Below are 144,179 nucleotides of genomic sequence, written 5' to 3'. Positions count from 1 at the left end.
AAGAGTGAACGTTCACAGTCCAGCCCAAGTCGGTTCAACACACACTGATCACAAGAAGTGTCCAATGTTCAGATCATATGAATTATACAATCCATATGAGGAAATGGTCAGTGCATTTAAGAAAATATATTTTTTTCATTCTTAAATTTTTCTAAAGAAATATTATTATTTCGCAGGTAAAGAGCTCCAGTAGCTGACGTCACACAACCAAGGTAACGCCCTCTGGCGCGATACTACGCTGTTCTACTTTATAGTATATTCTTGACAACACATAAATCAGGCAATGTCACACAACTTTTGAGGATTTTGTGGTTAACTCTTGGTAAATAATGGGCTGACACAACAGCACATTGACACTTTTTGTTGCATTCAAGCAACAGTAATACCCACTCCATTAGACCACACTACACTATATAGGTCTTTCAAATAAATAAATTTACCTGCACGGTTATTCTTGTTTGCAAAGAAATTACAAAAAGACAACACTTAAAATTGTGTAACTGAAGTTGATATGTTGAATAATTTGTGTGTACTTAAATTAAGAAGTTTGGTGCACCACTGCAACCATTGCACTGCATCCCATGCTCATCACTCCTCAGCCCTGATGATCGAATTAAGAGAACCAACACCTTGTGTGGCATTAAACTAGAAGCACCATTCAGATTGTGCATGGTTAAGGATATAGTGGAGTTTTGTTTTGTTTTTAACCATTAATAATCATCAGGAGCACTGTTTATTTTTAATATGTGGCTCCCTGATGGGGGAAAAGAGTGTCAGTGAGTAGATATGCATGTAAACAAGGCAGGAATTTAGTTATTTTTAGCTGTGTGAATGTTTTGTGATGGTGTATTTATTCATCACACTTGGTTTGACCTTATTAGAAACACCATTCAACACTATGTAACTGCAATTTGTTTTTGTTACGAGAGCACATACAGGAAAAAAAAAAAAAGATTGTTTGCTCCAACTTCACCATAAACAATATTTTCATATGCTCACAAGGAGCAGTAATTTGTATGTATTGCCAATTAAAACCGTTATTAGACTGTGCTGTAAGAAGGTCCCTGCTTGCAGCTACGCTGCTTTAACTGCTAAAATGTGACTGTTAAGACCACAGTTTGTTGTCATTAAGTCTTATTTGAATTTGAGTTAATCATCATGCAGGAAGGTACGTAGGAATATTTAAAAATCACTCATCTGCAGTACCATAGAGAAACCTTCATTTGAATCGTTATAAACTTGCAATAGTCACGATTAATTCATTTCTGAAACGCTGTCCCTTCCTGTGTGTGGAACACCGTAAGATTAATTTTGTGAATTTGTTTGTTTTTGCAAACATGCTTCTCGAGTGCAAAGATGAATGTGTGTTTTGGTTTAAGAAGCCACTTTATAATGTTACTATCTGGCTGTGTATGACTTGTATGGAACTAGACATACATGCATGCGTGCAACACAGTTGTTTTAAAATGATCGTAATAGGAACCTGAGATGCACTTTGGTCTGGACTCGGAGGATTAGGTAATGTGTAGAACAAAAGAGAGATTAATAATTAATTGGCCACAGCATGCACTGTGGTCAGACCTGTACACAAGTCTTACTTTCAAACCAAATTTTTGTTCACGATTTTAAAGAGGACAGCTAGACCTGTAAATACTCTCTCTCCTAATACTTATCTTTACCATGAGTTAATCTCTGTATCTGTAACCAACTGTCTTACGCCTTTATAGCCACAGCCAGTACTTTTATCAACAGTGGCATTGTCTTCAAAGTACAAATATGCATACATTCACACATTGCCTTTTCTGTAGCGATCGAAACTTCTGATGTTTCATGTGATTAATTTATTTTTGTGGATTAGACAAAACACTTTTGCTGTTTAGAGAAAAGCTACATTATGATATGACTAGAGCTCCCAGGGCCTCATTGAGACCTTTATTTTATTCCTTGAAGAAGCACTGTAACCAGGACTTCATCGTTTTTCTTTTGGGGCAATTCTATAAAAAGGTGCCAGTGTCTGAGGTCCCAGCGGTACCTATTACGGCAGCCTAGTAGTCATTAATCACAGACAAGTAAGCATTTCAACACAGCATCCACCCAGAGTTTCCAATAGCCATTCATTAACAGTTTCCACCGCCATCTCTTTTCTTAGCATCTGCCCCCTCCGCTGCATTGCTCCCACCTGGACTCTATGGAGTTGGTCCTTTTCTTGCTGACATACCTGCTTTTTATACTTATTCTGTGTTATGTAGAAACTGTAGAAGAGGATGAGCTCACTGTTCGGGGTGTTTATATATAGCGTGGGTAAGCTAATCTTTTCAAAGTTCTCAGTTTTCTGCTTTTCATGTCCTTTTTCAAGTTAGTAGAAACGCTTATAAATGTCTCATTTAGTGTTGGGTGTGAAAAGGCACTGTCTGCTGCACAACAAACTGTCTTTCACTGTTTTCATCTGTCTTGGATTATAATTAGGTCTAAGCGCAGCAGTGCGGCAGAAGTAGAAGCTTCATTTCAAATTAAAGACACTAAAATACTTTGAAACTGTTAATAAGCATCAGAACAGCTCACGAGTTTCTTGGGTATTGTGCTTTCCTTTATATAAAACATTTGTATGTGGTTCCGTTTCATTTCAGGAAAATAGTCTGTCACACATAGTGCTATAGAGTTGCCAGTGGGGAAATTATACCCATTATTAATGACATCCAACATTTCTCAGGGGGTTTCCATTAAAATTATTGACGTTTTCCTTTCTTGACTCATACAGTGCATTTACATTAAATTAGAGCAGGTTCAGCATCTGGTAAAGAAGCTAAAACGAAAACAGAGATTTTTGCAATATTGGCATTATAGAAAATAACCGTAATCATGTGTGCTAAATATATTCCATATTGTTTCACACAACCAGCACACACACATATGATTATTCTTTCTTATGTAAGTGGTCTATTTAAAGCAGGGGTTCTAAAAGTTTTGATACCTGAGGGCCAATTTAGGAACCCAACATTGGACTGAGGGCCGCCAAAGGAAAAAATACAGAAATAAATCCCATTTGTAATCATTTTAATGACCAGATTGCAGTTCTACAGTTTAGCGTTAAGTAATATAAGTGTTAATATAATGTAATTTAAGCGTTAATATAATAACACTTTATAATTTACTGGGTAATTACCCAGTGTTTTGGCCATTGTTCTTACCTTCTAATTACAGGTTAATACCAAGTAACACATTTCTGTTACCATATATTTACTGGGTAAATGGCTAGTAATTAAGGGCTGTAGCTACCTGCTTATTACCAGCTTATAACCCAATAATACACTAAAATTCACCATATAGAAACCAGGTAAATACCCAGTATTTTTGTTTACACGAATTGGTCTGTATCCAGTAATGTCCAATAAACATTTAACAAGCTTAATAGCTCCTTGATTAAAACTATCAACTGTGATTCACTGCGGGCCGCCAGAAATGTTTCTGCGGGCCGCCATTGGCCCCCGGGCCGCACTTTGAGAACCAATGATTTAAAGATAGGAAGTCGTATCAGTTTGCTTTGACAGATGAGCTGCAGGACTTATTAAACAATTGCCCAAGAGAATGATTGTTGTCCTTTTGCTTATTACGCGTTATCCATCATTTACAGTGGGGTGGTGGGATGAAGTCATTGATAGGTGAGAACTTTGACCTTGGAGATCCTTTCACATTGATCTAGACTAGGGTTGTTTCCCTTTTATTGTTGAGTAGGCTTAATGAGCATTAATAAGTTATGTATCAGTATCAGAGGTGCACATTTTGCTGGTGTCCCTTTCCAAGTGATTGCAAGAAAAATCAGAAAATGGGCACCATGCATGTTGAAGACAGCCAAAAACCTGACAACACAAACCTGAGCTGTTTGGCTTTCTGCACTGATAGGTGGATCACTGTCCCTGCTCATTGATATGCACCAGAGGAGCCAGTACATTTCCTTTCAAAATAATTTAGCTACAATGCAGTGAACCTCCCACCTTGGCAGACTCTTACTTAATATCAATTGCCTGAAGAGGGATAACCCAAAGTACTGATCAGCAGATAAGCATGGTGATTCCTCCTCCTCAGCTTGCCTCGTGTCATATAGGGCATTAAACGTGAGAGTTGTATTTCCCTCGGCAGCAGCCTAAACAAAAAATGATTGCTAATCATTTGTCGTCTGAGCCCTGGATGACTGTGGGTGTAAGTCTGCATTGATTAAATGGCAAGAGGGAGTGTGAATAAGAGGGAGTAGTTGCCTTAAGTTAAATAATGCAGATGATGGGCAAAAGTGTGACACAGAGCAGAAACAGAGGAATAAAAGGTCACCTGAGGATAACAGACATTCACAGACCATGTGCTGAATTTGTTGGTTGTGGTTTACGGAAGACAAATGCCAAGTTTATGTAAGTTATAATGGTTAAATGCTAAATTAATGCTAAGTGAAGGTTTTGTATTTCCTACAGTGTGTAGGATTTATTTATTTATTGCACTTTAAGCAGGTTTTATGGTAGCCTTCAATTATCATTAAAATACAAAAGTTGTGTACTTTAAAAACATGGTGGTCCAACAAGGTGGTCATTGAAACATCCAGCAACTGATGTGGATATGAAAATATAGAGGATTAATTTGGTGGACATAAATAATTATTTTAATAAGGTGATTAGCTGAATATAAATACATTTGTTATGTTATATTCAATCTCTGCCAAATACAAATAATTTAACCTAATTAACACTGGACCTTTTATATATTGGTATCTATCCTTATACAAAGATAAAGATATCACAGATTGTGTTGTACTTTAAAGTTTCTATACCATTATAGATTTGAAGGTAAATTCTCCAATAGCCACATAAGCAATGACAGAACCATTACTCACCACCTGGAACAAAATTAATTGGCCAAGGTCCACCATACTGTGTGCGCATGAGTAAAGCAGGGTCCTGGCTGCTGGTACATTTCAGAACAGAAGCTAACAGTACTTGCCAGTTCCACAAAATATCAAATAGTCTGGCAGCACATTGTGGAAAATGAGCTCCATGATGGAGTGAAATTTGCCATCAGGCTGATGCATTGTCAAAGATGAGCAGGAACAGCTGGTGGCTTTTTCTAAAATAATCCAACTCTTTGATTTTTCTTGGACTTCTTGGTGGTGATAAGAGTTTATGCTCTCCACTATTCTTCTTGAATAGAATCGTTACCCCCTCGGTAAACACATGTAATTCACTTGCACTCTCTACAATCACAATCACAACCTTGCAATGCACAATGCAACGCCTGGAACCATTTGGAAAAGGAGTCTGCATATATGCAGAATCTTAACTACTGCTCCATTAACTCACAGTAATGATGCATGTCATCCATCTGTTTGCCTGTCGGCTTTTTTGAGATGGCACACTGTTGCATGCCGTTTGCCCTCTCTTTCTGGGCAGCATTTCCTGTACATCAAACAATGAATAGTGCAGCTGAGTCCGTAGTGAAAAATGCAGTGTCGTGTGCACTGTTAGCACTTGTGAGTGAGAGGAAGGCAGAGAAGGATTGCTCTCTGTAGCTTGTTTCTTGTTGAAGTATATTTGTCTGCAGCCCCTTTGGAAGGCTCACAAAGCAGCTTGATGACTGAAGATGTGTTTTCTTTATGTGAGAAGCGGCATCTGTGATACACTGAGAAAATGCTTCTTTTTTCTTTTTTTTCTCGTTTTACCCCCAGTCTGTGTTTATGGTAGGCAAGTGTCAAAAAGTACTTCACACTTCAAAGCAAAATTGATAAAAGGTACAGTATGAAAAATGCATCGTCCTATTTCGATCATTCAGTGTTGTATGAGAATTCTGAATTTGCTTGTCTGCTTGTGAAAGTCAACTTTTTTGCTTCAAAGTGTGGATGTGCAAAATATATGAAACACTTGACGCTGAATTTGTCTTGTTAAATTATATTGTGTGTGTGTGTGTGTGTGTGTGTGTGCACAAAATGGAGACGACTTCAAGAATAATTGTGTTGCCTGAACTTGGTATCAAGAAAAAATATTATTCATGCTCACAACATTAAATAAGAATTGTTGGAATGTGCTCGGTGTATTCCTTCAATTATTAAAAACATTTTTTTACAAAGGCATGGCATTGGCTTCAATGTTAAAGTGCCTTTCTCCAGCAGAGAAAGACATTCTTTTAACAGCTATATAAGACAAATGAAAATTCTTTTTTCAATGCCATTATCCTATGAAATGAATGTCCCTGGGAGACTGATTCGTGTGTCTCACCTCCTTGTACTGCCTGAGACCCTTATCGGGTACAATCTCCATTCTATGGCTTTGCAGGGCCCATTTAGCAAATTGTGCACCGTCTGTCTAGTGAGAGAACGCTCCAAATACAGTTTTCACTGGTAAGATAGTGGCTGGATAATATATGTTTGTCATGTCAGTTCCTGGAATTACCAGGCCCCCCATTCATCTCTGACTGTGGTTCAAGATATTTTCTGGATGGTGCTCAGCATCTCTCACTCTGTTATTAATCCCCGCTCGTAGTGTACTATCAACCCTCCTTACCCTTATCTGGATGTTTAGTTTCTTGTAGGTGGGAGGAATTACATTTTGTCCTTCTGTTCCCCAGTCATCAATGCTCGTGGGATGTAGATGATGACTATTTAATCACTGACTGGACTATTCTTGCTTTTCCAAGATAATGTGCACTTTTATGTGCTGCCTCATCATTTGGTCCTTTTATTTTGATGCCCAAGAATAAAGAACTGATAAATGATGAGTCTTATACCTTGATTACAAAATAGGTCCCCCAATTAGTCTTCCATTTCACCATTACCAAATCACAGATGGGCTTTAGTTGATCCATTAGCTCACTGGTATAATGTTTGGGCAGTTTGGGGTACTTATATTGTATATTTTGAAAAACATTTTGTGATTTCAGCTTTAATTCTAAACTTCTCCTCCCTACCAAGGAGAACCAGTTAGTGATATGTTTCAGTCACTGGAGCTTTTTTTCCCCCTACTGGTCAAAAATCAACCCAGGCAGTTTTTTTTAATGTATTGATATTGTTTTTAAACCCATTGTATTTTTTTTTTTTCATTGACTACAGCTTAGGAAGTACAATGTGTGACCGCCATGATCTGATGACAAAACCTCATTTGGGTAACCAATAGTAAGCATCAGTAAGCTGTAACATCTAATTATTAGGACCCTCTGAAGTGTATTAAATTTGTCAGCCCATTGGGGAAAAAAAACTTGTTTCTAATGTTTACTGTTTGCACCATAACGAGAGACCAATGTAATGTTGTTTTACTTTTCCCGCTGAAGAAATGATCAGTTCCCAAACATCATTCGTGCTTGACGGTGGAGAGGGCATGCTTTAATCAAGACACTGCTATAATCATACAAGACACATGATTAGCTTCACATTCTGGTTGTTAGACCCTTGGGTCATACCTTTTCTTTGTACCCACAGAAACAAAATAAGCTTTCTTATAAGAAGACATGGCATGTGTTGAGATTTTCACAAGTAGGGTGTGTTGTTTGACAAATCAACCCAGCCCTATATAACACCCTATAATCAACTTCGTCTACCACTGTAGGTAACCTGAGGCTACAGTCTTCACATGTTGTTGTTACAATTATGGGAACATCTTGCCCCATCTTGTCGGGGCTTCTTTCTAATGATCGCTCTCTATGCTGCAGTCGATGTGTTACTTGTCACTCTTATTCACATCAAGTCCTAATTGGAAAGAAGAATATTTTTGATACATAAAATACATGAATAAAACAACTCCAAAATGTGTTTCATGCAGCACCTTAAAACCCTGGTGAAAAAGATTCAGTCGCAAACTTCTGCTCCATATCAGAGCTGGGAATAACCTGCACCAGTAGGCAAGAGAGACTCTACATCAGGGACCAATTTACATCATGACACTGTCAAGCTGGAGACTCAGAGGTGTTACATCTGGAGGTGACTTGCACTGAGCAGTCTAAAATTGTGTAAAACATATATTTGAATATTATCAAGTTCATTCTGTACTGATGTCAAAAAAAACATGAAAATCCATGGGAGCAAAAAAAATCACAGAGAAGGAATGATGATATATAATAGAAATACCATACCATATAATAACATATAATAGAAATAATACACACGCACTGTTTCAAGTGGGATCAATTTCAAAGTTTGTGTTGGTCTCAATAAAAAGCCAGTGGTGCTGAACCGTTTACTTGCATTAATGTCACAGCATCAACATTATAATATGTAGTGTGTGCCTACACTTGGCTTGTTACATGCACAGATGGTCTGCTCATGCACAACGTGAAAACATGTAAGCAGACCATCTGTGTGTGCAACAAGCAGAGTGTATGCGTGATTAGGACTCGGTGCCTCTTTTGACTATATGAGACAGCGCTGCGATAGCAATACACCAAGGTGCAAGTGCACAAGGCTTTTAAAGGATACAAGAGATGCCACTATGGGGTATTGCATCTTACAACTAAAAGACATCCATGGTTAATTGAAAAGACCGATAACAGCCATTTTCTTCTGCCGTTGCACTGCAGTGTACACATAAACATTGCCTTATTCAGGTGTGATAGTCATCATTGTTTCTGTTCCTGAAAACCAGAGAGAGGCCAAATATAACATCAACAACATCAAAACTTAAGCACACCATTTTTAAGTGATGAAATGCACTTGTGCCACACACTTTAGACCCAGTATTTTAAACATTAAATCACACTGAAAAAATGTGTACTCGATTTAAGACTAAAAAGCACTCCATATGTTCTTTTACACTTCTAAATCAGTCTCAAGCTTCTAATTTGAGGAACATGTCATTTAATGAGATGAAAATTCTGTTTCCTTCGTACCTTTTTTGAGAACATCAAGCATCCATTTGAGGTATTTCTGCTCTGTTCTTTATTCCACAGCCAATTTAACATTCGACCCAGTTTTCAGCTAGGTTCTCTACTGGGACACAACCCAGAAGTGTCATACAGCAGAACCAAAATAATAAGGCACTCCATTCTGGCAGATATATCCTGTTTATGCACTATATTGATCAAAATACAAGCTCAGTATCTTTCTTTACGCGTGATCTGCTTATTTAAGAAGCACACACAACCACTCGCGTTATTGTAATCAATGCAGATGATAAAGAGTTGGAGGCAAGATAAGTGCAGTGTAATGCAATGTGCACACATTTAATTTTGTAAGCTAATTATGCACACCCTGCCCCTTGGATGTTAGTTTGGTATGGAAATGACAACCAACAATTTGATGCGACCCTAAGGAATTTAATTAGTATTATAATGTAATTAGTCTTACCACACCATGTAATCGCACAAGGCTTGGAATATCAATAGTTAATGTGCAAACTGGATCAAAACAACCTGATTAAATTTCCGAACTTACTTTCAAAGAGCTAGTAGCAGTCTGCCAGCAGGCCTCCCTGGGAATTCAATGTTTTTACTGGCATTAGTGAAGTACATATTGTCTCTGAGGTGAACTGTGGCTTGCACAAGTCTAATTATAGATATTGACAATGTAGTCTTCAGCGTGTGTTTATCTTTAAGACGTTCAGTATATCTACACATTCTAGTCAGTGGTGTTCTGCTCTGCCCTCCCAGACAGTGGCCCATTATAGATGTATGTGTTCATAATATGATATTGATAGCATATTCATCAATTATTTTCAGAAAAGCAATCCAGTGTTGAGGTAGTTGTCCAGCACAGCCTTGTGAGAGGAATTCAAGTACTCATTCGCCAACACCATCCGTTCCAAATGTGTTCACCTTAATGGATTTTTAACTGGATGTAATTATGCACAATAATCAATGATTATGAAACGGCTATATTTGCTTTGAAAAACCAGATCTGTCATTGTCTGGTCACGTTTGCATTTTCTACTTCTGCTTAGCTACAAGTAGCACATTTCACCCACTTACTTATTAGATTAAAGTTAATTGGTTCTACTGTAAGTAGGTTCAACCCTTCATTTAACACTTATTTAGTTCCTTGTCAGCTGATCATGTTCCTTTCATAGGGTGTGTCATTGAACAGCTGCTTTATCACTTATTGATAATAATATACATATTTCTGTCTGTCTGTCTTGAATGGACACTTATTAATGCGTTGTTATTGTTTATCCTGCGCTGCAAATTGTTGTGGCGTACATGCAGTGTTAATGAAGCGAACGATTCCTCTTGATACTTGTTATGATGTTTTCATCATGTCTCTGGTGTCTCTCATGTGGACAATATAATCACTGTAGCTTAAAGAGGATTCAAAAAGTTCTCTGATTCAATTTTTGGTCACCTGATGCCTAATTTCACCCCATTTGCATTTAGAGTGAAGCAAAGAGTGACGAGGTGTAAACTAAGTCATGCACATAAGATCCATACATGAGCACAAACAAGCCTCTCCATTATCTAGGGCAGCTTGGTGTAAATTACACAGCCTCTGTACTTGTTTTGAGTGTCTTTGAGAGAGCGTTTTCTCTTCAAGCGTGTTTCCGCTATCCAGTCGGCAATGCGTTATAGTCATAATTAGCCTAGATTAATGAGGAGACCACTTCAGAGTGAAACATATGAATAATAAAGGTGTTGTTATACAAACACCATTTCATCTCTCATTGTAATCTTATGCAGCTCTCATGTGGCACAGTTAAAGGAACGCATGTTATCAAATTTATTAAGGTCACACTGTCTATTTGTGTCTGTGAATATTGATGAAGAGGATAGTTGCATATTTTTTTCCTGCTTTGTCTTGAATATAAACTACGCTCTATTTATAAATGACGTGGAAAAAGAAGCCTTATAAATCAATCAAGCTGAAATTGCCCTTTAATTACTTGGCTTCTGGAGGAAAAGGGAAACTTCATGTATACTATGATGAACCAGTGCTGCTTCCTGTCTTTCTGACGGGCAGTATGGAATGCTTTTGACATTGCTCATAATGCATTAAGACTGCCCCCTTTCTTCCATTCTCAGCACTTAGTGATAATTAAGCCCCAACGGAATTGATTGTGCGTCTACTGAGGGATTACAACGGCTAAAGGGAATAAATAACTGTGCTGACCTGTGAAATGATCATTGTACATTCACTGGCTTCTCTTCACTCAACCTTTAAAAAACTCTATACTGTATATCTTGATGTATCTATAAGGTGTTTATTTGAGGAACAGCAGGCAGATAGACTAGTGATCTCCAAAGAAAAGAATTAACTTCAAGAATCAATAGAGGTATCACAAAAATAATCCAGATATGGTCTTAGGTCTTTATTTGTCAATCTTAGACATTCCTGCACACATACATGACGATTCAGAGCAGTATATTCAGTAGGATTTTACCTCAGTTACTGCTGATAAGAAACCTACACCAAATGGGATGAATGAGTAGTAGTTGCTCCCGATTCATAAAGAAAATATATATTCATATTCCCCTCATTTTTCCAACATCCTTCATGGGCCGGTGTTGCACAAAATTACCTTTGTAAATGGTGACTGAAAGAGAATTCAATATGTATTTTGTGTCTGTGTGTGTGAAGGTTATCTAACATGCAAACCACAGCCATTCAACTTCCTCCAAAAAATGTTGCTTTGTACTATGTTAAATTTAGCATGACAGGATGAAAGTTAATTTCCACATTAAACAAATGTGCTGATCTATGATTTTGGAGCAACAAACACAAAGCGCAGTGAGACCAGTAAAAAAGTGGAGACAAAGTAGAACAAACTTTTCCTCAGAATCCAGGCCAATGCTTTACCCCTTCGCCAAGTGCTGGTTTTTTTCCACATTGCCAGTGATGTTCTATGATTCGGTATTTGCCTTAACATAGCAAAAGCCCACACACATTCTTTTCTCTTAATTGAATTTTTTTTTCAAGGATGAGAGTGAGTAGGAAGAAGATTGAGAGCTTCAAAATGAAGAGAAGAAAGCTGATCTCGAGCAAAGCTTGCATCTTGAAGTCATCCCTGATCTTACTCACTGGATATCGTGTTTAGCTTTCCCTTCTAACTTCACTGCAACTTCGTCAAATTTGTGATGTTTCGAAATGTGACATGTCTGAAAAGAGTGAGTAAAACCCCTCTGTAGTTGTTGGTAGTTCACTAGCAGGCATTAACAAAGACAGTTCACGTTTTTTTTCTGGCAGCGTGCACCCTTTGGGCCTGGCAATTCAGGACCAGGCCTGTTTGATCTATAGAGAACACACTGCAGATGTCAGCACAGCGAATGGTTATTTCCCTGGGGAAGCAGCCAGTGGGGACAGCAGAATCCAAGAGGCTAAAAATATATTTGTGAGAGGCGATTACAGGTATAAAGTCAGATGTGAACAGTGGAAAGGCTTTGAAATGCAAAATTAGTGCTGCTTTCCAGCTGTCACTGGCGCCGTGCTTGGAAAGTTTGATTGTCATGTTTTGCCATTTGCTCCATTTCACTTGCATATATATATATATGTATACAATATAGATTTGCATGATGTCTCCATTACAAGACTAAATTGGTGAGTCCTAATTGTCTGCAGTACAGCAACAACAAAATCATGCCATGAATGACAATGTAGCTCATGTAATACAGCATTATAAAGGCAATAATAAAATATGCCATTAATTTCATTAACTAGCATAGCAGTGTGTGCTGTGCTCAAGCTAAAGCCAAATGCATCGGTATTAATCTGCTCTACTCTTTATGTCGATGGCTAAACTGTCCATCCCTTGTAAACCTGCATGTAAGAAAAAAATGTTTAAGAGATGCTTTTCTTATCAGCAGCTTCTCCAAATTCTTTCCATGTCCCACCTTCTCTTGATTAAGAGTAGCCCCAGACACAAAAGAGCAAACGCACTTATCAGACAGGGATCAGAGAAGAAAAATAACCCTCACAGTGAAGGCACCTCTCCCTCCCCCTTTTCTTTGACTTCACCAGCCAGGAAAGGGAGGGGCCAAGCGGTCGAGGAGGACATATAGGTGTGTGGATGAGGAACAACTTGTCAAGATGGTGGATGATAAACAGAAAACTCTGTGTGGGTGGAGAAACTAAGTGATGCTGCTTGCCCCTTGGGTGGCTTTGCCTGCGTTTGTAACGAATACGACTCATGTCGTGTTGGCATTCATCATTCAGACCTTTTAGGCAAGGTGTCGCCGTACATAAGTCAGTGTGTGCAGGATGTGGTCTGCAAGGACACTGCCGTAAGAGCTCCAAAATCTGTTGCCAGGATGCTTAAGTCCATTAAGTGAACATGATAACTAACACAAGCTTTGCCACACCTACTTACAACAACATATGGGCTTTGGTGGAATAGAGCAGAAGTGTGCTGCTGAGTAATATCAAAGGGACTATAAAAATGCTGGCAAGAAAAACAGTGGCCACCTGTATTATTCACAGTCTCCCACTGAACTTTAAATGGTGAGGTGAGGTAGCATAAATGACACTGGCAAGATGAAGTGTGATTTCACAGATCTAACAATAAACCTATGTGTTGCCTCACCATGCTCACAAGTGAAGAGGCATAGGTTTTTTTTTTGGTTTTTTTTCTAACGAAGTGTTGAGCCTGGAAATCTTTGTAATTGTCAGCTCATATCACCTATCTCCCTTTTTTGTTTCCTGTTTTTGTACTGTGTACATCACTGTGTACTGTGTACTTGTACATCACCTTTGGGAAATGAAATTGATTTTAAATCATTAAACTATGTAAAATATGTACAACAGTGACCTTTAGCGTTTAAAATGGTTACTGCAGTCTTAATTCCAAACATTGCAGGAGTGTGGTTGCAAGATTTTCTGTTTTATTTCTATAAACATTGAACCTATTTGGTTGATTTTTGTGTTAATAGCAGGTGGAGATTGAAAGCAAAAGCTTGGCTACAGTTTCACAGTGAGCAGAGAAATATGATAAGAAGACAATAACCGACCATAAAAACATAATATATGTTAAATATACACTGATAGATTTGCCACACCTGCATATCTGTCGCCAAGTTACTCTCCGATTTCAGTGATCCATGATTTAAGACATCACCCTGCATTTTGATCTCTCCACTGGTCGAGATGTTTTTGAGAGGGATACTGAGGCTTTTTCAGTTTGACAACATTCCGTGGGGCAGCAGCTCCCTGTTTTCTGCTGGTGCTGTGGGCTGCTTTATAGGGTGGTTGGCAGTGGAGGTGCAACAGAACAAAACACCAAACCTAATCATTAAAGGAGTTTACAGTATTCCTAATATAATACATTTATGACATATTGCATCTTTCATTTTCTGATTCCTTTTGTCCCCTTTCACTCAAAATGTATTATATCTGTATTATGTCTTGCCCTGGGCAGCAAAGCACGTAGTGCAGGTTTGGATGAACGGCATGCTCATCTCGAGCCCACATAATAAAGAATTAATGAACTATTTGCCAGGGCGATGCATATTAAGCTATGCTTAACAATCTGTCAGGCAAGGTCTTGACAGCCACTTGGTTGGGGTGATAGATTTCAAAGCAGGATGAGACATCAATCACTGTCCCGTGGTGATTGGTTGTTTGTGTGTGCGGCGGTGGCCCTCCATCTCAGCGAGGCGAAGGTTGGCTGATTGCTCCCTCGGCCTCTCTACATTCATTGTAGCTACCTGACACCATGTTATACACCCAGTGCTGAGAGTGGAAATGCTTATTTACACTTCACTGGGCTGAACCTCTACATGCGCAATATCATTTGTGTGTCTTGTGTGATGCTGAATTGGTTGGTGTGCTGCTGTGAGCAGGTTTAGTAGTCTGGTTATTGCATCTCTTGCTGATGTTGTCCCATTTATTCCAAGATAGGTTAGATGGAGCAGTGTTGTTTGTTTTGTTAGCCTGCCTGTCTCCTGGCCCCACTGCTACGATAGCTGACTGACAAGTGGTTAAGATGTCGCTTTGTGCTTATCAAAAAGTTGGCACATAAGGGTGAACAGCGTTGCTCTCCGTCTGCTTTGAGGCTGCAACAGAAATATCAGGTTTTGGGACCTGACAAGCACGCGATATTACAGTTAATTGTGCACCAACAGCTATCTACAGTGCCTTGTGATTCAATAGTGTGCCATTGGATTTTTTTTTTATGACCTAACCCTGCATTAAACTTCTCTACAACTTAATCCCTGGTTTATCTGGCTGTTGGTTTGTTAATGTTCTCTAACAAACCTCTGAGGCCTTTGAAGAACAGGTGTATTTATACTGAGATTAAATTGCACACAGTTGGACTCTATTTGGTTGCACTGGATTTTACGAGGGTTTCACAGTAAAGGGGGCTGAATGCTTACGTGTGTGTTGAGTGCATATTTGTAAATAATTTTGAATAAAATAAAGCTTCTTAATACAGTGCATTGCACAGAATAGATGTGATCTACCAAAATGCTGTGAATGAGTATTGAAACTGCAAACATTGATGTCACTGATTATTTCTGTCTTGCATAAATGGTACTCTGTGGTTATATTTCCACTAGTGACCTGAAAGTATAAAATCTTTTATAGTATTAAGGCCTGTATGCATCATTAATCCTAAAGTGTTATTTGTGTCACCAAAGGCAAATCTATTTTAAGCTATTAAACAGAAAAGCGAAGCCTGTGTACAAAGTAGACTTGTTTATCAAATGAGAAGAAAGGGTTTTCATATCACAGGGCTTTGTTCCTTTCTCCTGACAGATATGGAGTATGAACAGATAACAGAGAAGAGGACACAAATTGAGCAGGCTTTTCCGATACAGCACAATTAGCAGATAAGCAGAATATAAAATAAGCAGAATATTTGAGCAGAGATAAAATATCAATAATATTAGTTCCCATTTCCCAGTTTGCAAAGCAACTACTGTACAAAATATTCTGAGAATTTACAAATATATTTGAGTTCTGGAGGAATATTTCCACACTTTGAGAAATGATATAGTATAGCCTTGCTGATGCTAATAAATGAATTTTTGGCCATAGATGATATTACCCTATATTTGTAAGTAATCCGTTGCCTGCAGTTAACACAAAAGAAGCACACTCGGTATTGTATTTGAAATAGTCATGTCTGAATTTGTTGAAGTCGAGTTACTGTTACTTTGTGTGCTTATTTTGTACAAAGTTGCAGATTCAGGTAAAAATAGCGCTGTTTTTACTGACGATCAAAAGGATGGATTGAGAGCATCAAACAAAAGCAGGCAAATGATGAAGACACACAAGGAATTTCAAACAATCTTGTCTAGATGCGCGCGCTTCTGGCATATTGATATATTTTCTTTGTCCTTCATGTAGTGAACAACTTTCTGAATAATGCATTTGTTTCTAATAATATGCAAGTGTGTATCATTAGTTTAAGTTTTCTTAACTTAGCTATTTTCTCTTTGAAATTTCAAGGAGCTGGTACAAAAAAAAACTGTGCTGGGAAAAAGAGTTAGAAATTATGAGAAATAATCCCACGCTATTTGAATAATAATGTCATTGTGACAATAGCTAGATGATATGTTATTAATTATGTAATTACGCAAGTTATACAATATAAAACATGTTATATTTATAATACTGTAGATCAAGCATTCAGTAACATACATATATGTGTATGTATATCTAAATATGTGTATATATGTATGCATGCATATGCATACATATATAGACATATAAACACATATATGCATACATGTACACATATATACATATATATATATATATATATATGCATGCTGGCCAAAGATTTAAAAATTTTTTGAAAATGTATGCATGAGTTGAGATTGGTATGGTCTGCTGTGATAAGTATGCTCTTTAGTGTAATGCCTCCTCCAGATGGCTCTCTTCAATTGAGCTGTTCTTCTACAACACCCTGAAGAGAAAATGAGTGGTTACTCTTGACAGTTGTGTGTGTTGCTCTATCCTTCAGAGGTAATCATAGGAGTGTCCATTATCTGTCGAATTAAAACCCTGCTGCGTTTTGAAACCACATGAATAACCAGTAAAAATTTAATTGGTTTTGTCAAATACAGAAGAAAGGTCAAGTTAACCATTGACCTACCTTCATGTGAATTTTCTTTTCCCTATCATTAAAAATTGTTTCATAAAAAGGAGTGAATGTTGACAACAGCAGAAAAGACATTTATTTCAATGTGCTTGACTGAAATATATTGAAAGCTTATATGGTGATCAATAGATGACAAGACATTTTCCCAATACTTTTGTCACATATGAGATACGAGTGATGGATCTGTGCTGCTTGGGATAACACTTGCTTGTCCAAGCACTGCTTAACAACCAGCCATAGAAAGTGAAGTGAAAATGAAGCGTTGAAACCCCCCCGGGGGGCAGGCTGTCGTGCTGTGAACGGCATGACTGACAGTATGACCAATAGATTCTTTTCAGTTTTTAAATCATTCACAGTATTGATGATAAACTGGATTTAATTCACTGTGTGGTTCCTGCCTGATTAAATTGCCCTTTTATTCTTGCAGGGGTCAGTGATTAGAATTAAACAAGTTGATTGCTCTGGAGGTCAAAACTTAAGGACTTCAGTGTATGGTTTAAATTGAGAAGGCTCTCATCTCTCTCATCTTGGAAAATGACTACAGAGGTCCTCTGTGAACAATATGAAGTACGAGTTGGTGTCAATATTTCCATGAATTTATTAATCTTTCACCTCATCACATTTCAGCCAATCACGTTATCTTAAAAGGGTTAAAATAGTGATATCACTTGATCAAAAAGTAAAAAAATAAATAATGTTTTTTTTAATGGTAATTTTAATTTGAACACACTTTGGGACTTGCCATACAGCGTACACTGGTGGACGAGCATTTTCCATGACTCTTCTCTGGACTCAGAGGATATCAGATAGCATACAACATGCAGATATTCCTCAACATAATGAATGTGAGCAGAAATTAAGTGCGTATTATACACTTCATCATAGTCGGGATCATTATCATAGTGGAAGCATGTGACGGTTGAATTTCAGAATAGTACACATCTATTTGACATCACTAAAGCAGCCAATACTTTTATCTTGTGAACTATCACCTTTCAGTTTGCCTCATTACATGCCTTGATCTTTTATGCATTTGTGTGAAAACAGAAACCTTGCAGTGCTTTGATCTCTGGCACAAAAGCTTCCCATAAGCTGACAGTGTTTCAAGGTGGAATAGACCACGTTAGACTAAAATATTGTTTGATACTATGGTGCATTATTGACCATGAAACAAAAGGCAAAATATTGAGCTCATAAAATATTGAAGGAGAGTATGACAAAGTGTGTAGATCAGCAAGGGTGTCCGAAATGTGTGTGGTGACATTTTATCCAAGTCGAGGCCACCGGGGATGTGTGCATTATCACTCGCAGCTAGTGTAACATTACCACTGGAGTGCCACTATTTTGGAACACGTCAATGTAATAGGTCAATTGCATTAAAAATCAAAAATCTATTTCTTTTAATTATAGAATTAGATATCCATCGCTATAGGAGCCTTCATTTTAGCGTGGAGTTTGCAAATAATATGCTCCCCCTTCGTCTCAGTTACTCAGACTTTTGTTAGAACAGTTAAAGAGGAGCTCAAACAAACCTCCGTGTGGGAATTACAAACTCCTCAGTGAATTCAAAAGCATTGCCTTCATTTGTACCAACAAAGCACAGAATGCGATGATTCATTCCCTTGTTTTTTTTTCTCCACTCTCTTTGGACACATTTTATGTGATAAGCAGCTCTGCCTCTCCATACACCCATATGGCCATCCGAACATGCTGCGGAGTGGAACATTTAATGAAAACATCCATTTATTTAACAGCCAGATTTCAAGTACCTATTTTTAAAACGTTCCCTGCTCAATATTTGTGTTAAATTGATCATATTTAACTCTGTTTTTGCTTTTAATATGCAACGTATTTTATTCTAATTTTAGCTTGTGTTGTCTGTTGGCTGCCGACTTGACATAGGTCACACAGGTGTTTATAATCAAGGCTGGTATTAAACACGCAGTGTTTAATTATCATGTTGGTTTTTATTGGCTGTCATTTGGGATCCCACTGAGAATAACACTATCTTGGAATGTCATGTAAATCAAGGCAAATTGCAGTGTTTTCCTTTTTTAATAGCAGCTGCAGATTTTGGCAACAAAGAGAATGCACATGACTGTTGTGTTAATATACAAAGCCTAGACCGCTGAGGACATCAACGGATGCAGCAGATTATTCCATTTCAATTTGCTCAGCAGATTCCTATGTGGTGGTGACATAATCTAATTAATTCTTTCTCCAAGGCAGCAAATTAAGTAACGTATTGAGCTTCAGACAACACCAAAAAAAACTTTATGGCCCACATGTGACCTCCTAGACAGTAAAACTAATGACCCGCAGCTAGGAGCTGCAGTTTGTCGTGACATAATCAGCTTAGCCGCACTTTAATTTACTGAAATATTGAAAGCAATGTGAAAGCAATATGAGGTGAAGCACCTTCTCTTGCTCCACCAAGAAATAAAAGGTCCATTTATGCAATTATATGTCCCTTATCACATTGTTAGCTATATCCCAAACAAGTGAAGGAGAAAGCGTTCTTTATGTGTGTGTTGCACAATGTGGAACCCAGCATGAGCTCATCTACATTTTTTAATTTTGTATGTGACTGTACTACATCGCATATCATATGGTATTACATTAATTAATTATTTGAACAGTGTAGTGCTCCAGATTCAGAAGTAGGCGCAGTGCTTGTTTAGCCTCTTATTTCTCCATTCTGTTTGAATATGCATGCAGAGGAAGAGCACTTGTTCTCCCAAGGATATTTTGTATACTGTGAGAATTTGGATCAAAACAGAACTGGTTTAAACTGGATGACGCTCAACAAGGATTTAACCAGGATTTTTTTTTCCTTGATCTAAATTGATGTGTTGTGAAAGAAAGTGACTATTTAAAAACCTATACATCCACTAAGTTTGCTGAAATGGTGCAACAATAGAAGAAAGAAAAAAGGTACCTCGAAATGACTTGAAATTTACCATCATAATAGTCGGCATCGCCCTGAACAAGGATCCGTTGAAAATATTTGGAAACCTCTTAAGGAATAATTTTAATGAATTTTTGAAATTCAGGAAATTATCCATTTGCCCTGATGCACTTTGACGGTGAGCTGACTTTCTGCAAAAAAACTAAAAGTATCTCGGAATGACTTGAAATTTACCATCATAATAGTCGGCATCACCCTGAACAAGGATCCGTTGAAAATATTTGGAAACCTCTTAAGGAATAATTTTAATGAATTTTTGAAATTCAGGAAATTATCCATTTGTCCTGATGCACTTCGACAGTGAGCTGACTTAAGTCTCAAAAACAAAAAGTATCTTGGAATGACTTGAAATTTACTATCATAATAGTCGGCATCGCCCTGAACAAGGATCTGTTGAAAATATTTGCAAACCTCTTAAGGAATAATTTTCATACTGAAACCAGCTTTCATGCTCCCCAGTATTCTCAAAAAAGCATCTTTTAAAGAAATCTTTTTTATATTGTTTTCTTTTTTGTAGATCATGATTAGGTTTACCTTTTTTAATTTAGGTCAAGATGACAAACCACAGGCTATAGCAAAGGAGTTTTGCAATTGTCCAAATGCAGAACAGTGACAAATTGCTTACATCAGGACAGTCATGTGAAAATGTAAAAGTGTAACAGGTTTTTAGTTTGTAAATATAACAAATAAATAATAATAATGCAGGTTTTCCCAGCCACAGCAACACAGCATTTTTTGGTGAGCAACAACATAATTAAAACAAATCAAATGACTAACTTTTCTTTAAAGGACTCCCATTATCCCCTATTTCTACAAGTTAACGTAGTTCCCTGGTGTCCTAATGAAAATGTCTGTGAATTGCTTTGGTCAAAATACCTTAAGGATGAAGCACCACAGCAGTTCAATCACGCTGCCAAAATAGCCCTGTTCAGAATGCTCGGTTTTGAGTGCCTGTCTCTTTAAATGCAAATGAGACACAGGAAACTACGTCAGCATCATTGAGGCTCAGGCAGCGAACAGCAGTTAGCATTTGGAAAAGCGATCATTTGCTTACTCTGGCCTGCACATTGCCGTCTTAATGTGACATGTAAATCCTCTGAGGCTGGAAGTTTGTGTAGAGCTCTGTGCTGCACTGTGCAACCAAGAATAGAACACGTTGCGGACTACTATTGCCCTCGCCTGCACTCTCTGTTTTTTAGGGACAAAGTGGGGCTCCGCGAGACAACAATTCCAGGAATTTATCAGTCTGACATCAGATACCCTGCGGAAGTCAACATCGCGTCTTTTATCTCTTGGACTGGGACTGAGGAGGACCGCAAAAACATAACTGAGTCATAGGGCCTCCAGAGTCCCAAATATAAGTATTACATTGATTAAAACGTTGAGTTTGCATAATATGTCCCCTCTAAAACCCAATTAGAATAATAATTCTTCCATAGAGCAGTTTACATAAGTGTACCAGCTTGTCCAGTTCCATGAATTTAGTTCTGGGTTTTACTCTGCACGATCCAGCACAGGATGTTCCTTTCCACAAGCCATTCCCTCGGGACGCACCCAGGGACACCCTCACAAATCTCTTATGGATCAACCACATTAGATGAGTACGAATGATTACTTTCCTTCACCCTGAGGAAAGCGAGCGTTGACGCAGCAGAAATCTTGAAGATCAGCTTCTCCAGGACCAGTGGAGGGGAACAGATGCGTGGGGCTGTGGCGAAAGATCCAGTCTGCAGTGATCATGCAATAGGTGTGTGACAGCAGCGAGTGGAACGTCTAATGAGATCGCTAATGTGACAATTAGGAACTCGTGTTTGTTTTGACAGTTTGTGACAAGACTGGTAAACACACCCACTTCAAGGAGTTCAGTGTGGTCCCTCACCACAGTCCTACACAGAAAACATCATCATAATCAAATAAACTCATATCATGCAAAGAATAATAAAACAATTACAAAAACAATAGCCTTGTGACATACGCAATGTCAGATTGATCATCTAAATACCAATGACAACTGAATATTTGGATGTTGCTTGTTCTTACACCCTGCCCTACACCTAATGACACAACATCCCATTTATCTTTGCCTTCAAATGCAGCCACAACAATGACTCGCATCAGTTTTATTATTCAAACTGCTTGGCTGAGATAAGAAAATATTTGAGTTGACTAATCGTTGGAAATTGAATGTCTGACTTTGACCTTTTCGCCTTCAAGATCAAAGTTCCCATCATTTGTTCCACTAACCTTTCATCACAGCTTTCAGTGGTACAAAAACTCTTCTTTTTTTTGTGAATCATTAGATGTTTTGGTTACGAAGTCCTTCTCTTTATTTTTATGTTCCCAAATTTCACTGCCTGCCATGCATCTTCTCCCTTTTGCAAGAACATTGAAGTAGACTTGTTTGAAAGAAAACTTGCAGCGTCGGAATGCACTTGGAACCAAAGCACAGTGCAACATTTACAATCAGAACTGTAATTTTAAAGCAGCGTTGACATATGTGCGTCACACAAACGCTTGAAACACAGGAGGGGTGTAGTGTCATCACTCACTCACTCTGTCTGGGGCAGACTGTCCTCCAACCAGAAAGAAAAATACATTTTCAGTGATTCTCAGAAAAGCCAGAGAGAGCCAGCTCTCTGAGAAGAGGTGTGACCCATCATGACTGACTAAAACCTCACACCACTTCCCCCTGAGTCCTTCTTTATACCTATGATCATACATCGCAGGTAATCCAATCAAAAGAGGACTGCTGCGTTTGGCAGTTCAAGTTCTCCACATGCTATCTGTTCACTTCCCCGCTCCACATGCAAATAAACATGTGCGTCATTGCTGTTTGCAATGAACAAATGTTGTTTTTAGCCAGTCCCACAGCTGCAGATGGCTCTATTGTCAGTGGCTTTGTGGGCAAAACAGAGACTGGGGTAAGGCCTGACTGAGGAGGAGATGAAGATGGTGAGAGGAACTGTGATTGAGAGCTTCGAGCTGTGATTGAGAACTCTGGGTGTGGCATGACTGATTCAACCGAGTATGTCCTTTATGTATCTTAGGTGCTTTCACACCTCTACCTAAACCAAATGAACGTTACGCAACTTTGAGAGCATAAGAACAGCTGTGCCTTCCATACAACCCAAGGGTGTCGTCTTGTGATCGGGATTCATTGTAGTCGCTGTCAGTTCACATTATGTGATCTTTCAAGGGGAGCTCGACAAGAAACACATGGTCATTCATAAATGTGATGAGTGACACTGGGGATGATGCAAACCTCTGCTTAACATTCATTGTGCAGTACTGTCTGTGATCTCACTTACATTTTTTTAAATCTTTTTCCTTCTCCCTCTTCTCTCTGAACTGCTATTCTGTCCTGTCTCTGACTGGCTGGAGTGGCTTTATCTCATTGATTCAGGGGGGCAATTAGCTGGTCTCCACAGGTCTTGTCTTTGAATATTTTGCAGTTAGGGATGTCCAACTGCCAGTCGTGATAATTAATTAGAAATGAACTATCCAGTTCTGATCAGGTTGCCCACATTATTAGTGACCTGGGCCTCACAGACAAAGGTCATTATTTGAATGGTCACAAGCTGCCCTAAATTAACAGCATTGGTAATTATCAAAATCATTGTTTATGTTTCTGTATGTTTTCGGTTCAAGCACCGGTTGGAACATGGGCCTTTCTGCATGGAGTTTGCATGTTCTCTCCATGTTTGCGTGGGTTTTCTCTGGGTTCTCTGGGTTCTACGGGTTCCTCCCACAGTCCAATGTTATGCTTGATTAATTTCTGACTTCTCAGAGAATCCCAGTGAGCCCAGCTTAAATTTGGGTTTGAAAAGGTGATGTAAATGTTTTATTTGCAAATAAATAACAGAAACAATTTTAGTTTAAAAAAAAAAAAATATATATATATAAACTTTAAAAAAAAATGTTTTTTTAAAGTTTTATTCTAAAGACAAGGGTCATTAAAGACTATGTGACTTTGCTTGGCAAAAGCATAATAGGCCTATAACTACCTCGCCCCAAATATTACCTTTATACTACTTTTTTGAAGATAACTGCACCTTCAAGAGAATGAGCCACTCTATCTATTCACGTAAAGAGTGGCTGTCCGAGACATCTGTTTACTGTCTGTTTGTCAATAACTGGTAAAAATTCCGAAATTTCTGATCACCATCATCTCCTGTGTCTTTGTTCTATGGGTAAATGTGCCTGGAATGCTTCAAAGGCATGTTAATTAAGCCCTGTGTGAAGATGCCAGGAGACCAATTACACTTGCGAGCTGCACTTCAGCTTTCTAATTTCCCAGAATCCTGCTGCTCAAACATGGTTATAGCCCAGATTTTCTCTCCACGCCGATGAAATTGTTGACCTTGACAAATAGTCGAATGCAGAGAAGAATTGGTACCATAAATGCAGCATTTGGGAGCATTTCACCTTCTCTGCACCACCTTTGGAAAGCATCGGTATCCACTGCGTTTGAGCTGTGGACTTTTAAAGAGCCCATATTATACCCTATTACCCCAAGTTAAACTAGTTCCTGATGCCCTAATGAACATGTCTGTGTCATGCTTTAGTCAAAATATCATAAGGATGAAGCACAATAGCAGTTCAATAACCCTGCCAAAACAGCCCTTTTCAGAATGCTCAGTTTTGTGCCTGGTCATTTACATGTGAATGAGACCCAGGTAAACACACACCCACTGCTTCCAGGGGAGTGTCGATCTAACTTACTATCCACAGCCATACTGTTACCACTTATCACCTATTGTCATGCACCGTCGTCACAACCCCCGCTCCATATACCCCATAGTAATGTCCATTTACCCGTTGTTACTGCGTTTCACCGTAATGCATAGAGTGACCACGATTTTGGCTTCTCGCGATCATAAAAACATTAGAATCAAAGAAAAACGATTAATGCGCCGCGCAGCGTGTATGTAAATTCCTATGCTAGAAAAAGACCTTGAATGCACCAGTGTTACTGCGGCTGAAAGTGACGTGTGTGGATCAATAATATGAGGAGAGAACGTGGAAACACGACAGAAAGGAAGCCTTTGGTTGAGAAGAAATGTAGGACAACATCTATATCTTTCTGCAGTGCTTTCAAATGCGTGCTCTTCATATTATTGATCCACACATGTCACTCGCTAACTGCAGGCACGTAACTGGTGCGTTCAAGGTGTTTTTCTAGCATAGGAATTTACATACACAACAAAGGGCTTGTGAAGCTTGTGAACATTTTTTTCCTAAATAAAATATATCCACTAGACACAAAAATCATCTGAGGCTGGAAGTTTGTGTAAAACACTGTGCTCCGCTGTGCAGCCACTCTTCCTCCCTCGCCTGCACTCTCGTTTTTCACAGGGACAAGGGGGAGCTACGGTGGAGCTGTGAAGTACTCTGCCTGGCGGGGTGCCAACATTCACGGTGAAATGCATCATTCCGAGGGAGGTTTAAACATCGCATGTTTTATCGCCTATACTTACACTAAGTGGAACCACTAAAACATGACTGAGTCTTGTTTTTTCACATTTTGGGGACTTGTATGGCCCCCTGAGTCCCAAATATCAGTAATAAAATGATTAAAAAGTTGATTTTTGCACAATATGGGCCCTTTAAGCAAAGATAAAGCTTTGACGCTCACAACTTGTATCAATGTGGTTGTAGATTGAATTCGTGGCCAGCTGTTGATGGGAAGTTCTTTTCAATATTTTTTTTTATTAAACATTAGGAGATGATACTTAAAGGTGAAGTAAGTAGTTTATAGTGACATCTAGAGGAGAGGCTGAAATTTACAACAAAGAACTGCTCCTCTGCTCACCCCCTCCCTTCCCTGAGCGTTACGGTATCCTCAGCCGGTCAAATGTCGTCCTCGTTTTCTTTCTCCGTGTCAGCAGATGAGGTTCGTGAGGCAAGGGAGAGGGCGAGCTACCGCGGCCGTAGCAGACGAAGCGGAGAGAGAGGAGGCGGGACTTCCACTACAAGTAAAGCTACGCTTGATTTGTTCTCTCGTGTTTGTCCTTACAGGCTCCGGTAGAAACATGTTGTCTCGCTGCTAACAGTGGCAATGCAACCGCGGCCCGCGACCATGTTATTTTACATGACTTTTTGAAACACTACGAAAATGAAACAAAGAATATTATACAGTGACTAGACAATGCAGGAGCACATAATATGTATAAAAAAGTGGATTTTGGGTTATATAAACCCATAAATACTACACAGTGTCCCTTTAATATACAGTACAGTCCAGGTGTGTGGACTGTGAAACCTGAAAAGGGAAGAGTTTTGACTTTTCAAAATGCACAAGTAGGGCTTTGGTTTATAAATAATATCTTTATTTTTTTGCATATAGTTATCTTAAGATACATATACCTCAAGATAAAGGGTTGTTTTGCTTTATTGTACAGTTCCTTTGAAAATGTTATACTAAAAGAAAATATCCATCCTAAAAATACAGTAATATCTGATTCCAGCTCTTTATCACACAGTTGTTTTAAGCATGTGATTTGTTAATTTGTGTGTATGATATGTTGTATTTCTTTGACTTTTTTACTGGCGCAATGTCAGTTTTTGAAACTGGATTTCACAGATGTTGCGCTCTCTCATTGTAGTCAATACAATGACAATAACTCATTCAATCACCTGCAACCAGGCGCCTACAGGATGATACTAGCTATCAATCACACTGTTGTCCACTGTAACAGACAGAGTATTGCTGCAATGCTAGTTACGCCACGGTGTGGCACCTTCTTGTGTGTGAGCAGTACATATAGCGCCATGCAACCTGGCTTTGTATAGTCAAATTTAAATTCTGTTAAAACTCTCTGTGCTATGCCGGAGCTCTGCTAACGGCTGCTATGGCTAAGCCTCACCACCTGCATCAAATACATGTTACACCCACTCATATGTGCCATGCTTTAATGTTTATTTACTTTTAAATGGAAACGTAATTAATCAAATTGGCATGTCCTGGTGAAGACCAGAAATTAGCAGTTGTGATGATTAACTTATGGAAATTAAGAGAATATGGCTCATTTTCCCATAGGCGTCCCATTCTAATGGAGGTCTTTTTGCAAACAGCGGATCCGCCCCCTGGTGCTCGACTACTACTCCCGTCCTGCTTCCTACTTCCTACAATCTAATGATATGACACGTATCGCAGTACAGATACCACGATAAGATGCATATTGTGATAGTTATTTTGAATAATGGCCACACCCACAGAATTTACAACAAAGGCTTTATTAACCTTTAACAGCAAGGCCAATGGGCGAGTTTGAGATGCTGCATCATATATCTGTTGACCTCTGCTGCTTCTCACTGACTTTATTACATACTGCACCTTAGTTGATTATGTCACAAGACTTCCATCACATACATTTACTGCTGTATTGATTTAGCAACATCTGAATCAATATACTCATCGGCAAAGTGTAATTTACGATATTCTCTGCCTGACCGTTTGTTTTTCTAGATATGACAAGATGATGACAAATCTATAACGATATCTTGTCTCATGTCCCAATATTGATATACTGGTACGTTGCCCAGCACTATGCCCAAGGTCATTTAAATCATCAAGCACCATTACTCTGCCATTCAAGATGTGGAGGCAAAAAGCCAGATGTCCTTCAGAGGTTGAGTTTGATGAGAACAGATGAGCTCCTTCGTACCTCCAGCTGTTTTCCATTCAGCGTAGAGGAATCTTTCACCAGTGGAAGTTACATCTCTGTTGGCCTTACAGAGGACGCAGTGTTGACCGAAACCATCCCTCCATCCATTTCCCACAAGATTGCTATGTCCCCTATATGATGTAAGAAGTCCCAGCATGCCAACCAACCAGTGAGGGCCTGTCTATGTTTGACTGGCAGTGTTTTTCTTCTTCACACCTAGACTAGACTAGAATATGACTGGAGGGAGGCTCTTGTGATTGTGGATTCCACCATGTATCTTCAGCAATAAAAATCTGACCTGACTCTCCTGCCGTGCGAATGTCTGAGTGTGGATACGAATGTGTGTGTAACTCTAACACTGAACACATTTAATTGCATGCGAGTTTGGAGAATGCACACGAGTCCAGCAGTCTCATGTGTAGACTTGCGTCTCCGGTTGTTTGCTTGCTGTTTGTGGTGCAGCATTTTCTCAGCATGTGACAAGCTGTGAGTCCACTCGATCCAGGCTTTGTTAAAGAAAGCTCAAAATGCCAACGGGTTCCACTCACACGCACAGGTCCCCTCAGCTGTGGCAGTAATCAACACTGAGAAGTGCTGTCCATGCCTCAGTGCCTGAGTCGGATGCTTTTTTTTTTTTTACACCGCTTCTTGTACGACTTTCTTTTTTTTTTCTTCTTTTCTTAAATGTCACCTCCGATCATGTTCATCTCCCATAGTGTTCCCCGGCTCACAAACAAGGAAGCAGCAGTGATTGGTCACACTCAGTAAAGTGTGGATCAATTCTTGCTCAAGCTCATAAAAGATGGATGCAGTATGTGTGACTAGACATAGAGACATATGATATTCTAGCTATGAACCAGCTAATGAAATACAAACCACATGGAGAGATCATGGTGGAATAAATATCAATTGATTGAGGTTTATTAACCTATAGGTTTTAAAAAAAACTCAGTCTGCCCTTGTCTCGCTTTGAGAGTCTAAATACCACATCCAAATATTTTGTCTGTCATTTAAAGTGAAATTATAATCCAAGGCAGCACTAAGGAAAGCATGACATCATGCCCCAGATATAAATTGCGTAGAGAAAATAGACAAAAAAGAGGCATTGTGATGGAAAATAAAATTTACAAACGGATGCAGGCAAATACAACTGATTAGCATGCAACTAATGTTCCATATCTGTTTTTATGTCTTAAATGTATTTTTTAATGTTTTAAAGCTAAAACCTTTTTCTCATTACATGCTTGTGTGGAGCTGTGCCTCTTTGTATCTCTTCTTACAGTGAACCAAAGCGGTGTGTGCACATACCCACAAGCACACGCCAACCTTAATGACATAAATGGCATGTAATGGTGATGATACAGAGCTGGAGGAACAAAATAAATCACTGATGTAATGCTTTTGCTGAAAGCATGGGTGACGCTGCGCATGAAGCCAGTGCGAGGGGCTCCATCTACTGATCACATGCACAAACTTCACCATGTGTGTTCTGACAATCCTCCAGATGAGTCACTTCAGCTGCCTTGCCCGTAAAGAAAAAAAAAAGGGACAGCCAGACTTGGCTATGAGAAAGAGGAAACATAATTTATGCCTGTGAATTATTGACATTGCCAGCAAGTGAAGGCCAATATATGTTTTATACCATGCTGCCCTCTATTTATTCAAGCTGGGGTTATGACTTGATAGCTGGCAGTTCTATTGATGATGGACTTCTTGATTTATCAGCTCAGTCAGGGAAGACCATCAATTAAGGTGCGTTGTCAGGACAGACATACCTAACGTACTGTCACCTGTTGTTTATGACTGATTCGCGAGTCGGCTTCCTGCCGAACGGTGGCGGTTCTCGCCCCGTTCTGCTCACCACTGTGATTGCTCCCAGGCATGAGACAATAAAACAATGTCCATTATCCAGCTGCAATTTGTGCAGCTTCTAAACTAGCAGTGTCTACTTTCCAGCCTCGTTAAAAACTTTGTCTTCTTTTTATCCAATACTCAGAATTACAATAGCAGCAAACTGTGGGGCAAAATACATTGTTTCATAACCTGATTTTACATTGTCATAGTCGAGAACATGTAATTTCTCACAGATAGACTGAAATGTATATACTATCCATTCCCCTAGAAGCCATCACCAGCAATTTCCTTCCTCCTTCATCATTCTAAATGCACGTAAATGGTTTGGGTGGGGTGGGGGGGCGGAGTGGCAATAACCTCAACTTTGTGTCAGGAGGGGAATTTGGAATCTTTGATGCTTTCCCTGGCATGAAATGTATTTACAAATACCTTAGTGGGAGCCAATAAAAGGTTTAATATTTAATTAGGCCTAAGGGCATCTCACAATAACAGGCACATTTCTGATCAATGGCATGATGGAGGAGTCTTCCTCCACTGTGCGTCTGTGTGAGGAGAGAGCCTGGCTTCCTCCTTTTAAATATTACTACAGTTACTTACACGCACACTGCACTTTGGGTTTGAACCGTTAATCATCAAGCATTTGCAATGCACTTCCTGGAAGGCTGAGAAGCCAGTGGTGCCACTGGATTCATGTTTGTGCACATTTGTGAATTTTAAGGCTTCTGACTTCATGATGATTACCATGAATGATGAATGACAAATGATGATGAAAAATGCATTCTAGCTCTCTTTGTGCCAGCACTGATCAAAGTTTCATGATCCCTGTGGACAAACTGGGCATGTCATAGAGCACTAAGAGATTGGATATCATGTCTTAACTCACCGCAACCACGATTTTTGTTGTGGTTTTTTTTTTTTAGACCCCTAAACTTTTTACCTCTGCCAAGAAGATAAAATGAATAGCAGTCCTGCAATATGCACTGCAGGTTTAAATATGGGCTTCCTCAAATGGCAAATGAGTTCATATTTGCTGCTTAGAATGATTTTCAGGTAAAATAAGAACCTTTGAAAGTGTTGAGTCATAAATCTTTGAGTTACACAATGCTGTACATTTCTTTTATAAAGTGTCACTCTTTCAGAGCTTATATAAAAAGAAAAGAAAATGAATTCCCTTTGTTTACACCAGTAATATCATGGTTTTTATTGTTCTTGTGTGTAAATAACATTTCAAACCAGCAGCATATATGTGACGAGATCAATAGTATTATGACAATGCATCTGACCCATGGCTCTGCAAATGTCATTTCAACGGTCCATTTTTTTATTTTCTGAGAGAATGCTATGTACAAACATGACGTAATGCCAAAGCCTAGCAACTAGAATATCAGAGGAGCATTGTTGACTAAACCCCTCTGTTGTGTAAATTAGCACACCTGCTCTGTGGCACTAAAGCCTTCAACGTAAAAATTATCAGAACACACAAAGCTTAACAACAGCTGTCAGTGCTTCATGACAGCTGTCACAGAGTCAACACTCGCTTCCATTCCTCTACTGTGAGATTGTTGTTTTATTTTTTTCACCTGAAACTCTGCAAGTGCTAGAAAAATAAGCAGCATGTCTCATTTTTCATTCCCAGTGACGGGATGAACCCACTGCTTTAGTTTTAATCAAGCTGTACTTTTGAGCCACATGGCAGTGAAGGAAAATATGTGATCTGCTTTGGAGACTTTTGTTTTGCTGCCACTGAACTGGCATCACAGAAAGTTAATTCCTCAGAGAACGGCACATAGCACACATAAATGCCCAATTATAGTTGCTTCAGAGAGACATTTAAAAATTAATAATAGAGGGTACTGCGTCATTCATCGTGGTTGGTTATGCAAGTGGCCCAAATATGAAGTTAGAGACAGGATATTGTTTTTCTAAAATGGCAGTGAGGGTGCCGGCAGCCACCTTTACATTGCACATGCTTGTTTGCCCCTGTGTGTGTGTGTTTTTTTTTTTTCAACATTTCCCAAGGAAAAACTGGGAATTTAGAGGAGATTGTTAAAGGCAAATGCAGAGTTTCTCCTCTTAACTCCTTATGTACAGTATGTTAGAAAATAGTTTATGACAGCATGTGAAAAAAATATAATTGTGCTGTAAAGAATGAAAATCTGGCTTGATGATGTAACTGAAGAATAGGTAGTGTAAAGAGGAGGAGTTATGCCATGAAAGGCTTTACACACACCTTAAATGAATAAATTCAGCATTGAGTGCACTGTCTCTGTTAAAAACCATAGTATGTAAGTAGAGGACCCAAATGCTTGGTTAATTCTTGGACCTCGATTCAAGATTTGTGTTCTGCATACAAGTTCTGATACCAACCTTCTGAGTTGTGACATCAGCCTGGATGTTGACATGGATGTTACTATTACTTTCATAGTAATATGTTTTTTTCCCCTTTGGCATGCACATGCTCGGTGTATGTGAAGGGTCACATGATACACATTTGTAGGTGTGTTGTATGATCATTTTAAGATGGTTTTAATCTGAAAACATATTTTTTGTATGAAAATGTAGTATTATCTCATCCAGCAAACATCAATTCATGGTAATTCATTTTTGCTCTCTCTCTCTTCACTTTCTTTGCCTTCACTTACCACATAACAGTTGTCCCACTGCTCTCCATTTCCTTTGCCTGAGGAAAGCCTCTTCTTATTCTGCTTCTTCTTCTGATGTGCTAACAACGCTTTGGTAAATTGCTGGCGCCCTCTGAGTTGAGGCCCAATATGCATATAGCATCACAATACTGATTTTGGAGAAATCAAACCAGCCGTCTGTTTTGGTTGCACAGTCTCAGACACATTTCCTTTGTGCTTTTAATTGTGCCTCCTTTTTCCCAGGAGATTTTGCTCCCAGTGGCAGGCAGTTCTAAATAAAGCATGGTGTTTAGGGAAGTATTTTAAATACTTATGGTGTCAATGTTGTTTTGTGAAATTAAATGAACTTAGCTCCTGAAGTTAAAGCCAAAAAAATGGGTGTCAGCTGCGACTTTCTACTCGATATCGCTATTAAAAATGTTGTTAAATGATTCTCATTCATCTTTCCTACACAGGGGAGATAGACGAGGACTTTGCTTTTCACAAATGGCTATGGGAAAAAGAATGCAGACTGCAGCAACTGTGCTCCAAGAAATAATTTGCCATTGAGATAAAGTATCTTAGTGCAGTGCAGGTTTAGTTAGATTCTCCTGGAAATAATCAAAATAATTAACAGCAAGATCTCACAGATGGGGACAGATTAGGTGAGTTGGGTTTGTGGGATTTATGGGTTCATGTACCTCCTGGCAGTTCAGCTCATGATCACACTTTCATAACTCCTGTTATATACACGGATGAGGTTCCGAGCAGCTTGCTCTTACCCAAAGCAATGACTATTGACAAATCTAGGCCCTGAGGGTGCAGCATTCACCTCGCAGTAACTGCAAATACTTGCAGAGCTTGTTGCAAAGATATGTTCTGAATCTGTAACTACCTCCAACAGATAATGAAACTAAATCTTAAATCTTTAATGAAGCCTATTGCTTTGTTAGCACTATCTTGTGGGTTAACACTGCAAAATTCATGTGCTATGTTTTGTCCTTAATTACCAGGAATCCTAGTAGTTTTTACTTATTGTCTGAGGGCTGAAATGATTTACTTTTCCCCCTTTTTGATCACTCTTTGAACTCTGTATGTAATTCATCAGGATTGATTGAAACGACAGTCTTCATTTTTCTGTTTGTATTCCAAACCTTTGCCCGTTTCCTCTTGTTTCATCAATATTTGATTCGGTTTCCTCAGAGATGTGTGCGCACGTCAGCATGTCTTTACAACTTCTCCACCTTCAATCATCTTAAAGACCCTTAATTCACACTGAAACCTGTATTTAACTTATGGGCAATTTAGCTTTTTTGACCTAGTTTTTTTTTTTAAGAGAGAAAATGGGAGAAAATACCAGACTTTACAGACAGCTCAGGTCGAGCCCAAAATCCATCCAGTGACGCTACATAAGCCTCCTGTCTACCAAGCAAGGTTAAAAAGGAGCTTGATCTTTTACTAAGGATTACAGAATGGATAAAAGTGGTTGAAAACGGATGGATTGTACTCTGCTAACGTTCCACTTGGATTGCTTAATTGTAGTGTGTAGTGTGATAAAAATCCTAATCTCGTGTGAATCTGATCACCATCACTAGAATGAAAAGGTTACTGCCAAGACTAAAGAACAGCTAATGATATTGTTCATTATCAAATAATTAAAGTTCATTATTTTTCTTATTATTCAAATAATCATTAAGTCCCCCAACCCCCAGCATCAGAAAACAATGGCCCAAAGTGATGTCTTCTTTTACTGTCTTGTTTTGTCCAGCCAGCAGTCTAAGACCCAAAGATGTTAAATTAACAGATATACTGTAGCACAAAGAGCAGCATCATCACATTTGAGAAGCTGGAACAAGCAAATCGTATGTGTTTTTTGCTACACAAGCAAGTTAGTATTGAGCTAGTTTCATCTTCGGGGACTTGCAACAGACAGATTTTTTTTTTTTTTTTTTAAGAGTCAAATCTGATGCAGCAGAGGTGAAGAAATCCTGACATTTCTGTCCCGAGTGGGTCTCCAAAATCACTGGATCCAACATTACCCTCAAAGAAACTCAATAAAGTAAACCCATCCACCTGCTCTTAATACTAACTAATGTCAAACACCATTCTTCTGATTTCTAACAGCCTTTCTGTGCCCACCTTTTCAGCTTTTCTACTGAGGGACATAGCAATTCTGTTGTTGTGGCGAGAGTGAAACTTCTAGTTAAGAGATGAGACATTTCCAACACACCGTCAGTTTACCGATTGCACAAGAGTGAGCCAGCTGATCCAAAAGCTATAACAGAGCTTTTCACTTATTAATCCCCAACATTTTTCTTGTGTGAGTTTGTTTGTGTTGACAGTACAGTTTAAAAAAGTCAACACACAGCTCTAACTTTTTGTTGGAGTTCGAGGTTGTACTTTTGTTTAATGTTGCCCGTTAGACCATTGCCTAATCGTTCCTTTGTGTTCCTTTAACAGCCGGCATCAATCGGCCAAACCAAGGGTTTACCTTCTCTATTGGAACATTTATTTTTGCTTGGTTGAGGTGTTCAACAGTTATGTGCTTGTGTGAGTGATGCGAGTGCTTACTTTTTGTTGAGCCATTTTGAAATGTAAACGAGCTTCCACAGAAGGCAGGAATTGTAGTTTACTTCTTTCTATTAAGGAAATTAATAGGCTTTGTTATGGTTTTAGCTGAAGCAGTGCAAGTGTGAATTCAGCACCTCTGTTGCCCAAGGTGTAACAGATGAAGACTTTTTGATGATAACATATTATGGGTTGATTTCTGTGTTTTATGGGTTTTTGTCAGAGGGGAATATGGTTCACATACAGTCAGGTCCATAAATATTGGGACATCGACACAATTCTCTTCTTTTTTGCTCTATACACCACTACAATGGTGGTCCCCTAAAAAGTGGGAGGCACATATAGAAAGTGTTGTTATTTCCTACACTGGAACTGGAAGCACATCTTGTTCGTTTCATTTCAAATCCACTGTGGTGGTGTATAGAGCCAGAAAGAAGAGAATTGTATCAAAATCCCAATATTTATGGACCTGACTGTATGACTAATAGACTGATTGAACACTGTTCATAACCTTTCAGCCAGACTGTTTGACAACATCAATGTTCTTTTAAATTCTGTCAGGCGATTGGATCATTCTTCCAATAGAGAACTTGTTTGAACATTTTTGGTGACATAACAGTGCTTCTGTTTAATTTCTGAAACACATTGCCCTAAAAGTAGAGGTAGACTGGTGGTTAATTGGATTGCCTGATTAATCACACTCATTCTTACATTTTTTTTATATAATGACTTTGGCTAAGTGTTATGTAAGTGTTTTAACTTCATAAATGTTGCAATTTTTTTTATTTGATTAACTAATTTGTATTCATTGAATTTACAAGTCATATTAGTGCACTGTAGTGCACACACAAAATCAAATCTGAGAGATGGACCATTAATGTTGCTCAAATAAATTGAGCAATATTTGTGTATTATTTCTCATTATTCAACCGTTATATTTAATTGTACATTGGTTATCAGCTGCACTGACCTCCATATTGGTTGACTTCGACCTACAGTTCCTCTTGTGCAACGTCTTTTGTCTTTCGTTGTGTTCACGTCTGCATGAGTATGTCAGAGTGTTATGGCTAGTTTCTCTTGCTGGTGTGGGTTCATATCCTGTGCTCACATGTTAAAAGCGACATGTTATGCAAAATCTACTTTTTAATCATTTAAATCCTAATCCTCTGGAGGTCTTATCAGTAGGCAAGATGACTCTCTCATGTTTTTGTGGTCCTTCTCTGTCTAAGTACAGGAGATAAAACACGCAATGTTTACTTCCGCTCTCAATGCACTAAATTTCTGTTGTCTCGCGGATCTCTGCTTTGTCCATAAAACACCCGAGAGTGCTGGCGAGGGCAACAGTATCCGAAAACCCGAAGTCTGCGAAAAGTTCTATTCTTGGCTCAACAGTGCAGCACAGAGTTCTACACAAACTTCCAGCCTCAGATGATTTTTCTGTCCAGTGGATACATGTTATATATGACGGCAATGTGCCTGAAAGAGCCCTGAAAATGATAATTTTTCCAAATGCCAACTGCTGTTAGGCTGATGTCATTTCCTGTCCCTTAAGTTTCGTTTTACTTTTTTTAAGGTGGACCTAAAGAGATACTACTAAACAGAACGTTCTGAACAGGGTTGTTTTGGCAAGGTGATTGAACTGCTGTGGTGCTTCATCCTTTTGACCAAAGCATGTCACAGACATGTTCATTAGGACACCAGGGAACTAGTTTAACTTGGGGAAATAGGGTATAACATGAGTCCTTTAATATGTTGGATCATGGGAGTGGGCTTTCATTTTACGTCATTCTGGCAATCTCACTGAAAGTCATTTACTTTATGTAATCCTGCCTGCAGAAATGTAATGTTTTATATTTTTTTTCATTATCATTTTCCAAGATTTCTTAACCCCCCCCTCCTTAAGTACAATTACAGCCTCCCTGGTGCTCACCTCAGCAAATCCCTCACGGTTCTCAAAACATTCCAGAAAGCTCTTCCTCCTCCAGAGACTGACTGTGATTCCAATTATGAAGAAATATGTACAGGAGATGGGTGACTGTCATAGGTCCCATGGAAATTTTCTTTTAATTAATTTTAGGCAGGAATTGGCAGCTCGGGCATCATGACGCTCATCACAGCTCCCTGAAGTAGATCCAATTTTCTGTCTCAATAGGCATTAAATTAGCAAGAACATTTCCACCTTCGTCACCCCAACACGCATAATAAATTAAATACATTTTGCTACGTGACATAATGGAGTGCTAATAAATGACTCGCCCAACCGAGTGAGGTACAGGGAGACGGTGGCAGGTGAGTCGGCTTTGCTGACACCTCATCACATCGGGGGAGTGTTAAGGAGAGGCGAAATGTGCAGGAAGGCACATTTGGATGTGGAAGTCAGGATGACATATTTGCTTTCTGTGTGAATTTTGTCTGAGATCATTTCCTGGATTGTTTTTCGAGAATCCAGTTCAGTATAATGTGAGTGAATAGTTGCTATTGAGGTCAGAAACAAATACCTTTACTCATTATCATGCAAGTGGGGGAAGCGTGATTGACCATTTTGCCCTCATTGAGCACTTGAAGTTTATTTACCTTTCATCTTATTAGAAAACTTTAACCTTTAACTGTGTGCTCTGAAATTTAACGAGGGTACATTTTAATGAAAAATGGATCCCACCATGATGTTATCAAAACGTTTTTGGCTTTGTGTTGGATATAGGATAGTTATTAAATTTCCCAGCAACAACAGATCAATAAAGGTCTATATTTAGAATGTCCTTAATGGAAAACAGTACATACTTATGAGCGGGTTATTTCATGTGCATACAGATTAACATGTTGCCGCTGCATTTTGGCAGATTTTGTGGAAAGTTTCTGTCGGTCTCAAACTTTTCGAAACCCGACATGCGACACACAGAGAATATGACATTTCTATAGAGATGTGCAGATGTCATCTATGACTATAATCAGCAGGAAAAGAGCCAGGAGCTCATTTGATTATATTGTTCATGGATGCTTCACCCTGTCGAGCGAGGTGCTTCCATCTCTGTGAGACTCATGCCACATCAGTGGCTGACTCTCATCCGCCCACAGACTCCGGTGAATTGCTCCACATCCACAGCACCACTTCCACATTATAAGAAATGTCTCTCTTTTGCCGTAGAAGAAAAGTTTGGAATGTTCTTTCAAGAACATTGTCCCCACAGTGTGCACGCGGTGTGCACGCGGTCACTGCGGTCTGTCCAGACGAGTCACGATCTGGGAATTTACAAAGCCTTGCTCAAGACCCTTGATCCTCTGGTTCTTTCTTCTAACTCTGGTTTATCCTGCTAGAATATTTAAACTTTACCAATTAGGTTGGTGGTTACCGGAAGGTGTTCCAGTCTGTGCTTCTTAAGTTTTGCCAATACATGACCAACATCAGTGTCTCTCTCCGGAAATACGATTCATTTGCTCAAGATTTCAGCAGTGTAATTTCAATCTCTGCACCATTTTTATTGCCAATGCCAAACTGTAGATCAGTTAAAAACACTCAGCAATCCTAAAAACGTGGGATTAATCTCCAACAATTACCAGGGAAACGTCTAAAATCTCAATATTTAACAGAGGAATCTGGTGTTTTTAGCGACAGCACTGCTGATCAAACCCTCACAAACCCTGCTGCTGTATTTCAGTTCATTGTGCCCCGGATCATGGAGGAAGTTCTGCAAAAATATTTTATATTAACTGATTCTAATGATTACGTTACGTAACAACTGCTTTACAAGTCACTAGTCACCTGTTTGTGTGTGACGCGTGTAAAATGGAGTCACGGCAGTTTCATGCAGTGATGACTCCACCCACATGGAGTAGGTACTATATTATGATGGAAACGCAAGGATAGTGTATGAGCGTCTGCGTCAACCGCTTGGGATAAGAGAGGAGATGAGGGGGGGATTGGTGTAGGAGAGGTGGGTGAAAAGAAGAATGGAAAGTAGAGACCAGGAATGGTTGTGTCACAGGTGTAGTTCAAGAATGAATAACATGGGGATTGTCTTGTTGTCTCAGGTGGTTTCCTTGTGCATTTGCACTTTACAGAGAGAGCTTTGGCAGCAAAACATGCAGCAAACAGCAATGAGTAGTCGTGTTTATTTGTGTGACAGCACACTGGCTAATTAGCAGAACTGAGTTTTTCCTTTCACTCTGATTCTTCACTGGGGGTTTGACAGTGAAGTCATAGCAGACACTAGTAAAGTGGATGACTTCATTACAAGGCGTCCATCTTGAATAGAAATGTAGATTTCTATGCGTTTAAAAATTTTGGACCCATTTTAGTTAATGTAACTACACAACTGAACAAAATATGTATTTTATTGTTATTTTAGATGTTTTAATGCAAAAAAAGAAATGACACAGTTTATGATATAACTGTGAACTTGATCTCATTTGTTTCTTTGGTGAAAGAAAACGGGCTCCATTTTTGAACCAGCGTCCCCGTCATCTTCATGCTACTTTGCAGCATTTTTAATTGACTGAGGCTGGTGCAGCCTTCTAAATCCAGCTGTTTCCCTGCTACATCCCAGAGCAAGACTAGTCTTCCTCACTAATTACTGCTGCTGTCAGCTCCCTCAGAATTACCCTCACCTCTCCCATTTACAGTACCTGTCTATATCCTTCCTCATTATCATACATCAGTGAAAAAAAGTCTGAAGTAAAGCAAAGGGTTGACTGCAAAATGATGCTCTTTCAAGAGGCTCCCACAAGACTAATGACTGTTAAAAAGCAATCAAGTGATAACAGCAGTCTGGGCAGTAGATCTCTGTGCTTTATTGCTAACGCCTGGTCCTGGCACCTCTGCTGTTTAAATTACTGCTATGTAAATCACCCCAAGTGCTTTAGTATTGGAAAGCAGCAGATCTAAGTTGCTGGTTCGTGTACTAAGTAGACAGTATCCCAATATTCAGAGGCCTTCATTTGAGGAACGAATTCCTTGCTGTTCTTCAGCGTGTCAATCCACCTCGAGTGGACTCGAGGTTACATTCTGGGTGGAACAAATGAAGTTCTGTCTGACTCGTATCTAATAATTCTGTATTTCTGTGAAACGTCTGTGAAATGCAATGTCAAAAAGTGCTCAAACGAGCTCTTAGACAAAGCACATACCTTCTGCCTCTTCTTTGTTTTTATATTTCGACCTCTCATCTCATCTTTGTACACTTCAGGTGTTCGATGTGGAAATAACCTTTCAATATTTCATGATAGAGCCACTTCAAATAAGAGTTTATTGTAACTACTGATGTAAAATTGATTCATTTTGTAAAGTACAGTTAACATCCAGTGGATGAATTCCCACCCAGTACTGCTGCTGTAATACAGGTTCGATACTTGTCTGAGGTCAGATCTTTACATGAGATGTTACTGTCCTCTGCTGGTAACTGTAGTGTATTACACAGAGTGAAAGACCAGTTTGTTGGGTAAATAAAAAACGTGTCACTCATACCGAATAAGTTGTATTTGGTTAAATCTACAATGAACAAAGAATAACATATTTGAATTCAAACCTGTAACTTTTAATGTGCTTATCACAGACTAAAACTCAACTGTGAGAATGTATTATTTATTGACATATTCCAACATAATTCCCTGGCTTCCACAGATGTTTTTATTATTATTATAATAATAATTGTAATATATATTATTTATTATATAGCACTTTACATAAACTCAAAGTCACTTTACATTAAAAGCACAAGAATCAATAAGATAATTAAGAATATTGTGAGACGCTTTTTCCCAAATCAAGGATTTAACCTGAGCCATATAATCAATGCTTTCGCTTTTACAGTAACATACCTACACTGTATTTATATCATGCATTACTGTACTAGTCTTTGCATTATTTCAATATCAGCCGAGAAAAATAAACTACACTTTCTTTCTTGTTTTGTGCCCAGAGGAGAGTTCTGCAGTCACAGTAGCAGCAGATTGTACATATTATGATATGTATATTGTGTAAGAAATCCCAGGATACACTTCCATATACTTATACTTATATTAGGTCATGAACTTTCCGTATAAGTAGAGAGTTACCTCATACTAAATATGTGTTTTCAATATGATGTGGTTTTAATAATTTACTTCTTTGCCTTTCAATGACTTGCAATATGGACAGAAATAGTGACTCTATAAACAACAAAAACTTGAAGCTGCAGATTATCTTTCCTTTTTTTTTTAAATTTCTCTGTACAATCCAAATCTACACCAGCCATTTCCACATCTAACAATGTTTAAGCCCGTTTTAAATTCTGAAAATCTGCCCAACAAAACCTATTGGATGAAGTATTTGCATACATATGATTTGTTTCATAAATGGACAAGAGATAGGTTTTGTCAAATCAAATTATACTTTGATGTGTCAGCACATCTACAGACAAAGCAGTCTATACATTATCTATTAACTATCCATTATAATCAATTTGTAAAGCAACTTAAAATGGGTCATGAGTATTTTACTCATTATTTTAAGCTTAATAACAACTCTTTCATTTTCATGATCTTTAACAGCTTCATGTACCGTCATAGCTTTGGGAATCACTGCCCCATGCTATTAAATCATGAAGATTATTTTCTCTGAGATGAAAATATTCTGTTGTTCTGTCCATGTTTGCATAGATTTTTAATTGGAGACTCAAGATGTACCATTTTGACTTCAGCTCCTCTGTGATCCTGGGACGATAACCTGGTGCAGCGAGTAAATGGGTGACTTTTCTTGGCCACATGCTGCTGATATTGTTTTAAGGCCACCTATAGCAGCTTATTCTGTCCCCTAACCTGCTGTAAATTACAGTATAAACTATATTGTCATGACATTTTGTACAGGCATTCATGGTCCTTAGAGGATAAATCCTGCTGACTCTGGTTATGATCTGACTTCTCCTGAACCCCCACCAGGGGGTTTGACATAGTTGACTCGTAGTGAAATGTCAAAACAACCAGGAGACAGATTGTCTTGACATTTAGTGCACATACCCGTGTTGTCCCGGGGAAGAAGCTGAGGTGATCTTTCCACTTTTCATTTAGCGCCCCCAGCAGGTCAACGTTTGAACTTTTCCAGTGAAATGTCATGAACATTGACAAGATGGGCCGTCCAAGTTTGTAGACATGGTTTACAGACATTTATCGCAAACGAAATAGAATGAAATCAATTATTGGATGGTTTATTGTGAACATCAGTGTCTTTTGATGACATGTACAGTTCACGTGACACAAAACCGTTAAGTTGGGAGATGCTTTTTTTGTTTCCAGAAGCTGCTAAGTTTGCAGGGAGGCAGTTTGAGCACCACTTTTTGATTGTATTTACAAAAAGTAATGTAACTTGTCCAACACTGCTCATGTCTAAATGTACGTTTGTCAGATCTTTGGTTTATATTACTATATTCTTTATAAAGGTTAATGAAATATCTCCGTCAGAAGTGCATTATCCTAAACATTAACATGCCAACACTGATTTTTCAGGTATTACCATACAGTGCAAAGCGCTGTTGTTTACTCAGTGCCTCAAGCTCTAACAGTGTGTCCACATGGGAGTCATTCTTATTCTCCCGCATTAACAGACATGGAAATGAAGATGAGGGAAAAGTGGGGGCTGAGATAAAAAAAATAAAAAAATAGTGCCATGAAGTCGGCCTGTGATGTCAAACTGAAAGAGATTGACAACCAGTTGCAGGCATCATCTTCAAGGACAGGCGCAGGGAAAGAGAGAGGGAGACAGTGACGCGCTCGTAAAAGCTCACTCTTAATGACTCCCACTGTGCCATTTTTACCAAAGGCTAGGATTAACATTAAGCCCAAGTCACATATTCTCACATGATCCTCCTCTCCTGTATCCAGGGTTTTTTCCTCACACAGACAGCACATGCAGACTGGTGGAGGGGGAGAGGAGGGATGAAAGGGAGGTCAGTTGAGCTGTGGTCACAGGACTGACAGAGGAGTGGGGTGCATGTGCAACTCCCATGGCAGAATAATGGATTTACATCTGATTTTAAAATACATGAGTGAAGTTTATGTTTACAGAATAAACTGATACATATTCATGTGATAATCCTAATATCAGTTTGCATTCAATAAAGTGTTATGTACAGTCATTTGTCAGGTTTTATTGTGAGGTGTTTAAAGGTCTGATGGGGAAAAAAAACCTAATTTAATCAAAAGACCTATCAGTAAATAGCTGGCTCCACCTGTTTTGACCATACAAATTGTTTTTTAAACAGTCATATCTTCAGAACACTAATGGGCCTCCTACGAGTTTTCAAGGGGAACACGAGAAGTGCACATGCACAAGGAATGTGGCTGTATTTTTCAAATGTACTTCATGAGAATTGGCTTAGTGCTAGCTTTGTGTAATCCTCACCATCACGCCCCAATTATGAAACGATACATCCCATCTGGCATTGTGATAATCGATGTGAAACGCATGTGACTGGGGTAAGAATCGGACTCGTGCCAGGAAAATAAAAGTTTCTTCTCATAGAACAGCGTCACAATGATTTTCGAGTTGCCTGGGGTGCTCATTTGAATGATGGGTGATTTGTTTTCAATTGTACATGCTCATTAATACTGTGGATATCAATTTTATCGCTTTTGTCCAAAAACCAATGTTTACAGTTGATGTTATTCCGGAACTAAATGTCTTAAATAGGCTCATAGACAGAATGTGCAAATATTCTCTGAAATTGTCCAATGTAAAAGCATTAATAGCAAAATATACTTCAGTAAAATCAGCCTTTGACTAAAATATTAAACTATTATGCTATATATTATAATGCAACCATTGATGTAACTTTTGTTCACACTATCCAGTGGCTTTTCTGCAACCAATTGTTAATCTTGAAGTAAAAAAGTGTGAAGAATGTAAGACTATGTTTTAGAAAGATCCTGCCTCACTGATCCTGCCCCAGATTCAAACCCCTGGAGGTTTTTGCTGCAGATTTAACAGCCAATCATTTTCCTCAGCACAAAAGTGCCTCGAGGTTATGGTAGCAGCATACCAGAAATAATCAAGATTTTGCCACTGGTATCATCATCATCATCATAAACTAATCAAAAGTTTTTTTTTTGTTTTCAGCCCAACACTTTCAGCTGCCGAACAGAGAGGTAAACAAACAAAAGGGGCTGGTGCTAGAGGAGCGATGGGAGAATTCAAATGAACATTGCACAGACAGGATGAAATGGGTAAGCAAAAGTAAACATGTCAAGCTGTGGTGAGAGGAGCAGTAAGTTTCCACAACAACAACAAACACATTTTTGTGCGTGTTATAGTGCACATTCACCTGAAATTCACTCCCACTAGATTTCCTTCTGGTAAATAGTTAATGTCACTGATACCTCTAAATGTGCTTGTTACCAAATTTTTACACAACTGCTGCTCAGCTCAAGGGATGCTACTGTAAATCAAGTCTGATGACACTGGCAAGTACGACTGTTCACACACGCCGTTAAAATGTGTCTTTGATGCGTCTCTGTGAACACATGAGATCGGATATGACTATCCTCAACATGTATATTAACCCTTAGAACATGGCTGCTTTTTTTTCCATTACTATGTTTAAACATGGTTGCCGTTGTGGTTAGCACTCTTGCCTTTCCGGCAAGAAGACCTGGGTTCATGTGGCCCTGGTGACGGACAGGTGAACTGTCCAGGGTGTACCTCGCCTATCGCCCTACGTCAGCTGAGATAGGCACAGCACCCCTCGCGACCCTCCGGTGGAGGTTAAAGCAGTAGATAATGGATGGATGTTTAAACATACAGTATATACAGAGGCGTGTTATATCCATTCACACAACGTAGGCAATATGATGGGGAAAAAATCATTTTCCACCAACTATATAAACACACCTGAGCAAAAAGTACTCATAATGTTTAAAATCGGATTGAATTTGTGAAATTTGTCACAGTTCGAATTTCACTTGGTTTGTGTTTATGAAACAAAAAGAAAAGAAAAACTTTTGTGACTTCTGCCGTTTTTGTAAAGCCTGAATATGTGACCTATAAACACACCACACCCCCCCAGGATGTCCATATAAGGAGTTGTGTATTCTTTCCATGGCAATTTATTAACCTCTTCTTCCCTGACCCTCTTTTTGGAGTCCCTGCTCGAAAATTACATGCCAAAACTAAATAGAGTAAATCTCTGCAGTTACAAGCTCTATGTGAATTATCTTCATATCAAACTACAGATAACACTTGTGAGATTCCACCAGAGGTGTACGTTTCACTGTAGATGCCACTGTGTCCGAGTAAATGTACATGGAACACAGCATAAAAAGGATTTTTTTCCTCTGCTAAAAAAATATTGTATTTTAAATCAAATATCACCTTTAGAATATGCAGTAGGAGCTTAAAAACACATGGAGGTCATGTAACAACATGTGGACATGAGCTGTGCAAAGTCTGATGCTGCTGAGATAAAGCAGAGTGAAATTACAGATGTTTTATTAAAGAGATGTCTGGGCGTCCTCACTTTTGGCTCAGCTTGGCATCATCTTTGCCATTAGATATTTCTTAGGTACCAAATTATTAAAAAACAATTTAATTTTATTTATATGTCACTACAGGTCTAAAAAGAACTTGTTTTGAAAAAAAAAACGTCTATACCGGTAGAATCAGACCCCGGTCTCCAAATGTGTGTGAATCACTTCATTAGCGAGTCAAAATGACATAAATGCATATGACGCATTTGTGCGGACATTCGCCCTTCTCTAATCAGAACGATCTAATGTCGCTCTGTAATGATCAATCAGACTGGGATTTGTTCCCAAAGCATGCTGGAAAGTGTAGTTCTTCATTAGAAGTGGTTTTGTTCTGGTGGAAATAACTTGTTTTGATAAACAGCAAAGGTAAGACAACATTTCTGCTTGTATTTCTTGAAAGTCAGTTGTTGTTTTGCTCTTATTTTGGGGCTGGATCCGTGAATCTAGGTCATAGAGTGATAAAAATGGTACCGTTGGAATCTGTAGATTCTCTGCTGTCCAGCTGACACGTGTTTTTTTTATTTACATAATCACGCTGACGATCCGGTGCCGCTTTTCAATGTGTGCGCCGTGACGGTTTTTTTTCGCTCCTGCTGTTTGATCCATCTGTGTTTTAACTGTGTTTCGTGAACATAAGGATGGTTTATATGAGCTTTTAGTTGAGTTTCTGACCTTTCTGTGGGTATGCAGCATGTCTGTGTTTGTTAAAGTTAGACATGGTTTTATGATGCTTTTGTCGCTGCATCTGACACTGCCCCCCCCTGAAAACTCACTAAAAGTGCCAGAAAAGCACATGGATGCATGACATAATGTAAGTCAGCCAGGTCAAAGCACAGGACTGTTTTTAACATTTAAAAGCAAATATAGTGCACATGCAGTATTTAGGTTTAATGCACGGAATTTAAAACTTTTTGGGGGGAAATAGAGGCTAGAAAAATAAAAGTAGCAGTAGCCAAAGACCTTTTCGTAAAATGCCTTTCATGACTCCATGTCTCACATGCTCATTGCAGTAAAAACCTCCTGGAGCTTTGAAAAGGGGAGGAGGAGGGGGGAGAGTGAGGGGAAGAGAGGCCCTCTGGAGAAGCCTAATGAGCTACAATATGATCACTTCAGCAAACACATGAACCATTGATGCTTCATCAAGATTCTAATGTTTTATGGAATTTCTTTCATTCACTTAAGCAACATTTGTCTTCAAAATGGCACATTGTGCGTCATTTGTGCTTTCTATCATCATCATCATTACTATTATTATTACTTAGAGATATTTCAAGTGCAATATTAGAGAATTGAATCCCATATTGTATATCAGAGCACGTTTGAAGCATGATTGGATTATATTAATTCAACAAAGTGTCCTTGTGTGTGTGCCAGAAGACTTTTTATAAACTGTCTTCACAACAAAGGTGTTTATATGTGGGTTTACTAATTTGGGTTAATTTGTGTTTATGTAATTTTAAACGGTTTTGTCATTAATTAGACAAACTCGCAATAAGTGTTAATCCCATTCAGGCAACTGCAGAGGTCTTAGTCTTGAGAAGAATAACTGTGTGCATGACCGGATCTTTCTACCTTCTCCTCCTCCCCATCACCCCCATCCCCCCCATCCCCAGTAGGCAATATGATGTTATGTGATGGAATCACGCGGGAGTCAGAAAATCCGGGTAGTCATGCGCTAATCCGGTATTTAAAGTCGGTAAACTCGCTGCTTTTGTGGAAACAGGGGCCGAAAGCACATGAGGAAATTAAACCCAGTCATCTGACAGAGAAGGTAGTTGCAGATGTGTTGAAGTGATATGCGTTCTTTTTAAATAACAGCTTAGTTGACAAGCAGTAGATACAAGAAGCAGGTAAACATCCATTAGGTAAAAGTGGGTTTCAGTCGTGTGTAAAGTTTGGCGACCTTTTTCGATGATGTGGCGCCGCTGCTTTTTGGTGCTTGTGTGCGCGGCGATCGCGAGCGCTCAGTTCCCCAGAGAGTGTGTGACACCAGAGGGACTGAGGAGTGGACAGTGCTGTCCTTCACCCTCGGCTCTCATCGACGACCCGTGCGGCTCCAGCTCGGGCCGCGGACAGTGCGTCGCCGTCTCGATCGACTCGCGGCCTCACGGGCCTCAGTACCCCCACGACGGACGCGACGACCGGGAACGATGGCCGATCCGGTTCTTCAACCGTACTTGTCAATGTAACGGGAACTTCAGCGGCTTTAACTGCGGCCGCTGCAGACACGGATGGACGGGGGACACCTGTGACCAGCGGGTTTCTGTTGGTAAGTGCGCGTCTTCTGGAGGAAACTGTTTTTGTGTTATTTTACTATATTGTTAGTATACTTACATGTACATTGATTTATTTCATGAATACCAGGTGCGTTATTAAAATGCAAATGATTCAACTGAGCTGGTTTTATTCAGTTTACTGTTCTTTTAGTACACTTTGATCAAGAGAGATTATTAATAGTCCAAATAAGTGTACTGTGGAATGTATTTTTGATTGCAGAATTAAGCAAATCAACACTGCCCCGTTACGCACATTTTCTCGGTCATTAAACGCTGATCCCCCAATTAACGCATGACTGAGCGACTTAAATCCTCTTTCCTCAGTAAGAAGAAACGTGATGCAGCTCAGCACGGACGACAAGCGTGCGTTCGTGAACGCGCTGGACCAGGCCAAGCGCACGGTGCACCCGGATCTGGTGATCGCCACGCGGCGCTACCCGGAGATTTTCGGGCCCGACGGCAACACCATGCAATTCGACAACGTCACCATCTACAATTACTTCGTCTGGAGCCACTACTTCTCCGTCAGCAAGACGTTCCTGGGTGCGGGACAGCCCAGCTTCGGCGGAGTGGACTTTTCACATGAGGGTCCTGGGTTCGTCACTTGGCACAGGTTCCACCTGCTGCAGCTGGAGAGAGACATGCAGGTGAGATGTTTGTATAGGTGCCATAAACGGACTTTAATCAGATTGTTATATATTTAATGTGGTTCCTATAGGAGTTCATCTAGTGCTGTATTTTGCAATAATTACAGACAAAAAGCCTGCACTAACACAACAGTTGATTCCCTTTCTTGTTTGTTTTGTGTAATCCATTTTTCCACAATTGTACTGGCATGGAAATCACAATTGACACAGTTTCATGCCTTGGTACTGCCAAACAAATTGGGATTATAGGCATTTTATCAGAAAAATAATAACATTGTTGTCGTTTTTAACTGATCACACACAGCTACTGGCACAGTTTGAGTGAGAGAGAGTTTATTTTTAAATCAAGATCAGGGGAATTCTATCAGAACTAAACTACTGCTGTAAATCAACCCTGTTAATGATGAAGAGATTCACATTTGTACAGACATTTATGTTACATAAGTCTTTGCACCAGGCAGTCATAAAAATACAATATGAAGAGTCTCACTTTTTAGCTACTGTTCTCTTTTTCTAAATCCATGATGTCATTTAAGTCATTTGCTTTCTGTCTCCTGGTTATAAACTAAGTTTTTTCTGATGAAGTCTTCACAAAACGCTTATGAACCGGTCATAATTTACAGTTCATCTGGGATTCTAATGTATTGTTTCCAACACAATAAAAAAGTCATCAGTGAATTTTGGAAATGCTACATTGCTGCTTCAAACCACATTCATAAACACTAATCCAGTTTTCTTTGCTTCATTTCTGTTTTACAATCAGGATATGCTGCAAGACCCCTCCTTTGCCTTACCATACTGGAACTTTGCCATTGGTGGAAGCTCATGTGACATCTGCACAGATGACCTGGTGGGTGCCAGGAGCAGTTTTGACATGAATTCACTGAGCACAAACTCCATCTTCTCTCAGTGGAGAGTCATCTGTGAGAGTGTGGAGGACTATGACACACTAGGAACCATCTGCAACAGTGAGACTATTGTTATTTTACCATGTGATGCTACAGTGCTTTATTCTCTGTGTCATCTGGTTTCCTTTCCCCTGTTGTCTCCTTCCAGACACTGAAACATCTCCCATCAGGAGGAACCCAGCAGGGAATGTCAACAGGCCGATGGTCCAGCGTCTCCCAGAGCCACAGGACGTGGCTGATTGTTTGCAGATTAACACATTTGACACACCACCATACTACTCCACCTCCTCTGAAAGTTTCAGGAACACAGTTGAGGGTGAGTGGGTGGAAATATATTTCTTCCTCAGCCAGGCTTTCTTTGCATTTCTGCATTATCTTTTTTTGGTGTGCGTGTGTGTGTGTTTTGGCAGGCTACAGCGCCCCCCAGGGGAACTACGACCCTGCGGTAAGGAGCCTTCACAACCTGGCCCATCTTTTCCTCAATGGGACAGGAGGACAGACCCACCTGTCACCCAATGACCCCATCTTTGTGTTGCTTCACACCTACACCGATGCCATCTTTGATGAGTGGTTGAGGAGACACAATCTAGGTTTGTTTGAAGAAAGAAAGAAAAGAGAAAAGGAGCTGCTGTTTGATGTTGACTGATCAGAATCTCTAAGAAGCCGTTCTTTGGTGCAGGGGTGATAGATGTGCAGCAAAAGACTTGAACACAAGGCTCTTGCTGTGGAAAAGTTTGTTTAAAAAAAACAAAAAAACTATTTGTTCAGCTTATGCGTGGCACATTTTTAAAAACAATGCACCAATGTGTTGTGGCACAGGATGTATATTGCAATTTGGCCAAGCATGAGCCATACTAATAATGGCTTTTTATGTTTTCCAGAGCAAGTGTGCCTTGGGTTTAAAGTTTGTCTTTTACAAATCTTATTATGAAACTATTTGTTCTTTTTTTTTTTACTTCAGTTATTATTAGAATGTATGTTCTAGGCTGATGTGGAATATTTATTGACAGACTCCACAATGTATCCTGAAGAAAACGCCCCCATTGGTCACAACAGGCGCTACAACATGGTGCCTTTCTGGCCTCCTGTGAGTAACGCTGAGATGTTTGTGACTGCCCCTGAAAATCTCGGTTACACTTATGAAGTTGAATGGCCAGGTAGGTTTGCTTTTTCTTCTTTTATCCAGACACATGTTCAATCATCAATATTACCTTTGAATAAATGCACACGATGATTGTAATGATGATGGTAATCATCCAATTGTTCTAGGTCAGCCTTTCACTCTGACTGAAATCATCACCATGGCAATAGTCTCTGCCCTTGTGGCCGTTGCGGTCGTTTTCGCTGCCACCACGTGTGCCGTGCGTGTCAGGTCTTACAAGATGGAAGGTCACCAGCCGCTGCTCGTGGATCAGTACCAGCGGTACGACAGTGACAAAAGCCAGTCTGTCGTTTGAAATGTGAACGTGAACACAAGCTTCACCTATGTGCCTTTTCAGTGCAGTTTGTTTAGCTTGAATCTGTTCTCAATGGGGAAACATTCGTTCATTCAGAAAAAAAAAAAACTTTATATATAAACATTTTGCTTTATCACTTTTTTTTTTACATTTAAAGCCACAGATGCAGTCGTCTCTGAGAATCTGACAGCAGTGTGCTGTGTCTTTGCAAGTTTGAGATTCCTGGTAAATCTGAAAGTGGAAAATGTGTTGGAATAAAGTGAGTGAACAACTGATCTGTTGGTGTGACAGCAATACCACCAGATGGCACTCAACTCAAAATGACATGTCCTTATCAGCAATGTGAGGTCGTGTTTCATGCTTCAATTTAAAGGCGATCAAGCTTTAACAATGCAGATTCTGATCATGTAAATGTATTATTCTGTTTCCCACTAATTATTTGAAAATATTTAAAGTAAGAGATGTAAATATTAATGAAATTCGTGCAAAAATAATGCATAAGCATCAATAACGCCCACCATGTTTAGAGACAAGACACTTATCTTTATCTAACTTCAGTCAAAGTTGCTTGGTTTACTACAGACGATGACGTCAGTGAAGTGACTGACAGTCTTAATTGTGCTCCACACTCATGCTCATGCAGTGCAGCCAGCGCCCACAAGGGGGTGCAATAGTTAAATGTCTGAAACTGCATGTGCAGTACAGATGAAGAGCTTCTTTTTTGTTGCCTTTTATAATGTATTAAGAACATGATACACGTGACATGACTGTTGTGAATTATGAATGGAGATATAAAAAGTACATTTATAAAAACAAGGCTGTTGATTTAGTGGAAATCCGGAGACTCTAGTGAAACACTGCATGGTGCTTTTTTTTCCATTTTCTGTGTCAGTGTAGCAAAGTGTATATTGTTTTGTTGTCCCTTGTAATCTGTATTTATACTATTTTTGCCTAAACGGTGTTGGATTTGGGCTCATGTTAATTTGTTTTAACGTGGTGGTTTTGTTCAGCTTTGCACATTTGCACATTCATGTGATCCAATCATACAGAAAAAAAACATACATGTTTACATGTACACAACAAATCACATTATACTTCATATCATCTATTACTGCAATTCATGTAGCACCTGGTGCTTGTTTATTTTTGCAGACAATCACATTTACAACACATTAATAAACTATTTGCTCACCCTCAATTTAAAGGTCCAGTGTGTGAGAATTAGTGCCCCCCAATGGTGAGACGGTGCATTGTTAGCTTTGGTTTCAAAACTCAAACTCATTTTGTCCACGACAATCAGACTTATTTTTAAGTGATTAAAGACTGAATATAAACATACTCATGTGTGGTAGGTTTAATGTCTACAAATAAACACTCTGTTAAACACACACACTGGACCTTTAAAGTTATTTTAAGGTCTTTTTCCCCCTCCTGATAGTTGATGCTCCTGATGTGTAACCCCAGAAAAATGTCATTCCGCCGCCGTGTACCTTTTGTTCCGCAACACCTCACCTGAGTGTGCGGTGGTGTCTGGTTTCAGAGGAAGCTCCTCTGTGGGAGGGAGGGAGGGCCTGTGTACTGACTGAGGGCACGTTGTCACTGAGCGGTCGTCACTAGTGCTCAGGCTCTTCACCAGTGGTGGAGGTCTGATGGAGCTGCGGAGGTGAAGAGCTCGCTCAACACTTCGCTTGAATAAAAAAAGTTGAGAGAGGAGCGCGCTCCCTCTGCGACTTTTCGCTGCTTTGTATCGCGCGCGCGTCCCGTGCGTCCCTGCTGCTCCCTCTGGCATCCCCACAGTGACACTGACGGTGTAATCTCTTCTATCATGGACGAGGACAGCAACGCGTTACCTGACTTGAAGGATATCGAGACGAAACTGGGTCGCAAAGTCCCGGAGAGTCTCATTCGGTCTCTCGTCGCAGGGAAACACCACGACAAGCACGAGAAGTCTCCTGCGCCGCGTTTAGTCAACTGCAAAATCTGTGCCAACTCTGGGGACCTGAAGAGACTGGAGAGCAAACTGCTCTTCCTCAGACAAGAAATGGTAAGGTGCTTTGTCAACTAACAGTCGCCTTTTGTTTATATGAGGAGAACAAGTTAACTTTTTTACAAATACAAAGTTACAGTTTCTTGCACAACCAGTTTAGTTTAATTCCATGTGTGTCCCATTGTAATAACAATTAGATGGCAGCCAAGCCTGTGCGGAAATGTCTGCACAGGATGCAAAACAGGTCGACATGTCAACATGAGGTAGTCAAATGCAAAGTAGCCGATTATTAAATGCTCACAGGGAAGTCTTTTTATAAGCAGATTGTGAAAGAGGCCACTGGTGGGAGACATTCACACCTGCTCATTTTTTAGTCACAACTTACTCTTATCAGGAGAATCTCTCCTCCCTTGTTGCATTTCAACTGATCTGCAATCCAGCCGTGTTATCACCTGTTTGATGCAGACATGGTTGTTGCCTACAATGATGTCAGAGCCTGAATGAAGTCAGGTCACTCAGGGTATTAGGACTCCTGAGCAGATGGCCAAGATGACCGAGTTTCAGAGCTGCCCCATCACCCACACTCAGTCTTGATGGGCTGTGTTGATGGGTGAGGACAAATTGAGTCATAATTATCTCATTTGTTTGTCCTTGCACATGTAATAACCCTGTCAATTGTGTAATTAACTCCATTTGTACCTGACTTATCAACTTAAATTATCACACATTCGTCTAATTGTGCAGTGAGACAAGAAAAAACTAGTGGAGTGTTTTTAAAATAAAGCTCCGCGAGTGTTCTCTTCATGTTTGTGGGCCATGCTGAGCCTCCCTGTTCTTGTGGCTCGCCTCACAGCTTAATCACTAATGCAGTCAGACAGCTCAGGTTTGTTTGTGCAGAAGTCTGCACGACACACACAAACACATGGTTTTGGCAACGACACAACACGGCGCTCAGCCACATTTTTCTTACATAGCTTTGAGAGGATGTGTGGTAATGGACAGCGATTCAGAAGAAGAACAAATTAACTCTGTTATAAATGTGCCATTCCCTGTAGTGACTATCATTGTTGTCTCACAATAAGAAGGTCACCTGAGTGCATGTTGTCCCCCCTGCTTCCTCCCTCAGGACAAAAAACATGCAGATTAGGTTGATTGGGCACTCTAGATTGACCCGAGCGTTCAATGTTGTTTGTCCCCTGCCTTTTGCCCTGTGTCATCTGAAGGCCAGCTCTAATTTGACTAAAATATGCTTGTTCCTGTCCAGTGCTGACAAAATTGTGCAGCACTAATTGTGTAAACTCATTTTGTGATACCACCCACACTAGTGCTATCATATTAACAGGAAGTAGCCGCTTGGACTGGAAATTTCATTATAACTCCATCTGCTCGATGTCCGTGTTTGTGTAAAGCTGGTGGTTTAAACACATAAAACAAACACACTGGCAGCAGTGTGACTTAAATGAAGGCTGGTTGCAGATCCACTCCAAAGAAAGGCTGTTGTATCAGGCCCCAGCTCTGTGTGCTGTCATCTGTCGCTGTGCTTTTTCACTGTGGCAGGATGTTACAGCTGTTCTCACTGGCTGTTTGTCACCCAGTAGACACAGAGGAATCTCTTTGAATGACTCCATAGGCTGTCCACTTCCACCCACAATCAATAGCAGGGTTTGTCATGCAGGGCAGGCAGTTAAATTAATGGTCACACTGTGTAAAGTTGGCATGTCGTTCGTTATCCGGGGATGAAAAGTCTGTCCTGGTCGTGCAGTTACACGAGTATTCCACGTTCCTTTGGTCTGTCGGCGCGTCTTTAAGTGTCGGTGTTCATAACAAAGCTCGATAGTCCAAACAAAGGAGCACACAGTGTTCTAGGTATGAGAGGACAAAGTATGAGAGGGATCAATGAAAGGTCATTTTACCAGCACCTCTTTAGCTTTTAGTGATATGACAGTCTACACTAAGCTGGGTTTGAACTTTGATCATGAATTGTGGAACCTTTTAGCATTTAAATGTACTGTATCTCTGTGAGTCATGCCCCTAGAACAATTACTGAAGGCACCGTATGATATTAGCAGACGGTTAGCGTTCAAATGCAGAGTCAGAAATGAGGTGCAAGGGAGTTGTTTCCGAGCAGGCAAACCCTGGGAGCTGCTGTGATGATTGAAGTTGCTGCAACCTCACTGAATGACCACATTTAACTAAGAAAAAGACTGAAAATAAAGATAATGGATTTCAGCCATAAAAGTGGTTCAACATGGGCACTTTGTTATTTAAAATATCCACCCAAAAGCTAATGCATGTGAACAGCCCCTAACTTGCGCCTCAGATCTGCTAAATGGAGCGTTTTGTTATTTAGGTCTACTTTTGGACAGACATTATATTCAAGTTTAATTTGCTCCTTTTTAAATGTTCATCTTGCTTGAATGCCATGACCTGACTTGCGATGCTTTCTCTCCAACTCTCAGGCACATCTACGAGCCATCGACGTGAAGCTGATGCAGCAGCTCATGTCGATCAACGAGGGGATCGAGTCCGTCCGCTGGATGATCGAAGACAAAGGAGGAACTGCCAGCCAAGACGGCAGCTTGACGGGCAGCTTGTACAGTCTGTCCGACAGCCAGGAGGGTAGCTCGCTGCGAGGCAGCTTCAACAGCTTGAATGATGCTAACAGCGACGGCCTGGATGCTCTGTCTGTGGGCAGTTACCTGGACACTCTAGCAGAAGATCTTCCAGATGACCCATCGCCTACGGACCTTGACTGCTTTGTGGATAAAACTGTAATCGATGGTGATTCTTTCAGCAAATCACCTCTGAAACTCAGGGTGGAATCAGATGAATACTACTGCTTTGGATGATGATGCTAAGCTAAATACGTTGGTTACATTGACTGACCTGACTACAGCTGTAATGCTGGTTTTATCTGTGTGTTTGCATGTGCTTTACATTTTTGCCATTATAGCTAATACCAAATAAGTTGTTTTTTTTACATTGAAACCAGAACCTTATGCTTGACACCACTCATTAAACCATTGCCACTTAACGTTTTCCAAAAGCTATTGAGCAGCAACTCCAACAGTTTCCGATTTTGTCTGTGGAGCATTGAACTGTTGTGATTCTGTGTGAGGTCAGCTGATCTAAGTAAAGGAGTAGATTAGGTTTTAGCAGCCATTTGGAAAATTGGACATTTCATGGGGAGTGACTCCACAGCCTTTACTGCTTAAAAGTGGCAAAGTGGTTGGTTTTAGTGTTACTGCAAGTGCAATTTGTTTCCTTGCCAAACTCTGAGCACCACCTACTGTACATGTTCATTTTTTTACTGAGACAATTTGACTGACGCAAGTTCCTTAGCTGAACCCGTCTCAGCGAGTGTTACAATTTACAACCAGAAGTCTTATACATGAGAGATTAGTTGCACATTGAACGCACAGATGCTTGACTGAAAAACAAAGCAATTTAATTGTCTAACAGATCATTTAGGCCCGAGGCGAAAACCCTGCTAACACCAGATGGGAGATTTGCTGATGGTGGACATAAGTGAAACACGTGTCTGCTTTGTGCGCACATTTTAATTCTCTGTTGTTGAAAAGGGTTTAATGGAAGCTGTACATTCATGTGTTGTTTTTTAACATCCTTATGTTGTTTGAAGTTTTTTTTTTTTTTCGTAATGCCTACTTTTCAAATGGCTGTATTGTTTGCTAATAATTTTGTTGTTGGAAAACAAAAAAATAATATATTGTAATTTTCCTCTTGGCCCTGCATTGTGTTGTGTGTTTTTCAATGCAAAGAAGAAACATGTAGTCCCAGCCTTTGAGTAGGTGAAACAAAAATAGACATTCACAGACCTTTTTAGGAATCATAATGAGACGGAACATGATCATTAAAGCCTTTTCCTTTCTTGGTAAATTTAATATAACCTTTCTGTTCCCCGTGTAATGCGGCATGGCAAATTAACCTTATTTTTTATGTCACTCCCTGTTGATAAAACACTTTGTACTTTTAAAATTAGCTTATGGCATCGTAAACGTTACCACGGACGAGGAGTCGTGTTACCATCTAATGAGTGTCTATCATCCGTGCGATGCGTGAAGTAAATCATTTTTAAAAATAAGTCTTAAATGTCAGCCATGTAGAGTATTTGATGGGCTGTAATGTTATTTTCACCTCGCTCGCTTCTTATCTTTCATGTGATAATTGAAGTTCCAGACGTGGAATTCGGGGAAAGTCATTACTGGAAAGCGGAGAACCTTGGTCTCTTTGGCTTGCAAATGAACGAGAGGCCAGTGGTGCACAATACTTCACGAGTTGACATACTGGGATCTGACATCGGGGTTTAGCTTTGGAAATGCCGTCTATGCTGGATTAGTCCTCAGTCACTCGTCTCATGTTAGATTCTCGTCTTACTTTGTGGATGTTTTCTAAAAAAAATCCACAAAATGGCAAGCTTGGACTCTCATTAGTTCCAGACAGATAATTATAGAATCCTTTTATCCAGTTCCATTAGGTGCACCTGTAGCTTTGTCTCACTCCATGTGCAAAGCAGCTTTATTTGGTTTTTTATGCTGCCTTCCCTTATCTTAAGCCTCCCACAGGCTTTGGCAGATGAAAGCTTCCTGTCGAGTTGAACCAGACAAGGGCCACTAAACCCGCTGAATGGTACCACAACCTGCTTGTCAGCAATTCAATTTAAAAAAATGTTTTTTTTTTCTTCACTTCCTTCTAAATTTCACATCTACGCACATCTTGACTGAGTGACAGTTAATATCCCTCAGTGGTCTTAAAGTAATTGGACATAAAGAACAGGTTGTGCAAGCTAAATTCCAAAGAGCTACATGGTACACCACACATGAACAGAGGTCGCCTTCTCTTATTAGTCTGTTTTTCCGACATGAAAGGAGTGGCAGTTGACACAGCCTTTGTAGGGAAGATAAGTCTAGTTTTTTCCCCTGTCCCTCATTTCAAGCAAATGCTTGTTACATTTCACAATATAATTATTCCTCGGAACAAGAGGGAGGAACCCTGTCGTATCCTTCTGCCGGGTGTGTAGTCACTCTGTGCTGAAGGTGAATGACATCCAGGCTTTGTGAAAAGTAAACAAAAGGAATATAATCTGCATTTCCCCATGTTTTGGGAGCAGAGAGCAAAAATAACGATTTATTCATTCCTTTAGTCCTCGCTTACATCATTTCAGCACAATTACGCCTGCACACAGTCAAGACGGCTGCTTCCAACAGGCATCCATTAGCAAATTAGACAGTGGAGTTGGGCCTGTGCCACAGGATGAAGGGAAACCAATACTGTCTAGTATCTGGGAAACTGTCACTGTGCTACTAAATGAGGATACAGGATATGGGTTAGTGAGGAAGGTATTCAAGAGGGATCAAAAGAGCCAGAAATATCCTGGACTCCTCAGACAGGAAGCCACAAACGTGGAGTAAATTGATGCTATTGTAAAGTCACTTTATTGTGGCTTAATAAGGTTTTACTGTTCTGTCAGTTTTCAAATAACTTGTTAAATGAATGAAAATGCATGTCTTGCTCATAATATGATTGACTATGGATGTGATGTTTGTGCTTTGCAGTCACACTAATACTCGTGATGGATGTTGCACATTAGATCCACAACGTCAGCCTTATTACATTCCCAGACATGAGTTGCTCCATGTTGGGAGATTTATGAAGCTGTGGAAAACTTAATAAGCCCTGTCCCATAGCATAAATGTCTCGTTTCTTCTTGGAAAAAAAATACTTAACCAATATCAAGGTTAGCCACAGCCTTAGCGCTGTGCCTCACATTCGATTTTTACCAAGTGAATATTTCAGTTTTTATTACATAAGTGGAAGTCACATTATGTCTACTGTGCACTTCAGCAGGAGCATTCAGTTGGTCTTCTGTCGATCTGTGGGGAAAAAAAAAATGAATGACTTCTCAAGAGCCGTGTGAATCCTGCCGTTCTTGGGAACCACTGTTGTCAACAGAAGAGACGGAACACTATTTCCGTGCAGTGCAAATATTAGTCTTAAACAATGGCTGCCTCTGCTGTCTTAAATGAACCAGCTGAGATTTAGAGAAACACTCTCTTCTTCAAGCTTCTGTCAACATCACGAGAGAAAACATCCGAGAAAACCCAAACACAGAGTGGATACCTCCAAAAAACGAGGTATTTGGAGGTATCAGGCATCATACATCAGCCGTGATGTTATTTTTAATTATCACAAGCTTGATTATTTAGGAGCTCTAGTTGAGACAAAATATGTTTACGTTGATGAAATGTTTAGATCGACAGGAAGTTTAAAAAGACTGCACTGGTGCTTAAGTCAGTGTCTGTAGCTGTCATCCTCGCGTTGACTCCACTTTGTGAGCTGTCACCTTGGACGAGCTTCATGTGTCATTGCTTCCTAATTGGAGATGACAGATCTCGTGATTAATGCGTCGTGCACCTCACACCCGTCAGTGCAGTCGACCTGTCAGTCGTCAGGAATGTCTCGTTCAAGTCGCCGATTGTTTGTGCTCGTCTAGAGCCAGCAATGTTTCCTTTGGAACTAATTTACACGTGACTAAAGTCACACATTAAAGCGAACATTCACAACGTTGTATTTTTGGTTGCAGCTTCGGTCCACGATGGATTTATGAATAATTAGTGCCGACCTTCAGAATGCAGTGAAGGCTTCATTGTTAAATCGTTTTTGTAACGAACGCACAAACTGGTGCGACCGGTTACACTCTGACCACATCTAATGTCAACATATGATGACATATTTGACTATAATGATGTTTTCCCACAAGCTTCCTTTACAACCTCTTACCAGAGAAACTAAGGATTGGCTCATAAGTCATAATTAGTCACCAGGGAGTGACATGAACATCGTTAGTCAGTGCTGATCAGTGTGTTGCACCATCACTTTGTGAAATTCTAGCAGATTTCTGTGGATTTTCATTTACATTTTATTTATTTAACCAGGTAATAGTCCCATTGACATGGTCAGTGAATCTGCCTCCAGATAATTCAAGAGCTGAACAACTAGATATGGGTCAAATTACCTCCGTCACTCATCCCAGTACCTTCAGTTTCCTCTAAAACCATCATTCATTCATCGCCCTTGATTCTGTTGAGTCACCCACTGACACCCTGACATTTGACGATCCTCTCGTTTGTGCCTTTCCTGATTTCCACACTTCAAGAGCCGAGCCAGCTGAGATTAAACGGCAGAATACATCAGCCAGGAACCTTCAGTAGATAGAGAGGAGAGAACAAAACAAACCTCTATCCCATTTGATCCCCCACCCCCTTTTTACACTCCCCTTTTTTCTTTTTATCCGGGCCAGGAAGCCTTTCTGTGACTATATTGGAAATCAAAGAGACTTCCAACAGAAGAGCTTTTGAACTTCTTTTGCTCTTTGGTTTAAGTTTTGACTCAGAGATGGAGAGATGTTAGTGTTATGGTGTTTGAAGTTTAGAGGACTTGTGTCTGTTTAAGTTCTTTGTTTGGCATACACACGTACATGCATTTGAAATGTACGTGTCGGACTGAAAATGCGACTAGAAGAGGGTGAGAAACTCTCCTGTAGCAACGGTCAACCTGAAGCCAAAATGTCAAAAACCCTTTCAAGTGTTTCCTGGCAACACGATGACCCTGTCCATTAAAGGAGCAGAGCTTTGGTAGGCACACAGAGACGCTGCTGTGTTGTTCCCTGGACACTCATTCAGGTCAAATGAGGGCAGTTGAGGGTCAGCAGGAAAGCATTTGAATTGATTGACCCATAGAGGTCAAGAGATGGAAACAACTGACTTGGTGGTGAAATAATATGGACATTCTGACTCTGTCGAATACATTTACAGTCAGTTAGAGTAGGAAAAGCTTCAGTGTTCATAAGAACAATGAAGTAAATAATTAAAAACGTTTCTTGGACTTTTTCCCACATATTTCTACCATACTTGTGTAGTTGCTGTCACCTGCTGTCTTTGTTGCTATGCTCGCTCTCCACTATTGTGCAGGAAACAAGGGAATGTGGCCACAGACGTTAGATCTAAAACTGGCATCATGAGAAGAAATGTAGTCAGCTGTACCTGGCACTGAGCGGCTTAATGAGCACTGTGTAAATTAGTGGGGCAGGAGTTGGATGAAAAGAACATGAATTTGTAAAAGTCCTGCTCACCAGCTGTAACTGACATGTTTGGTTTTGTCCGCATGTGACCGACTAGATAATAGCTCATCTTTGCTTGAATCCTCTTATTTTCTTCCCTTTTTAAAGGTCCATAAAGAATTTTCTGATGATTTTCTTCATTCAGTGACTTTTGCCTCAAGCTCAGAGGAGTCATACTCTTCAGTCCTTTCCTCAATCTGTCATTTTTCCATTCCCATGTGAGTGTGTTCTGGACTATTTTTTGGGGGGGAATTTGCTCCTTCATCTTCATGACTGTACACATATAAGGCGGCACAGCTTGTTTGTTGCTATGGGATCCCATTTTCCCAACCATTCTGTCTGCCCTCCCTCGTGAACTGTTGTTCTTCATGGGAAAGAGATATGATCCTCTTGGGAAAGAAAACTGACCACCCCCCCACTCCCTCCATCACTGTCCTGTGAAGCCAGACCCTCCCATGATCCTCTCATAGCCATGAGTATTTCACTTGTTTAAGTTTATTTCCACTTCAGTCTTAAAGATGTCTCTGTCTGCACCCCCCATCAGTTCACCATGTAGTTCAGATCTCAGCTCAAAATAAAATCGTATTTTTCTGTCTGCCAAAGCTTACAGGTGGGAAATCATCCCCCAGTGCCATTGAAGTTCAAACCTCAAGACTTGACACCAAAACCCTCCTTTGCAACTGAAAACAGGTGAAACAGGGCCCTGAAGATTTGGCTCAAGTGATTCGGTTTGAGGGTTTAAGGACCTCTAATATCCGGTAGGGATTAGGATCCAAAACTGGCGAGGTTTCCTTGGCAGCCTCTTAAAGCCCCCCATCATTCAAATCCACAGCTTCAATGAAAACACAAGATCAACACAAGATAATTTCTACTTGAGCAGGATTTGGACGGCCTCCTCAGCAGGAGTGTAATTATATGAGGTTTGAATTACATCCACCTGACAGTCTGCATGCACATATTTGATTTAGAGTCAAAGTGTAATCTTTTATAGCACCTGACGGACTGGATTTCCCCGTCGTTCCATAACTTATGGACAATATGAAACTTGAGTTTCCTTTTGAGTCTCATCTGAAAATCCACATTTCTTATTAACCTCATGGAAAAGAAATGACCCGTTGTGATAATGACCCATCTCGTGTAGTGTTAGAGAAAGCAGAGAAGTGCAAAGGCTTGGTCATAATTACCATGTTCCGCTTCTGCAGAGAGACACTTTGCATATATGCATGTGCGTACAAGCTTGCAGCCCCGTACAAACTCAAACCAGGGTCCGTGTAAGTGTAGTGTTCCACGCATGTCTACTCAATCTCATATTCCATTCTGGTAATTGCGAATTATCCCCAGGAGGAAATAAACGCTCATATTCTTCCTCATACAATCTCAAGCAATTCACCATCTTTTTGGAAATGAATACAGAGGGAATTTTTGATGGTAAGAACATGAATGAACATCTTGAGCAACCTTATTTGTCTCACAAAAAACCTCATTTGGCACCAAAAAGGTCACTTCCATGTGTCCATGGTGCAGTTACCGGACGTACATGATGGTTTTTCTGAATGTTTCTCACCTTTTCTCTGCTGTCTGTCTCCGCCAAACATTGAACCCAGACATTCAACAGTTGGAAACCCACACTGCTGAAATAACACCAGGCTTTTGTCTTGACTTGTCTCTGATTACTTGAGCATTCAGCCTCCCAGCCCCCACATACATGCATGCATACATACCCTGTGGGGATAGCCACCTGTCTCAGCTGACTCCTGGGATGTCTCCCTGCCCTAACACACGGCTCTTTGTCATGGGAGGGGGGTGAGGGGGTTAAAACCTCTTGGCAGCCTGTTTATGATAGGACTCAGGAGACTTGTGCTGTTGGGGAGCAGTTACAGCAGTGATGAAGTTTACTTCCTGTCTTTTTATTTTGTCATCCGGAGTGCTGAGTTGTTTTTTATATATTGGAGCTTTGTTCGTTCTTTGTGTATGTGAAAGTTAATTTGTGCAGGGTTTGGGTTAATCCATAAGATCAATAGCACAGTACAGGCCAACCAAGGTGACATCAGCTTTTTAAACACACAGTATCTCATCTGCAGACAGTGACAGCTGACCTAACAGTGTTCAGGCCTTTGGCAGTTTGTGTTAATGATTGCCTCTGTGCAGAATCATCTCTTGAATCAGTGGTGCACCTCTTGCTGACAGCTCACCTCCCTCACCTCCTCCTGTCTGCTGCTGCTGCTGCAGCCGCAGTCGTGTGGATCTTGTACTTTTGCTAAGAGCCTAATGAAGACAAATGACTGTGGAGACTGCTGATAGGGTAAAAATGCTGCAAGAGCAAGGTACATTTCCTGGTCTTAAAAACTAAGAACACCTTCAGCTGTGAATTACTTACTTTCATGGCTTTCCAGTAACAGGTCCCCATGCTGTTATATATGCTGAAAAAGCAAATGTTTGACAAACTTACAATAAATCCAAAGCCAAACATTCATGTTCACATGAAGATCAGGTGCAGTACACTTATAATTAGCCATGTAAACCTACAAATTCAATCTATATTGAATTGGAATTGAACTATCTAAAAGTCTTTGTCTGTGAGTAGGGGATAGGAAACATAGAAAAGGAGCACACACCACACAACACAACCACAGTTATAAGCTGCATAAAAGATTTCAAAATATTTTAGCTGAAGCACCAAATGTGTTTCCAAGAATCGACAGTAATGTCACAATTCAATTTTGTCAAAAGAAAATGAAGCCTCTAACGCAGTGCAACTCGTGTCTCTTTTTTGATACAGAGTGGGAAAATCAGATTCGAAAGGAATCACTGGTTCTTGGCAAGTGATTTGACATAGCAGGGATTCCACTGCAGCCCACTTTGGAGAGAAGTGGGAAGATTTGATGTGTGGCTGCAAAGCTTTGCAAGAGGCTTTTTTCTTTGCTTGAAGAGATGCTGGCATTCAATCTTCAGATAGAAAACACTGTCCATTTGTGCTGAGGATATTTGTGTGGTACATGGAGAGGACATCTTTAAAGGGGACATATTATGCTAAATCAACTTTTTAGTCATTTAAATCCATTTATTTGGGACTGTAGGTCCTAGCAGTCGCCAAAGTGTGAACAAAGATGACTCACTCGTGTTCGTGGTTCTCCTCAGTCTAAGAACAGGAGATAAAACGCGATGTTGATTTCCGAGCTCATTGGGACGTCGCAATATGCTAAATTCCTGGAATTATTGTCTCGCGGAGCTCCACTTTGTCAGTAAAACACGCGAGAGTGCTGGCGAGGGCAACCGGAAGTCCGCGAAAACGTTCTATTCTTGGCTCCACAGTGCAGCACAGAGTTCTACACAAACTTCCAGCCTCAGAGGATTTATCTGTCCAGTGGATACATGTTATATATGACGGCAATGTGCCTGCTCGAGGCTGCAAATGATCACTTTTCCAAATGCTAACTGCTGTTAGCTTCCCGTAGCCGCTGTGGCTGATGTCATTTCCTGTCCCTGAAGTTTCGTTTTACTTTTTTTTCTTTAAGATATACTACTAAACAGAGCGTTCTGAACAGGGCTGTTTTGGCAGCGTTATTAAACTGCTGTGGTGCTTCTTTCTTATGGTATTTTGACCAAAGCATGTCACAGACAAGTTCATTAGGACACCAGGGAACTAGGTTAACTTGGAGAAATAGGACATAATATGGGATCCTTAAATTGGTTTTAATGGAAGCATGTAGTTCAATATATTTTGCAGATTTACTAAGTGTGAAGTGTTGTTTTGAAGAGAAACTAAAGGCGTTATGACTCTGCAGTTACGTTAACCTTTAAGAACATGATGACAACTCACGTTGTGTTTGCATATACAACACGCTGATGTAAACGTTGTCACCATGGTGACGTAAAGCGTGTCAAGTCACGCTTAAGTGTCTCCTAGCGTGTTAGCCTGGCCCTGCAGCCACGTTTGTTGTCAGTACAGCAGTTTGTCTGTCAACAAACACAATCGTGTCGAGTTTACTATACTTTCACAAGACGCCTGCCTTTGTCCTTATATAGTCATTATATAAATGAACCAGGCAAAGTCGCAATTTAACCAAAATCAGTCCAATTTTATTCTATTATTGACAATGACAAGTAGCAACACTTCTGTTGTTTGAAAGCAGATCAACATGGCAACATATCAGGAGAGAGTTATCAAATGCAAATAACAGGTTCATGCACGTCAGGTGGAAAGTTTTTTCCCTCAGTGTTCAATGCCTTGTAGGCTCACAACATAGCAAATACTAAATCAGCTCCATATTATCCGGAAAATGTGATTTTTTTGTCGCTAAATAACGCATTTAAACACAATGTCTTTTAGTGTTTCTTTTCCAAATGGTAAAAGGCCTTTAAAAATCTTTAAATGTGCATTTACAAAAAAATAAAAGACAGACTTAAAGATGTGTTCTTATCTTTACAAGACATACAACATTGTGACCCAGTGGCATTTCTGTCTTCATTACTAATGTGGCCTTCAAACAGTGGCATGTCAGATGGATTCCAGTCGCCCGCGGCCTTTGGCTGTTGTCTTATCATTTGCACTGGTCGCAGCGGGGCAGATGAAAGCAGGGCAAACGTGTTCTCATTCCTTCTTTGCATGATTTAACAGTGATTAGACAATGCGGTACCACTCGTTTAAAGCTTGAGATTCACTCGGTGAGTAAAGAAAAACAAACAGTCGCCCCAACAGAAACTATTTGGCATCTGCGATCGCAAGGAAAGGAAAAAAAAATGGCATAACATTTTTCAACAGCACACAGGGATGCGTTCACCTGGTCAGGGAGGTGTAAACTTGTTTTAAAGTGCTGCAGAGGCCTGTGTTCAGCCTGTTGTGGGCTCATCAAGGGGCGAGGGGAAGTCCTTGACATCTCAGCCTGTGGGGCATCCTAATAAATCAAGCAGAAGAGCTGGATTTTAAGTGCAGCACCTTGAGTGCTTTCCCAGCATTGTTCCTTTTTTTTTTAAAGCCATAAAACAACTGCTGGTGGACAATTATCTTGAGTCATATTAGTGACGTTTTTGAGTCTTTCTTTTAAATGTGTATCATGCATCATCTGAAGCACTCACTTACTGACAATTTACATGTTGTTTTCAACCATTTAGAGTTGACGTGACTGTTAGGTTCAGGCCATTTCTTGAGCTTTTTATGCGTCTGTCTGAGAATGCAGATTTAAACATTGTCTCCAAACTCCTAACATCATCCTTCACGAGTAGTGACAGTGTAAAGCCATCACTTGGATGCTCCTCAACAGATAAGAGGTTAACAAATAACCCTGCAGGCTTTTAAACTGATGAGCTGCTCAACTCTGCAGAGGCTGGACTTTATGATCCTTGTTTTATGATGAACAAGCCTTTGTCATACGATAACAACAATTATACGGTAAGATGATATAATGGTAATGACTTGGTAACTTTGGCATAGCAAAGACTGCACAATACGCTCCGGGACAACAAGTCTGAATATGACCGAGTTGTTTTCTAATTTGTCGAGGGCTGACGATGCCAGATGACTTGCGTGTCACCCCTCCACCGCCTCACTTATACAGTATGGTCGCAGTGAAACGTAATCTTACGTAGGGGTTCAAGCCCAGGTTGTAACTCTGAGACTGATAACAGAGGCCCGAACAATGTCAACAGCAAGTCAAAGCCTGAGCAAGTATCAGTTTCAGAAAAAGGATATTTATGGTGCATCATTTAATTGGAACTCTATTTCAGTGTAATGGCACAGGCAGGTTCTCTTTTGAATTGGGTTGAACATCGGCAAGTGCTCGAGGCGTAAATTGGTTTTGTCGCTGGCTCATTTTTCCATCCTGCCTTAAAATCAATAGGATGCCTTTATTTATTTATTTTTTAAGCAGCAGTGCAGAGAGATGGTCAATAATACAGGCTATTAACAAATGTGGAACACACACACACAGTGCAGTGTTTGAAAGGCCACCATGTTGGTTCACACAGATTCATCAGAGAAGTTTGTGTAAAATTTACACAGTAAGTTCACTGAGTATTTAATACTCCGTGATCCATACTGACTTTAACTTTCATGTCACCTGAAGGTTAACACTTCTGTTATTGAGTGACATTTCTATAGCATATACATTTTGACCCAGTTTGCTGTCGTTTTAGCGACCTGCTTCTTTGCAATAATTAGCCCAAATTCAAATGCATGCTGAATGTCAGTATTTATCTACATTGAATTAAATAATAACAAATTCTGCTGCCTCTAATGATAAAATAAACACAATCGGGCCATTTAGCAAAATTAATAGAGACTCTTAAAACAGGACAGAAGCCTTCAAATAAATGTGCTTGAAATAAAACAGAGAAATATTGACTTTACACTAAATAAACAGAAATTCCAATATGTTTTAAGTCACTTTTTAGATTATTTTTTTCCCCCCATCCCTAATATAGAAATTATAAATGTATTTTTTCCTTTTTTTTTTGCTATCCTCTGTCTGTGTCTGTATTTTCTGTGCATGCACGCTGGATTAACAGCCCCGTCGCCATGGCCTTCAGCAAGGTCACATACTGAATGTGCAGCTCTCTCTCAGGCAAACAAAGGTCATTCTTTCACCTTCGGCTCTACAAACATATCCCAGCGACTGTGTCACCACATTACTTTACACCCAGCACACAAATCCATGATTACACACTCATTCTTATCAGGCCTCGGTCGCGGTGATGTAATTCAAAGCTGTAACAGAAATGCAAACATTCCAAGGGAAACACTCATAGTGTGTTTTAAGACGCGCCGTGTCCTCGTGGTGAAATCGCTTCCTGTTATCAGGTGATCGCTGAGGCGGAGACTGGGAGTTTACATGGATGGGTCATTAAAAGCTGTTGCGTCTGCTGTGTTGTTATCGTCTTAGCAGGGCCGACTGTTTGCACCGCTAACATGTAATAACTGCAGTGAAGTGTTCAACACCAAGCGTTTAATGTCAGTGTTTGGTGTCCCCTCATCGAGCGTGTCCACAGTTGACTGTGTCAACACACTCCAGAGCCCTCACAGTCCGTTTTGTGCAAACACACCTAAAAGTCGAGCAGGAAATCTCATCCTGCATGATGTCATCAGTGCTTTGGTTAACTCCCAGGTTTATTTTAACACTTAAGGAACGTGAGCCTTTATGCTGAGCTGTGGCTTATATGCTTGTAGGTATGTGGAAAACCCTGACTGTAAATCATGAAAACATCCAGCTTCCTGCTCACAAAGTAGGACTCTGGCGTAATTGCGGGGTTATAAAGGAGAAAAGTATGTGTTTGTTTGTATCTCGATTGTTTACCCCGTAAACTACAGTGTCACCGGCTATATAAAGACACATAGTTATGCACATTTTTGTTTGTTTTGGAAGCGAAGCACACATGTAAAAGCAGAGTCGGCAAATGCAGTGCAGCATGAGCAGAGCCGGGTGACATTTGTCATGCTTTTTATGACCTGTTCATTCCACCTGGAATAATTCCACTCTCCTGGTTTATGTTGGAAGGCTTGTTTACCGGTCTTAGGTTATATTCCCCTGAAGGTTTGGATTCATTTCATATCGTCTGTGGTTACCATTATAGTTCAGGAAAGTTCAAGAGTACATATTAATATAAAACCAGGACCTGGCATCATGATTTTCTTTTTTTTCTTGTTTATTCATCTTTATTTTTATATTCGATATGGACATAAAAACTTTGGAGTTGCACTACAGTGGAGGGAAGATATGTATATATATATATGACTGTAAAAGAACAGTAGGAAAGGCTGCAGCACAATTAGCATAAAAATAATAAGTGATTTAAATGTCACTGATCAGCTTAAGAATTAAATATTTCTTTGAGATTTGACATGTTTGTCTCCAGTGGTTTGTCACCAACAATCAACAGCAGTTATCTACAGTGACACCATTGTGTTTGGAGGAAGGACTGCTAAAGATACAACTGATGTATGCTGACTCAGACAGTGCAGTGAATTGTACCAGCTGTGACGCGCTAATCTTTCTGACAGCTACGAGCAGATTTGGGGCAACAGTCTGAGGGCAGTAAGGTCAAATGACTTCCTTCGAAGGATTTGTTTTTCAAAGCCAGTGAAAGGAGATTCTGTATAAAGCAGCATATTCATCAAGCAGCAATTTTACACCACTGCCACAGTGGAAATTTAATTGTGTTTGCTGGTTTGCTTTTGTAGGAGTATGTCATTGTGAGGTCAGGCCTGGAAATATGACCTTTTAAGAGCCTCTGTTCTCCAAGACAAAAAGAAAGTCACGGTTTAAAGGGGGTTTCTGATGCATGTTCAAGATAACAGATCGTTTTCCATGACGTTGAAGAGTCTCCTCGACAGATCGGGTACGCGGAAGATGAACGACATAGCCAGCAATTGTGAGACCCAGTAGAAACATCAGCACAGGCTTGTGCGTCAGTTTGGTTGTCATTTCCATCGCCATGACCCATATATTAAAAAAAAGAAAATTAGCAAGCAGTCAAACCGGCTTCATTGTGTGCTATTCGGTATGTTTGCTGAGTCATCATGACTCCATTATCAACTTCAAGTTTCTGTTGGCTGTGTGTCTTGATTGCTCGAGCGGATGTTAACATGAGTCATGATGATGCCTGCTCTTTAAAGTTCAAACAGGTAGCAACAAGCTTATTTCTTTAAGCTTTAGGGTCAAACGCATTAGCCAAGCCACCAGCATTGTGTAAGCAGAAGGACATTAAAAAGGTCTTTAGTTGTTGATGGGAAAGTCCCATGAAAATGTGCATAGAGGCCTGACCGACATCTTGTCCTTTTTAAGTCATAAAGCGCTGGCGCCATTGTTGCAGAAAAGTTACACCAATTGCCCACATTGAAGTCGAGCATGACTTCACAGCGGCAACACCTGATCTCACTTCTAAGGCTTGTGCAGACAAGCCTTGTGTAAACCAGCCGGCATATCCTGATTCTGGACTGGGGGGCTGGGTAATCTCTAAACCACTGGGACCATAAGAACAGGTGTTTGGTGAAAGCTCAGCTGTCGACTGCAGGCTGTAGTAGCTGCAGCTTGCGGTTCAGGCAGCGGCAGCTGCAGGTAACGGTGTTGGGTCTTTGACCTCAGGGTGAAGGACTAACCCAACAGTTAAGAAAGCAAGGCACAGCAGTGTTCATCTGTTCCAGCCTTCTCCAACTGAACAAACCCCGGATCCCATTAGATGCAGGACTTCAAGTGTCTCACTCGACGTGTGTGATTAATTGCTAACCCCACATATTTGCTGTAAACTGCCTTCAAAATTGGACTTCATGCGTCAGAATGACCATGTGACAGGCTGTGAAGCAGCTGTGCATGTTCAGACTTATGGGATTCCATATTGTATCTATGCCGCCTTTATGAAGTCTCTGGTGACAACAGAGGGCCTATTCAAACAAGACCAGACGTGCTTCTCCACACGGCCTTATTATCCTCTATCTATAAATCTTTGTTCAAGTACTGTATGTTTAATTTGAACTTGCTTTAGCTCTCGACTTCATTTCATTTTAAATGTGATAGTAAATTGTTTTTATTTCCCAAGTAAAACTGTTTTAAGTGATGCATGGCAGATGTAATGTATATATACTGTACAATGACCCAAGCGTCTCACTGAGAAGTTGTTAGATTGATGAAGAGCTGGTTTACTTGGAAAGTTGCCTTGAATTTTACAATGCGCAGGGACTATTATTCATTTAATAACATTATATGCTCATGTTTAAGTTTATGATGGTTTGGCAGAGGCTTTGACGGGCTCGTTTTCTTTGTGGATTTATTGGTGGAATGGGCATTAATGCACATTAGCTCATTGCATGGAGATAAAGTACAACACAACACAAAAGTGGAACACATTGGTTCAATCCAAAGGTCACTTTTATTTATTTCAGTGTGAATAATTTCAATACTGTCACTCCAACTTGGTCCATACTTCATGTGTTAAAACTGACAAATGTCTCTGACATTAGGTGAACTTAGTATTTGTTTGTTTCGGTATGTATTTGTTTTGGACGACATAGTCAAAATGAGCTCATGGTTGTTTTATAATCTACCTGGCTACAAGAACCACATGTCCACTCCAACACAAATAGTAGTGAATATTGAATAATACTTCAAAAGTACTGTGATGTAATACCTTACGTCAGGTTTAGCAGCACAATATCTCAGTGAGGTCACACACTTACATGCTTACAGCTCCTCATCTAGTGGGTACAAATGTGAACATGGACACAGCAAGGATTTCACAGTTTCCCTTCAGAAATGTGTGATAATACAGTGTATTTACAAGAGCAGACATTTAGCCTTAAGAACAAATAACAACAATGACTTTGCCATACAGTGACAGCAGCATTAACTTTGCAGGAAATTCAATGTATTATTATGAATAACCGACAGCAGTGCAGTGTGAAAGGCAAATAATTCTATTTTCAGCTAATACAGTCATTAGCCAAGTCATGCTTATCTGTTATTTGCCCAAAGGGTATTTTCATGCTGTTTCATGCTCTGAACATAGCAGGAGGTTACATTGTAAAAACAACTTGGAAAATAGACCTCTCCTTTGTAGAAATACTTGGTATTGCTTGAGCATGTTCTCTATTGTTAAATACTCTAAAAATACTCTAAAATCTAAATACCATGTTTCTAAATACAGGGTGTTCAGTGGATAGCGTTTCTAATACTGTTTACAACCTATAACTATTCAAAGCACAAGTAAATTATGAATTCATATATTGTATCTGTTACATATTATTTTAGAAAAGATATGGGTACAGTTCATTATAGGATCTGTATACTGTAAGTCAGTCGACTTTCAGTAGACTTAAAATGAATGTTCAAATCTACGTTGAACAATGTGCTACTTCATGATAATCAGTGTCTATTTGTAAATATTTTCAGATTTTCACAGCTCTGGTGATTTTAACGCAATCGCCCAGTAGTGAGATGTTGATGTGTGAGTGATATAACACCTGTAGGTGTGATTAGAAGAGAAGAACAATGTTTGTGTTTATGAAAGCACAGTGAGCGTGACGCCTCCTTTAGTCCTTTTCAGGATGCCCACGGCTTCTTCATGAGTGACGCCCTCCAGACTTTGCCCGTTAACCGCCATTATTTGATCCCCTCGTTTCAGGCGACCGTCCTCCGCCGCTGCTCCCTAAATACAAACACACACAAACACAGGTGTGGGCTTTTTATTTGACAGCATGTATTTTTTTCATTTTGGCAAAGATAAATTGTCGTAACTTGCTGAACTTACCTTTCCAAAGACAGTTTTAACATAGATGGGCAAATCTCCATGCGGACTTCCATACCCTCCGACTATACTGAAACCTAGTCCGTCTGGTCCTCTTTCAAGAGTGATGCTCTTATACTGAGGTGGACTGATGGGAAGACAGAGACACTTTGTTAGAAGAGACAAATATGAAAGTGGGAAAAAAACCCTCCTCCGTTGACTTTAAAAAATACCTTTTTAAATCCTTTCCCCTACTGCAAATTGAAACTTGGTGCTTTTAGAATTTATATTTTTAGTACACTCACAGGCCACTTTATTAGGTACACATGGTGTATGTGTGTTCAGAGAACTATTGACAAGTGAAGTTGCAGTAGAATGAATATTAAATATTGTGTCTATAAGAACCAGTTCATACCCAATATCATCTTGGAAGATGCAGGTTGGTGTGAGACCTCCTGCTGGCTGATCCTGAGAGGGGCCTGTCACAGTTGTGTCACCACCTGCTACCACCTACATGTGCATGAGCAAACACACAAAGGAGCACACACTGTTACGGAATGTTCGATCTGGTTTACTGACGAGATAATAACTGATAGTGGTGGTAGCGCTGGATGAGGGAGACAGGTTTTATAGTTCTGGAAAGTCTGCTGCTGGTAACCTTTGACTGTTCTTTACATACAGCACAGGCTTTTGTTCTTCAGATTATCTAGTTGTCTATGTGGGTTTTATCTAATAAGAACAGAAGAGATGAAAGGAAGTGAGACCTGCAGCTGTATTGCGCCTGTAGCATTCTTCAGCAGAGCGACTGCCTGTGAATGGCTCATGCCTTCAGCAGAGGTTCCACAGATGCTGACAATTCGGTCCCCAATCTGGAAAAGTGAGAGTTAAGTTTATAAGGTGCACGAGGGAAAGGGGACATTAACTGAGACATTACACAAGCCTGCAGAAACATGCGTTCATAGTCTAATCTGTAGTGTTAAGAGGCCAAGGGGGTGACATGTATCCTCAGGATAAAGCAGTGGAAAATTGATGGATGGATTCAAGGGCTTCTTCTTGAGGCTGTGTGCACTGCTTTTTTTTCTTTATCACGGTGTAGCATAGACACACCCAGAAAAACAGGCAACAGCTGTTGCAGGTTTCCTTTAAAATACCTGATTTGTGTACAAAAGAACCTACACGTGAACTGCCCCTAACGACCGAAGATTTTACACACAAATATACATCAAACTCCATTTACACAGTAAATAAACTCTTTGACGTATAGTGATATAGTGATGATTGTGTCACTTGTGTAAACTTGACTCAAACTCAACCCTAACTCTTCTGTGGTGACTGAAACATTGGCTGACAATATAATTTGTGCTCAGTCATTTCTTTCTGTTGTGTTCTCAAGTCTCGTTCTGGTTGAGAACATAAAGCAGCATGAATAAACATTCAAGATTGTCCCCTTTACTTCAATGAGCCCTTCTGTAGGATTAATGATGGGAATGCAGGGAGTGGGAGAGATTTATGAGCCATGTTCGAAGACACCATTGTCCTGCTCCGGGTCACACAGGCCTCCAATTGTTAGCTTCACTGTCGTTAAACTGCAAAGGTCACTGCTACAGGCGGTTGAATCTTGACCTTTGGGAGGATCTGAGATTCACCAGCTGAATTAAGTGAGTTGGAATACGTTCACTGAAAGTAGTTGACATTCATTTTAGAAACCACACAAAAATGACTGGTATTACTGGTATGCAATTTCAGATTTCTGCTAAAAACCAAATAAAAAAACAAGGTAATTGAGGAGGGAGGAGTCAGTCTGGTACCTTGAGCTGCTGTGTCTGAGCGGCCAGGCCAACAGGATTCATCATGGCGATGAAGATGGGTATATCACCCAAAGGGCTGCCCACACCACCTGCTATACTAATCCCCAGAGAATCATTGGGCCCTTTAGTCAGCTCCACTGTTCTGGTGTCCTGATGCTCTGGAGCTGAGGGGGAAGTAAAAACAAACACATTAACATAACATGGATTGTTGTTGTTAACATTGACATGGCTCAGGGATTATTATCTGCTTGTTACTTTATGGTTGCAAGATATGAACACTTACATTCCTGACTTTGGTCTATTTGGTCAGGGTTACCAGGAAGATTTGCGGAGTCTAAACCCGACAGAGAGGCGACCTTGGAACTGCCCGTTTCACTCACCTGAAACAAAAAACACGTAGAGCTGTTTTCTTTTTCCATTCTTGATGAATGGTTGCCATTCTACATTATCAGTCAGTACTTTTCCATGCATATTTCAGTGCTGCTATGATTCTAACAGACTCGCTGGGAATCGATTCATTGAAGTGTGTATGCCTCTGCTATGCACGGTGGCACCATGTCCCCTATTCCACAGCATGTAAATTACCATTCTAGGTATCAATGCCATCCCTTAAATTCAAAATATGTGATTCTTCAAGCTGACAAAGCATGTTTGTGTCACCATCATCGTATGTACTACCATCTATTATTTCTGGGTCAAAGGAGGAATTGTAACGCATGCACAGAACGCTTTAGCCCACTTGAGTCTGACATAATTCATTGTACAAGTTCAAATACACTGAACATGTTTACATGTATCTTAAAAGTCCAGTTTTAGTCAGACTAACACAATATTTTTTGACATGATTGACAGATGTTTAATGAGTGGTCCATTACCTGACTACTTTGTGACAGTCGTCTCTCAGAGTGGAAGGGACCAGCTTTAAACCTCCCCACCTCCATAGTTATGGGCCCCACGCAGCACTACAACACAGACATCATCTTATTTTTGATCTCGTCGTCCAGCACAGTTAAAAGAGCGTATAATTCACAGCAGGGTAGATCTACCTTCAGTAGTGCAGCCACAGCCTCCTGTGTGGCCGACCTAACCTCCTCACCATTGACTGACAGGATCTGATCTCCCTGCGTCAGTTGCCCGTCAGTGTCCACCAAACCTCCTTTCACAATATCAGACACAAACACTCCTGTGTCATTCCTGGTGGGGTGGCACAAAGAAAAAAATCACGACAGTGAAATGACACTGATATTATTGTATCAGCCTCTGAATTTATCAGGTCATCATATCATTGTGAATGTTTCTCCACTAGCTGACCTTCCCCTCCAGTTTGCACTAATCATAAACTATTGATTCAACGGTTTCACATATTTCCATTGGACTGCTACACAAGTACAGCCTTCACTTAATGGGAAACCACAGACAAACAGTTGGTGAAATGGAACATTACAGAGCAAAGACTGTTTTTCACCCCCAACTGTGACCTGAAAAAAAATATTTTTCCATCTTGGATGCTTACATGGATTTGAACATTTGGACAACTTAGAAGTTGCAATAAATCAAGATATTATCAGCCTTGGTGTTTAAGGATATATTGAGCGAGCATGAGGAGTATGTGTTGGAACTTGTTTGCTTGATTGACAGTTGTTTGTATCTATCACTGATCACTGTGATGATTTACTTGTTCCACCTCTGCACTTTGTATGCTTTTTTTGTATGAGTGGTAACAGAGAGGTCAACACAGTCACTGTCTTTGTTTCTTCTGATTACAGAAATCTGGAATCTAAACCACAAAGATGATGATGCCTTTTTTTTTTTTTTTTAAAGACACAACTCAACAACAGATGTTGTGTATCTGATGTGCCAATCTCCACGTGGATGAAGATAAAACGAAAGCTGGGAGGCAAGGTAACTTGATCCTGCTCAGTTTCCCGCTGCCAGAAATACTTGGCTGTCACAGAGCCTCACCACTAACTACAAGCTTGAGCTTTCCATAGGAGAGATTTTTGGTTGTCTCTTAGGTTACAGTTTTTTTTTCTCTACAGCTGTTGGTTTCCAATTATGCAGCAAAATTACCATGACAGACGTAAATAATTACAGCTGCATTAAAAGTGTATCTTTGACCCCAAATCTTTTTTTGTCTTGAAGTTAAATTCAATTGCTCTATGAGAACCCCAAACAAAGCATTTACACTCTTAAAACAACAAACCACAGAAACACAGCTAAGGAAATATTCAAAGACACATTATCAGCAGTATATGTGCATGTACAGCCTGCATAAGCCATTTCTGACGTTTATCCCTAAGGTAAGATCAGTCACTCCACACTGAAACACACTGAGCAGTAGCTAACTCATTCTGTGGACCAGCAGGACTTTTCCCACATGTGCCTTAACCCATAAATGGTCTGTCAGAGTAAAAGCCTGAGTTGAGTTTAATGTATAAGACAGTTCCAGCTCATGTCCAGGTCAGACCTCTATGAATCATTATCAACAGTTCTCATGGGAGCATTAGAAGTGACATAATTATACACAGTCAACATGTGGTTTCATGAGCTTTCAGCTTTGTCTGTGACAGTTAACTGGGGTCAGGATTGCCACTGAAAATGACTAACATGTCTGGTGAAGTGCTGACTCACTCCTCATTTTCCATGATGTTTTGCATGTTCGTAAAAGCAGCAGTGTCTTTTACAAACAAATTTAACCACGGTTCGGGACATTCGGGACTCTGGTGTTCATATTTTTGTGTCCTGTCGGAATTTCTCTGAATCTAAAAATATCAAAGTGAATCCAGTTAAAATTGCAGTGCATCACTTTTAACTATAAACAAATTTACATAACACTCAACGCTGATTCTAAGAGCAACATTGCTCTAGTAAAGCAAGAAGGCTGCAAAAATGTTGGAGTATGACTGAAACACAAGCGGGTGCTGACAAAAAGTTTCAGAAGAGAACTTTTCTGCTCAAAAAACCCATTTGGACAGAATAAATGCTTCTTGCCCCTGCAGCTGTATACAAACACGCGCTCCTTCATTCAGGTCTGATAGTATTGCTTTGCACAGGCTTTTTTTAGATGGACACATACAAATAACCTTATCACACGGTTTCTGTTCACGCTGACTTAACATAGGCAGAATAATGCGACTGAAAGTTATGCACTGCATCTTTAAGTTTAAGTTAATGTTGAGAATTACATAATGAGAAATGTGTCAAGATGATAAAAACATTTGTGACTATATATAATTGTCTATGTATTTGCCTACTTACTGTCACTACTCTATATTTAAAGTAATGTTTTTAATGGTTACCTTACATTCCGTGATCTGCATTAAAAAGAAAAACAATGTTGTTTTTTTACATAATATTTCACACATTTTCAACTATATTCATGTAAGGCTCATTGAGCAATGTAATATGTGTACTACACATTAAGCAGTAGAGCTTAATTACAATAATTTTAAAAAGAAAAAGCTCCCTCACCTCCTCCCTACAATACTGAGGCCCAGGCCCTGACCAGGTTTCTTATGTAGCTCCACAGTGAATGAGTCCCACAGGTCCTCCTCTTTGTACTGGGCCTCGTCCCTGTAGACTATCAGCCGTACCCTCTGCGGTGTCTGCCGCAGCACGTTGATGGCTTCATCATGACTGGCTGCACGCAGGTCGATACCATTGACCTGTGAGGAGATGAAGTTAGATAATTATATATATATATATTATAAAGTCTGCCAGGAATATGCAGCTGTTCCAACCAAAAGCAAATGAGTGAAGGTTCATTTAAAATTAATTATACGAAATGTCTTGAGCACATTTCCATCTTTGGCCATGAAGCAAAGTCTTGTGCTCCTGGAGCAGCAGAGAACTATAAAAAGCAATGCAGTCTAATTTAATGCAAATAAAAAGGATTTTCCTATCGCCACTAACGGCACATTTTCTGTTGAAACCCAAACTGCTGAGGTACCACTGGACCATCTTTAAACCACAGGCTGATGTTAGAAAACTTCCATTCAAGTTAAGCGAAGCAGCTTTCCCACAAAACCAAGAAGCTCAATGTCCACTCTATTTTGACCACATTAAACAGAGGAAATACCTCATTAGCTTTTGCCATGGACATGCATAAGATTTTTCCCATAGTGGCTAGAGGCATCACTGTGGGCTGGGAAACAGTTCTTTTCACTTTCCATTGACCCTGTTTTCTAAACACAACAGCTTGGCTCTGGGACAGAAATGAATAGTAGAGGGTAATTAAGTCATACGGTGGAGGGTGTGTGTGCCTTTCAGTTCAGGTCTCTTGATCGCGCTACCATAACTAAACTCCTGAGCTCCACCCCTGCCCTCCCTCTGTGACAAAGGATGAGGTCATATGGAGGGCAAATCCAAGTTGAGCTGCGATACTTACCTTGTCAATCCTCAGTACAGTAAACATACAGGATTCATACTGGTTACTTCCCCCTGACTTATTACTCAGAAGCACTTCATTCTTGAGTGAATTGTCTTGCTAACTTGTTTCAGGTGTTATGCTCTCAGATATAAACTTTTTTTAAATGCCAAATAGTAAAATTACTTGGATATACAGTGTTAGCATTTCTCGCAGAGCTTTGTAGTTTCTAACTATTTAATAACTGACTAAACTTTGAAACCCAAGCTTTCATGTAGAACCTCCTCAGGCAGCCACGGCTCAGTTATTAAAAAGCCTCTTTTCATCTGGGTCATAAGTGATGCTTGTTATTCCATTCCGCACCTCCAGGATTTGGTCTCCTGCCCATAGTCTGCCATCTTTGGAGGCTGCCCCCTCTTCATAAACTTCATGGATAATGATGGCCCCCTGGAGAGGAAGAGAAAAAAAGAGCAAATAATTATGGCAGAGGAGAAAAGGGGTGAACAGTAACTGTTTACACACAGGATATAAGAGAGACACTGAAAAGTTATTGAATATGTTGTTAATGAGATATTGACTTAAAAAAAGATGTGTACATTTAGATTTCTATAGAATTTGGAAGACACATAATTTTGGATTCTCGGTGTGTATGCTTCTGACTTCCAGCGTAAGTGTCATTTGGGGTTCAGAGGTTACATTCCAGGGCTGGATATTGTCTGCTGTGGCTCAGGCCAAACAAAGAGCTGCTCTCCCAAGCCTGACTGAGCAGACAGAATAGATGGGCTGAGGAGAGGATGGTAGTAGAGGAGGAGGATGACTATGACAACATAATTTCCTACATTCCTGAGCCACCATGGCTATTTCAAACCTGGGCTCCACCACCACAGTGTATGTGGGTGGCATCATGGGTGTGACACAGTTCAGTCACGTCTCTTTTAAACACTTGTATAAATTCTGTGCATTTGTACAAAAGACTTTTACAACGCCAACCATTTATCATCAGTGTTTGTGTTGTTAGAGATAACCAGAATGTTTTTAGATTATCCATGAGTACCAGTACTCCCTTCATATCAGCAAAGTTCTTTAGTAAAGGAATACATCCTCATTAGCACATTTGTATTTCTTTATATTTTGTTTCCTACCAGCAGGGTGTCACAGCCTCCCACGATGCTGAGGCCCAGGCCTGTTCGGCCCTTGGAGATGTCGATGGTGGTCTCACAGCCGGGGATGATGGGACAGGTCGCTGGGTCACAGGCCAGAGTTGAAGGGGTGGAGGAGCGACTCAAACCTAAAATAGAGGAGGTAATAGAAGGATATTGGTTTTGTCGTCTAATATAATAAAAACAATATTTATTGATTTTCCCGGATGAGAAATTAATTACACATTAGTCAGGAAATGTGCAAATACACTCACTAGTGATTGTTTCTGTCTCTGCAGGGTTCTGCATGGCTGTGGTGGTGCCCGGCATGCTGGGTAGACTGGTGAAGACTCCATCTGAGCCACCCCCATCCTGGCAGGACGACTATGGAGAACGGAGAGGAGGAAGGAGAATGTAGATTATCATTCGAAAATGTACGTACAAGAACATTTTAAAACTTTGGCTGGTGGTTATTAACTAGAATTATGCCAATTCAATTGATTGTATTTGGCCTTTACCGTAGTAAAAATAAATGTACAAAAAAAAATCATAAAAAGAAAATTAAACCTTTTCCTCAGTGTAGTCCAACACTGATTCACCGTTCACAGCTAAGAGTTTGGTTTCTGGTTTGATGCAGCCCTCCTGGAAAGAGCAGATCAGAGCTCCACTCTCAGCATTTCCCTCAGCAAAGGTGATTCCTAGTCCATCTTCCTCCTATTAGGAAAAAGGCCAGCATTAGTTGACAAAAATTCCATCCCAATCAAAACAAGACTTGTCCTTCATACTTCTGGTTGTATGTTTGTTGATTAGAGAGGATTTCAAGGGATTGTGTGTTAAATCAATGATGCCATAGCTGTGTCCAGATTCTGTAGCTTATTAAGCAAAACTTCCCAGTTCTCCCTTTTGTTCTCTTTTGATTTGTATCCCACCGCAGTGTGTTCACCTGAATAACGACTGGCTTGTTTCACTTGTATTTAAAAAATATTTCATGATACTCCCTGCTGAGACATTTCTTCAACCTAAAAATATTGGAATTGAAATTAATTTCACTGAGAAAAGTTTTTCCTGTAGAGAAACGGTGTTGCTTCAGAATTTAAATGTGATATTTGTCTGTGTCAAGTCTTGATTTTCTTGCTATGCACAAAGCAGAAACCATAATTGGCCCTTTTATTTTTAGGGAGGTGCTCTTCTCCTATTCACAGTTGTGTTTATTCAGCCTTTTATTCGACAAGTTTGTGTGTCTTTTCTCCGTCTTGACAGCTTGTCAGACTTGACTGCTCCTGTGTGTGTTCCCTCTCCATCTCCCTGCCACACTCTACTGACTTTTTCTCCGTCATTACCACACTGTCTCCAAGAATTTATTTCAGTATTGCGACATTTGTGACTTGTGTGCAGGATTAAGATTGTATCTCACCTTCAAATTTATGATATGATGGGCATCATCAGCTGTTTCTGGCTGTAAGGAAATATACAGTAGTTAGTACAGTATGAAGTAAAAAAAAAGTGAAGCTCATGTGCTTGTGTGCTGGCTGGATAGAGGGAGTGCACGACTGTCTGCACCACTGATTGTGGTTTTTGGTTGCACACAGTCATGGAAGGCTGGGAACTCCAGGACCACACAAAGTGACTTTCAGTAGGAAACAATGTAAACAATACAGGAGCACAGCGCAGAGTAGAAATAGAATTTTATTGGAGATTTAATATTAGTCGTGGTTTTGTGTCTGTGTCAAAGTATTTCTCCAGCTGGAACTGTACTTTATAAGATCCCCAATAGTTTGTCTGTTAGAGAACTTGCCTGTGTGCAAATGTATGTTACGTGTGTGGCCACAAGTGAAGTTGTACCTCAGTGAGGGGCTCCAATGTGTCTCCCTCTCGCTCTCTCACAGGTCCCACAGCCATCTGGTTAAGCGCCTCTGTGTTCCTGTTTCAAAGAGTCATAATTCTTGTAAATCATTGCTCCTGTGCTTCGTGACAGACAAGCCATGATTTGTATCTGCTGATCAGTGTCTCTTTTAGTGGGTCAGGAAAAGGATGTGAGCTCAGTGTGAGGTTATGTTGTGTGCTGTTTGGAAGAGGGTCATGGTTTAACATTTCTTGTTCGATGTTATACATCCTGAGCTTTGTACAATAGGAATGACATTCTACAAAATTCAAATTTCAGTATAAAAAAAAGAAAGAAGAAGATTGACTGTTTTCATTATGCTGTTAAGCAGGTGAATCCTTGTCACTTTGATTTTTAATAATATTAATAAATATTAAAATTAAAAATGATTGATTGATTAACTACTTGATTAATCATTATTAGACAGTTAACAAGAGGAATAAGTTATAACTAAGTGGAATAACTCAATATTGACTGAATTACTTCACCGCCCAAGTGCAGTGCATCTTCTGTTGAGTAACAATAGCTCCCTCTATGGGATTTCTTTGAACATTACAACAACATTTTTGGGCTTGTTTAATGATTTCATCCCTGGAAAACTTAGTAGCTGATGCCATGGATATAAGTACATGCTTTAATAAGGAGAACAAGTGTTTTTTTTGTATACCTGACAAAGATGATTTTGACTTTGGATGGAGAACTCTTGATGATGGAGGATGCATTCTGGTGACTATGGCCATAAAGGACTTGTCCGTTGATCTAACCAAACAATAACAAAACAGCATTATTGCTCACTTAGACACATAATAAAAATGCTATACAAAATTGACACAAAAATTATTTTATCAGAGAATTATATTCAAACTTAAATACAAGAAAACAATCACCTCCAGCAGCTCATCCCCAACAACCATACATCCGTCCTTGCCAGCTGCCCCATTGGGGTCAATTCCCACCACAAACACGCTCATGCGAGATCGGTCTCTGTTCCCCGCCAGGCTGAGGCCCAGGCCCGCCTTTCCTTTCTCCAGCTCAATCATATGTAGGACACCTGGGAGGCTGCCATAGCAGTGGATCACATTCTCTGAAAGACACAGGTGGAGTCATGGCATACAGATGTAAACTGTCAGGTGCATAGGCAGAGAAACCTCATGTTCATTTTTTACGTCAGACGGGTTTTTACGTCAGTAACACCTTCTATCATTGTCTCTATTGTCCCTTCTCTTTTGCTCTCCACCTCTCCTGTCTCTGGTGTGTTAGATAGCTGTTCAGACCAATAGGCTTGTGTTATTCTGGGCTCCCTGCCACTGTTGAACCATTCCAGTCCTGTACTAATCTCCACAACTCGCCTCCCCGGGCCCAACCTCATCAATCTTAACCACGCAGGATGGGCCCAGTTTCATCCTTTGTAACACACATACACACAAGCCCCAGATGTTTGGAGGCTGGAAGTATGTCTTTTATGCTGATAGCCTGAGATGAGTATGACCTGTTCTCCTTGGAGCAGAGAGTTTATCCTACAGTTGACATAGTTTAATTGGGACATTGTGTCCTTCAGGTTTTGCTGAGGTACAGCCCCCTCAAGCATGCGAGTCCTTACACTTTTATTGGAGACTGATTGAATGGATTTATAGAGGCAGAAGAAAGATGTAATTTGGCTGACCTCTAGTGGCAATTATGTGACATAGCACTCATGGCAAGGATATAAAGTAACTGTCCTCATAATTGACTGCACTTAAAGGTGAAGTAAGTAGTTTATAGTGCCATCTAGAGGAGAGGCTGAAATTTACAACAAAGAACTGCTCCTCTGCTCACCCCCTCCCTTCCCTGAGCGCTACGGTATCCTCAGCCGGTCAAATGTCGTCCTCGTCGTCTTTCTCCGTGTCAGCAGATGAGGTTCGTGAGGCGAGGGAGAGGGCGAGCTACAGCGGCCGTAGCAGACGAAGCGGAGAGAGTGGAGGCGGGACTTCCGCTACAAGTAAAGTGACGCTTGATTTGTTCTCTCGAGTTTGTCCTTACAGCCTCTGGTAGAAACATGGCGTCTCGCTGCTAACAGTGGCAATGCAACCGCGGCCCGCGACCATGTTTTTTTACATGACTTTTTGAAACACTACGAAAATGAAACAAAAACTATTATACAGCGACTAGACAATGCAGGAGCACATAATATGTATAAAAAGTGGATTTTGGGTCAGATAAACCCATAAATACTACACAGTGTCCCTTTAAGTGAAGCTTCCATGAGTGTACACTCAAAGACGAGTTAACTTATTATATGCCAGTGTGAATATAAAGAAATGCAAAAATAAATTGCACACCAAATATGTAACTTCACCCTTATAAATGAAAAAAACTCACTCCAGTTGTATCCAAACTCGTCCTCCTCCTCTTCGTTCTCCTCCTCTGCCTCAGTAGGTCTGCCAGGAATCTCTGTCAGTGTGTCTGTATCAGTCTCTCCCACATGGGGCACCACTGGCAGGGGGAGGACAGTGCTGGTGGGAGATGCCTTTGCTCCTTCATGCTTTGCCGGCTGTCACGCCGCAGATGGAGTTAGAAAACAGTTTATTAGTGAAACATACAGTAATTCAGAGAAAGAGAAAGATTTGACTCCGCAATTAGGTTGTAATCGACTTGTGACTTTGTGGTTTATAGGGATAGAAAGCCACATGAGAGCTGCTGATGTAATCATGAGCCATATGCTTGCTTTGATCACCTTCATAACTTTGAGAAAAATAGGTTTATTAATTTTAGGTTGAGAGATAAGTGAAACCTGTGTAATATCAGAATGTAAGGCATACAGTCAAACAATGACAATGTTACAGAAATATGCAATCTCTAAATTATAACTCATGCATTTACTCATGATTACATTTGTATTTCTAATTAAAACATGGACTATTCTTCCCTGAAAACTAAGAGCAACACAATCACTTTTGATTCATATTAAAAATCAAAATCTAGGACAGAGAACAAATGGCAAAAGACAAAAGTTGTACGGATTTGACAAAAGTGCACCAAGGAATTCAGGCGAATGGAGGAGATATTAGGATCTGCACAAGTGTATGCATGTACACCATGTTAGATAATCCAATACATGACCGGTATCACAATATACCAACCAATGTACATGCATACGCAGGAAGGAAAAGTTGTAAAGCACAACACAGAGACCCACAAACCTTAAATGGGGTAGGAGTGAAAGGGTTAGTTGGGGAGAGGCGGAGGAAAAGTCTACTGTCACCCTCCTACAGAGAAAAGACAAGGGCAACAATTCAGAAGACAAAACATAAAGACGTGACAGACATAATATGCCCATGCTTCATTCAGGTGTTTGACCATATATTTTAAATTCAAGGAGAAAGTTGACCTCAGCTGCTTAAACAAAAGCACCACTGTTTTTGTAAACCTGGTCATTCATATAGTGAGCAACATGTTCGGCCCTGAAACGACAAACAAAACACTAATACAAGCCGTGTGTAAAGGCCATAGGAAATACAAACCTTTTCCCTCGTTACAGCTGCGGCCCTCTCCTCACTGGACTCTGTTATCAGGGACTGTGGTGCACAAGATGACATGAGGTTAAATCACCGTGCTTGAGCTCAGACGGCCAAATAAGGACTTTGTAGTTAATTTGTGTCACATGCAGAAGGAAAAATCCCTAACATTCACTTCAGTGTTACTAGATACTGAGAAATACCCTATCATTCTGCTGCGTACTGCAAAAAAGTAATCCAGGTGTTGAATGTTTCAAAGCAGCCTCGTGCAGCATAAGCTGTATCACGAAAAGCCATCTGTTTTTTTAATTTACAACTTCTGAAGAAAAATACACATTTCTGAAATAGTTTCTTTCAACAAACTTGAAGCTTGGCAACGCCAGACTAAGAACTGACACACATGCCCACACACAGACTCGATCATGCCAAAACGCTGAACATGCACCACATGCCTGTCCAAGCTTGATCATTGCCTCATTGAGATTGAGCTTAAAAGGTTTTTGCATATGACATTATAGCATTTTGAAAAAAGGATACCGCAGTTTAAACTTTTGCACATTATATCCCCTGTCTTATCAAGTTGTTATCTTAATCCTTGAAAAATTGTGCCTTGGGGCAGAAAGAAAATAAAATGCTTTTGAACAAATAGCCTTTGCTGTCATCGAGTCGCATAGAAAAGCACCATGTGGGAAAAATAAATACTCATGACATATGCTAACAGATGAGGAAAATGGTGGGCTCACTCATATAGAAGCATACAATATTTTATAAATGGCAAAAAGTTTGGATTCTCTTAATTATTTAAACTGTTTGAATAAAATGTTACATACTGAATTAATTGATGTTGTAAAACTCCATACAATCTTGCATCAATAACATTTTAATCCTCGCCTTCACCCTAATAGCAAAGGTCATTTTCAGTCCAGTTTTCACAGTACAGACTCAGAGAAAGACACACGACACACATGCAGGCAGACAAAGACATGGGGCAGCTTTCCAACCTGAGGGAGGGCAGGAGCTAAGTAGGTTTGATTAGTGCAGCAAAGGCTCGACCCACGGTGGCTATTTAGCTGCAGAAAAGGCAGGGGTGGCTTTGAAAAGCAACACACAGGATTAACAAGCTGACAACATGAAGGATATTTAAAACAATATTGAGTCTTTTAGAATAAACTGAACCAGAGACCATCCAGGAGAAAAAGGGGGGAGAGCACTGAGGAACTATTTTAATGAGGAACCATTAAAGCAAGCACTTTCCTTTGACGATAGCAGCTTTCCTCTGTATCCATAAAACAAACAGAGCAACGCTTTTTTTGCTCTGAAACATTTTAACAAAATGTTGCAAAGATTATTCCTCCAGGCTTCTGGGAGATTATTTATTGCTTGCAGAAGAGTGATTTGAAATTTGAAGGAAAACGGCAATGATATGCTATTATGCTCCCTAGTTGGCCCCCTGTGGCTGCATTTAATAATGGCACAAGTGACCTGTCTACATCACCCAGATATGAGATGAGATCTCATGAAAAAACATTTTTCAGACTATTCCATCTGTTATGAATTTCAGAGGCGCTAAAATGCAATATCAGTGAATTTTAAGTCAACATGTCTACCCATAGAGGCAAAAGCAAAATCCATATTTGCTCCTCCACAGTTTAGTTGATGATAGAACCAAAACATGTTGCGATGAAATTTCAATAAACCCTGTGGTTGGAATGTATCAATAATCTATTCTGGATGTCAGTGTTACACACCTTCTCAGACTGGTTATAGAAACTATTCACTTTTGTCTTTGACACAATTGATTTATCCACGTACTGGTACGTTTCATGGAAAAAAGAATATTGTAGGTTATGTCATTGCTCTCGTTAATAAATGTCTGGATATTAAAATAGCCTTCACTTTTTCTCCCAGAAGGAAACTCTATATCCCGTTTGTCAGGACTATGTACACATCAAAAGATGCTGTTAAAAAGACGGGCTCAGCTGAGAGGTGGAATGAAAGAGAGAGGAGGCAGGAGAGATAATGCAACATAGATTAAGTGTAATGGACAGCTGATGCAACAGAAATAATAGACACACAAAGAAAGAGATGGATTACCTGACGTGTGCGATGTGGCATGCATGTAAAAGCAGTGGAGCGTTTCTCTAGTGCAGGCGATGAAGCTGGGCTACATAGTGACTCAGGCTGAGAGAGCAGTGTGGAACATTAAAGATGGAAGTTTGATGGAACTCGGAATGTATTAAGACAAATTAAAATTTTATAAACTACTTGTTTACTGTCTTGACGCATGTTAACTTGCTGATTGCAAATTGTGTGTGCTCCCTGAAACTAACTGCTGATTTATGGGCAGATTTGAAAGTGGTATCATATCACAGTGGAATAAACTACTACAGTGCATTAAAAAAGGTGGATTGAAAAAAAGCAGTAACCACAAGAATTACATAATATCATAATCAAAATCATTTTTCGACTTGAATTAAGAAGCAACAAATAACTCCTGCATCCCAGGTGTTTCCAGGTGTTATTAATATTTGGCCAGCCACTGTCTTAAAGATTCAGCAGCAGATGCTGGTGTTGTGCCATGATAAATATCCCAACTTTAGAATGTAGCAATATGAGAAAAACCCTGCAGCCCCACCAATCCAGTCAGCACTTTACCGCAAAAACCGCTTCCAAGACTTGTCTATTTCAGCTACAAGTTAAATATTTGCTTTTCGCTCTGCTAACTTTTTGACCATAACTTAACTGTGTACTGGGAGGTTTTATGGCTTGTTTGTTAGAAACCGCTTCCGAAACAAAAAATGAAGTCAACACAGTGAAGTGATTCTGTATGTGTCAAATTCTTCTGCATGTCCTACTACATTATGAGTTGCTTCAAGACTTAATGAGTGTTAAGGAAAGCATGCAGGGATATTTCACAGGTAACAAGTCATGAAAAGATTGATTGAATATGAAGAGATTTGACACTAGCTGAGCCTAGAAAAGCCCCAGTAGGAAACTTCTTCGTCATGCTCTAAGAGCCCGAGGGCACCTTCAAACAACAAACAATGTCGTTAACACAGTGATTTACCATGAGTGTTGCATTTATTGGTTGGAATTAGCTAATATTTTTAACGTGCCATGCAGGGATTGTTGTCACTGTCATTAATTTTCTGTCAGCATTCGAAATGGCAAACCAGATACTACATGGTTGGATATTGTATCACTTAGTTTTTGAAAGTGCCCTACATGGTCTGTGCATACACTTTAGTTTTTAAGTTTTACATGAGTTTTTATATATATAGATTATGATGTCGTTACTAGCAATTGGTGTGATATTATTCAGGCTTACCCTGGGCCTGTGAATAATACTCTGTACCAAGAAGGAGACTGGGTTGCCTGCCCTGCGTATAGCCTCCACTGCCTCCTCGTGACTTGCATCTCTTAGGTCTACTCCATCCACCTGATTAACAGATAAGAGGAAAAGAGGTTTTTTTTTTTATTTCTCCTTTTAAAGATGATCTCAAAACCAATACCTCATAAAAACTCCGTCAGGCTTAATATTTAGGTGCAGTGACTGAATTCCTTTACCTCTACGATCCTGTCTCCAGTCTTTAGGGTCCTGTCCTGTCCAGCAGGACTGTCTGCCAGGATGTGTTTGATAAAAATCCCTCTCATCACCTCTCCATTACTCAGGCGGCTGCCCATCCCTCGGCCTCCAACGATACTAATACCCAGTGACTTGCCTGGCTCTCTGAACAGCTCCACTCTGAAGGAGGTATGAGCATCATTTTCACTCTGTCAACTATGTCATGTCTATGTCAAAAGCATTCCAAACTATGTACTCACTTCCTTGGCTGGTTCCAGTTGCTGTTGGAGGCACTTTCCTCTCCCTCTCCATCTTCACGCTCGGGGAGGTTAGGAATATCTCTACATAGTTTATAAAGGGAAAATCCTTTTGATAAACAATGTATCAGTGTTTATGAAAACACACCACATAGAGTTAGAGAATATAATTTAAAGATAGCATCTGGAGTTTTTTGTCCACATGTGAAGCTAGTTTACGTCTGAAAGCTAGCAAATATGCAACATTTCACAATTAAAAAAGTACATTTAGCACAGATACAGTGTTTTTGGATGAGATACATGACAAGAAAACAACAACAAAGCAACGTTAAATAAAGCTTCTCATCAGTTGACTGTCGATGCATGATAAATTACAATAGCAGGAGGACATACTTTGAAACTGGAACTGGTGTTGAAGGGTCTCTGGAGAATACGTCCACTTTTGCCTGCTCTTGGCTGGACTTGTACTCTTCTAGATACTCTGCTGGAACATATGTAATGCTGAACAAACACATGCACACGCACAAAAACACACACACACACTCGTTAGAGTCAAATATTTCTTGAACAAAATTTAATTTTAGACACTCCATTACCCACCTTCGTGGCAACTATGCTACTGCCTACTCACTGAACCCACGTGGAAATTTAACGAAAATAGAGAACCAGGATCAAGTATAATCTAGCATGAATACCTGCTTTTTAAAAGCTTATCTCTATCATCTCCATTACATTTAACTCCGCTGAACTCGGCAAATCCATTCTCCACAAAAAGATTGTGAGTGAATTATATATCGACTCTTGACATCTGATTGTTTAAAATAGTTTATTAGCCTATTAATGCATGAGCATATCAAGTCTAATGTCACTCTTGTGATGGACATGCAACATGTGCCAAATTTGAAGGACATATGTTATTAATTCGTGAGTTACTAATTCATGATAAAAAATGAACGGAGACCTTGATGACAAAACGTGACAACCACTCAATGTCCCATTTCCAAACAATTCAGAATGAAGCAGATTCTGAAGGGCGCATTAATGTGTCTGAGCAAAGCAGACAGATATTCAACAGATGGGTTGATTTGGTTTTTCAAACATGACAGTATGTGGACAGAGAGGAAAATGAATCCTGGTGATATAATGAAATAGATGAGTCACTTCATTAAGAACATTACAACATGCAGTGAGAGACTTGGCACAGCTTAAATACCAATGGTTTATGGAAAACAGTGAGTTGAAAATGGTGTGTTAGAAATGGCATTAGTGATATTAGTCACACAAACAAAAGAAAACAAGTTCTACAGTAAATGACATACAATAATAATGTGGAGCAGTCGGTCAAGATTTATCCAGATATTATTTTGTTAATTTTTGCCACAAGGTAAAATGTGGTGGTGGTTCATATTGGATTTCAGTATTAATCAGTGTATCCATAATCTATAAAATTGTATCTTCATCAACTGAATTTCAAATAAATATGTGTTCCATTGTTTTTACACTCTGCACAGAGCTGACATCATCATTCATTGTCTGGATAAAACTCTTTAACAGACTGCAGTGGAGCCCAGAAGCAGATGGATAGAATGAGAGGAAGGAAACCAAGATGGCAGCTTGTTGGAGAAACACCACCAGGGTGGAAGTTAGTCATACTCACACATAAAATGGGCACTGATCATCTTCGGGTGAACAAGCAGATCTAGAATGTGAAGAGTTGGCTTTTATGCACTGAAGCTAACATATTGCAAAGTTGAGGTGAGCAAGCAGAACTTGGAAAATAATCATAGGATTGGTAACTGCTTTGATTTTGAAGTTAATTTAGTAATAGAATAATTCCCATCTTATGGTCTGCATTTACATTTTTAAAAAAATTTTCTAAGGTTTTGTTAAGATGAAACTTAAACATACCTCTTTCTATCATCCAGTGTATTAAAAAATGAAAGCCAACAGAGACCTAAAGTGTATAAATATGTACCAAACAATACAAACATCAACATGTACTGTTTGTAGTATCTGTAAACAAGCAACCCTGCTGTAACTGGGGTAATGGTGAGGCCGTCAAATAGATGCCAAACACTGAACAGCTCTGAACAGCTCTGCTGCATTATGTGGTTAAACGACAGAGGGAAATCAAAATGCATTTTTTTTTCGACAATCACAAGACCTTGGTATTGAAGCCATAAAAATACACACATGTCCCAAATGCCATATCCTTAGTCTCTGATATCTAATTGCAAGTGCAAACCTGAACATCAAAACAGGCCCTGGTTTTGTTTCTGAAAAGAGAGGTTACCTCCTGCAATTTATTCATGTGTATCAATAACAGTAAACTAAAATTATATTAGTCCAAAAAACAAAAAAGAGAAGGGCCATTTATTAATAATGTAATATTATATAACATTGGTTCAAGCATAACTGATTTACTAACAGTCTCTTACCCCAGATCTGGTCCAATGAGAGAGTGTCTTCGCAGCATGGCACGAGCCTGGACGTTGGTCAGGTTGGAAGTGGGTTCTCCATTAATTGCCAGAATCAGGTCACCAACACCAAGACGCCCATCACGGCTAATTGACCCACCATGAATGATACTGCGGATCAGCATCCCCAAGCCTTCTTTCATGGCGCTCACTGTCATGCCTTCAAGGTAGATCACAAATATTTGTTATACACCAATAACAGATTCTGTGATTCACACAGAATCACACCGTGTCACCATCTTTAGAGACTCTTTCATTTATGAATGAAAAGGAGAATTCAGCAGTCGTTTCAGTTCTGACACAAGGGTCACAGCAAATAATGCTGTAAACTTTCACGGTATTCAAATTAGGTTTTCATATCACTCTCCACAGACTTACTTCAGAGTGTGCCAAAATATATCGTGAGACCTGTCTGTATGAAACTGCAAATAAAACCAATTTTCAATATACAGTTGGGAGACGAAGTGATTGAAGACTGACACATAGTTTTTAACTCCCTTATGCAAAAGCACAGTAGGTGGGTGTTACTTTACAAAAATCATAACAGCAGTATCTTCTGTTAAAGAGCAGATTTGGATTTCAATTGGTAATAAATTAATTAATTAAAAAAGGGGTAAACCCAAACAATATACAGTATATAAACTGTTTTATTTGACCACCAAACCTTCAAATAGCACTCAAAAGCAAAAAGAGATGCTGCTTCAATAAGCACTGAGGCTTTAAAAACACTGCCTTCATAACACCTTTTTGTACTGGAAGCTGAAACTTAGTATTCTTCAAAATAGTTGCCGCCCCATGGGAAGGTTTTGAAATGCAAATGACCCATATAGATATAAAATGACCTGTTCAGGCAGGAAAACAGCCAAAAATCTTTTCTATCATTTTGCATTTCACATCTGTCATTTAAAAGGTAGGCTGAATACGCCTCTCAGTCCCCCAGCCTCATTGACACTTCTTTGAAGGATGAGAAGATGATTAAAGGGAACAAATAAAAGAATGTCAAGAAATTAACACAAACCGAGGCTGGAATTGCCCTTGACAACTGTGATAGTCCTTTCGAAATTGCTCCCTGAAGTCAGTACTTCCTTGTCACCGTCTTCTGCTGATTGTTTCACACCGGCCTCTTCGCCCTTGAGGATGATATTTATCACAATTATTCATGAAAGTTAATGAAAGCATTGGTGTGTAGTCTAAACAAACAAGGTGCTTAAAACTTTTTTTAATATGTATAATATAAATGACAAAAGCCTCACTTTTGAGTAACATCATCATTCTACAGAAAACACAGCGCTCCTTCTCCCAAAAATGTTTCAGTCATTATATGGATTATTTTACCTTCATCAGAATCTCTATGTCTCCAATATCGGGTGGTTCATTTTGGTAGTGGCTGGACTTCATAGTTTCCTCCTGTGCATTAGATCTGGTCCCTATTTCAGCAAACGGGCTGTATAAGTTTAAACCCTCCTCTGGTTCTTCTGTGGTTGTGAGATGAGTCAGGTACTGATCTGAACTGCCAAGTATGGCATTGTAAGTGGGGCTGTGACCTCTCAAACTTGGTGGAGAGAGAGAGGCTGGTTTCTCTGGTGAGAAGACGAGGCTGGACGATGCTGTAAAACAGGGATGCTCATCCAACAAATCCAGGCGAGCTGTCAGCTGAGGTAAAACAAAGCATAGATGGACTCAATAAGCAGACAGAAAAAGGAGAGTAAAGATTCATTTTGATAAGGTTATATATTTGGGACACAATTTAAAATATCTTTAGGTATTAATGCAAAGGTATGACCAAGGTCAAGTATGAATCGGGTCTATAAAATACTTCGAAAGATAAAAAAGACATGACAGACAACTGTAAACTGTCTTTCTACATATCATATAATTTCCAATATGACTGATATGTCTACAGAAAAGCTTTATATTGCCATTCTATAAACATGGCATTATATTTTTTATGTATTTTGCTCCTTGTTTATTTTCCTTGTCATTTAATATCTATTTGGGGAGTTGCTGTTTTTGGGCCACCAAGAGCAACAAAAGTAGCCCCAGCTACAACCCTCATATAACAACAAAGTCTGTAAGGTTGTTGCTGCTTACAGAAATACAGAAACAAAACATTTATCATGACATTTTGGCTCTTGATGGCAGACAAACAAAAGAATAATGACTACATGCTTTACAGCTCATTTGGTCAAAGGGCAGTTACTGGTGCACTCAGAATTTATGAAACAAGGGAATAATAATAATACTTCTCTGTTTTCTTTCATTCTAGTGTGGTATACATAAAAAAAACACGTTTGCTTACTTTAGGTGTGGAAGAGTGCAAGTAATCCAGGTCTGTGCTACAGCTGCTGCCATGAAGAGCAATCATGGATGCCTGGAAGGTGTTGTCTTCAATCCCAGAGAAAGTATGATCTAACACCTTGTCATCACATAAATCTGTTTCACTGGTGTCAATCTGTAATATTGAATGATAAAATATCAGGAAAGACAAATTGCCTTTGCCAATGACAAAATTGTGAACCAGTCAATAAATGAACATACGATAAACATCGTAATACAAATGTCCGCCTGATGTCTTGATGGTCAACTGTTGGATAATTACAATCAAACTGACCACTCTTGGTTAAGAAGTAGGCAGATGCAAATTTAAAATGGAAACCACAATTTGTTTTTGTCCTTTTCAGGATATATTGATTGATTGATATTTCAGTTTTTTGCCAAAGCTAACTAACCAATGCAGGCTCTGCTCGGTAAACGATGCCCTCAGTCAGATCTTCTTCCTCTCCTTCTTCAACCAAAATACTGTTGAAGTCAAATGAATGGATGGTGGATGATGATGTTATTTCCTGCTCACAATATGAGTGTGGCGAGTTGGAATATCCACATATTCCCTAGGAAAGTGGAGAAATTCTTTCAGTGTCTCCAGCTTTATTTGATCTTTTTGTTTAGTTTGTTTTTAAATGACCAAATCAAGAACAACTAAATTAATATGGAATGGAAAACAGATGTTAGAAATAAGTGAGGATGTGAAAATACTTCAATTTTGTGTTAAATGACAAACTTGCGGTATACTTCGATTCCACATTCCCAGTTTAGTTGAGTAAAATGTATACTGGCTGATAGATACTGTATTGGAAAAGCAAGAAGGCATGTTGGAGGATTACACTTGTCAGGCTCAATTCTGAGAGGCCACACAGCAAAATACCCTTCTGAAGTGCATTGCTTGTCCTGCAGGAGAGCTGGATAACTCCACAGAGGTTTCATACAGCTCTGTAATCCAGCTAACCTTGGCAGCCCAGAGGTCTCATTGTGTAATACAGTGGCAGCTCTAAACCTAAAAGATTGCAAGCACTTTTGTTGAGAGAGAGAGAGAAACATCCTGAACAAAGCGTTACGAGTGCTGGGAGCAATGAACAAGCCACTGGACTGACTTAATATTTTGACAGGTGCCCCAGTGTGTTCAAATGTACCAGGAGGGTTCATGCTCTTGGAAAATCCAATCACATAGTAATATGAAATGAAGAGCAAAGAGCATTTTCGCCTGGTCACCTCCTCTGAAAGAACAGTGGGTGGAATGCTTAACCATGCAGCCTACCGCCACACTTTTTCCTGCATGAAAAATTCAAGACTGTGTAAGCTGAACCCTTGTGACTGGTTACTGCGTTGCAAGATTCAATATAAAGAGTTAGACGGCCTGACTCATATACTTGCATACATACCGTGATAAATCCGAGGCATGCTGAACATAATTGTAGAGTAAAAATACAAAGGCATTTATGCCACTCTTGGTGAACCTGAACAAATGTGTCTATAGTATACTTTTTCTTTACCCCGACACACATTCTACCTTAAACATGCAGACAGGTTTAAAGCACAGAAAAAATAAAGAACACTTACGCTTACAGGCAGTGGTTTGGCAACTCCTATCTGGACCTTGCCGAGCTGAGCCCCCTTCAGGGCCTGGACGGCATCCTCCAGACTGGCGTTCTCCAGGTTGGTGGAGTTGACATATATAAGTCTGTCCCCTGGTAATAATCTGCCATCTTGCTCAGCCACACCGTTAGGAACCAGAGAACGAATCACGATCACGGTCTTGGCAGGATCCAGTGGGTCCTGTGTCCAAGTCAGTCCAGTAAAGTTCAGTTAGAAGAGTTTAACAAGTTAATATAATATGATCAAAGGAAATACATGTTAGTTAGCTTTGTAGAGATCAGACTTTTTCTGCAAAAAGGATAAAAACTACTCCAAAACATTATTAGGAATAACAATTACTGAAATGATGATATTAACAATACATAGTGTGTTGAAACAAATAAGGAAAAGGTAAAACACTAAATTCCCCCTAAGAATTCCCACCTGGTAGTCCAAAATACTGAATCCTAGTCCCCCTTCTCCTTTCTCAAGCTCGATATTCTGGATCTCCAGCTCCCACATTGCCAAAGGAGATCCAATTGCATCCTCTGTCACATTATCCTGTACCGTTGCTTCTGTGTTCACCTCTGGGTCTTCAACAACCAGTATACTGCTCAGGTCTTGTTGTTTCTGCAATAGAAAAAAAAGGTGAGGAAGTCATCCTCTAACAGCATGGATTTCACCCCAAATGATAGGCTGCTACCCTCAAGTTGTGTTTTTGGCTCAGCTTTCTGGCAATAGATGCAGGGGAAATATCTTTGGGATGGTGAGGCCTCAATGCATTATCCCAGATAAAGCTGGAGAGATGAAAACCTGTTGCCCAAAGGTGAGCTGGTTTTGATATTTTATATATCGAGCAAACGTTGTTGGCTACTGCTGGTGAGGTATTCCTGGAATGGGTTTTAATAAACATTCAGCCTTCTCTGTCCATTGCTAAGTCTTAATCCATTGTGGATGACACCAGAGCGATTGACAGCACAGGCTAAGCTGGTAATCGCTGTTGGGCTGTGAAGGAGGAGAATAACTGCAGGAGTATTGCTGTCCAACCATATTCCCTTTGTTTTATTTCTTTTATGAGGAAATATATTTCACCATGCATTACTGCAAGTAAGATGAAGGGACTTTCTGACTCTACTTAGATTCATCATTAGCTGCAGTGATCTGTAAGTAATATCACCTGGGTTATTTTAAAAAGCACACATTTACAAAAGAAAATTTAAAATCACTTTTGCATGATTTATCTTCAAAAATCAAGATCATTGTGAGGATGGGTATAAATAAAATATATATTACACATGCATATAGCTTTGTAATGCAAACATAGTACCTTTAATTTGGGTCTGGACAAAGCCTCTGGTTTCATTTGGACATCATCTATGTCAGTCTGCAGGTGAGGGGTGGGTCTACAGCAGGTGACGTACACACAGAGGGGAAGCTCCTTCAAAATTCTAACAACCTCCTTGTGGGTCTCACCGATGAGTGATATGCCATTGACCTGTGACAAAAAGTGTTAATCTTAAACTCAGTATTGATAAACTACTCAATAGTTGTGACATTTCTTTCTGTAACCACCACACCGTATTATCGCAATACTACCCCATTAAGCAAAGTAGTTTACGAAATGCAATTATAAATTGAAACCCCTGCAAATGGTGATTGCAAACATAATATAAACAGCTCCACGCTGTTGGTCCTTAAGTGTTTTATTTCATTTATGTGACCACATACCTCAAGTAGTTCATCTCCATTGAACAGCTTGCCGCAGTGACCAACAGGTCCCTCAGGTAGAATAGAGCGGATGTAATGATGCCCACTGTTGGCTTCTAGATTGATCCCCAGGCCACTGTTTGCACTAAACTTCTCCACGTGTGCCACCTGACACATAAACAACAAATCACATCCATAAATACTGTATATTAATGACTCAGTCCCCTAGTCTGACGACTAAGGTCACGTTTGCATTTCTGGTACCTATTTACTATTATGAAGTCATTGCCTTGGAGCAAAACACTTTGCTCAGTATAATTTGATACACGAGAGAGAGGAATTTACTTAGAGAATTTGACTTACTATAACTTCATTACTCGGTCCCAGAATCTCCTGCCATTTTGTCATTAGTTCTTCTTCTTCAAAGAGTGTTAACTTCATCACTTGGAAAACACAACACAAAAATAGTATTAAAAAAATAACATTATATTAACATAATGAAACACACATAAAGGCAAATATATGATTTGTTCATGGCCAGTAATACAGGATACATTAATTACTAAGTACTTTGTATGTGTTTGAGACAAGCCCCACATTAAAGAAGGCTTTTATCTGCATCTATTAATTTTTGCTGCACTGTCTACAGTAACCATCTCAGTATTTTTCTTTTCCTACCATGTTTGTCTTCTGGCAGCTGATCCATGGCTGGCTTGACATCGTATCCTTCACTCTTTGTCTGAAGCTGCTTTTTATCGGTGGTGACTGGAAACACATGATGAAAAGTGTTGCAGAGAGAAGTAGCCAGCGGCACTGACAACTGACACATGCACACACAGCCACTGGAAAAAGTCATCTGCTCACCATTTAATTCCATATATGCCTCCAAATTCACACTCAATACCTGCTGAATTTATAAATGCCAGCCAGTCTATTCATCTACTATTAACTTCCAGAAAAGTACTGTCATTGCTGCTCATCTCTCTCTGGCAATAAACGGGCCACTGAGAGAACATAATCAACAGGGCTCAGATCAAATTACTCCAACAAGCTGTAAATTCAGAAATCTTACTTAATGGCATGATTGTGGGTTGATGGGCTGAGACCAGATTATTATGGGTGAGACTTTTTTTTATCAACGGTGCGCTGTGGAATGCACACTGAGAACTTCGAGAGTGCTCTAGTCACAAATCCATTTGGAAGAAGCAGCAGCTAAATGTTTGACCCGTTGCCATGCCCTGTGTGTGTAATGAGCAGTGATGTCTCTCTCTCTCTCAGCGCACACCGGTCAGGCTAGTATATATTTATCTCAGCCTACGAGTTACCATAAAGCTTAGATAATATCTGAATCCTCAGGAAGCAGACCATTAAATTAGCAATAGATAGAGTGACAAATATCGCTCCCCTAAAAGTCAATGAGCGATGGACTCAGACATTCACCAATACCCAATATATTCATCGCCCAACCCAAGACCATGAGATTATGTTTTGGAGGGAATTCAGTTACGGGTTGGATAGGAAGCTTTGGGGGACCAGATTCTAAATGACATAATGTAAAGCTTGTTCTGTCAGTGCAATGAAATACTAAAAGAAAATAGTGGCTTAATTTCCATGCGTAAGAATATATTTTCATTTGTCAGTGATAATTAATTATTACATTTACATCAATAATAACTCACAGTTTCAAATATTTCTTTGGAATACTAACAAATCTATTCGAAGCAGAATAAAAAAACACCTGCTACAGGTTCTTCGAAGGGACATTTTTCTCATTACCTTATACATATATAATAATGTTGACATCAGTGTGGACTGTATTTCAGTTTAACTCAAGTCAATGTTGTGTGGAGAGAGTTCTGTTCCTGTGCTTGCATGATGGATACTCCTGTCTTTGTTTGTCATCATTTCCTGACAGGATGATGACAAACAAAGGGTGTTTGTTCTATCCTTTTTGGATTTCTCTCAAATTCTCCTTTCTACCTTGAGTAGCCTCTTCAGCCAACTTCCTCTCCAGCTCAAGCTCCCTAATGACGATGCTGGTGGAAATGGGCAGAATGGTAATACTGGGATCAACAGCAGGGGGAATCTCATCCGGCCTGAACCCCCTCCGGATCAGCTTCAGGTGGACTGTCTGGCCAGTGTGTCTGAGCACCTCCACAGCCTGTTGATTGGTGTATCCCTGTATGTTTATACCATCAACCTGCAGGGGGAGATTATTTGTGAGGCAAGGGATTAAATCAATGCACAAGAGTGTTGTTTGAAATTGAAATAAGATTGATGCAAGCAATTACAAACACCAGCAGGCATCAACAGAATGCTGCATATTCTCATACCTTTTAGTGATTCACAATATTTAGGTCACTATGGACAGGTAACAACCACATACGTCTAACTTTATGGTAAATGTCCTGCAGGAATTACATTAAAACTTGATGTCTCATTATGCTAATTGGATACATTATGTTAATTGTATATTCAGTCACAAAAAAGCTTTGATTGTGAATTATTCAAAGTTATGTATCTCATAATTTCCCCTGTTGACTGAATGAGTAAATATGATCACTGTAATTGATTATACACAACATTTACTCATATATTACCTCATGCCACCAAAGACAGAGTAAAAGGTACAAAGAGCATTAAGGGGAGTACTCACAGCTATTATCTGGTCTCCTACATGAATGCGACCATCTTGATCTACGGCGCTGTCTTTTGTTACACTCTTAACAAAAATTCCAGACGGCTCTGTGCAGTCAGAACCAGACAAAAACATTACAGGGATGAAGAAAGGAGCAATGAATCATGACATTGAATGAAACCCAATGAGAAAAGTGAACAGATGTTCCAGCTTGATGGCAGAATCAGTGCAACAGAGCAAGCTTCATAATGAATGATGTGATGAACCTGGCACACTCGTAAGTGGATGAATATAACGGGTCATAGTGAAATGCTACCGTGCCAGTATATACTCATTGACTATACTTGTATAAAGCTTCATTTCTTTTTTTCTGAAGGCCTGTGGAAATTGGCAATAAAAGACTTACCCACTTTAAAAATAAGTAATCATAAGTTAGTAGTAACAGAATTTACAGTAAATAATTGCAATACCCATAAGCATTATTTGGAATTGTGGTTCTGTTGTTTTGATTAATAATTTTATTAAATTCTAAGCCCTGGTTTGGACTCCAAATGAACAAGGCTAACTTTTCACTACATAGTTTTTACCAGCACATTTATGCTGTATATAATGCAGGTTAAATGCGGCTTTAACCTGGATTGATGAGCCAAGTCGAAATACCAAAATAATATACTTAAAAAACGCCACAACGGGCCACTAAGTCATAAAACTGAGGTTGTAACCATGTTTAAACTCTTTTCACATTACACATTTGATCTAGTGTGATTTAATGGGGCTTTTAATGTGAAGCATGGGTGTAATTAAAACATCAAAATTACATTTAAATCACCATCAACTGTAATAAGGTGATCTGCATTTTGTCACCTGAATTTTTATCTCCAACATAGCCAGCAATAGTGATCCCCAGTCCCTGTGTGTTCTTTGCAAGGCTGACATCAAATGCTTCAGTCTCATCTTCCTCATAGCCCTGTGAAAAGATTAATGGGAATGACACATCAGAATCAGCTGGACATATAAAAGTAAAGTGTGATTTATTTGGCACCAATGGAAATGCACTCAAGTCATCCGTCTACACTGTGTGGTCACCAAAATACATTTCAACTCATTAACAAGTGCTTTGAGCTTGTCGACCATAAAAAACATTGCTAACGTGCCATCAAAAAAGATATGTTGTGTCATTCAAATAGTGCGTCAATGAGATTTATTCATGTTTCAATGACGCAAAGAGTTGGCAGTGTCATAAAATTGCTGTCTAAGTGCTGTTTCTGAGAAAGCACAGCAGCGTCTACACTAATGTGCACTTATGGTCATTCGTTATAACTATTAAAATTATTTTATGCAAAATTCTCTTATTTCATTTATCCAGGACTATCAAGATGTAAGAGGGAGTACAAACTGGAGATCAACAACCTCAACTCCAGGTCAGAAAGTGTATACCTCTGAATATGCATCATATATCAATCATCTTGATGCTTTGTTATCAAGACACTGCTCTTTATAGGGATACTTCATCAGGAAATCAACTTGAAGATGAAAAAAAAATATTAAAATGTATTAAAGGGGTTTGCATCAGACACTTGTTTGGTTTACAATACTATAACAACCACTCTCACCTGTTGTTCAGTGACAGTGGGGAGCACCACCGGCATGACAGCAGAGGGAGTCTCGTCTACAGGACCTCTGGTAACCACCAGCTTCACTCTATTGCCACACTGCCTAAGGACCTGGGCCACCTGCTCACTGCCCATGCCACACAGGTCAGTGTCACCAATTCTCAAGATGTGGTCCCCACTGCGCAGGCGGCCATCCTGAAGTAAAAAAAAAGAAGTATGTTTTTAAGCATAGACTTTGTGGGTAATAATGGTTAAAGACTGAGTGATGGCTTATTTTGTGCTTCCTCACAATTACCTTCTTCTCACTCAAAAACAAAACAAATTATTAAAAATCTCAAAAACAAATTAAGCAGAGATGCATTCATGCGATCACCTGATCGGCTATGCCTCCAGGAAGGATGGTTTTGACAATAACCCCAGTGGTCTTGCCTCCGACAATACCAAATCCAAGGCCTGTGCCATCGTTGACCAGTTCAATTGTCTCCACGTGTTGCCACTACAAGAAGAAACATTAAGACTAATGAGAAGTGAATTGACTCAACAAAGTAGCTAAAACATCAGATGTGTTTCTATGTGCAGATATCTAATGTGAGTTAAGGACACCATTTGAATGACACCATCCTGACTGTGACAAACTGTGTGGTGGCATGTGTATTCTTGGCCATGTGCAAACTCTTCTGCAAGACTGTATGTCTCTATGTAAAGGTCTTATCAGAGCATGAACCCTGCATATTGTTTCCAAATGTCTTACAGAGAACTGTTTGCTTTGTGAGTGTATTTTACCGCACTGGAGTTGGCTGACACTGTACTGGCAGCAGAGGGTGTGCGGGACACCACAGGACTGGACAGCTGAGGTATTGGGCCTCTAGCAATTGTGAGCTGCACCCTCTCTGAAGCACTCTGCAGGATGCTAATAGCCTGCTGATGGGTCACTGTTTGGTCCAGGGGCTGGCCATTGATGGCCAAGATCTGGTCTGCTTCTTTGAGCTTTCCATCACTGTATGGAAAAGAAGAAGAGTCCTTTAGAGACGGACATAAACCAATTCATGTTGTCAGAGCCTTAAAGATTTTAGAATCTGTCTCTAAAAGCATTGTCTTTAATGCTAGTATCGTTGTAGTTTTAGCACAAATGTATCACATTTAAACTCAACATTTAAATCAAAGGTGAAAACATTTATTTTTATAAAAAATATCTGAATTAGTCTTAAAGATCATTGTCCTTTTGTCTCTTTGAACGACAGCCTGTGTCTGTGTTCGTACGTACCAATGTGCCACACTTCCCTGCTGGATTTCTTGGATGAAGATGCCAAGCTCTCCGCGGTTTTCACTTTTGAGACCCACCACACTGAAGCCCAGACCTCCTGACACTGGCTTCTGCAGCTCCACATGAGTCATGTAGCGCCCCTGTGTAATGCATACATATACACTTTGAGCCCTTGCTGATTCATTACAGCATCAAAGCTAGAAGCAACTCTGAGAAGTCTGTCTGAACTGCCTCAAGAGAGAAGAGCACTATCTATAGTCTGAGGTTCTCATTTCTGACTGTCCTTAGATATTTGTTTTGAGTTGTAACTCAATCTATCTTCTCACATGTGAGGTGGATCGATGTTAAAATAAGCTTAACGTTTAAAAGACAAAAATATGGTTACAGCTGTAACAATTGTTTCCATAAACAACAGTTGGTCATACCTGTGCCATAGACTGAATGATGTGTTCAAATTCTTCAGATGATGTCCTGCCATTAATGTGTGTGGCAGCAGATGTATCTGAATGGGGAACATGGCTTCCATTGGGCTTCACTGTTGCGACGTGATCCAAAGGGTCAGTCCCACGTGATGTCAGGACACACTCCTGGAAAAACATGTGGACATGTAGTTTGTGAGTGACATTTTGGTGGATCAGTCCAAAATGCATTTTGTGTCTGTGTAGGTAATACCTTAAATAATACCATAAAGGACTATAGAACACACCGAAACAAAAGCTGAATTGTGGGTGTCTAACACCACTAGGATCACAGATAGTTTATTAATGTCCAATGACGATGAGCTGGATCTATGGCAGCCTAATCCTTAATGGCACTTAGCTGATGTTCCAACAGTGACTAAGCTCCAAACACAATATTTCTGTCATGGTGTGGGAGTAAATAACATCACTGGCCATCTGGATGCCTTAATGCGCTTGGGTTTTAATTACTGCAATGACTTTACTTTTGTGACAGATGAATTACAAGAATGCAAAAACTATGTAAAAAAGTGTTTCTCGATTTAATTTGCCAAAGGCCATAATATTTATGGCCATCTGAATTGGATTCTCTTCTCTTTCACAATTAATTGTTGTCATAGTTTCATAGATGCTGTATTTGGCATAATACTGACAAGCAGAAGCTGAATGTGTGTGTGTGTGTGTGTGTGTGTGTGAGGAAGTTGACTGCAACTTTCAGAGCTTTAGAAACGTACAGTAAAACTGAGTTCCAAATTAGTCTTCAGGAACAGAATTCCACTGGACAGTGCTGCAGAATGCAAACAAACCCAAACGGGCTGGGCTAAGTTAGCGTAGCATGCTCCTAAGTTGCTGTCCTCATGCATAAGCTTTGTTAGCTGGGGCCTTGCTAAGAGGATTAAAGTTACAGTTTGGTTCTTGCACATTTAAGAAATTGTTTCTGCCCCACTTCACACAGTGGCAGCGACCTCTTTCTCATTGGAGAGCGGGGCTTTGTCACCATAGCGACATGGGCCGAAAAAGACCTAAATAGCTGAGCCAGACAGTGGGTGTGTATTGTGTCTGACTCTTGTCTCACAACAAAACACAAATTCCACACTTTCTCCTAATTGTGACTGCTTAAGGGGATCAAACAAGTGCTGCTGGTTTAGGAAACAAATATATGTGTACATTTATTTGTGATAGTTTCGACCACGACCACTCTTTCCTTCATTTTCAAAGTGGAATGAACCCACATAATATATGGCGGGAATGGCTACTTGATACATTTTGCAAACACAGCGCACACACACACAGGAATGGTCCCCCTATGTATCAAGCTAAAACGCCAGCATACACAAATGCCAGCAGGGCTTTCATAATCTAAATTCCACTGAGGGTAAAAAGCTCTAGCGTCTCTGCCTCCCACTACATAGCTGAAATATTTCTGTCTCTATTTCTCAAATGTTTAACCCAGCCGTTTTCCACTGTGACTTTAGAGTTTGCTCCTTCCTTCTCTCTCATATGTTGAATTCTCAATGGGGAGAATTAGCTTGGAAAAAGGTTCCAGACTTAGACCAACTATCTCTGCTCATGAACCATAATATTATTTATCTAGCTTGTGTGAATCCTGACAGCAATTTGGCAACAGCAGCAACATTACTGGGGATGGGGACGTGAAGAGGTCAGGGTGAGTGTGTGTCTTGACACGAGCCATAAGCAGAATCAATGAGGTCGACCAGGAAAATGGCTAGAGAGGTGATAGACTGCTACACAAAGCCACTCACTTCTGCTTTTTAACTACAGGCTTTATGCCCGAAGACACTGCTCAGTTGCAGAGAAGATTCACAGTATTATAACTAACACCAACACAAGTATAGGCAATTTTGAAAAAATGCAATTAGCAAATGGTCTGTATTTATATAGCACTTTTTTCGTCTTGATCAGTCAAAGCTGCTTTACACTACAGTTTTTTCACCCACACTTTCATACAGCTCATCAATGTGCAGCACATTTTTCTATCACTATCACTCATCTTTCATACCCATTCACACGCTGCCGGCAACGTGGGGTTAAGTGTCTTGCCCAAGGACACATCTGCCACAACTAGCAGAGCCGGAAATCAAACCCACAACCTTCAAGTTGAAAGAAGACTCGCTGTACCACTGAGAAACCGTCTAGAAAATGTTAATGACAACATGCCAATCCGCTCTAATTTTTCATCGAACATGACAACCTCTTAAAAAATTAGGATGCTGCCATTTCAGCAGTCTACACAAATGTACCGCAGAACTTTAAATGACCCGAACTAAATACTTTACTCATATGACTTTCCATGGTGCTTTAGTGCTAGAGTAAATAAAACCCAAACAGATGTTCACTGCTTCATTCCAGATACAGTACCTGGCTCGACAACTTGAGTTTACCTGGTCTCTGAGATGCTGGACAGACTTCTGCAAGGCCAGTATTTGGTGGAAGAGGGGGCTCTGGAGCACTGATTTCAGCAGACTGAGCTTCTCCTCAGCAGGCACCTCCCCACGCTCCTTCAGTTTGGCCTGGAGACGCTCCACCGCCTGCAAGGCACGCTGTGTATCTGCAAGCCGTCGAATATTTCAGTGACAGCCGGAGAGAAGGAGTGGATGCAGGGAGAAGGAGGTGTGGGGGAGATAAAGGTGATGGGAAAGTAACTTTATCAGTACAAGGCAGAGATAGTAAAACAGGGCAGAGGTAGAGGAAATTATGTTTTGATCTCGGCTAAACACCCTTTATAATTTTACATTCTGTAATACGCTTGTTAAAAATATAGAGTTTCCAGAACCATTGCTCCTTTATTTAACAGTGGCATGCCTAGTCTTAGGCCTGTGCTAAACTGACATGGCTTAGCATCAAGTTAATGTTAATGTATGTAATTAGACCATGTGCGATAGGACCACTCTATGGGAGCTTTAAAATACAAAAGCTACAAGTCAAATTTTAATACATAATAGAATATAGATTTTTTTGGGGTCAGATTAAACATATTTTCCGTCTCTTTTATTGCGTGATTACATTTTAGCCAAACCTTCAAGTTATGATTGACCGTATAAGATACCCATTCCTGTCTCCTTGAGAGTGACCACAGAATGCAGCTTTAAAGGAAGAAGCTGGCATCAGCAATTTGGCTTATTTCTTGACAGTTGGATAAATAAATCTCAATGAAACAAAACAAACAATCAGAAATATGGCAACATTATCAGATATGGCAACATCGGCAGTCCACGAGCCTTTCACTGAATCCAGGGTCTCTTGTGCTGGTTCAGAAAACACACAACAGGAGCCAAATGTGGGATACAGAGCCAGCAAAGACGGATACCCAACTGTCTAGGCCAAATGCCTTTCCAAAAACTGCTCATTTAAAAAAATTAAATTGGAAATACAGAAAACAGTGCAAGTGCAGCAGCAGTATTTCATTTTGTGTCATATTTATCATTGTCATTTTGAATCTCAACTAGACTGAGTGTTAATGTTGGAGTCAGAATTATGTAATCATGTCAACACTCTAGCTGGGTCTGATTGAGGGACAAAAGTACTTTGATACTGGATACTGAGCTATACCATGTTGTAAACCAGTAATCAGTTATGTGATCATTTACTGAACACATCTAACCCAGACCCATCGTAACTCTAACTCAGTAAGGTGTATGCTGTGCCATGAAACAACACAAAATAATGACTTACCCATTGTTTCAATCATTTTTGTATCTCCAGATAAATGGGATTTCTCTCCATTAACTGCTTATTCAAGGCCTGAAAAGAGCAAAAAAGAAACATAACATAACATTCAGTCACATATTTTTCATATTCCAAAATCTACTCTGTACAAACACGAAGTAGAAGCCGAAAAGCCCATTTCTCCTCAAAACTCAACTTCAAAAAACATTCTGCAAAAGGTCAACATGAAAGTGAATATGGATTCATTTCTTTTCTGTCTCATTTATCTCTGCAAATAGAAGAAAACTCAAAATAACCATTGCGCAGTAGAACTGTAAGCTATTTGCTGGGCCCCAGTCCAGTGGTCGTGGTCAGTTTGAGAATAAATCTAAAGCAGGTTCTTGCTTCTTTTATAATTTTCTAGTGTTTTTATTTTAACAGCTTAATTAATTCAAATTATTGGCCTTTCACTGAATACACTTTTTTTATTTGAGGAATGCCTGAACGATTATCTGTGTCACTCGTATCAGACAAATATAGTGATATTGATATGATCATCAATAATCAAAGAAAGGCCAACAATCTTGTTGGTTAATTGAAAACCATTATAACACCCATTATTAAAGTTTAATCATAACACATGGAGGTGTTTATGTTTTTATACTGGACTAACACCTTAATTGAAGGTGTGATGGCTGTCATCTCCCATTTCAGCGACATCATACAAGAGTTTATAAGTGACTTTGTCACAAGCGTGACATGACTCAGAGGCATTACACGATTAAAGCAGACTGGTAATATAATTAAAGGCCCTGTACTGACTCTTAGAATAGCTGCAGTTACTTCACTTGTGGCAACAGGATCACCTCAGCACTGTTTTGTTGTACTCATTTCATTTTGGTTCATCTGCTTCAAACTTCAAACTAAAAGAATTTTGGCTTTCTTAATAGAGTTGCACATTTACAGTATAGTACAAACTGTAAATGATTGTTTGTTTTGATGTAAGTTTTTGAGTTGTGCTGAATTTTCTGAAGTAAAATTAGCTGGATGAAACAGATATGTGCTGTAAGAATCCAATAATGTCACACTTTCATTTAATTAACTGTCTGACTACCAACAATGCACAATCCTTTAATTATCAAATATGATCATAGGCTTTGAATAGCTACTAAATTATGTGTTTGTACTCTGTTTTCTAGGATGCTATTACAAAGTGTAATGTATATAATGTATAAGAATTACAAAAAGTGGTGTTTTCAGGAAAAAAGATGCACAGTGTTCATTGTACTACAGGCAATAGCTTGTACATCAGGGCTGGTCAATAAAACAATAAGGATATTTATAACAATATTTTTTGATATTTTCATAATCTGTAATGTCTGTCGACAGAAGAGATGGTTGTTTATAATTAGGTATAAATAAGTTATACACTACAGTGTCAATTTCTTTAATACATGTAATTAAATCCATCATTTAGTGGCCTCTTTTAAACCTTCACCAGAACTAACAATCTATCATTAATTTATCTGACATTTACCATGATAAATATTGACATTTATAAAGCATTTTAGTAATATTTAATGTCATATTGTTCACATCAGAGGTGAGCATCAACATATTCAGTGGCTTCTAATGATTCACATAGGGCCTAGTAACCGATTATTGTAGGACTATATTGTTGGACTGTTGGACCTAATTTACTGTGGAGCTTTAATGTGCCATTTTCCTCATATTTCCTTCAGGTAATAAAGCGTTTGCAACAAAATAAGTACGTTCATAGTTCGTAAATCAAGTCGGGGCTGTCTTTATTTTGAATATAGTCGCTGAAGCAGCGCAGACAATCCGCTTTTCTCAACTCCTCCTCCTCCTCCCCATCTCATCCATGGAGCAAGAAAGCAACAGGCTGCCGACCGAGGGAGACGGTGGTGGAGAAGTCAAAATAGTAAACATTTATGTTTAATAGGACAACAGACGTCAACTGCGTGTATTTACAGTTCTAACATATGACTTAACACTCGGTATGAGACGCTTGAAGCTATTTAAATCCCGTCTTTCCTGCTTTAGTCGTGGCCCCACCGCGGCAGCAGACGTCTCGCAGTATTTTTCTATCCTTAGCGACCGTGTAGCGAACTAAAGCGACTCTTGCGAACAAAGCTCAACTTTGTAATTAATTGCAAAACACCTAGAAACTTTTCATGAAGCGAAACTTGTCGGTATATATCAACTTACATGAGTGAGAGCCCTTTGCTTTCGCGGCGGCCAGGGTCCTAGCCTATCCTCTGTTGTCCTGCGGCTAACGGCGCTCTGACTGGGGCTTAAAGATGGGGCGTAGTGTAACTCGATCCTCCATCCATCTTCAACGGCTCACACACACATACAGAGTGGAACTGGGGCTGAAGCGCCACCTGCTGGCTGCCCTGATACCCAGGCCCAATGTCGAACCTGGCTTCCAGTTTCAAAAATAATAAAGGAATAGAAATAAATCACTGCAACGTGGCTAATTAACACATTTTAAGATGTTTGCTGTCCAGAAAACCTTTTAAGTAATTAAGTTTCATTTTAGAGTCATTGTGTCCTGCTTTTCTTTTGTATTTTACAGCAACTCTCTGTGTTGCTAATTGTATTGGTGCCAACATGCTCATTTTCAGCAGGTAATTGTTTAGCAATGTTTAGCTTTTTAGGTAGCTACATTAGACAACTCTTCCTAAGAAAGTATTAAATGTTTTTTTTTTCATTCACTTTCTCAACATGTCCTGTTTCTAGGACTTATTATTATAAAATATGCTATGATTGAATGTTAATAAGCTAATTTCTCACATTTTTATTGAGTCTTTGCTTACATGAATGCAATGCCCTTGATGCATTATTAACGAGTGTGAATGTGTTGCACGGTTTCCACCACCAGATGGCGCATTTGATCTGGGGAAAAGAAAGTGGGAGTTACAGGTCACAGGTGTTTGACTTGTTGGGCTCCACCTCGCTCTGCTGGGCTACAGTTAGGGGTACTTGGCTTCAGCGTGTGTTTTCACAGTTTAATGGAGATGGACTAAGAAAAACGCAGAACTGAATTGTGGCTCTTACCGCGCAAATATTTGTCTGTGCTTATTTACGAAGACAGAGGCTTCTGCTCATGCTGACGCCAATCTCACTTCTGCTATGCAATTTTGCGTCAAACGCCAAATGCTAACGTGTTAGCATTTAAGCTAGCGGACTTTATGCTTCTCCAGTTTACACAAACCAATGGATTATTTAGCGACTGAAAGAGTGGCAGGACATAAGAATAGCCGGACACAGCAGCTACTACTGTGATGACGACATGGCGCCAGTAATGAAAATAAAGCACCCCCCAACCTCTTATTAACCTTCTATCTTCTTATGGAGGTGAGTTTTCATTAAAGTCGTTAATCTGTGTTACATTGGTGTTAATTCGAAGTCGCATACGGGGATTAAAATTTATTTTCATGCTGAGCTGTCTTTTAATGCTGTGGCTACATTGTTATAAGCTAGCTCAGTAGTGTTGTTTTAAAATGAAAATTTTATGCACATGGAAACTTGTGATCAGATTGTGGTATTATTAGCTGTAACGGGAGCATGTCAGCGTCTGCTATTAATATGAATTACAAACCAACCTGATGTGCTTGAATAATGTGTGAATGACACAGCTTTGTGTATGAAGTGTTGACTGTGATGCTAATGACTTAGCAACTATGAGGCACATCAGTCAGCCATTCAAATCACCACATCTTCAAATATTTTCAGATTTCCGTGTGTTGGATAATGATGGTAACTTAGAAATCACACTTTCAGAATCTGTAATATAACTGAAAATGTCCCTCAGCCTACATGTTTCTGGTTTTTCAATGGCTGGTCACTTATTTCCCATAATATTACACAGCATGATGCATGGGAAATAAGTGCCACGTTTTTTGTCTTGAAGTATACGGTGATTTTACAGGATGACACTGAACAACCTTTCAATAAGATATCTTGGATATCTTTGGGTGTTATCTTAATGTGACATAAGTATTATTTGCACTTTATTTAATACAATTCTGATTCCCATCTTTTATTATTTCTCCACTTTTTGGCATTTCTGCAATGCCTGTTGTGATGATACATCATAAAGTGCTTTCTGTAAAAATGTCAGTTACTTTGGAGGCAGTGGCTGTCATGCTGTGTGTGATAGTGCATGATGTCAAGTCTGTGAATAATGTTTGATGTGACGCACATGACTGCCATGCATACTGCTGGATAACCAGCATTTGTTGACAGTCGGCTGTATTCAGAGTTTATGAACATAATTAATTAATGAAGTCATGTACCGAGTAAAATTAAAACTAACTTAAAAATGCTGAGTTACCATCAAGTGTGTCAGAGGAGACATAAAAAACAAATTAATTACAATATAGTTTAATCAGTTATGCAACGTTGTGGTTTATTTTATTTTTTATGGATGGGGAAACACATATGCCATCCTTTGTCACCTTTTGTTGCAGCAGATAATAGCTTTTAAAGTTATCCAGTATTCTCTTTTTTTATAGGTCCCTTTTGGTCTTCACCAACTCCTGAGGAGAATTACTTGCTGGATAAGCTGAATGCGAATGCCCCACCTTGCTTACGTCACCTGTTGTTCGATTATGGGTAAGTAGTTTACAGCCTGTTTTCAGACATTTGAACAGCAGACCGCAGAACTTTAAATACTGAATTATGCATAAACACACAATAATACCTTCAACGCAAATTGTAGATTGTAGGAGGTTTGTCTCCGCATGTAAGGCCTTGGACAGTCTGGCATAGCGTGTAGGTGAATCCTGTCACACCTGCCATTGTGTGACCCCACAACCCTGAAAGGTTAAGTGGTAGATAATGAATGGATGGATATCTTTTTTTAATCTCTTCCCCCATATGTAATCACAGCTTTAAATAACATGAATAGCTTCCAGGTCATGTGACCCACTGGGTCAAATTCAGTGTAGGACAGTAGAGCTGCACTTGCTGTATGCGACACACCTCTTTTTCACATTTAAACACTTCATATTTTTAAGACTTTTTAATGTCCCATTTCATACTGTAAATATGAGCATTATAGCTCAATACCTTCCAGGTTATTTCACGTGCTGACTCAAAATCAGTGCAGCGTACCTGTGTACTGCGTATGTGTGCCTCTGTTTTTAAAGTTAGGTGTTACTTTAGAGACTCATTTTAACCATCGGGGTCACGTAAACATGACGTCACGCGCTTCTTTTTCCGGTCAGTCGTCATGGAAACGCGTCATGCGTTAACGTTGACCCCGTTAAACGCTGTTAACGCATGAACGATTGAGAGCCGTGAAAAGACGCTTGAGAGAGAAAACGTACTTTGGATGAAAGGACGTGAGATGTCGGTTTGTTTGTGCGCATATGTGATGTTGGATTGTGCACAGTGCACATGAATGAATGGAGCCCTGCAGCAGTGAGCTCGGTAATGTCAGTCCTGGCATTCGCTCCGCTCTTATTCACATTAACCGGGCTGTCGATGTGTTCAGGTATAATCAGCGCCCATCAACTCGCAACATATTGATAGTCAATATAAACATTTCCATTTTATTTTATTGCTGAATAAATGCAATTGTTTCGTCTCAAAATGTGTTTTGCAGAGAAGTTGCCTATTTAATGTGAGTTCTATTGTTTGGAAGTCATGTAGGATATGATTTTACCCAACCTAGACACTAAAAATGAGAGTAACTACACCCATGAACTACTTTTTCCAGGTTAAAACTAGTGTATATGGTTATCTAGTAATATTATTCACTGATCCAAGTCTTGTTAATTTTGTTCTTCTTGTTAATTTAATCAGATTACAGTCACTCAGTCTATCCTCTGGCACCATCTTGTGGTCAAATGGAGAATAACGGTGATGGATTAATGAGTGAGGGGATTATTCCCCCTGCTTCTCTGGCAGATTGTTGTCCAAGCATCCACTGCGAGAGGAAAGGTCACCACGCAGGTCCAGAATTCTGAAAGACCAAATATGAGTTTTAAAAAAAAGTGAATTTAAAAATCACTGTGACTTTTGCAGAGCTCCATCACCAAGCTCCAATTACTGGTACTAAACATTTGTGGAACATTGTTTCCCACTTCACATATTGATGAGACAAATTGTTCAACTTGATCAAATTTGGTTTCCCGCCTTCAACGAACCGACATCACACTCGGTGGATGACAAGTATTTCGGGCAACGCGTACCAAACAATGTGTGACAACACACTGAAATGAGCAGAGAGCCTGAAGACGATCCTGATAGAGTTGAGTTATATGCAGCCACAAACACACACACACACACACACACACACACACAGGTTTGAATAGTTGGAAATCACCTACTTCTTCTACCGCTGCTTCCAAAGTACAGCTTTTGAAATGTATGTGGTCAGTTTACAGTGATGCAATTGCTCTTATCTTAATCTGAGTAATGAGCATGAAAGCAAACAAAGAAAGAAAGAAACACAAAGTCACATTCAAACACCAATTAGAAATGGTTTTAATTCAACGCTGCAAAACTTGTGGTAACGGTGTCTGCTGGACTTTGATCGCTTTTTATGTAGAAATTAGGCTTAAAAAAGATGGAATTTAGCCTACGCAGAAAGACAGATGTGTTTTAAAGTAAAACATACAGAGTATTTAAGAAATGTGTGCTCAGTTTACACTCTTATTGTGTATTTCTAGTCTTTTTTACGCAGTGTTTATTTAAATAAATCAGAATCTGTAAATGACACAGCAAAAAGTAAATTTTATTGTTCTCGCAACATAATAAATAAGTAGCTCGTGTTTATTGTTTTGATTAATAAAATTTTTTATAGTCGTTCAAATCTTCCCGACTCGTGAAGTCATTTCCTGTCCTCGGCGAAGACAGTCTGTGGAAAGGAAGACAAAAACTGTTTTTTTTTGCATTTTTAAAATGCAGTAAACCATTCCGTCTGTCCCAGGTCCATGGTTGGTCTTTGATTCACGTGAATTAAAACCTTTATGTTTGAATGTTTTCTGATGAAGGAAAGAAGAAAATATATTATTTTTTAGAGTGTTTGGAGTCGCCAATACCAGTTTACCACCTCATCGTCCAGTTCTTCAACTGACAAGCTGCTCTTCTTCTGAGGACTGAAGTCATCCAGCATGTCCTCCTAATCCACGACTATGGTTCCATTTACCTTGGAGCTTCTGAAACTTGAAACCTGGAATTTCATCTTTAACGGTTTCTTCTGAAGGAAGGTGAAAACAAGGTAAGGAAATGTTGATGTTTACAAAAAGGTAACGCGAGAGAAGGAAATGATCGCCGGTCTGCAGTCGTTCGTCCCACAAGAATCTTCATCTTCATTTAATCCAGGAAATAAATAATCTGGATGCTGCAAGTGTTTGTCACCCATGAAAGCAGCCTGAGAGAATTACAAAAGGAGAAAGTCTGCTTCATTCATACTATACTGTGACTTTTTGGTCAAATTGTGGACGACACAGTCACTGTCTTTGTTTCTTCTGTTTACAGAATGCTGTAGTCTTAACCACAAAGATGATGATGCCTTTTTAAAAAAGACACAACTCAAGAACAGATGTTGTGTATCTGATCAATCTCCATGTGGATGAAGATAAAACGAAAGCTGGGAGGCAAGGTAACTTGATCCTCCTCATTTTCTCGCTGTCAAAAATACTTGGCCGTCACAGAGCTTGAGCTTTTTGGTTGTCTCTTGGGTTACAGTTTTTTTTCTCTACAGCTGTTGGTTTCTAATTATGCAGCGGAATGGAAGCAAATAATTACAGCTGTATTAAAACTTTATCTTTGACCCCAAAACTTAAATTCAGTTGCTCTGTGAAACCCAAAACCACACATTCACACTCTTGAAACAGCATACCGCTAAGCAACTAAGGAAATATTCAAAGATACATTATCAGCAGTATATGTGCATGTACAGCCTGCATAAGCCATTTCTGATGTTTATCCCTAAGGTGAGATCAGTCACTCTACACTGAAACACACGGAGCAGTAACTAACTCATTCTGTGGACCAGCAGGACTTTTCCCACATGTGCCTTAACCCATAAATGGTCTGTCAGAGTAAAAGCCTGAGTTGAGTTTAATGTATAATACGAGTTCCAGCACATGTCCAGGTCAGACCTCTATGAATCATTTTGTATAATATTATAATGTACTACACATCAAGCAGGACAGCTTAATTTAAAATAATTAAACAATACTGAGGCCCAGACCCCAACCAGGCTTCTTCTGTACTTCCACAGTGAATGAGTCCCACAGGTCCCCCTCTTTGTACTGGGCCTCGTCCCTGTAGACTGTCAGCACGTTGATGGCCTCACCATGACTGGCTGCACGCAGGTTGATACCGTTCACCTATGATGAGATGAAGTTGGATAATTATATTATAAAGTGTATAGTATACTATATCAAGTATAAAGAATTTAAAGAATGTCACATTTTCTGTTGAAACCCAAACTGCTGAGGTACCACTGGACCATCTTTAAACCACAGGCTGATGTTAGAAAACTTCCATTCAAGTTAAGCGAAGCAGCTTTCTTGTCAATCCTCAGTAAACATACAGGATTTATACTGGAGGTTACGTCCCCCTGACTTATTACTCAGAAGCACTTCATTCTTAAGTGAATTGTCTTGCTAACTTGTTTCAAGTGTTATACTCTCAGATATAAAGTTAGATTTTAAATGCCAAAATTACTTGGATATACAGTGTTACCATTTCTCACAAAGCTTTGTAGTTTCTAACTCTATTTAATAACTGACTGAACTTTGAAACCCAAGCTTTCATGTTGAACCTCCTCAGGCAGCTACGGCCCAGTTATTAAAAAGCCTCTTTTCATCTGGGTCATAAGTTATGCTTATTATTCTATTCCGCACCTCCAGGATTTAGTCTCCTGCCCATAGTCTGCCATCTTTGGAGGCTGCCCCCTCTTCATAAACTTCATGGATAGTAATGGCCCCCTGGAGAGGAAGAGAAAAAAAGAGCAAATAATTATGGCACAGGAGAAAAGGGGTAAACAGTAACTGTTAACACACAGGATATAAGAGTGATACCGGAAAGTTATTGAATATGTTGTACACGTTAAATGAGATATTGACAAAGATGTGTACATGTAGATTTTGATAGAATTTGGAAGAAGACACATAATTTTGGATTCTCGGTGTGTATGCTTCTGACTTCCAGCGTGAGTGTCATTTGGGGTTCAGAGGTTACATTCCAGGGCTGGATATTGTCTGCTGTGGCTCAGGCCAAACAAAGAGCTGCTCTCCCAAGCCTGACTGAGCAGACAGAATAGATGGGCTGAGGAGAGGATGGTAGTAGAGGAGGAGGACGACTATGACAACATAATTTCCTACATTCCTGAGCCGCCATTGCTATTTCAAACCTGGATTCCACCACCAACACAGTGTATGTGGGTGGCATCATGGGCGTGACACAGTTCAGTCACGTCTCTTTTAAACACTTGTATATATTCTGTGTATTTGTACAAAAGACTTTTAAAACGCCAACCATTTATCAGCAGTGTTTGCGTTGTTAAAGATAAACAGAATGTTTTTAGGGATTATCTATGAGTAACAGTACTTCCTTCATATCAGCAAAGTTTTAGTGAAGGGATACAAACTCATGAGCAGATTTTTACAGGGTCACAGGCCAGAGTTGAAGGGGTGGTAAAAGATAGAGGTGGTAAAAGAAGGAAATTGGTTTAGTTGCCTAATATAATAAAATCCAATATTTATTTATTTTCCCGAGTGAGAAATTAATTACACATTGGTCACTGTTAATTAAACGCATGTGAAGGAAATCTGCAAATATACTCACTAGTGATTGTTTCTGTCTCTGTAGGGTTCTCCATTGCTGTGGTGCTTGGCATGCTGGGTAGACTGGTGAAGACTCCATCTGAGCCACCCCCGTCCTGGCAGGACGACTATGGAGAACGGAGAGGAGGAAGGAGAATGTAGAGAATGTCAGCTTTACAGGAAATGTGGCTTTTCTCATTCGAAAATGTACGTACAAGAACATTTTAAAACTTTGGTGTTATTAATTAAATGTATGCCAATACAATTGATTTGGACTTTACTGTAGTAACATACATTTACAAAAAATCATCCTCCTATGAGAAAAAAAGACCAGCATTAGTTCACAAAAATGCCATTCCAATTAAAACGAGACTTGTCCTTCCTACATCGGATTTTTTAAATCATTGATGCCATATCTTTGTCATGATTCTGTAGCTTGTTGAGCAAAACTTCCTAGTTCTCCCTTTTGTTCTCTTTTGATTTGTATCCCGCTACAGTGTGTTCAACTGAATAACAACTGGCTTGTTTCACTTGTATTTAAAAGATATTTCATGATACTCTCTGCTGAGACAATTCCTTCACCCTAAAAAATATTAGAACTGAAATGAACTTCACAAAGAACAGTTCTTCTGTAGAGACACAGTGCTGCAGTCTCGATTTTCTTGCTATGCACAAAGCAGAAACCATAAGTGGTCCTTTTATTTTTAGGGAGGTGCTCTTCTGTTCACAGTTGTGTTTATTCAGCCTTTTATTCGACAAGTTTGTGTCTCTTTTCTCTGTCTTGACAGCTTGTCAGACTTGACTCCTGTGTGTGTTCCCTCTCCATCTCCCTGCCACACTCTACTGACTTTTTTTGTGAACATCTCCGTCATTACCACACTGTCTCCAAGACTTTATTTCAGTATTGCTACATTTGTGACTTGTGTGTAGGAAGAAGATTGTATCTCACCTTCAAATGTATGATATTATGGGCATATTTAATAGCATCCCGTTATCGTCAGCTGTTTCTGGCTGTAAGAGAATATACAGTAGTTAGTACAGTATGAAGTAAAAAAAGTGAAGCTCATGTGCTTGTCACAAGCAACACACAACACACAAGCAGCTTGTGTATTGGCTGGATAGAGGGAGTGCACAACTGTGTCTGCACCACTGATTGTGGTTTTTGGATGCACAGTCATGGAAGGGGATTTTATTGGAGATTTAATTTTAGTCTTGATTTTGTGAGTGTCAATGCTCATCACCTGAGCTTTGTGCAACAGGAACTACATTCTTCACGATTCAAATTTAAGTATAAAAATCAAAATAAGAGTCAAAAACATTATTAACATGAAGAGTGATTTTTTTCTTTATGCTGTCTTTCTTTTTTAAATGACAAACCTGTTAATCAATCAATCAATCAATCAATCTTTATTTATATAGCCCACAGTTTACAAAACATAGTTTGTCTCACGGGACTTCACAGGGTTGGTAACATCCTCTGTCCTTAGACCTTCGACCAGGGTAAGGAAAAACTACCAGGGAAAAAAAAAAACCCTTGTAAAAGGGAAAAAGGGTAGAAACCTTAGGGAGAACCACAGGTGAGGGATCCACTCCCTGGACGGACAGACGTGCAGTAGATGTTACCCAAAACATACAATACACAATGACAAGAATAAAAAGTGAAAAAAAAATGAAAAAAGTCTTTAAATGCCAGGATCATCTGGATCACTGGGTTTATCACAGCCTGTAGTGAAGACTGTTGTGGTCAGAGACTTGAGGATGACGGAGTCTTCTTTCCTGTCCTGACCTCATGTCGTTCACTGGTGTCAGCAGAACTGTAAGAGATTAAAATCAGTTAGAGATGTGCTATATGTAGATTTATGTGCTACATCTCATGGGGGTACATCAGGTAAGTGGTGAGGGATGAAAAATCAAGGACGGGGTAGAGAAAGTGCGGCTCGTGCAAAGTCTGTGTGCTCATTCTAAGTGCATGATGGGAAATTCCCCCAGCAGTCTAAGCCTATGGCAGCATAAGATAGACTATTCTAATCAGGACTACCTGATCTAGCTTCGACTATAGGCTATGTTAAAAAGGTAGGTTTTCAGTCTCACCTTAAAGGCAGAGACCGAGTCAGACTGTCTGACTGAAAGCGGAAGTTGGTTCCACAGGAGAGGAGCCTGGTAGCTAAATGTTCTACCACCGATTCTACTTCTAGTTATTTTAGGAATAACCAGTAGACCTGAGTTCAAGGAGCGCAGCGGTCTATTCGGCTGATATAAAGTGATTAAGTCACAAATGTAAGAAGGTGCCTGATTGTTCAGGGCCTTGTATGTAAGTAAAAGTATTTTAAAATCGATTCTACTTTTCACTGGGAGCCAGTGAAGAGAAGCCAGGACAGGAGTTATATGGTCACGTCGTCTGGTTCGAGTCAGTATCCGTGCTGCTGCGTTCTGGACCAGTTGAAGGCTTCTCAGGGACTTACTAGGACATCCAGACAGTAAGGAGTTACAGTAATCCAGCCTAGAGGTTATAAAGGCGTGGATAAGTTTCTCAGAGTCTTGTCTTGATATAATAATAATAATTAATCAGGTGAATCCTTGTCACTTTGATTTTTAATAATAATAATAATAATAATAATAATAATAATAAATATTAAAATTAAAAAAATGATTGACTGATTAATAATGATTTATCAAGTAGTTAGACAGTTAACATTCACATTAACAAGAGGAATAAGTTGTAACTAAATGGAATAACTCAATATTGACTGAATTACTTCACTGCCCCAAATGCAGTGCATCTTCTGTTGAGTAACAATAGCTCCCTCTATTGGATTTCTTTGAATATTACAATAAAATGATTGGGCTTGTGTAATGATTTCATCTGTGGAAAAACGTAGGAGCTGATGCCATGGATATATGTTCATGCTCTAATAGGGAGAACAAGTGTTTTTATACCTGACAGGTGATTTTGACTTTGGATGGAGAACTCTCGATTATGGAGGATGCATTCTGGTGACTATGGCCATAAAGGACTTGTCCGTTGATCTAACCAAACAATAACAAAATAGCATTATTGCTCACTTAGACACATAATAAAAATGCTACACAAAATGGACACTAAAAATGATTTTATCAGAGAATTATATTCAAACCTCCAGCAGCTCTTCCCTAACAACCATACGTCCGTCCTTGCCAGCTGCTCCATTGGGGTCAATTCCCACCACAAACACGCTCATGCAAGATCGGTCTCTGTTCCCCGCCAGGCTGAGGCCCAGGCCCGCCTTTCCTTTCTCCAGCTCAATCATATGTAGGACACCTGGGAGGCTGCCATAGCAGTGGATCACATTCTCTGAAAGACACAGGTGGAGTCATGGCATACAGATGTAAAAGTGTGTCACTGAAGTGTCAGATTTGTTTTGATCGTGAGGATGCATATAAGTTCACATCATGCAACTCAAAAAAAGGGGCTTTGGTTTTCGTCAGGTGCATAGGCAGTGAAACCTCATCTTAATTTTTACATGTCAGATGGGTGAATTTGTTTTTACGTCAGCTCCACCTTCTGTCCATGTCTCTATTGTTCTCACTCAGGTCCCTTCTCTTTTGCTCTCCACCTCTCCTGTCTCTGGTGTGTTAGATAGCTGTTCAGACCAATAGGCTTGTGTTATTCTGGGCTCCCTGCCACTGTTGAACCATTCCAGTCCTGTACTAATCTCCACAACTCGCCTCCCCGGGCCCAACCTCATCAATCTTTACCCCGCAGGATGGGCCCATTTTCATCCTTTGTAACACATATACACACAAGCCCCAGATGTTTGGAGGCTGGAAGTATGTCTTTTATGCTGATAGCCTGAGATGAGTATGACCTGTTCTCCTTGAAGCGGAGAGTTTATCCTACAGTTGACATTACAGTGTCTGCAGGATGCTAATAGTTTAATTGGGACATTGTGTCCTTCAGGTTTTGCTGAGGTACAACCCCCTCAAGCATGCGAGTCCTTACACTTTTATTGGAGACTGAATGAATGGATTTATAGAGGCAGAAGAAAGATGTAATTTGGCTGACCTCTAGTGGCAATTATGTGACATAGCACTCAGGGGCAGGGCTAAAGTAACTGTCCTCATCATTGACTGCACTTAAGTGAAGCTTCCGTGAGTGTACACTCAGACGAGTTAACTTATTAAATGCCAGTGTTAATATAAAGAAATGCAAAAATAAATTCCACACTGAATATGTAACTTCACCCTTATAAATGAAAAAAATTCACTCACTCTAGTTGTATCCAAACTCGTCCTCCTCTTCGTTCTCCTCCTCTGCCTCAGTAGGTCTGCCAGGAATCTCTGTCAGTGTGTCTGTATCGGTCTCTCCCACATGGGGCACCACTGGCAGGGGGAGGACAGTGCTGGTGGGAGATGCCTCTGCTTTGCTGCTTCACGCTTCGCCGGCTGTCACGCCGCAGATGGAGTTGGAAAACAGTTTATTAGTGAAATGTACAGAGAAAGAGAAAGATTTGACTCCGCAATTAGGTTTGAATCGACTTTGTGTGAGGTTTAAAGGAATAGAAAGCCACATGAGAGCTGCTGATGTAATCAGGAGTCATATGCTTGCTTTTCCATCACCTTCATAAATAGGTTAATTTCAGTTTGAGAGATAAGTTAAACCTGTGTAATATGTGTAATATATGAATGTAAGGCATACAGCCAGAAACAATGACCCTTTTAAAAATATCTCTACATTATAACTCATGTATTTACTCATGATTACATTTTTATTTTTTAATTAAACCATCGACTATTCTTACCTGAAAACTTAGAGCAACACAATCATTTTGATTCATATTAAAAATCAAAATCTAGGACAGAGAACAAATAGCAAAAGACAAAAGTTGTACTGATTTGACAAAAGTGCACCACGGAAGTCGAGCAATTAGGATGTGCACAAGTGCATGCATGTACACCCTGTTAGATAATACAATACATGACCTGTATAACAATATACCAACCAATGCACATACATACGCAGGAAGGAAAAGTAAAGTACGATACAGAGACCCACAAACTTTAAATGGGGTAGGAGTGAAAGGGTTAGTTGGAGAGAGGCGGAGGAAAAGCCTGCTGTCACCCTCCTACAGAGAAAAGAAAGGGCAACAACTATAGTTACAGACATAATATGTCCATGCTTCATTCAGGTGTTTGACCACATATTTTATGTTCTCTTATGTATTTTATGAGAAAGTTGACCTCAACTGCTTAAACAAAAGCACCACTGTTTTTGTAAACCTGGTCATTCATATGGTGAGCAACATTTCTAGTTAATGTGTCACGTACAGATGGAAAAATCCCTAAAATTCACTTCAGTGTCACTAGATAGTGAGAAATACTCTATCATTTTGCTGCCTACTGCAAAACAGTAATCCTATGAATATTAATAGGTGCAGACAAAGTGAGAAGTGTTGAATGTTTAAAAGCAGCCTCGTGCAGCATAAGCTGTATCATGAAAAACCATCTGTTTTTTTAATGTTACAACTTCTGAAGAAAAATACACATTTCTGAAATGGTTCCTTTCAACTGACTTGAAGATTGGCAACTCCAGACTAAGAACGGACACACACACGCAAACACACACAGACTCGACCATGCCAAAACACTGAACATGCACCACATGCCTGTCCAAGCTTGACCGTTGCCTCCTTGAGATTGAGCTTAAAAGGTTTTGGCATACCACATGCTAGCATTTTGATTTTGAAAATAAAATGCACTTACAGTTATAGCCTTTGCTGTCATTTAGCTTTGAGTCGCATAGAAAAGCACCATGTGGGAAAAATAAATACTCATGGCATATGCTAACAGATGCGGAAAATTGTGGGTTCACTCCTACAGAAGCAGAACTTTTATGATATTTTTTAAATGGCAAAAAGTTTGGATTGTCTTTATTATTTAAACTGTTTGAATAAAATGTTACATACTGAATGAATTTATGTTGTCAAACTACATACAATCTTGCATCAATAACATTTTTAATTCTTGCCTTTACCCTAATAGCAAAGCTCATTCTCAGTCCAGTTTTCATAGTACAGACTCGGAGAAAGACACATGACACACATACAGGCAGACATGGGGCAGCTTTCTAACCTGAGGGAGGGTAGGAGCTAAGTAGGTTTGATTTAGGGATGCACCGATTAATCGGCCAGTGATCGGAATCGGCCGATTTTCACGTGGTCGGCCGAAATCGGTGACCGGCCGATCAATCAGAATATTCCGATTTTAATAAGCCGATCAACACACAGGATTAACACACAGACAACATGAAGGATATTTCAAAGAATATTGAGTCTTTAAGATCATCTGAGACCATCCAGGAAAAAAAGGGGGGGAGAGGACTGAGGACAACTTAACCTTGGGTTTTATTTTAATGATGAACCATTAAAGCAAGCACTTTCCTTGAAGAAAGCAGTTTTCCTCTGTATCAACAAAACAAAACAAAAAACGGAATAAAGCTTTTTTTTCCCTCTGAAACATTTTAACAAAATGTTGCAAAGATTATTCCTCCAGGCTTCTGGGAGATTATTTATTGCTTGCAGAAGAGTGATTTGAAATTAGGAGGAAAACAGCAAGGATATGCTATTATGCTCCCTAGTTGGCCCCCTGTGGCTGCATTTAATAATGGCACAAGTGACCTGTCTACATCACCCAGATATGAGATGAGATCTCATGAAAAAACATTTTTCAGACTATTCCATCTGTTGTTATGAACTTCAGAGGCGCTAAAATGCAATATCAGTGAATTTTAAGTCAACATGTCTACCCATAGAGGCAAAAGCAATATCCATATTTGCTCCTCCACAGTTTAGTTGATGATAGAACCAAAACATGTTGCGATGAAATTTCAATAAACCCTGTGGTTGGAATGTATCAATAATCTATTCTGGATGTCAGTGTTACACACCTTCTCAGACTGGTTATAGAAACTATTCACTTTTGTCTTTGACACAATTGATTTATCCACGTACTGGTACGTTTAACGGAAAAAAGAATATTGTAGGTTATGTCATTGCTCTCGTTAATAAATGTCTGGATATTAAAATAGCCTTCACTTTTTCTCCCAGAGGGAAACTCCATATCCCGTTTGTCAGGACCACGTACACATCAAAAGATGCAGTTAAAAAGACGGGCTCAGCTGAGAGGTGGAATGAAAGAGAGAGGAGGCAGGAGAGATAATGCAACACAGATTAAGTGTAATGGACAGCTGATGCAACAGAAATAACCGAGACGCAAAGAGAGAGACGGATTACCTGACGTGTGCGATGCGGCATGCATGTAAAAGCAGTGGAGCGTTTCTCTGGTGCAGGCAATGAAGCTGGGCTACATAGTGACTCAGGCTGAGAGAGCAGTGTGGAACATTAAAGATGGAAGGTTGAGGAACTCAGAACTATTAAGACAAATTAAAATTTTATAAACTACTTGTTTACTTTCTTGACACAAGTTAACTTGCTGATTGCGAATTCCAGCGTTTGCTCCCTGAAACTAACAGGTTGATTTAATGGGCAGATTTGAAAGTGGCTAGATGAAAAAGATGCACAGAAAGCCGTCATAATATCATAATCAAAATCATTTTTCTACCTGAATTAAGAAGCAACAAATAACTATTGTATCCCAGGTGGGTCTAGGTGTTATTAATATTTGTTAAAGATTCAGCAACAGACGCCGGTGTTGTGGCGGAATAAACATCCCAAGCAATATGAGAAAAAGCCTGCAGCCCGTCAATCCAGTCAGCACTTCTGCGAAAAACCCGCGTCCAAGACAATAACATAATGAAAGGAAGGCTTGTAATGTAATGGAAATGCAGATGGGTGTTGTTTTCCAATCACAATTACATCATGTCATCAGCTTTAACATCATAATGACACGCTTGAATCTCAAAGTTGTCTATTTCAGCTACAAGGTAAATATTTGCTTTTCGCTCTGCTAACTTTTTGGCCATAACTTCACTGTGTACTGGGAGGTTTTATGCCTTGTTTGTTAGAAACCGCTTCCGAAACAACTAAAAAAATGAAGTCAACACAGTGAAGTGATTCTGTATGAGTCAAATTCTTGAATCTTCTGCATGTCCTACTACATTATGAGTTGCTTCAAGACTTAATGAGTGTTAAGGAAAGCATGCAGGGATGTTTCACAGATAACAAGTCATGAAAAGTGATTGAATATGAAGAGATCTGACACTGGAGCTGAGCCTAGAAATCCCCAGTAGGAAACTACTTAGTCATGCTTTAAGAGCCCGAGGGCACCTTCAAACAACAAACAATGTCGTTAACACAGTGATTTACCATGAGTGTTGCATTTATTGGTTGGAATTAGCTAATATTTTTAACTTGCCATGCAGGGATTGTCGTCACTGTCATAGATTTTCTGTCAGCATTTGAAATGGCAAACCAGATACTACATGGTTGGATATTGTATCACTTAGTTTTTGAAAGTGCCCTACATGGTCTGTGCAAAGTATTACATGAGTTTTTAAAAAAAGCTACAATGTGAGGAAACTGTGACATTTAGATTATGAGGTAGTTACTAGCAATTGGTGTGATATTATTCAGGCTTACCCTGGGCCTGTGAATAATACTCTGTACCAAGAAGGAGACTGGGTTGCCTGCCCTGCGTATAGCCTCAACCGCCTCCTCGTGACTTGCATCTCTTAGGTCTACTCCATCCACCTGATTAACAGATAAGAGGAAAATAGTTTTTTTTGTATTTCTCCTTATAAAGATAATCTCAAAACCAATACCTCCTAAAAACTCCCTCAGGCTTAATATTTAGGAGCAGTGACTTGAATTCCTTTACCTCTACGATCCTGTCTCCAGTCTTTAGGGTCCTGTCCTGTCCAGCAGGACCGTCTGCCAGGATGTGTTAAAAATCCCTCTCATCACCTCTCCATTACTCAGACGGCTGCCCATCCCTCGGCCTCCAACGATACTAATACCCAGTGACTTGCCTGGCTCTCTGAACATCTCCACTCTGAAGGAGGTATGAGCATCATTTTCACTCTCTCAACTATGTCATGTCTATGTCAAAAGCATTCCAAACAATGTGCATGTGCTCACTTCCTTGGCTGGTTCCAGTTGCTGTTGGAGGCACTTTTCTCTCCCTCTCCATCTTCACGCTCAGGGAGGTTAGGAATATCTCTACATAGTTTATAAAGGGAAAATCATTTTGATAAAAAAAACATTTTAAATGTCCTAATGTAAGTGTTTATGAACACACCACATGTTATATTAGAGAATATGATTAAAAAGATAGCATGTGGAGTTTTTTGTCCACGTTTTCCAATTCTTTCCCAACGAGAGCAGTAAAGAAAAAGTCTGAAAGCTAGCAAATATGCAACATTTCACAATTAAAAGAGGACATTCAGCACAGTTACAGTGTTTTTGGATGAGATGCATGACAAGAAAACAACAACAAAGAAACTTTAAATAAAACCTCTCATCAGTTGAGTGACAATACATGATAAATTACAATAGCAGGGTGCAGTGTGAGGACATACTTTGAAACTGGAACTGGTGTTGAAGGTTCTCTGGACAATACGTCCACTTTTGCCTGCTCTAGACTGGACTTATACTCTTCTAGATACTCTGCTGGAACATGCGTCATGCTGAACAAACATACACACATGCACTATAATTAGAGTCAAATATTTTGTGGCAACTATGCTACTGCCTACTCACTGAACCCAAATGGAAGTTTATTGAAAATAGATAACTAGCATCAAGTATAAGCTGGCATGAAAGCAGTAAATCTACCTGCTTTTTTTTAAAGCGTATCTCTATCATCTCCATTACATTTAACTCCGCTGAACTCAGCAAATCCATTCTCCACAAAAAGGTTGTTAGTGAATTATATATCGACTCTTGACATCTGATTGTTTAAAATAGTTTATTAGCCTATTAATGCCTGAGCATATCAAGTCTAATATCACTCTACTGATGGACATGCAACATTTGCCAAATTTGAAGGACATATGTTATTAAATCATGAGTAAGTTACTAATTCATGATAAAAAAAAATGAACAGAGACCATGACAAAACGTGACAACCACTCAATGTCCCATTTCCAAACAATTCAGAATGAAGCAGATTCTGAGGGGCGCATTAATGTGTCTGAGCAAAGCAGACAGATATTCAACAGATGGGTTGATTTGGTTTTTCAAACATGACAGTATGTGGACAGAGAGGAACATTAATCCTGGTGATATAATGAAATAGATGAGTCACTTCATTAAGAACATTACAACATGTGGTGAGAGACTTGGCACAGCTTAAATACCAATGGTTTATGGAAAACAGTGAGTTGAAAATGGTGTGTTAGAAATGGCATTAGTGATATCAGTCACACAAATAAAAGAAAATAAGTTCTACAGTAAATGACATACAATAATAATGTGGAGCAGTCAGTCAATATTTATCCAGATATTATATTGTTAATTTTTGTTGCCACAAGGCAAAATGGGGTAGTTAATATTGGATTTCAGTATTAATAAGTGTATCCATAATCTATACAATTGTATCTTCATCAACTAAATTTCAAATAAATATTTGTTCCATTGTTTTTACACTCTGCACAGAGCTGACATCATCATTCATTGTCTGGATAAAATTCTTTAACAGACTGCAGTGGAGCCCAGAAGCAGATGGATAGAATGAGAGGAAGGAAACCAAGATGGCAGCTTGTTGGAGAAACACCACCAGGGTGGAAGTTAGTCATACTCACACATAAAATGGGCACAGATCATCTTCAGGTGAACAAGCAGATCTAGAATGTGAAGAATTGGCTTTTATGCACTGAAGCTAACCATATTGCAAAATTGAGGTAAGCAAGCATAACTTGATCATAGGATTGATAACTGCTTTGATTTTGAATAATTCCCATTTTATGGTCTGCATTTACATTTTTTAAAACGTTTCTAAGGTTTTGTTAAGATGAAACTTAAACAGACCTCTTTCTATCATCCAGTGTATTGAAAAAAGAAAGCCAACAGAGACCTGAAGTGTATAAATATGTACCCAACAATACAAACATCAACATGTACTGTTTGTAGTATTTGCAAACAAGCAATCCTGCTGTAATTGGGGTGATGGTGAGGTCGTCAAAATAGATACCAAACACTGAACAGCTCTGCTGCATTATGTGGTTAAACTACAGAGGGAAATCAAAACAGCATTTTTTTTTAACAGTCACAACAATCACAAGACCTTGGTATTGAAACCATAAATATACACACATGTCCCAAATGCCATATCCTTGGTATCTACAGTAGTTCCAAGTGCAAACCTGAACATCAAAACAGGCTCTGGTTTTGTTTCTAGAAAGAGAGGTTACCTCCCGCAATTTACTCATGTGTATCAATAAGAGTTAATTTTAGAATATTAAAGTCCAATAAACATAAAGGAGAAGGGCCAATTATTATATGTTTAATAATTCAATATTATGTAACATTGGTTCAAGCATAACTGATTTACTAATCGTCTCTTACCCCAGATCTGGTCCAATGATACAGTGTCTTCGCAGCATGGCACGAGCCTGGACGTTGGTCAGGTTGGAAGTGGGTTCTCCATTAATTGCCAGAATCAGGTCACCAACACCAAGACGCCCATCACGGCTAATTGACCCACCATGAATGATACTGCGGCTCAGCATCCCCAAGCCTTCTTTCATGGCACTCACTGTCATGCCTTCAAGGTAAATCACAAATATTTGTTATACACCAATCACAGATTCTGAGCTGAAATTATAACAAATACCATATTGGAGCAACTGGGTTGTTGTAAACTGTACTCCTGATGTACACTGTGTCGCCATCTTTAGAGACTCTTTCATTTATGAATTTAGGAATGAAAAGGAGAATTCAGCAGTCGTTTCAGTTCTGACACAAGGACATTTTCTCATGTCGCAGCAAATAATGCTGTAAACTTTCACAGTATTCAAATTAGGTTTTCATATCACTATCCACAGACTAACTTCAGAGTGTACCATAATATATCTTGAGACCTGTCTGTATGAAACTGCAAAATAAAACCAATTTTCATGACACAGTTATGAGACGAAGTGATTGAAGCCTGACAAGTAGTTTTTAACTCCCTTATGCAAAAGCTCAGTATGTGGGTGTTACTCCAATTGGTAATAATAATAATAATAACAAAAAATAGTAGACTGCAAATACAAAACCCAAACAATATATAGACTATTTTTATTTGACCACCAAACCTTCAAATAGCACTCAAAAGCAAAAAGAGATGCTGCTTCAATAAGCACTGAGGCTTTAAAAACAATGCCTTCATAACACCTTTTTGTACTGGAAGCTGAAACTTAGTATTCTTCAAAATAGTTGCCGCCCCATGGGCAGGTTTTGAAATGCAAATGACCCGTATAGATATAAAATGACCTGTTCAGGCAGGAAAACAGCCAAAAATCTTTTCTATCATTTTGTATTTCACATCTGGCATTCAAAGTGAAGGCTGAATACGCCTCTCAGTCCCCCAGCCTCATTTACACTTCTTTGGAGGATGAGAAGATGAAGAAAAGGAACAAATAAAAGAATGTCAAGAAATTAACACAAACATTGCCCTTGACAACTGATAGTCCTTTCGAAATTGCTCCCTGAAGTCAGTACTTCCTTGTCACCGTCTTCTGCTGATTGTTTCACACCGGCCTCTTCGCCCTTGAGGATGATATTTATCACATTATTCAAGAAAGTAAATCAGTGTATTCTAAACACCAACAAGCATTGGTGTGTATTCTAAACAAAGAAGGTGTTTAAACTTTTTTTTTAACATGTATAATATAAATGACAAAAGCCTAACTTTTGAATGAGTTGAGATTAGACATTAATGATGGAGGAATTATAAGCACAAGAATTATAAGCAGTTTCTTCTGAAGGACCAGGGCTGGCAGAATGCAAAATCCAAAAGGAGGTAGAGCCCATACACTCACTTCATTCCCACAAAAAATTACAAATGATAAAATGTTTAATAATTTTGCATTTCGAATGTAATGTTTATTTACAAAAAATTGATCTTTAATGTTCGAGAAAAAAAAAACTTTTCTGTCATGGTGACAAACCTCACATGGTGGCCAACCTTCAGATTATGTCACAACTACGCATATACTGTATATAGGTAATTCCTGGCATATCTGTAATATATAATCGGTCTCATCTGAGGAAGATTCACATTTGATTAAAAGCTGTTTCCTTGATTTATCTTTATTTTTGTGGCAACGGTTTAAGTGTGTGGGCTTTACTTCCTTTTGGACTCAGAGGTTAGATGTTATCATAATCAATTCCACTTTGACAATTGCTGTCATAATGTACTAGCATCATCAGTTCTACAGGAAACAAACTGCTCCTTCTCAAAATTAATCTTCAGTCGTGAGATGGATTATTTTACCTTCATCAGAATCTCCATGTCTCCAATATCCCCAAAAGATATTACTACATTCTGGTAGTGGCTGGACTTCAGTTTCCTCCTGTGCATTAGATCTGGTCCCTATTGCAGCGAACGGGCTGTATGAGTTTAAACCCTCCTCTGGTTCTTCTGTGGTTGTGTGATGAGTCAGGTACTGATCTGAACTGCCAAGTATGGCATTGTGACCTCACAAACTTGGTGGAGAGAAAGAGGCTGGTTTCTCTGGTGAGAACACTTCAGCATTCTCTCCGAGGCTGGACGATGCTGTAAAACAGGGATGCTCATCCAACAAGTCCAGACGAGCTGTCAGCTGAGGTAAAACAAAGCATAGCAGGTGAATGAGTGTTCTCCTCTGTTAGTCAGACAATTGCCCAACAGGGGGAATCTATCTTACTCAATCCCCACCCTGCCGTCTTTGAAATGAGCCATAGAAAAGCCATCAGTGGTCAACAGAGAATAGCAGAAATGACTGGTGATGTTGTGAGCAAAATGCACAAAATGTAGTTTCATTAAAACAACATTTAAGACTTTATTACAGCCAGACTGCGGAGAACTACATTTCAGCAGGCAATTCCTATTCGGGGACAGAGCAGAAGTATGAATCTTAAGAAAAAGTAGAAAATATAATATATGCAAATATTTAAAACAAGAGGAACTTGATAATCAGGCAGAAGAAGGAGAGTAAAGTTTCATTTTGATAAGGCTATATATTTGGGACACAATTTGAAATAATATTAGGTATTAATGAAAAGGTATGACCAAGGTCAAGTATGAATCAGATCTATAAAATACTTAGAAAAATAAAAAATAGTGTGGCAATTTGGTATCTATATATCATATCATTTCCAGTATGACCGATATGTCTACAGAAAAGCCTGAGTCCAAAATGCAATTAAAGCTATGCTGCTTTTTAATAAGGATGGATTGGCTTTATTTGTCTGGTTAAATTCAGCAGTCATTTAAATAATTTTATAAGGGCACAGTCTTTCAGCAACTCAATACAAAGCCTAACGACAGGGAGGCTGCAGCACAGCCTATGATCTGAGCAATGAGCAAGAGGAGCTGTCATAGTTTCATTGACAGTGATTTGGAGGCTGACATTGTGAACTCACTATACTTTATTTGATCTTAAACACCCAAGTGAACTTTATATTGCCATTCTATAAACATGGCATTGTATTATATCATCCATATACGCTGACCTTTGGTTAAAATGGAAACACAGACACCCTTAGGAAAAAAAACTGTGTGGCTTTTGCTCCTTGTTTATTTTCCTTGTCATTTAATATCCATTTGGGGAGTTGCTGTTTTTGGGCCACCAAGAGCAACAAAAGTAGCCCCAGCTACAACCCTCATATAACAACAAAGTCTGTAAGGTTGTTGCTGCTTTCACAAAATACAGAAACAAAACATTAATCATGACATTTTGGCTCTTGATGGCAGACAAACAAAAGAATAATGACTACATGCTTTACAGCTCATTTGGACAAAGGGCAGTTACTGTTGCACTCGGATTTAATGAAACAAGGGAATAATAATAATACTTCTGTGTTTTCTTTCATTCCAGTGTGGTATAAATAAAAAAAGTTTGCTTACTTCAGGTGTGGAGGAGTGCAAGTAATCCAGGTCTGTGCTACAGCTGCTGCCATAAAGAGCAATCATGGATGCCTGGAAGGTGTTGTCTTCAATCCCAGAGTATGATCTAACAACTTGTCATCACATAAATCTGTTTCACTGGTGTCAATCTGTAATAGTGAATGATAAAATACCAGGAAAGGAAAAACTGACCAAATCAAACTGTTTTTTAATTAATTTTTGAAATTCAGGAAATTATCCATTTGCCTTGATGCACTTTGACAGTGCACCAAGGCAATAGTCTCAATAGTCGGCATCGCCCTGAACAAGGATCCATTGAAAATGTATTAAAACCTCTTAAGGGATCATTTTAATGAATTTTTGAAATTCAGGAAGTGATCCATTTGCCCTGATGCACTTTGACAGTAAGCTGATTTTCTTCTCAAAAACAAAAAGTATCTCGGAATGACTTGAAATTTACCATCATAATAGTCGGCATCGCCCTGGACAAGGATTCGTTGAAAATATTTGCAAACCTCTTAAAGGGACAATGTGTAGTATTTATGGGTTTATATAACCCAAAATCCACTGTTTTATACATATTGTCTAGACATACTGCATTGTCTAGTCGCTGTATAATAGTTTTTGTTTAATTTTCGTAGTGTTTCAAAAAGTCATGTAAAATAACATGGTCGCGGGCCGCGGTTGCATAGCCACTGTTAGCAGCGAGACGCCATGTTTCTACCGGAGCCTGTAAGGACAAACGCGTGAGAACAAATCAAGCGTCTCTTTACTTGTAGCGGAAGTCCCGCCTCCTCTCTCTCCGCTTCGTCTGCTATGGCCGCGGTAGCTCGCCCTCTCCCTCACCTCACGAACCTCATCTGCTGACACGGAGAAAGACGACGAGGACGACATTTGACCAGCTGTGGATACCGTATCGCTCAGGGAAGGGAGGGGGTGAGCAGAGCAGTAGTTCTTTGTTGTAAATTTCAGCCTCTCCTCTAGATGGCACTATAAACTACTTATTTCACCTTTAAGGAATAATTTTAATGAATTTTTGAAATCCAGGAAATGATCCATTTGCCCTGATGCACTTTGACAGTGAGCTGACTTTCTTCTCATAAACAAAAAGTATATTGGAATGACTTGAAATTTATCATCATAATAGTCGGCATCGCCCTGAACAAGGACCCGTTGAAAATATATTCAAACCTCTTAAGGAATAATTTTAATGAATTTTTGAAATTCAGGATATAGATTTGCCATTTGCCCTGATGCACTTTGACAGTGAGCTGACTTTCTTCTCAAAAACAAAAAGTAATCTTGGAATGACTTGAAATTTACCATCATAATAGTCGGCATCACCCTGAACAAGGATCCGTTGAAAATATTTGCAAACCTCTTAAGGAATAATTTTAATGAATTTTTGAAATCCAGGAAATGATCCATTTGCCCTGATGCACTTTGACAGTGAGCTGATTTTCTTCTCAAAAACAAAAAGTATCTCAGAATGACTTGAAATTTCCCATCATAATATTTGGCATATGTTCATAATACTGTTAATATATGCATGTTCATAATACTGTTTTTAACATGCAATTTGTTCAGCATGTGAAGTTTTTACGTCATCTTTACATTAAAATAAAAGAAAGTGCAATAAGAAGCTGCTTTTTCTCTTACATTTTAATCACATTCACATGATTGTAAAATCACTAGGTTAATTTTAATATGGTATGCCTTCCGTGCTTGTGGCCAGGTTCAGAGATTTTGTGAAACCTTAAGTCAATGACATTTAACATGTTTTTCTTAAACTGTGTGCAATCATATTTTTAATAGATTATTGAAATGTACAAATAACACAAGCTAAATAGTTATTTAATTGTAAAATACACTGAAAGTAATTAAATTAAATATCAGTTTACACTGTATTTTACATTTGCATGGCAAAACTGTACATTTCAGTGACAGTAAAAAGATGTTAATTTTACAGTGACATAATGGCAACCCAGCTGCCAGTTCGTCACTGTTTTTTTACAGGAATATTTTTTAACTGTACTGTATTGGAAAAGCAAGAAAGCATGTTGGAGGATTAAACTTGTCGTGCTCAATTCTGAGAGGCCATAGAGCAAAATACCCTTCTGAAGTGCACTGCTCGTCCTGCAGGAGAGCTGGATAACTCCACAGAGGCTTCATACAGCGCTGTAATCCAGCTAACCTTGGCAGCCCAGATGTCTCATTTTGTAATGCAGTGGCAGATTTACTACAACAGCTCTAAAGCTAAAAGAATGCAAGCACTTTTGTTGAGAGAGCGAGAAACATCCTGAACAAAGCGTTACGAGTGCTGGGAGCAATGAACAAGCCACTGGACTGACTTAATATTTTGACAGGTGCCCCAGTGTGTTCAAATGTACCAGGAGGGTTCATGCTCTTGGAAAATCCAATCACATAGTAATATGAATTGAAGAGCAAAGAGCATTTTCGCCTGGTCACCTCCTCTGAAAGAACAGTGGGTGGAATGCTAAACCATGCAGCCTACCTCCACACTTTTTCCTGCATGAAAAATTCAAGCCTGTGTAAGCTGAACCCTCGTGACTGGTTACTGCGTTGCAAGATTCTATATAAAGAGTAAGACGGCCTGACTCATAGACTCGCATACACACGGTGATACATCCGAGGCATGCTGAACATAATTGTAGAATAAAATTACAAAGGCATTCATGCCACTCTTGGTGAACCTGAACATACATGCCTATATTATACTATTTTCTTTACCCCTACACACATATCACATTCTACCTTGAACATGCACACAGGTTTAAAGCACAGAAAAATTAAAGAACACTAATGCTTACAGGCAGTGGTTTGGCAACTCCTATCTGGACCTTGCCGAGCTGAGCCCCCTTCAGGGCCTGGACGGTATCCTCCAGACTGGCTGTCCAGGTTGGTGGAGTTGACATATATAAGTCTGTCCCCTGGTTATAATCTGCCATCTTGCTCAGCCACACCGTTAGGAACCAGAGAACGAATCACAAACACTGTCTTGGCAGGATCCAGTGGGTCCCGTGTCCAAGTCAGTCTAGTAAAGTTCAGTTAGAAGAGGTTAAAAAGTTGCATGGTAAACTAAGGAAAATACATTTATGTAAGTTAGCTTTGTAGAGATTGTAATTTTTTCTGCAAAAAGGATAAAAACTACTCCAAAACATTATTAGGAATAGCAGTTACTGAATTTTTGATATTAACAATACAGATAGTGTGATGAAACAAAAATCAAAAAGGTAAAACACTAAATTCCCCCTAAGAATTCCCACCTGGTAGTCCAAAATACTGAATCCTAGTCCCCCTTCTCCTTTCTCAAGCTCGATATTCTGGATCTCCAGCTCCCACATTGCCAAAGGAGATCCAACTGCATCCTCTGTCACATTATCCTGTACCGTTGTTTCTGTGTTCACCTCTTGGTCTTCAACAACCAGTATACTGCTCAGGTCTTGTTGTTTCTGCAATAGAAAAAAAGGTGAGGAAGTCATGCTCTTAACAGCGTGGATTTCACTCCCAATGATAGGCTACTACCCTCAAGTTGTGTTTTTGGCTCAGCTTTCTGGCAATAGATGCAGGGGAAATATCTTTGGGATGGTGAGGCCTCAATGCATTATCACAGATAAAGCTGGAGAGATGAAAACCTGATGCCCAAAGGTGAGCTGGTTTTGATATTTTATATATCGAGCAAACGTTGTTGGCTACTGCTGGTGAGGTATTCCTGGAATGGCTTTTAATAAACATTCAGCCTTCCCTGTCCATTGCTAAGTCTTAATCCATTGTGGATGACACCGGACTACGCTGTCCAACCATATTCCCTTTCTTTTATATCTTTTATGAGGAAACATTTTTCACCATGCATTACTGCAAGTAAGATGAAGGGACTTTCTGACTGACTTGGATTCATCATTAGTTGCAGTGACCTGTAAGTAATATCACCTGCGTTATTCTAAAAACCACACTTTAACAAAAAAAACACTTTTGCATTATTATCATGCGCATAGTTTATTAATGAAAATGTAGTACCTTTAAGTTGAGTGTGGACAAATCCTGGTTTCGTTTGGACATCATCCATGTCAGTCTGCAGGTGAGAGGTGGGTCAAAAGCAGGTGACGTACAGTGGAAGTTCCTTCAAGATTCTAACGACCTCCTTGTGGGTCTCACCGATGAGTGATATGCCATTGACCTGTGACAGAAAGTGCTGATCTTAGCAGAGCGAGTCGTTTGGTGAGGTGAACAAACTGTAAACTCGGTATCAATACAATACTCAATAGTTGTGACAGTAAATCCAGCAGACATTAAGCAAGCTATGCATTAAATTCTTAGACAGAAACTACTGCACAGTGTAGTCTGTTTACATTTCTACTGCTCCACTCTACATCCACACACGTCTTTGCTCTTTTTGGCTAAAGGCCCTGGGAAAGAAATGAGAGGTTCTCTGTTTATGCTAGTTGATCCTGTCACACGTAATTCAACCTTGGTTAGTACTTGAAATCATTAGGCAGAGATCATTCTGATACCTCAAACATACATGTGCTTTCTGTAACCACCACACAGTATTATTGCGATAACATGCCAATGACCACCCCATTAAGCAAAGTAGTTTGCGAAATGCAATTATAAATTGAAACCCCTGCAAATGGTGATTGCAAACATAATATAAACAGCTCCACACTGTTGGTCCTTAAGTGTTTTATTTCATTTATGTGACCACATACCTCAAGCAGCTCATCTCAATTGAACAGCTTGCCGCAGCGACCAACAGGTCCCTCAGGTAGAATAGACCGGATGTAATGATGCCCACTGTTGGCTTCTAGATTGATCCCCAGGCCACTGTTGCAATAAACTTCTCCACTTGTGCCACCTGACACAGAAACAACAAATCACATCCATAAATACTGTATATTAATGACTCAGTCCCCTTGTCTGACGACTAAGGTCACGTTTGCATTTACTATTATGAAGTCATTGCCTTGGAGAAAAACACTTTGCTCAGTATAATTTGATACACGAGAGAGAGGAATTCACTTAAGAATTTGACTTACTATAACTTCATTACTCGGTCCCAGAATCTCCTGCCATTTTATCATTAGTTCTTCTTCTTCAAAGAGTGTTAACTTCATCACTTGGAAAATACAACACAAAAATAGTTATATTAACATAATGAAACACACATAAAGGCAAATCTGATTCATCATTCATGGCCAGTAATACAGGATAAATTAATTTCTAAGTAATAGTTTTCATGTGTTTGAGACAAGCCCCACATTAAAGAAGGCTTTTATCTGCATCTATTATTTTTTACTGCACTCTCTACAGCAAACATCTCAGTATTTTTCTTACATTGTTTGTTGCTAGCCAGTGTGGTCCTGACAACAAGAATGCCTATCTCTCAGGTATGGGTGCCCGGTATCTTTTCTGGACAACTTAAAAAAAAAAAAAAACAGAATCCCAGCCTCCTACCATGTTTGTCTTCTGGCAGCTGATCCATGGCTGGCTTGACATCGGATCCTTCACTCTTTGTCTGAAGCTGCTTTTTATCTGTGGTGACTGGAAAACACATGATGAAAAGTGTTAGAGAGAGAAGCAGCCAGCGGAACTGACAGTGCGCACACACAGCCACTGGAAAAAAGAATCTGCTCACCATTTAAATGCATGTACAGTATGCCTGCTAATTTAGAAATCCCTGCCACTCTATTCATCTAATATTAACTTCCAGAAAAGCACTGGCCTTTCATTCTTGCTCAGTCTCTCTCCATTCAGATGTATGGAGACTAATTTTTCCACTGGTTTGAAAAGAGTGTGTCTACTCCTTGATGACATGTTTAATGATCCCTGTATTTCCCATTGATTATCCTAGACTGCAGTAGCCCACAATGGTCTCATTTCTCCTGTCTGGGTTTAAATATCTTATTATATTCACATAATACCAAAAGATATGACTGACTTTTTGCATTATTGTGTGATTGTACAGCTATTTGCAGGACTTTTTACCCTGCTGTTTCTCCATGTCTTCCTGTCAGAAACATTGGCATCTGAAGGTTTTTTATCATCCTCACTTATCAACTGCCACAGTTTGAATCCAAATCGTTTGTATTTGTTTCTGCAGGTTTCTGGGCTCCAACATCCTGGTGCTAAAACCACGTTCAAGTGTCACATGTCATAATTGGCACTTAACAACTTAGGTGAGTTGCAAACCTCACCTATAACTCCACAATCAACTTCATAGTTATACGAATGTTATGTGGTATGTTTGGCATTGTGTAGATTTTTACTGTATATTATTCAAGGTCTAAATCATGGGTCACCTATATTTGTCGAGGGGCCACAACTGTTCTTGGGAGATATGGTTGGTTTTCATATGTAAATGTTCTTATAGTTGGTCTGATGCTTGTTGTTGAGACTTTGAAAGACAAACAAAATACAAGCAAGTTTATCCTCTTTTTTCAATTTAAAAATAAAAGTAAAATCAACATTGTTCATTGCTTTATTATGGCAGTAATCACAAGGTTAATATTATTTGAAGGGTGTTTTCCATGAATGAATGAATGAATGAAGTCATCCTGGATGTTGTTCGTGTTTGGGTTTTAAAAGAAATCGGTGGCTTAATTTCCATGCGAAAGAATATATATAAATTTGTCAGTGATAATTAATAACTAGATTTCCATTTCAACTCCCAGTTTCAAATATTTATTTGGAAAATGAAAAAATCTCTTTGTAGCAGAATAAAAGAACACCTGCTAAAGGTTCTTTGAAGGGACAATTTTCTCATTACCTTATACATGTCACATAATAATGTTGACATCATTGTGGACTGTATTAATTAACCCTGTATTAATTTGCAATCAATTAGGCTCCTAATCTGAGTCCCACAGCACATTATCATTTACACTTACGAAGAAAATTCACACACTAATGCAACATAGCAAACAAAATTTGTCTCGTTTCAAAAGATGCAAGAAATTACACACAGTCTAACTTTATGTTAAATGTCCTGCAGGAATTATATTAAAACTTAATGTTTCATTATGCTAATTTGAGACATTATGTTAATTGTATATTCAGTCACAAAAAAGCTTTGATTGTGAATTATTCAAAGTTATGTATCTCATAATTTCCCCTGTTGACTGAATGAGTAAATATGATCACTGTAATTGATAATACACAACATTTACTGCATATATTACCTCATGCCACCGAAGACAGTGGAAAAGGTACAAAGGGGGAGTACTCACAGCTATTATCTGGTCTCCTACATGAATGCGACCATCTTGATCTACGGCGCTGTCTTTTGTTACACTCTTAACAAAAATTCCAGACAGTTCTGTGCAGTCAGAACTGGACAAAAACATTACAGGGATGAAGAAAGGAGCAATGAATCATGACATTGAATCAAGCCCAAGGATAAAAGTGAACAGATGTTCCAGCTTGATGGTAGAATCAGTGCAAGAGAGCAAGCTTCGTAATGAGTGATGTGATGAACCTGGCACACTCGTACTTTAACAAACTGTCTTACTAAGGCACTATTCAAATATTTCAAGTGGATGAATATAACAGGTCATAGTGAAATGCTACAGTGCCAGTATATACTCACTGACTATACTTGTATAAAGCGTCATTAATTTTCCTTCTTTTTTTCTGAAGGCCTGTGGAAATTGGCAATAAAAGACTTAGCCTACTTCAAAAATATGTAATCATAAGTTAATAGTAACAGAATTTACAGTAAATAATTACAATACCCATAAGCATTTATTTGGAATTGTGGTTCTGTTGTTTTGATTAATAATTTTATTAAAACCTAAGCCCTGGTTTGGACTGCAAATGAACTAGGCTAACTTTTCACTACATAGTTTTTACCAGCACATTTTTGCTGTGAATAATGCAGATTAAATGCGGCTTTAACCTGGATTGATGAGCCAAGTAGAAATACCAAAATATCCTTAAAAAGCGCCACAACGGGCCACTAAGTCATAAAACTGAGGTTGTAACCATGTTTAAACTCTTTTCACATTACACATTCAATCTAGTGTGATTTAATGGGGCTTTTAATGTGACGCATGGGTGTAATTAAAACATCAAAATTACATTTTAAATCATCATCAACTGTTATAAGGTGATCTGCATTTTGTCACCTGAATTTTTATCTCCAACATAGCCAGCAATAGTGATCCCCAGTCCCTGTGTGTTCTTTGCAAGGCTGACATCAAATGCTTCAGTCTCATCTTCCTCATAGCCCTGTGAAAAGATTAATGGGAATGACACATCGGCATCAGCTGGACAAATAAAAGTAAAGTGTGATTTATTTGGCACCAGTGGAAATGCACTCAAGTCATCCGTCTACACTGTGTGGTCACCAAAATATATGTTTCAACTCATTAACGAGTGCTTTGAGCTTGTCGACCATAAAAACATTGCTAACATGTGCCATCAAAAATATATTTTGTTGTCATTCAAATAGTGCGTCAATGAGAGTTGGCAAGTGTCGTAAAATTGCTGTTTCTGAGAAAGCACAGCAGCGTTCATTCGTTATAACCTGCAAAATTCTCTTATTTAATTTATCCAGGACTATCAAGATGTAAGAGGGAGTACAAACTGGAGATCAAAAACCTCAACTTCAGGTCTGAAAGTGTATACCTCTGAATATGCATCATATATCAATCATCTTGATGCTTTGTTATCAAGACGCTGCTCTTTATAGGGATACTTCAAATCAAGAAAGCAAATTGAAGATTAAAAATAAATGTCCTTATAAAAGGGGTTTCCAGCAAACACTTTTTTGACACTTTTTTCCCACCTGTTGTTCAGTGACAGTGGGGAGCACCACCAGTATGACAGCAGCGGGAGTCTCGTCTACAGGACCTCTGGTAACCACCAGCTTCACTCGATTGCCACACTGCTTAAGGACCTGGGCCACCTCCTCACTGCCCATGCCACACAGGTCAGTGTCACCAAATCTCAAGATGTGGTCCCCACTGCGCAGGCGGCCATCCTGAAGTAAAAATAGGATGTTTTTTTAGCGTAGTCTTTCTGGGTAATTATCGTTACTACCAAATAAGACTGAGTGATGGCTGAGTGATGCCAATTACCTTCTTCTCACTCAGAAACAAAACACATTAAGCAGAGATGCATTCATGCAATCACCTGATCAGCTATGCCTCCAGGAAGGATGGTTTTGACAATAACCCCAGTGGTCTTGCCTCCGACAATACCAAATCCGAGGCCTGTGCCATTGTTGACCAGTTCAATTGTCTCCTCGTGTTGCCACTACAAGAAGAACCATTAAGATTAATGAGAAGTGAATTTGCTAAACAATATAGCTAAAACATCAGATGTGGTTCGATGTGCAGATGGTGGTTTCAGTGTTATGTAGTGCTATCTAATGTGAGTTAAGGAAACCATTTGAAGGACACCATCCTGACTGTGACAAACTGTGTGTTGGCCTGTGTATGACAAACAGGAATGTGTATTCGTGGCCATGTGCAAACTCTTCTGCAAGACTGTATGTCTCTGTGTAAAGGTCTTATCAGAGCATGAACCCTGCATATTGTTTCCAAATGTCTTACAGAGAACTGTTTGCTTTGTGAGTGTATTTTACGGCACTGGAGTTGGCTGACGCTGTACTGGCAGCAGAGGGTGTGCGGGACACCACAGGACTGGACAGCTGAGGTATTGGGCCTCTAGCAATTGTGAGCTGCACCCTCTCTGAAGCACTCTGCAGGATGCTAATAGCCTGCTGATGGGTCACTGTTTGGTCCAGGGGCTGGCCATTGATGGCCAAGATCTGGGGCCTCATGTATAAACCGTGCGTACGCACAAAAAGACGGCATACGCTTGCTTTCACGCACATGATGGCATTTATATAAATGTACTTGGCGTGGAACCTAGCTGACCGCAGCGCAAACTCTCGAGCTGCCGTGAGGTGGAGACGCTGCAATATTAAGCTCTGAAACTTGTCACAGTGTTTCAAAGTAATATTATTAATGTGTCTGCAGTGACAAACATGAATTATTCTGTGACAAACAACAATGATACACCACGTACGTTTGAACATGTGTGGATAAGATCAGAGGACACTGAAGACAAAACTGATCCTGCGCGCAAACACACATACTTAAGCGCGCGCGCTCGTGTGTGTGTGAGGGAGTGAGTCACACTTTTCTCTAAGTCTTACTTTGAGCAAATAACTGAAATTGATTTAACACAAATTAATCTTTTCTTTATGTAAATAGACACAGCTGCTGACGTGAACGCATGAACACACGTCAGTCTACAATGTTTTAAACGCTCCAAAATAAAGTTACAAACTAATTTGTTGTAAGATAATTGGACTTTAATGTTGAGTAGAACATTTCCTTATCCCATTTTAATCCATACGATAACAAAATAACTGCCAAAAAGTTATTCCACCACCACTGTGCCTTTCATCAGAAGAAACAGCTGATGCAGGTGCGCGCTCGTCAGCCGCTGGAGACACTGGCACACCTGAGACATCGGCACACTGGCATCCTCTTCCTCCCTGTTCCTCCCTCCCCAGCGTCCACAACACAATCAGTGACAGTAATGAATCATTATTGTGCAGTAACTCAATGAGCTCTATCTGCTTATTCTGTGCGTAATGCGCGTGTGCGTAACTGGATGATGACGCGTGACACTGACAGATTTATAGATTGTTGAAATGATCTGTAAATTCAGCTCACATGGATAAGTCATGTCTAAACAAACATCTTACATCAGAAAAACTACACCCACAGGATCAACTATCAATGCACAGCCAGTTTTTTTAAACATCAACATTAATATGAGAGCAGCCGTGGTGACCCTCACATTTAGTTCATTCTAATTCCAAATGATCAAACAAACAAAAAATATTAATATATTTTTTATTTATACATTTACATGCCGCATTTGTCATTGTTCTTCAGGAAGGAGGCGTCAGAGAGGGCGTTTTAGAGTCATTTGTATATTAATGTTTAGGGTGGAACGAGGGCATGGTGTGTTACTCATTCACCTCCGCTCAGTTTCACGTTTGATGGGTACGTACTTTTCAAATTTTATGAGTACGCCCTCTTTCAGTATGAAAGCTGCGCACTCTTTTATACATGAGGCCCCTGGTCTGCCTCTTTGAGCTTTCCATCACTATATGGAAAAGAAGCAGAGTCGTTTAGAGATGGACATGAAACAATTCATGTTGTCAGAGCTTTAAAATTTTTAGAATCCATCTCTAAAAGCATTGTTTTTAATGTTCGTATCCTTTCAGCACACATTTATAGCATTTAAACTCAAACTTTAAATTATAGGTGAACACATTTGTTTTTATAAAAAGTGTGACAACATCTGAATCAGTCAAAGATCATTGTCCTTTTGTCTCTTTGAACGACAGCCTGTGTGTGTGTGTTCGTACGTGCCAATGTGCCACACGTCTCTGCTGGATTTCTTGGATGAAGATGCCAAGATCTCCGCAGTTTTCACTTTTGAGACCCACTACACTGAAGCCCAGACCTACTGACACTGGCTTCTGCAGCTCCACATGAGTCATGTAGCGCCCCTGTGTAATGCATACATATACACTTTGAGCCCTTGCTGATTCATTATAGCATCAAAGCTAGAAGCAACTCTTAGAAGTCTGTTTGAACTGCCTCAAGAGAGAAGAGCACTGTCTATAGTCTGAGGTTCTCATTTCTGTCCTTAGTTCCCAGTCCTCAGTTGTAACTCAATCTATCTTCTCACAGATGAGGTGGATCGATGTTAAAACAAGCTTAACGTTTAAAAGACAAAAATATGGTTACATCTGTAACAATCGTTTTCATAAACAACAGTTGGTCATACCTGTGCCATAGACTGGATGATTGATGATGAAATTCTTCAGATGATGTCCTGCCATTAATGTGTGTGGCAGCAGATGTATCTGAATGGGGAACATGGCTTCCATTGAGCTCCCACGTGATGTCGGGACACCCCTGGACACATGTGGACATATAGTTTGTGAGTGACATTCATTTTGGTGGATCAGTCGAATATGCGTTTTGTGTCTGTGTAGGTGTCTAAAATAATATCATAAAGGACTATAGAACAGACCAAATACCAGTGAAACATTCTAAGAATTAACATAAACATTTAATTTTAGACAACGAAAGCTGAATTTTGGGTGTCTAACACCACTGGGATCACAGATAGTTTATTATTGTCCAATGACGATTAGCTGGATCTATGGCAGCCTAATCCTTAATGGCACTTAGCTGATGTTCCAACAGTGACTAAGCTCCAAATACAATATTTCTGTCATGGTGTGGGAGTAAATAACATCACTGGCCATCTGGATGCCTTAATGCGCTTGGGTTTTAATTACTGCAATGACTTTACTTTTGTGACAGATGAATTACAAGAATGTAAAAACTATGTAAAAAAGTGTTTCTCGATTTGGCAAAGGCCATAATATTTATGGCCATCTGAATTGGATTCTCTCCTCTTTCACAATTAATTGTTGTGATAGTTTCATAGATGCCGTATTTAGCATAATACTGACAAGCAGAAGCTGAATGTGTGTGCGTGTGTGAGGACGTTGACTGCAACTTTCAGGGCTTTAGAAACATGTACAGTAAAACTGCGGCTCCATTAAACAGAGTTCCAAATTAGTCTTCGGGAACAGAATTCCAATGGACAGTGCTGCAGAATGCAAACAAACCCAAACGGGCTGGGCTAAGTTAGCGTAGCATGCTCCTAAGTTGCTGTCCTCATGCATAAGCTTTGTTAGCTGGGGCCTTGCTAAGAGGATTAAAGTTCCAGTTTGGTTCTTGCACATTTAAGAAATTGTTTCTGCCCCACTTCACACAGTGGCAGCGACCTCTTTCTCATTGGAGAGCGGGGCTTTGTCACCATAGCGACATGGGCCAAGCAAGACCTAACTAGCTGAGCCAGGCGACAGTGGGTGTGTATTAATGTGTCTGACTCTTGTCTCACAACAAAACACAAATTCCACACTTTCTCCTAATTGTGACTGCTTAAGGGCGTCAAACAAGTGCTGCTGGTTTAGGAAACTAATATGTGTCAATGTATTTGTTATAGTTTCGACCAAGACCACTCTTTCCTTTTTTACCTCCTTATGAACACACATAATATATGACGGGAATGGCTACTTAAATTATAATAAATAATACATTTTGCAAACAGTGCGCACACACACAGGAATGGTCCCCCTATGTATCAAGCTAAGACGCCAGCATACACAAATGCCAGCAGGGCTTTTATAATCTAAATTCCACTGAGGGTAAAAAGCTCTAGCATCTCTGCCTCCCACTGCCTCCCATAATATTT

The 144,179-nt window shown here is 39.6% G+C and overlaps 3 protein-coding genes and 1 pseudogene across 5 annotated transcripts; 2 read left to right on the top strand and 2 right to left on the bottom strand.

Moving 5' to 3' along the window:
* Positions 1-47,068: 47,068 nt before the first annotated feature.
* On the top strand, positions 47,069-50,442 carry tyrp1a (tyrosinase-related protein 1a; the record flags this gene model as incomplete). Its single annotated transcript, XM_083910639.1, has 7 exons — positions 47,069-47,423; positions 47,755-48,077; positions 48,841-49,045; positions 49,134-49,301; positions 49,396-49,575; positions 49,996-50,142; positions 50,255-50,442. The coding sequence occupies 7 exons, from the start codon at positions 47,069-47,071 to the stop codon at positions 50,440-50,442; spliced, it is 1,566 nt and encodes a 521-aa protein (XP_083766765.1).
* A 1,701-nt stretch (positions 50,443-52,143) lies between these two features.
* On the top strand, positions 52,144-56,018 carry lurap1l (leucine rich adaptor protein 1 like). Its single transcript, XM_083910320.1, has 2 exons — positions 52,144-52,486; positions 54,889-56,018. Exons 1-2 carry the CDS (start codon positions 52,268-52,270, stop codon positions 55,276-55,278), a joined length of 609 nt encoding a protein of 202 aa, XP_083766446.1. The 5' UTR covers positions 52,144-52,267; the 3' UTR covers positions 55,279-56,018.
* Positions 56,019-70,441: 14,423 nt separating this feature from the next.
* mpdz (multiple PDZ domain crumbs cell polarity complex component) lies at positions 70,442-108,304 on the bottom strand. Of its 2 annotated transcripts, XM_083909131.1 has the most exons (46): positions 108,250-108,304; positions 106,048-106,116; positions 104,757-104,923; positions 102,322-102,483; positions 101,897-102,036; positions 101,416-101,629; positions 101,006-101,128; positions 100,633-100,827; positions 99,884-99,986; positions 99,038-99,126; positions 98,362-98,581; positions 97,060-97,146; positions 96,745-96,824; positions 96,403-96,549; positions 96,002-96,169; positions 95,119-95,304; positions 94,666-94,875; positions 93,065-93,217; positions 92,101-92,418; positions 91,784-91,895; positions 90,727-90,925; positions 89,946-89,987; positions 88,682-88,789; positions 88,292-88,372; positions 88,034-88,211; positions 87,795-87,905; positions 84,473-84,526; positions 84,152-84,217; positions 83,331-83,502; positions 81,860-82,056; positions 81,640-81,731; positions 80,933-81,011; positions 80,505-80,546; positions 79,658-79,804; positions 79,366-79,474; positions 79,094-79,239; positions 78,315-78,398; positions 77,057-77,250; positions 74,632-74,779; positions 74,461-74,547; positions 73,869-73,965; positions 73,586-73,749; positions 72,542-72,646; positions 72,193-72,287; positions 71,802-71,925; positions 70,442-71,699 (listed from the first exon to the last, which is right to left on the bottom strand). In XM_083909131.1, exons 2-46 carry the CDS (start codon positions 106,061-106,063, stop codon positions 71,553-71,555), a joined length of 5,958 nt encoding a protein of 1,985 aa, XP_083765257.1. In that variant the 5' UTR covers positions 106,064-106,116; positions 108,250-108,304; the 3' UTR covers positions 70,442-71,552. The 2 variants fall into 2 exon arrangements, with proteins under 2 accessions (XP_083765257.1, XP_083765258.1); XM_083909132.1 differs by lacking the exon at positions 84,152-84,217.
* A 5,926-nt stretch (positions 108,305-114,230) lies between these two features.
* On the bottom strand, positions 114,231-142,843 carry LOC310940883 (multiple PDZ domain protein-like; annotated as a pseudogene). Its single transcript has 30 exons — positions 142,695-142,843; positions 142,274-142,413; positions 141,977-142,004; positions 140,464-140,649; positions 140,010-140,132; positions 139,663-139,857; positions 139,001-139,103; positions 138,100-138,192; positions 136,332-136,418; positions 135,914-135,993; positions 135,587-135,732; positions 134,895-135,054; positions 134,144-134,329; positions 133,688-133,895; positions 130,857-131,005; positions 129,243-129,570; positions 128,412-128,515; positions 127,331-127,529; positions 126,568-126,609; positions 125,344-125,451; positions 124,904-124,984; positions 124,644-124,817; positions 124,406-124,516; positions 123,101-123,187; positions 120,855-120,934; positions 120,081-120,235; positions 118,967-119,163; positions 118,770-118,859; positions 115,855-115,960; positions 114,231-114,367 (listed from the first exon to the last, which is right to left on the bottom strand). The product of its transcript is annotated as a multiple PDZ domain protein-like (transcript).
* Positions 142,844-144,179: the final 1,336 nt, after the last annotated feature.

This window comes from Microchirus variegatus, assembly GCF_963457635.1.
Source record: "Microchirus variegatus genome assembly, chromosome: 2".
Classification (NCBI taxonomy): domain Eukaryota; kingdom Metazoa; phylum Chordata; class Actinopteri; order Pleuronectiformes; family Soleidae; genus Microchirus; species Microchirus variegatus.
Note: the sequence above shows the minus strand (reverse complement) of the source record. Positions and strands in the feature narration are given on the sequence as shown.

Bases quoted from the DNA above. Each gene is read 5' to 3' on its own strand.
- mpdz (XM_083909131.1), bottom strand. The intron at 99,987-100,632 runs GTGAGAGTGGTT...ATCTTTTCACAG, and splicing joins CCACTGTCACTGAACAACAG to GGCTATGAGGAAGATGAGAC. The intron at 77,251-78,314 runs GTGCGGAATGGA...ATCTCCTCACAG, and splicing joins CAGGAGACCAAATCCTGGAG to GTCAATGGTATCGACCTGCG.
- lurap1l (XM_083910320.1), top strand. From the start codon at position 52,268: ATGGACGAGGACAGCAACGCGTTACCTGACTTGAAGGATATCGAGACG. The intron at 52,487-54,888 runs GTAAGGTGCTTT...TCCAACTCTCAG, and splicing joins TCTTCCTCAGACAAGAAATG to GCACATCTACGAGCCATCGA.